Source organism: Gigantopelta aegis, chromosome 11, assembly GCF_016097555.1.
Source record: "Gigantopelta aegis isolate Gae_Host chromosome 11, Gae_host_genome, whole genome shotgun sequence".
Lineage (NCBI taxonomy): Eukaryota > Metazoa > Mollusca > Gastropoda > Neomphalida > Peltospiridae > Gigantopelta > Gigantopelta aegis.
The window spans coordinates 21574789-21718967 of record NC_054709.1 but is presented as its reverse complement, the minus strand read 5'-3'; the positions used below and the strand labels follow the sequence as shown (position 1 = coordinate 21718967).

General features: G+C 37.8%; 2 protein-coding genes across 3 annotated transcripts in view; one reads left to right on the top strand and one right to left on the bottom strand.

Annotated features, from left to right (window-relative positions):
* LOC121384981 (collagen alpha-1(I) chain-like) overlaps window positions 1-37998 on the top strand; it is a 94664-nt gene extending 56666 nt beyond the window's left edge. The window contains exons 32-52 of one of the 2 annotated variants that reach the window (XM_041515490.1): window positions 1289-1342; window positions 2357-2518; window positions 3704-3811; window positions 5457-5564; window positions 7269-7376; window positions 7737-7844; window positions 8638-8691; window positions 11217-11270; window positions 14365-14418; window positions 15539-15592; window positions 16984-17037; window positions 19551-19622; window positions 22957-22992; window positions 24061-24096; window positions 28917-28994; window positions 29730-29753; window positions 31076-31208; window positions 32507-32619; window positions 33724-33822; window positions 34480-34701; window positions 37404-37998. In XM_041515490.1, the coding sequence (XP_041371424.1) occupies window positions 1289-1342; window positions 2357-2518; window positions 3704-3811; window positions 5457-5564; window positions 7269-7376; window positions 7737-7844; window positions 8638-8691; window positions 11217-11270; window positions 14365-14418; window positions 15539-15592; window positions 16984-17037; window positions 19551-19622; window positions 22957-22992; window positions 24061-24096; window positions 28917-28994; window positions 29730-29753; window positions 31076-31208; window positions 32507-32619; window positions 33724-33822; window positions 34480-34701; window positions 37404-37556 (1884 nt within the window). In that variant the 3' untranslated portion in view covers window positions 37557-37998. The remainder of the gene's footprint in view (window positions 1-1288; window positions 1343-2356; window positions 2519-3703; window positions 3812-5456; window positions 5565-7268; window positions 7377-7736; window positions 7845-8637; window positions 8692-11216; window positions 11271-14364; window positions 14419-15538; window positions 15593-16983; window positions 17038-19550; window positions 19623-22956; window positions 22993-24060; window positions 24097-28916; window positions 28995-29729; window positions 29754-31075; window positions 31209-32506; window positions 32620-33723; window positions 33823-34479; window positions 34702-37403) is intronic. The other variant, XM_041515491.1, reaches the window with a different exon arrangement.
* A 15766-nt stretch (window positions 37999-53764) lies between these two features.
* LOC121385085 (collagen alpha-1(I) chain-like) lies at window positions 53765-137383 on the bottom strand. The gene is made up of 51 exons (XM_041515621.1): window positions 137133-137383; window positions 133686-133892; window positions 129383-129399; window positions 127900-127917; window positions 126509-126523; window positions 126033-126047; window positions 122527-122631; window positions 121733-121777; window positions 121124-121177; window positions 120537-120590; window positions 117425-117478; window positions 116869-116922; window positions 115443-115496; window positions 112656-112754; window positions 111074-111172; window positions 108021-108164; window positions 106711-106809; window positions 105929-106036; window positions 104572-104625; window positions 102732-102839; window positions 100140-100184; window positions 97781-97834; window positions 96107-96205; window positions 95209-95316; window positions 94043-94096; window positions 92252-92350; window positions 90461-90559; window positions 88731-88784; window positions 87890-87943; window positions 85772-85987; window positions 84800-84853; window positions 84430-84483; window positions 80507-80668; window positions 75720-75827; window positions 74287-74394; window positions 72571-72678; window positions 71990-72043; window positions 70739-70792; window positions 69529-69582; window positions 69086-69139; window positions 67247-67300; window positions 65032-65103; window positions 64062-64097; window positions 62966-63010; window positions 61774-61833; window positions 60220-60240; window positions 59542-59689; window positions 58591-58694; window positions 57724-57798; window positions 56469-56672; window positions 53765-54348 (listed from the first exon to the last, which is right to left on the bottom strand). The coding sequence occupies exons 1-51, from the start codon at window positions 137191-137193 to the stop codon at window positions 54196-54198; spliced, it is 4128 nt and encodes a 1375-aa protein (XP_041371555.1). The 5' UTR covers window positions 137194-137383; the 3' UTR covers window positions 53765-54195.
* Between the last annotated feature and the right edge of the window lie 6796 nt (window positions 137384-144179).

The following is a 144179-nucleotide window of genomic DNA, read 5'->3' as shown; positions in this document are numbered from 1 at the left end:
ACCTTAAAACCAGGGGCCCAGAGATCAGCCATCAGTTACATATTGCATAAAATGGCTTTTCTTTAACAGCTGAGGAGTGGGACATAGCCCAGTGGTAAAGTGCCCGTCTGATGTGTGGTCGGTCTGGGACCGATCCCCATCGGTAGGCCCATTGGGCTATTTCTTGTTCCAGCCAGTGCACCACGACTGCTAAATCAAAAGCTGTGGTATGTACTATCCTGTCTGTGGGATGGTACATATAAAAGATCCTTTGCTACTAATGGAAAAATATAGTGGGTTTTCTCTCTATGGCTGTGTTAAAATGATCATATGTTTGACATATGACTAATCATTAATAAATCAATGTGCTCTAGTGGTGTCATTAAACAAAACACATTTTTTCTTTAATGCTCTCCCCACCTACTCCAGTGATAAGGTTCTGTAATGCTCTGTTCCCCATCTAAAATGATATAAAACTCTTGTCACACATACGTACTCTTTATTGTCACTGTGATGTAATTCCCATTATTTTGTGGATGTTTTGTTTATATTTTGGTTTTGTTTCATTGTAATTAATACTTGCTTAAACCAATCATGATCTTCTGAGAGAAGCTCAACAAGTGTATAGTTTGTGTTTGACATAATGTATATTTATTGTTTGGTTTGTTCTGTTTTAGGGACAAGTGTATATTTTGGGTTTGCCATAGATTTATCACTTGGTTTGTTCTGTTTTTGGGACAAATGTATAATTTGTTTTACATAGATTTGACTTTGGTTGGATCTATTTCAGGGATAAGTGTATATTGTGGGTTTGACATAGATTTATCATTTGGTTTGTTCTGTTTTAGGGAGAAGTGTATATTTTGGTTTTGACATAGTTTTATCGTTTGGTTTGTTCTGTTTTAGGAAGAGTGGTGCATAATACTTTATCATGCTCATATACCATGAAGTTTTCGAGCATGTCCACCCCAGGGTTCGGTCTCTGGGAAGCCAGGGGCCCAGTCCGGGGCATAGTTTAGGGAGAAGTGTATATTTTGGGTTTGACATAGATTTATCATTTGGTTTGTTCAGTTTTAGGGAGAAGTGTATATTTTGGGTTTGACATAGATTTATCATTTGGTTTGTTCTGTTGTAGGGAGAAGTGTACATTTTGGGTTTGACATAGATTTATCATTTGGTTTATTCTGTTTTAGGGAGAAGTGTACATTTTGGGTTTGACATAGATTTATCATTTGGTTTGTTCTGTTGTAGGGAGAAGTGTAAATTTTGGGTTTGACATAGATTTATCGTTTGGTTTATTCTGTTTTAGGGAGACGCGGGAGAGGCAGGCCCAGCCGGAGAACTTGGTAAACAAGGACCACCTGTAAGTAGCTTACTTTTCTTTTGCTTAAAACAATAAATAGCTTAAATTGATATAAACATTAAACACAATTGCCTAAATAGTTACTTTTTGAAATTTTATTTTTCCAACTTTTTTTCTTTTCTTTTTTTCTATTTCTTTTAATACATATTTATTGTCCCAGATCATATAGCAGTGTCGGGTTGATAACTTAACAAACATCATTTAGGTGGGGGTTTTCATTATTGTGCTAGGTTTTTCAAATAAAAACCTAAGGGTGTTGGGTGGTGGTCCAGATTGACACCTCAATTAGTAGCAATGAACATCCAAGTTTACTCTTGTTGTTAGCAGATAGGAAATTCTCAAGATTTTGTTTTCAGAATTCCAGATACAGTAGAATCTTGTTGGGTTGAACTTGGAAAGGTCGAATACACCGCAACACTCGAACCAAAAACGAAGTCCCGCGTTACACGTACATGATGTTGACCAAATGGTTAGGTCGAACTACCCGATGGGTCGAACACTTTCTCGAGCACAGACGGGTTTCGAGCCAATGGGATTCAAGTGTATTTTAGTGTTATCCAATCACTGTTCTTGGCTTTGTTTGTTGATTACCGGCCTCGGTGGCATCGTGGTTAGGCCATCGGTCTACAGGCTGGTAGGTACTGGGTTCGGATCCCAGTCGAGGCATGGGATTTTTAATCCAGATACCGACTCCAGACCCTGAGTAAGTGCTCCGCAAGGCTCAATGGGTAGGTGTAAACCACTTGCACCGACCAGTGATCCATAACTGGTTCAACAAAGGCCATGGTTTGTGCTATCCTTCCTGTGGGAAGCGCAAATAAAAGATCCCTTGCTGCTAATCGGAAAGAGTAGCCCATGTAATGGCGACAGTAGGTTTCCTCTCCAAATCTGCGTGGTCCTTAACCATGTCTAATGCCATATAACCGTAAATAAAATGTGTTGAGTGCATCGTTAAATAAAACATTTCTTTCTTTATTTGTTGATGATGCAGTGTAATTGTCTTGCGTGTTTCAGGGAGTTCCGGGTATTGTTGGCAGGAAGGGACCGCGAGGAGACCAGGGGATACCAGGAGTGCCCGGAGAACCTGGTGCCCCAGGACGACCAGGTCCCATGGGACTCGGAGGCATGCAGGGACTGCCTGGACCAGCAGGATTAGCAGGCACGCCGGGCATCAAGGTATAGTATGTGACCGGTCAGATGTCGCACTCTTTATAGTTACTGGGCGTCAGACTCCTTATAGTTACAAAGGGTGGGATGTAGCCCAGTGGTAAAGCACTCTCTTGATGTGCAGTTGGTCCCCACAGGATTAGCAGGGGCGCTGGGCATCAAGGTATAGTATGTCACCGGTCCGATGTCGCACTCTTTATAGTTACCGAGTGTTGGACTCCTTATAGCTACTGGGCTGGACATAGCCCAATGGTAAAGTGCTCGCTTGATGTGTGGTCAGTCCCTGTTTCCTGGATGGGTTTTTTACACATTGCCTTGAGATATTGAGCTGAAATGTTTTGTACAGCTTTATCATGTCTTGTTACAGAACTTACGACATTCGAGAATGTGTTACCTGGATTTTTTGTGTGTGCAAAGTCTCAAGATAATGAAATGAAATTTTGTATACATCTTTATCATCTACTGGTACTAGGGTCTCTAAAAGTACTCGAGTACTCGGACACGGACCGAGTCTAGCAAGACTCGAGTCCGTTCACAGGACTCGAGTACCCGTGCAAGGAAGAGCACTTTCATTTAATTAAAACAAATTTTATGTCATTTTGCCATATCAATGTTCTCATTGCTCCAGCTATTGCATTTTGCTGCCCTCCTTTCACGTTCTATCACCCTGTTTTATTTTCCATGCCTCTCTTTAATACTGAGAGGCAAAGTAAGGAGCATGTCTTTCCACCAAGTCGACCAACACACAACGATATTTGGTAGCTAAGCTTATCTTTTCTTTTTTTCTTCTGTTTTTGTTTGTTTGTTGCTTTTCGGGTTGTATTTATTGGGGGGTGTCGTGCGGCCGCCCTCCTTTGATTTTCACCCAGCGAGAACACTGCATATGCTTGCTGCCAGTTATATAGGGCTATGTGTAAAATCCAATACAATGACATGATTTGGCATCATGTTCAGCGCTGCAATTAAGATACATAATGCTATTTTACTTTATTTCTTAGTCTCATTATCATCTAATGTCAGGTACTCGGGTCTGGGTCAGGTTTGACCCTTGAGTACTTGAGTACTTGAGTCCAATATTTTGGACATGGAGATTCTAACTGGTACAGATCAAGTTTCACTTTGATGGCGATTGACCCACTTTTAATATATATTGTTTTAGCAGAACTCTGAGAAGTCATGTTGTTTGTTTTTCAGGGTGTGCGTGGTGAGACTGGATCCCCGGGACGAGCGGGTAACCCCGGCGCACGAGGTGAACAGGGCATTGCAGGTCAGCCAGGCGCCCAGGGAGAGGCTGGTGAACCGGTCAGTGTCTTACTACCACAATTGTATAGGGGTGGGGAAGGGGAGGGGCGGAGGTACCCAGGGAGAGGCTGGGGAACTGGTCAGTGTCTTACTACCACAGTTGTATAGGGGTAGGGAAGGGGAGGGGCGGAGGTACCCAGGGAGAGGCTGGGGAACTGGTCAGTGTCTTACTACCACAGTTGTATAGGGGTGGGGAAGGGGAGGGGCGGAGGTACCCAGGGAGAGGCTGGGGAACCAGCCAGTGTCTTACTACCACAGTTGTATAGGTGGAGGGGAAGGGGAGGGGGAGGGAGGCGGAGGTGCCCAGGGAGAGGCTGGGGAACCAGTCAGTGTCTTACTACCACAGTTGTATAGGTGGAGGGGGAGGGAGGCGGAGCTGCCCAGGGAGAGGCTGGGGAACCAGCCAGTGTCTTACTACCACAGTTGTATAGGTGGAGGGGAAGGGGAGGGGGAGGGAGGCGGAGGTGCCCAGGGAGAGGCTGGGGAACCAGTCAGTGTCTTACTACCACAGTTGTATAGGTGGAGGGGAAGGGGAGGGGGAGGGGCGGAGGTGCCCAGGGAGAGGCTGGGGATCTGGTCAGTGTCTTACTACCACAGTTGTATAGGTGGAGGGGAAGGGGAGGGGGAGGGAGGCGGAGCTGCCTAGGGAGAGGCTGGGGAACCAGTCAGTGTCTTACTACCACAGTTGTATAGGTGGAGGGGAAGGGGAGGGGGAGGGAGGTGGAGGTGCCCAGGGAGAGGCTGGGGAACCAGTCTGTGTCTTACTAACACCAGTCTGTGTCTTACTACCACAGTTGTATAGGTGGAGGGGAAGGGGAGGGGGAGGGAGGCGGAGCTGCCCAGGGAGAGGCTGGGGAACCAGTCAGTGTCTTACTACCACAGTTGTATAGGTGGAGGGGAAGGGGAGGGGGAGGGAGGCGGAGCTGCCCAGGGAGAGGCTGGGGATCTGGTCAGTGTCTTACAACTACATGTATAGCATGCTGGGCTTGCATGCAGTTTGGTGCAGCAAGAATTATGTATTGGTGGAGGGGAAGGGGCGAGGCGGCACCCACATTTTGTGACAGCACCTATAAGTAATGTTATGGGGTGACAGGCAAATGTAAAAGGTAAGATGTAAAATGAAAAGGAGGTGTGATTAGGGGTCATAGTCTCCATGCCAGCCAATCGTATCAGCATTTAATCAGCGTCAGATTAAAATTCACATAAGATCACATTTCTTCAGGCTCTGTGTTTGAAATCTTTATTTTGTCTTCTACACAGTGGTATTGGTCTACCAGAGTAAAATGTTAGGTTGGGTTTTTTTCATTTCAATTCAACTTCGTTTCATGCTTATATCCAATTAAGGATCAAGCATGCTGTCCTGGCACACACCTCGGCTATCTAGGCTGTCTGTCCAGGACAGTGGTTCAGTTATTAGTTATTAGTGGTTAGTGAGAGAGAAGGTGTAGTGGTCTTACACCTACCCATTGAGTCGTTAAAACTCGCTCTGGGTGGGAGTCGGTACCGGGCTGTGAACCCAGTACCTACTAGCTTTATGTCTGATGGCTCAACCACGACACCACCGAGTAAAACGTTAGTTTTATTTTGTTTTCTACACAGTGGTATTGGTCTACCAGAGTAAAATGTTTTGTTTTGTTTTCTACAGGGTGGAGTAGGTCCCCCAGGGCCTGCCGGACGAGCTGGAGAGAGGGGTGAGCCAGGGATCCCAGGTGTCGGAGGTGAGAGAGGACCCACTGGACCAAACGGACCTCCGGTGAGTGGGGAGTTTAAGTACAACACATTTCTAGACTGCCGGATCATAACACTCAGATACTGTTCACTTTGAACACTCATAATGTGACCTATAATCCGGCCATCCTATCACCTACAATAGTGTTTTTTGCTAATAATTTTATTTTGGTCTGACGTAAGAAGAAAAGTAAATGTGTTTTGGAAATAACAAAAATATAATATTTTTGCGTGCAATTTAGATAACAATGGGTTCAGAAATAAATAACTTGTAGTAAATTCTATAGCATGAGAAAAGGCGTTCCCCATGGAACATACTATAGTTTAGATTCAGTCTTTCAATTTATTCCATCTGTAAATCAAATGATAAAATATCATCGTTAATTTTTATCTCTCTAAATCAGCTGAACATACAATTTAAGATATTGTTTAGTTCTGCAACGGAATTTAAAAAAAATCAAATCCAATTTAATACATTTATGATCACATTCATGTTTAAATATCTGATTGATAGTAACCAATGATTGGTAGAAAATGTTTTTAGTAATTTGTTAATTTTGTACATTTGCAAAAAAAAGTGTTCAATGAACCAGTTACTTTTTACTAGTTCTTTGACAGATACTTTACAAATTATATTCACAATATACAACTTCAAGTTAGTGAGTTGTCAAACATTTTAAAGCCTGAATTCACTACTTGTAGTTACTTTAATTTTAATTTGTTTACACTTTGATGAAATGTAATTTTGTATCCATATTTTGATTATGATTCGTTCCATATGTTCATCATGTATTCTGCTGTATTTGTTGTAATTCAGGATTGTCTGTTGCTCATTTTATGTTTTTTGGGGTATATAAAAAAAATATATCTGCAAACTGTGAATCGGCAAAGCCGTTCACACATAAGTTTGGGGATGATTTATACACCGATAAATGTACTAGAAATAACACACAATCCTTATAGTAAAATTTGGAAAATACTTACTAATAATAACACTAAAAGTTAATATTTTACCATATTTTGAATTATATTTTGTTTCTTAAGGAAAAATGCTCAGTAAGACAAACTATCAATATAAAGTGACTTCATCAGATATGATGTCCCCGGACAACATTATTTTTACATTCATCGAGGAATTAATAAACTTGTTCTGCTATATGGCTGGACCAATGAGATGATGTTAAATTGTAATAATACAATTTCCGTTACATTCAGTACAACATAACACCATCCCATTGGTCCAGTCATAGCAATGGGAGTTTGTTCATTTCTCAATGAATGTAAAAACTACGTCGTCGGGGAACGTCATACCTGATGACTTCATTTTATATTGGTAATTTGTATTACTGAGTGTTAGTGTTTTAACCAAACACATAATTCAAAATAAAATACAACCTTTTAATGTTATTATTAGTAAGTATGTTTCAAATTTAATTATAAGTATTGTCTCTTATTTCTTTTACGTTCATCTGGATATGAACAAAACAAATCATCCGCAAACTTATGTGCGAATGACTTTGCTGATTCACACAGTTTCTTCATACCCTGATGAACGTAAAAGAAATAACAGACAATTCTTAAATGAATGTAACCAACTAAAACTCTATTTATGTGTGTATATCCCTGAAGGTTCAGTCACGTCCACCCCGATCACTACCTCCAACAAACGTTGGTTGTATCAATGGGGACAACGAATATGTAAGAGAAATGTGTTTATTTATATTTGTAGGGACCACGTGGTGCATCTGGTAGGCGAGGAAAAGATGGGTTACCAGGGAAACCAGGGACCATGGGACCACCCGGGCCGCCAGGACCTAACGGAGAACCAGGCCATTCTGTGAGTTCTTCCTAATCATTTTCAACTTGACATTCATTGAGTTTTGTTCTAAAGCATTTGAGCTATTCATTGAGCACATTTTTCCTATACATTTTAATCTGGCCAACTGATAATTTTTTGGCTAAAGCTTTTGGGCTAGTAATTTAAAAAAAACTCTGAGCCGATGGTTCATTTTTTTATTATTTTTTTTTGTGTTTTTAAATTTGTGCTTGTTTTTTTAGTGAATTTTCATAAAGATTTTGTGCTTGTTATTCAGTGAATTTTCCCCAAAATTTTTAGCTTGTGTTTCAATGAATTTCCTTAAAGATTTTGAGTTTGTTTCCAGTGATTTTTGCTAAAACTGGTTTTGTTATCTTGTAGGGACCTACAGGAGCCGATGGCGCCCCAGGTCTCCCAGGACGACATGGGGAGAAGGGTCCAGATGGGGAGGTTGGACGGCCAGGCAGACAGGGACAGGCTGGGTTGCAGGTGAGTAAAACTGAATCATAATCTAATCTCCAGCACATTGTGTAATCAGTGGCATTTAGGAGTGCTGGACTTAGATGATGATGAATATTATGATGATGACAAAAATGATGATGATGACAAAGATGATGATGATGATGACAAAGATAATGACGAATATGATGATGATGACAAAGATAATGACGAATATGATGATGATGACAAAGATAATGATGAATATGATGATGATGACAAAGATAATGATGAATATGATGATGACAAAGATAATGACAAATATGATGATGATAACAAAGATAATGACAAATATGATGATGATAAAGATAATGACAAATATGATCATGAAGTTTATGATGACAATGATGATGATGATTAAGATGATAACTGATGATGATGATGAAGTTGGAGATAATGATGATGATGATGACAATGGAGATGACGAAGAGGATGATGATGACAATGATGATGAATATGATGATGTTTTAACTGATGTTTTTGTTTCTATCAGAGTGTCCTCTGGGCATGCAACTCACCCTGACAGATCAGTAGATTTTTTTTAATTTGTCAGTTTTATATCAAATATTTTTTTGTGTGTGAACTAAATACATTTATTAGACTACAATTTTTGTCTGGTATAGGTTAATTTATGTAATTTCTTAAAAATTCTTTAAAATTTAAAAGTACATAATTGTTTTTCTAGGATAGTTAATTTAGTTAATTTCAAATCCTTGTTTTTAAAAATGAAAAGCATACTTTGTATTGTTTCCATGGTAATAACATACATTGTGCTTTCTTTCAGGGTCCTACTGGACCAGCAGGCCCTGTAGGAGGTCCAGGAGAAAAAGGTCCAAGGGTAGGTAACTCTATTTTTAAGACACTCCTTAAAAATTAAAAATTTAAAGGGGCCATTAATGGTCGGGTTGGCAGGCTATACTTTTTTTTTAATAGTTTTAGGTACTATTTTATATGGCAAGTAACTTATGAAAAGTTTATAGAAATCAGAGCACTGGAAAATGTTAAAAAAGTGAGGGGTGGGGGGATGGGGGCCTGATTCAGTTGGTACATTCTCACATCTTGAATTCTAAGCAAGTTATATTTAAAGACTTGTTATCCTTTTTACTTTGCTAAATGACTTATCCACATATCCAATAATGTTTATTTACTGATGGATAGCGTTGGTGAGAAACCAGTGACATCAGTAATGTCGTTATTTCTAATGGAGGACAGGACGTAGCCCTGTGGTAAAGCGCTCACTTGATGTGCAGTCAGGGGCTATTTCTTGTTTCGGCCAGTGCTCCACAACTGGTGTAACAAAGGCCGTGGTATGTACTATCCTGTCTGTGGGATGGTGCATATAAAAGATCCCTTGCTGCTGATCAAAAAGAGTAGCCCTTGAAGTGGCGACAGCGGGTTTCCTCTCTCAATATCTGTGTGGTGCTTAACCATAAGTCTGATGCCATATAACCGTAAATAAAATGTGTTGAGTGTGTCGTTAAATAAAACATTTCCTTCCTTCCTTCCTTCCTTCCATTGGGCTATTTCTTGTTCCAGCCAGTGCACCACGACTGGTATACAAAAGGTTGTTGTATATGTTATCCTGTCTATAGGATGGTGCATAAAAAAGATCCCTTGCTATTAATGTAAAAATATAGCAGGTTTCCTCTCTAAGACCATATGACCGTACATGTATGTTTGACATCCAATAGCCTGTGATTAATAAATCAATGTGGTCCAGTGGTGTCGTTAAACAAAACAATACAAAACTTTTTATTTCTAATGGCGGCCACCAGATGATATGCTACTTTCAGCTAGTCCAACTTGTTTTATTTCTAATGGCGGCCACCAGATGATATGCTACTTTCAGCTAGTCCAACTTGTTTTCTTTCTAATGGCGGCCACCAGATGATATGCTACTTTCAGCTAGTCCAACTTGTTTTATTTCTAATGGCGGCCACCAGATGATATGCTACTTTCAGCTAGTCCAACTTGTTTTATTTCTAATGGCGGCCACCAGATGATATGCTACTTTCAGCTAGTCCAACTTGTTTTATTTCTAATGGCGGCCACCAGATGATATGCTACTTTCAGCTAGTCCAACTTGTTTTATTTCTAATGGCGGCCACCAGATGATATGCTACTTTCAGCTAGTCCAACTTGTTTTCTTTCATACTGAATTTTTTTTGGTAAATATAGTATTTGCACCCTTTGATATTTCCATCATGATTAATAGCAATCATGGCATGCAACAGAAATAAATTACTAAGCCCATTTCTGTTGTAATATGTTTATTCTTTCTGATCTTCACACATCAAAGAGGTGGAACATAGCCCAGTGGTAAAAGCGCTCTCTTAATGTGTGGTCGGCTTAGGGCTATTTCTCGTTCCAGCCAGTGCTCCACAACTGGTATAACAAAGGCCATGGTATGTACTATCCTGTCTATGTGATGGTGCATATAAAAGATCCCTTGCTGCTAATTGAAAAGAGTAGGCTATGAAGTGGCGACAGCGGATTTCCTTCAGTATTAGTGTGGTCCTTAACCACTTGTCTGACCCCATATAACTGTCAATAAAATGTGTTGAGTGCATCGTTAAATAAAACAATCCTTCTTCTTCTTCACACATCAAAACCAGCCAAGCTATTTTTAAACAACTAGGAATATGTTTTGAGGTATACGTCCCTGGCAACCAGTTTTAGCAGCCATTAGAAAACATGACATGAACAGAAATATATGTATGCATATTATAATTATTATATGATTGAAGCCATCTTTTGTGAAATTCCAAATGTGAATTAAAATAGAATTTGGCAAATATATTTCATTATTAATTCATTACTATAGCCAATTAAAATTGCATGATATTTTTATATTTGCTGCCATGTTGGCAAATTCACCAAATTATGTTTTTTGATTTATCTTAACCCCAAACGAAGTATATGATATCTTGGTTGTTTGTCAAATAAAATTATTACAAAAAATATTCACTCTTTGGTTAGCAATTCATGAATATATATTTTTTACTGATAATTAATAGCCGCGGGATGTAACCCAGTAGTATATATATTTTTGACCGATAATTAATAGGCGCAGGATGTAACCCAGTAGTAAAGTGCTTGCCTGATGCATAGTCGGTTTATGGTCGATACTCATCAGTCGGTGCATTAGGCTATTTATCATGACTGGTATGTCAAAGGTCATGGTATGTGCTGTCCTGTCCGGGAAGTGCATATAAAAGATCCCATGCTACTAATGGACAAATGTTTCCTGTCTATGACCTAATGTCAGAACTACCAAATGTTTGACAGCTGATGATTAATAAATCAGTGTGCTCTAACAAAACAAACTTTAATTTTCACTCATAATTGGTTTTTATTTTCCAGGGAGAGACTGGACCAGATGGGTCACCAGGACCAAATGGACAAAGAGGATCTCCAGTAAGTACATTACCACCCCCCCCCCCCCCACACACACACACCAGCCAACAACTCCCCACCAGTCAACAATCCCTCCACCAGTCAACAACCCCAATCCATAATCCAACCCATGCAATAATTACATCCCCCCCCCCCAGTCAACAAACCCAATCTGTAATCCAACCCATGCAGTAAGTACATTCACCCCCCACCAGTCAACAACAATCAATCTGTAATCCAACCCATGTAGTAAGTACATTCACCCACCAGTCAACAACAATCAATCTGTAATCCAACCCATGTAGTAAGTACATTCACCCACCAGTCAACAACAATCAATCTGTAATCCAACCCATGCAGTAAGTACATTCACCCACCAGTCAACAACAATCAATCTGTAATCCAACCCATGCAGTAAGTACATTCACCCACCAGTCAACAACAATCAATCAATCCGTAATCCAACCCATGTAGTAAGTACATTCACCCACCAGTCAACAACAATCAATCTGTAATCCAACCCATGTAGTAAGTACATTCACCCCCCACCAGTCAACAACAATCAATCTGTAATCCAACCCATGTAGTAAGTACATTCACCCCCCACCAGTCAACAACAATCAATCTGTAATCCAACCCATGTAGTAAGTACATTCACCCACCAGTCAACAACAATCAATCTGTAATCCAACCCATGTAGTAAGTACATTCACCCACCAGTCAACAACAATCAATCTGTAATCCAACCCATGCAGTAAGTACATTCACCCCCCACTAGTCAACAACAATCAATCTGTAATCCAACCCATGCAGTAAGTACATTCACCCACCAGTCAACAACAATCAATCTGTAATCCAAACCATGTAGTAAGTACATTCACCCACCAGTCAACAACAATCAATCTGTAATCCAACCCATGTAGTAAGTACATTCACCCACCAGTCAACAACAATCAATCCGTAACCCAACCCATGTAGTAAGTACGTTCACCCACCAGTCAACAACAATCAATCCGTAACCCAACCCATGTAGTAAGTACGTTCACCCAGCAGTCAACAACAATCAATCTGTAATCCAACCCATGCAGTAAGTACATTCACCCACCACTCAACAACAATCAATCTGTAATCCAACCCATGTAGTAAGTACATTCACCCACCAGTCAACAACAATCAATCTGTAATCCAACCCATGCAGTAAGTACATTCACCCACCAGTCAACAACAATCAATCTGTAATCCAACCCATGTAGTAAGTACATTCACCCACCAGTCAACAACAATCAGTCTGTAATCCAACCCATGCAGTAAGTACATTCACCCACCAGTCAACAACAATCAATCTGTAATCCAACCCATGTAGTAAGTACATTCACCCCCCACCAGTCAACAACAATCAATCTGTAATCCAAACCATGCAGTAAGTACATTCACCCACCAGTCAACAACAATCAATCTGTAATCCAACCCATGTAGTAAGTACATTCACCCCCCACCAGTCAACAACAATCAATCTGTAATCCAAACCATGCAGTAAGTACATTCACCCACCACTCAACAACAATCAATCTGTAATCCAACCCATGTAGTAAGTACATTCACCCACCAGTCAACAACAATCAATCTGTAATCCAACCCATGTAAGTACATTCAGTAAGTACATTCACCCACCAGTCAACAACAATCAATCTGTAATCCAACCCATGTAGTAAGTACATTCACCCACCAGTCAACAATCACTCTGTAATCCAACCCATGTAGTAAGTACATTCACCCACCAGTCAACAACAATCAATCTGTAATCCAACCCATGCAGTAAGTACATTCACCCACCAGTCAACAACAATCAATCTGTAATCCAACCCATGTAGTAAGTACATTCACCCCATGTAGTAAGTACATTCACCCACCAGTCAACAACAATCAATCTGTAATCCAACCCATGTAGTAAGTACATTCACCCACCAGTCAACAACAATCAATCTGTAATCCAACCCATGTAGTAAGTACATTCACCCCATGTAGTAAGTACATTCACCCACCAGTCAACAACAATCAATCTGTAATCCAACCCATGTAGTAAGTACATTCACCCCATGTAGTAAGTACATTCACCCACTACCAGTCAGCAACAATCAATCTGTAATCCAACTCATGCAGTAAGTACATTCTCCCACCGGTCAACAATCCCAATTTGTAAACCTACCCATGCAGTAAGTACATTCACTCCCCACCAGTCAAAAACCCAAAGTGGTAAACCTACCCATTCAATAAGTACATTCATCCCCCACCAGTCAACAACAACCAATCCGTAATCCAACCCATGTACATGTAGTTACAAAAATATCACCGCAAAAAAACATGCTTTGAAAACATAATCAAATATAGTCGACAAAAAAAAAAATGCTGTGGAGAATAAAAACTACACAGCAATCTACTGCATTGCTGATTGCTGTGGGCAATTGCAGAAATTAATTATGATCCCCCATCCCAAAAAACCAAACCCCAAACAAACACAACAAAAACCTGCAAACTACATGTACATATGAACCACAGCAAGTATACAAAATATCTTTTTTAATGATGGTTAATTAATTACCTGTATGTATGGGCAGCACATACAGAATATCTTTTTTAATGATGGTTAATTAATTACCTGTATGTATGGGCAGCACATACAGAATATCTTTTTTTAATGATGGTTAATTAATTACCTGTATGTATGGGCAGCACATACAGAATATCTTTTTTAATGATGGTTAATTAATTACCTGTATGTATGGGCAGCACATACGGAATATATTTTCTAATGATGGTTAATTAATAATTCTGTATGGGCAGCACATACGGAATATATTCTTTAGTAATGGTTAATTAATTTTGTATAGGCAGCACATACGGAATATATTTTTTAGTGATGGTTAATTAATTATATATGGACAGCACATACAAAATATCTTTTTTAATGATGGTTAATTAATTATGTATGGGCAGCACATATGAAATATCTTTTTTAATGCTTTATATTCTTTGCAGAAGACAGTATTGTTGGTTTACGGTTTACTGTGTATGCAAGTCCTCATGATAACCATCATTTTCTCTGATTCTCTTTTAGGGAGTACAAGGACACGAGGGGGATGCTGGAGCACCAGGAGATGCAGGAAACCAGGTGTGTTACTTAAAATAGACACAAATGTAAAAGATACAAAATGCTGGAGATGGTGTGTTTCTAAAAATAGACACAAATGTAAAATATACAAAATACTGGAGATGGTGTGTTACTTGAAATAGACACAAATGTAAAAGATACACAATGCTGGAGATGGTGTGTTACTAAAAATAGACACAAATGTAAAATATACAAAATACTGGAGATGGCGTGTTACTAAAAATAGACAGATGTAAAATATACAAAATACTGGAGATGGTGTCTTACTAAAAATAAACACAAATGTAAAAAATAAAAAATGCTGTAGATGGTGTGTTACTGAAAATAGACACAAATGTAAAATATACAAAATACTGGAGATGGCGTGTTACTAAATATAGACGCAACTGTGTATTCAGTAATGTAGGAAATACGCAGTTTATTACTAAAACACAGACTAAAACTTTGTTGTTTGCAAAACCTTCATGATCTACATAAGTATGCTTAGTAAAAATAGACACAAGTGTATATTCAGTAATATAATAAGAACTATTGAATACATGTATGTATGTTTCGCTGGAGAAATAGATGAATGTTTGTCTTTCTGTCTTTCTGTCTTTCAGTCTGTCTCTGTCTATCTGTCTGTCTGTCTGTCTGTCTGCCTGCCTGTCAGTCAGTCTCTGTCTGTCTGTCTGTCTGTCTCTGTCTCTGTTTGTCTGACTGACTGACTGACTGACTGTTTGTATGTCTGTCAGTGTCTGTCTGACTGTCTGTCTGTCTGTATGTATGTATGTATGTATGTATGTATTTATGTCTCTGTCTGACTGACTCAGAGCCCTCAAAAGTACCCGGTCTCCGGCGGCAAATCGCCACCAGAAACAGCTTTTGCCGCCGCCTACTTTTCGTTGACAGTAAAAAAAAGAAGTGCTTTCTCTTCTTTAATTTCTTCGATTTTTCAAATGTTTCTTGGGGAGGGCCCCCAGATCCCCTGCTTTGCCCCCTGCTATCATCACTGTTGTAGCCTGCTACTTCTTAAACTATTGAGGGCGCTGCTGACTGACTGTCTGTCAGTGTCTGTGTTTCTGTCTGTCTGTCTGTCTGTCTGCCAGTGATATGCTAATGCTTTATTGTTTATTGACAGGGAGACAAAGGACACCCAGGATTTATGGGCCTGCCCGGTCTGCCTGGACCAGAGGTAAGACGTCATGTAAACATGTTCATCATGTTTCGCATTCTGCAGATTTCACCAAAACAGTCATATAAAACTGATTAGCTTCTCTGACGGAAATAGAGGTTTCGTCACAACGGGTTTTTAATATGGAAAATATCAACCAAATCTATGTTATTCACTATTTGTCAATGCTCTGCAGAGACAAATACTGATTAAACTAGACGAGGTTTATTTTAGGATAATACATGAATCTTGACACAAATTTTGTAAAATCAGTACGATTCACAAATGAGTGTAATAATTTCTTTATTATCCACATTATCCAAAATATTATTTTTACGAATAACAAACTGGAACCATGTCAAAATATTTCAAACGTAACTAAAAAGAGACGTCAAAACAAAGTCATTTTTAGAAATGACGTCATTTTGATAGGCGTTTACACTGAGGAAGCCTGATTATTAATCTTAACATGTCTATGCTGGAATGACTGAGCCTTTTCGTGATGTCATACTAATAGTGGCACACAGCGACATCACCTCCACAGTGTAATTAAAGTAATGGTGCACCACTCACCTTCTCACCATGAAGGGCTACATTTAATTTTGTCTTACAATTTATAAGACAGGATTTAGCTCAGTTGGTTAAGTGCTCGCCTGAGGTGCTTGCATCACAGAATCGAATCATCTCGGTGGATCCATTCAACTAATTAGGGGTTTTCTTGTTCCAACCAGTGCACCGCAACTGGTTAAAGGTCATGGTATGTGCTTTTCTGTCTGTGGGGAAACTGCATATGAAAGATCCCTTGTTGCATTAGGGAAAATGTAGCGGGTTTCCTCTGATGACTACGTGTCAGAATTGCCAAATGTTTGACATCCAGTAGCCATTGATTAATTAATAAATGTGCTCTAGTGGTGTCGTTAAACAAAACAAACTTTAACTTTTAACTTTACAATTTATAAAAAAATTTGTTGCAAAATTTTTAAAACGCACAGACCCTAGTTCCAGCACATAAAAATGCACAGTAATGGTGGTTAATCTACAAAGCTGTAACATGTCTGGATAAAGTTATAATTAAGTGAAAATAAAGTCCATGATGTTTAAATGGGGAAAAACCCACGTCTAAGAATAGACTAGAGCTTGGCTCTATAACTCTTACTTCTGAGAAGTTGTGCATTTTAAGAATTATGAGAAATGTATTTGGGAGATTTAGGAAAACCAGGGTGACTAGAATCAGCTCGGATGTACGAAAATGGATATGCTGAAGAGAAATGGAAGTAACTTCTAATTTAAATGATAAAAAAAAATGGCCCTAATAGTGAAAAATGTGTCGTAGTGTTTAAAAATTAGGGTCTGTCTCTTTAAAAAATGGTAACTGTAAATTGCCTTAACTGTTTTGATTTTGAAACTTTCAGGGACCGACTGGAGAGGTTGGTAAAGCAGGACCGCGAGGACCCCAGGGAGACATGGTAAGATGGGGTTTGGTTATACAATATTTACTGAACATTGATTCATTGTGTGTTACAGGGTTCAGAGGGTTCCCACTAAACATTGATTCATTATGTGTGTGTTACAGGGTTCACAGTGTTTCATTAAACATTGATTCATTGTGTGTGTTACAGGGTTCAGAGGGTTCCCACTAAATATTGATTCATTCTGTGTGTGTTACAGGGTTCAGAGGGTTTCATTAAACATTGATTCATTGTGTGTGTTACAGGGTTCAGAGGGTCCCATTAAATATTGATTCATTGTGTGTGTTACAGGGTTCAGAGGGTCCCATTAAACATTGATTCATTGTGTGTGTGTTACAGGGTTCAGAGGGTCCCATTAAACATTGATTCATTCTCTGTGTATTACATGGTTCAGAGGGTTTCATAAAAAAATTAATTCATTGTGTGTGTTACAAGGTTCAGAGGGTCCCATTAAATATTGATTCATTATGTGTGTGTTACAGGGTTCAGAGTGTTTCATTAAACATTGATTCATTGTGTGTGTTACAGGGTTCAGAGTGTTTCATTAAACATTGATTCATTGTGTGTGTTACAGGGTTCAGAGTGTTTCATTAAATATTGATTCATACTGTGTGTGTTACAGGGTTCAGAGTGTTTCATTAAACATTGATTCATTGTGTGTGTTACAGGGTTCAGAGGGTCTCATTAAATATTGATTCATTCTCTGTGTGTTACAGGGTTCAGAGGGTTTCATTAAACATTGATTCATTGTGTGTGTTACAGGGTTCAGAGGGTTTCATTAAACATTGATTCATTGTGTGTGTTACAGGGTTCAGAGGGTCCCATTAAACATTGATTCATTCTCTGTGTGTTACAGGGTTCAGAGGGTCCCATTAAACATTGATTCATTCTCTGTGTTTTACATGGTTCAGAGGGCTTCATAAAAAAATTGATTCATTATTTGTGTTACAGGGTTCAGAGGGTCCCATTAAACATTGATTCATTCGCTGTGTGTTACAGGGTTCAGAGGGTTTCATTAAACATTGATTCATTCTGTGTGTTACATGGTTCAGAGTGTTTCATTAAACATTGATTCATTCTCTGTGTGTTACAGGGTTCAGAGGGTCCCATTAAACATTGATTCATTCTCTGTGTGTTACAGGGTTCAGAGGGTCCCATTAAACATTGATTCATTCTGTGTGTTACATGGTTCAGAGTGTTTCATTAAACATTGATTCATTCTCTGTGTGTTACATGGTTTAGAGGGTCCCATTAAACATTGATTCATTCTGTGTGTGTTACAGGGTTCAGAGGGTCCCATTAAACATTGATTCATTCTCTGTGTGTTACAGGGTTCAGAGTGTTTCATTAAACATTGATTCATTGTGTGTGTTACAGGGTTCAGAGGTTCCCATTAAACATTGATTCATTCTGTGTGTGTTACAGGGTTCAGAGTGTTTCATTAAACATTGATTCATTGTGTGTGTTACAGGGTTCAGAGGGTCCCATTAAATATTGATTCATACTGTGTGTGTTACAGGGTTCAGAGTGTTTCATTAAACATTAATTCATTCTCTGTGTGTTACAGGGTTCAGAGGGTCCCATTAAACATTGATTCATTCTCTGTGTGTTACAGGGTTCAGAGGGTCCCATTAAACATTGATTCATTCTCTGTGTGTTACAGGGTTCAGAGGGTTTCATTAAACATTAATTCATTCTCTGTGTGTTACAGGGTTCAGAGGGTCCCATTAAACATTGATTCATTCTCTGTGTGTTAAGGGTTCAGAGGGTCCCATTAAACATTGATTCATTGTGTGTGTTACAGGGTTCAGAGGGTTCCCACTAAATATTGATTCATTCTGTGTGTGTTACAGAGTTCAGAGTGTTTCATTAAACATTGATTCATTGTGTGTGTTACAGGGTTCAGAGGGTCCCATTAAACATTGATTCGTTGTGTGTGTTACAGGGTTCAGAGGGTTTCATTAAACATTGATTCATTCTCTGTGTGTTACAGGGTTCAGAGGGTCCCATTAAACATTGATTCATTGTGTGTGTTGCAGGGTTCAGAGGGTCCCATTAAACATTGATTCGTTGTGTGTGTTACAGGGTTCAGAGGATTTCATTAAACAATAATTCATTCTCTGTGTGTTACATGGTTCAGAGGGTCCTATTAAACATTGATTCATTCTCTGTGTGTTACATGGTTCAGAGGGTCCTATTAAACATTGATTCATTCTCTGTGTGTTACAGGGTTCAGAGGGTCCCATTAAACATTGATTCATTGTGTGTGTTACAGGGTTCAGAGGGTCCCATTAAACATTGATTCATTGTGTGTGTTACATGGTTCAGAGGATTCCGTTAAACATTGATTCATTCTGTGTGTGTTACAGGGTTCAGAGGGTCCCATTAAACATTGATTCATTCTCTCTGTGTGTGTGTGTGTGTGTGTGTGTTTCAGGGTTCTGAGGGTTCCCAAGGACCCCTGAGTCCCAATGCTTACATTAAACATTGGTTCATTCTGTGTGTTTCAGGGTTCAGACGGTCCGCGAGGCCCCCCGGGTCCAGATGGACAGCCCGGACCAGATGGTCCACGAGGACCGCCGGTGAGTAGACGAACACAGCGTTCACGTACCACAACACAGCATTCACCACAGCTCGGTTAACACAGCATTCACCACAGCTCGGTTAACAGCGTTCACCACAGCTTGGTTAACACAGCGTTCACCACAGCTCGGTTAACACAGCATTCACCACAGTGCAGTTTTTACAGCGTTCACCATAGCACTCTTTTTCAACGCAGGATTTCATGTCTAAAACTTCACTTCACAGCCAGGGCATGCACTTTGGAAATTTTAATGCCATTTTACTATTAAAAAAAAGGGGGGAATTTTCAGTTTCATTTTAAAAACATCTTATTAAGCTAAGTTAATTATAATTTAAAACAGGAATACTGTACATATTCTTGTATTTATTAAAATTAATGTGTATATTTTGTGTTATGAAATGTTATAGGTGAGGGAAGCAGTGTTTGTCAAGTGATATGTATCGTTTTCAAAATATATCTTTATATAACAATAACAAATTATTTACATTCACTGTGATTCAGATTGGGAAATGTTTAGACCAAACTTTGGAATAATATTTGTTTAGTCCAAACTTTGGAATGGTGTGGAATGATGCCGATTACCAGAGTCTGGATATGTACCCTGTAGGTGATAAAAAACCATCAGTGATTCAGAAAACACAGGGCTTGGTCTTAATGGTGGCACCGGTGGCAATTGCCATAGTGTCAATATCACTTACTGTAGGGGCCAGTTAAGCACTTGTTTTGTTGTTGGATAAAATGTTATTGCCATAGTGGCAATATCACTTACTGTAGGGGCCAGTTAAACACTTGTTTTGTTGCTGGATAAACAGTTATTGCTATAGTGGCAATATCACTTACTGTAGGGGCCAGTTAAACACTTGTTTTGTTGCTGGATAAACAGTTATTGCCATAGTGGCAATATCACTTACTGTAGGGGCCAGTTAAACACTTGTTTTGTTGCTGGATAAACAGTTATTGCTATAGTGGTAATATCACTTACTGTAGAGGCCAGTTAAGCACTTGTTTTGTTGCTGGATAAACAGTTATTGCCACCAGCTGAAGAGATAATTTTTGTTTTTAATTTTTTGTTTATTTGTTGCAAAAGATACTGATTTCAAAATGGCTGTAGGCTCAAAATAGCCATGGTGAGCATTTTGGCTACATGTATGACAAAAATCTTTCAAAATAGCCATGGTGAGCATTTTGGCTACATGTATGATGACAAAAATCTTTCAAAATAGCCATGGTGAGCATTTTGGCTACATGTATGACAAAAATCTTTCAAAATTAGCCTAGGTACCAAATTCTCCAGTTCAATTTAAGCCGTGAATATTTCACACATCCGTCTGTATCATCCATTAAAGGCTTTTGTAGGAGATATTGCTAGCACTATAATTTGCGATATCTCCTGCGGTATTCTCCTAGGAGATATCACTGCTTATAATCTTGATTGGTCAAATTTTAATCACAAGACAATAGGTTGTCACTGTGTTTGTTTCAGCGCTAAACCTATCATTAGTGACGTTCTGCTAGTTAACGAGTCTACCGCTGCCAAATATAGTGACATTCAACCCACATTCTGACATTGTTTACAACTGTCACAAATGAAAAGAATGATAATGGATGATTAAAAAAAATAACCCCCCCCCCCCCCCCCCCCCCCCCCCCCCTTGTGTCTTGTGATATAATTTATCAGCACTCATTGATAAAGTATAAAACTCATCGGCAAGCCTCGGATTTCATACTTTTATCAACTTGTGCTGATAAATTATGATATTACAAGACACTCGGGGAGTATCCTCTATATATAATGCTCTTAACAAACCAAATTTAGATTCCCTATAGGTAGTACTAAAGCAAATAACTTCCAGCTGGGTTAAAGTTTGAGGTGCACCCAACATTTGATAGAGAAGTTAACACCACAAATCCTGTAATTGTTTATAAATGTGAGTGTGTTGGTTGTTATTGTAAGGAGATGCAAATATTTAGTGTCATCATTGGAATACTGACATCATTCCAATTAAAAATTACTTTTTGTTGACCTTAGAAGTGGATCCCAGAAGGTATAATGATTGACCCATCATCCACTAAATGTGCTTTGAATGCATACAGTAAAAACAACTCATGCTGTGCAATAGCCTTCGTATGCTGTCATGTCAGTTGACTCACCTTACAAATACATACACATTTACATGTATTTGTGTTTTGTTTCCGTATTTATCATTTAAAATTATTTTAAATATTTTAAAAAGATAAAAATTATTCATATAGGAATTATTCATCTTGTTGTCACACAGTGTGCACATTAGTTTTTATTCAAAACAGAACTTTATTTGTTTGCATTTACCATAGTTTGACACCCAATAGTCGATGTATTTTTCATGCTGGGGTGTCGTTAAACATTTATTCTATTCTATTCAAAACAGAACATTCAACTTTGTTGTCAATGTAATTTTAATTGCTCCTGGTAAAATATTACATTTTATGGCAAAATTTCCAGTTTCTTTTTATTTTCTTATGCAATTAGCTGATATGTATGTATATAAGGCTATTCAATTATGTGATACAATTTGCTTTGGTTTAATGCTAAAATGTTCTGTGAACCAGCATAATATGGTGTGTAATCAAGGCTTCTAGATTATGATAGCCCTACTTCCATGGTTAGTGATATTCAATGTTGTGCTAGTAAATAACTACTATTGTCATGCCAGACAGGGCTTCTAGATTATGATAGCCCTACTTCCATGGTTAGTGATATTCAATGTTGGGCTAGTAAATAACTACTATTGTCATGCCAGACAGGGCTTCTAGATTATGATAGCCCTACTTCCATGGTTAGTGATATTCAATGTTGTGCTAGGTTAGTGATATTCAACTAGTAAATAACTACTATTGCCATGCCAGACAGGGCTTCTAGATTATGATAGCCCTACTTCCATGGTTAGTGATATTCAATGTTGTGCTAGTAAATAACTACTATTGCCATGTCCGACAGTTAGTGATTTTTTGGGTCAAATGTTGCAGTTAAGTTTATTTTGTAAATATGAATATCCTAACTCCACCCCACCTCCTCCCAATGTTAGTGTTTTTAAGCTCTATATCTCCCTCTTTAGGTGACATATCTGATTATTACTATTATTTAGTAAAATTGTATTAACTAAAGTAAAGAAAGGCTAGTGGATATTTAATCATGGCTAGTAAATTTTTAAATCACTGATCCCATGGCCAGTAGATTTAAAAAAAATTCTAGAAGCCCTGGATTATGTGATATAGTTTGCATTGGTTTAATACTAAAATGTTCTGTGAACCAGCATAATATGGTGTGTAATATACTTCACTGTTTTTTTCAGGGTCCGCGTGGCCCATCAGGCGAAGATGGTGACAGGGTAAGTAATGTATTCCTGTATTCTGAGAAATCTCTCTTCACTTTCTCGACCCTATTCATGTTTATTATCCACATAGTTCAAGATATACAGGGAAATATATGACACACATGTGTCATAATGATGTCATGTGCACAACGAATGACGCAATTTTGTGAAGCGACGTCATAACTTAATGCAGCTTCCCCAGTCTTAGCTCTGTGTAATCACTTACCGAAATGACGTCTTTCAGCATCTCCTTGTTAATTTCAAAATGTTTTGACATGGTCCTTGCTTGTTATTCATTAAAAGCATATTATGAATAATGTGGATAATAAAGAAATTATTACACTTGCGTGTGAATCGTACTGATTTTATGAAACTCGTATCACAATTCATGTATTACCCTTGCTCACGCTCTAGCAATACAAGAATCCTGACACTTTGATTGGGCTTTTTCCAGTCCCGACTGGTGCATAATAACTGATGTATCAAAGGCTGTGGTATATGCTATCCTGTCTTTGGGATCCTGCATGTAATGGATCCTCTGCTACTAATGGAAAAATGTAGCGGGTTTCCTCTCTAAGAATATATGTATATGATAAAATTACCATGTGTAATCTTGGTGAACTAATGATTGAAGAATAAGGTTACTCATACCAGGTGCAGATCCAGGGGGGGTGGGGGGGGGGGGTGGGTGGTGAGGGGGCCTGGATCACCCCCTCCCCCCCCCCCCCCCCCCCCCCCCCACACACACACACACTGTCCAGGAGAACAATTTTTGTTTCACTAATTCTTTTAATGAATGAATAGGCATGAATATTTTTCACTTAATTAGTTACATATAAACCCCCACCTGCAAACAGTTCTGGATCCTCTATATTTGTTTATATTTGCTGTGAAGATTCTAAGATTCTAAATGAATAATAAATTAATATACCAAACTTTTAGATGTTCATAACCGTAAAGCTATTTAAAATAAATTTTAAAAATATTTGCTGAAAACATTCCAAATGAATAATATATAATACTTTTAGATGATCATAACCGTAAAGATATTTAAAATATACATGTATATATATTTATTTTCAGGGTAATCCAGGATCAAATGGTTTGCCAGGCCCTCCAGTAAGTACAGACAGTTTGTGTTTGTCTTTAGTTACTCAGGTTAATGCTATTCATTATCCACATGGCTCAAGATAATCAGGATGTAAACATGTAACCTGACTTGTAACGATTTCATGTACCACAAGGCTTCTAGATTACAGTAGCTCCACTCCCATGGCTAGCGATATTCAATGTTGGGCTGGTAAATAACTAATCTCACCATGCCTGAGGACTGGTGAAAAAGAGAGTTATTCAGTGTTGGGCTGGTAAATAACTAATCTCACCATGCCTGAGGACTGGTGAAAAAGAGAGTTATTCAGTGTTGGGCTGGTAAATAACTAATCTCACCATGCCTGAGGACTGGTGAAAAAGAGAGTTATTCATTGTTGGGCTGGTAAATAACTAATTTCACCATGCCTGAGGACTGGTGAAAAAGAGAGTTGTCAAATGCTGCATTTAAGTCTATTTGGACGGGACGTAGCCCAGTGGTAAAGCGCTCGTTTGATGCACGGTCGGTTTGGGGTCGATCCCAGTCACTGGGCCCATTGGGATATTTTCTCGCTCCACCCAGTGCACCACGACTGGTACATCAAAGGCTGTGGTATGTGTTATCCTGTTTATCCTGGGATGGTGCATATAAAAGATCCCTTGCTGCTGATAAAAAAAGAGTAGCCTATGAAGTAGCGATAGCAGGTTTCTTCCCTCAATATCTGTGTGGTCTTTAACCATATATCTGACGCCATATAACCATAAATAAAATGTGTTGAGTTCGTCATTAAATAAACCATTTCCTTCCTTCCTTCTAGGTTATGTAACCTGACTTGTAACGATTTCATGTACCACAAGGCTTCTAGATTACGGTAGCTCCACTCCCATGGCTAGCGATATTCAATGTTGGGCTGGTAAATAACTAATCTCACCATGCCTGAGGACTGGTGAAAAAGAGAGTTATTCAATGTTGGGCTGGTAAATAACTAATCTCACCATGCCAGACAGGGCTTCTAGGTTATGTTATCCCCACTCCCATGGCTAGTGATATTCAATGTTGGGCTGGTAAATAACTAATCTCACCATGCCTGAGGACTGGTGAAAAAGAGAGTTATTCAGTGTTGGGCTGGTAAATAACTAATCTCACCATGCCTGAGGACTGGTGAAAAAGAGAGTTATTCAGTGTTGGGCTGGTAAATAACTAATCTCACCATGCCTGAGGACTGGTGAAAAAGAGAGTTGTCAAATGCTGCATTTAAGTCTATTTGGACGGGGCGTAGCCCAGTGGTAAAGCGCTCGTTTGATGCAACGGTCGGTTTGGGGTCAATCCCAGTCACTGGGCCCATTGGGATATTTTCTCGCTCCACCCAATGCACCACGACTGCTACATCAAAGGCTGTGGTATGTGTTATCCTGTTTATCCTGGGATGGTGCCAGGATCCCTTGCTGCTGATAAAAAAGAGTAGCCTATGAAGTAGCGATAGCAGGTTTCTTCCCTCAATATCTGTGTGGTCTTTAACCATATATCCAACGCCATATAACCATAAATAAAATGTGTTGAGTGCGTCGTTAAATAAACCATTTCCTTCCTTCTAGGTTGTGTTAGCCCCACTCCTATGGCTAGTGATATTCAATGTTGGGCTAGTAAATAACTAATATCACCATGCCAGACAGGGCTTCTAGGTTATGTTAGCCCCACTCCCATAGCTAGTGATATTCAGTGTTGGGCTAGTAAATAACTAATATCACCATGCCAGACAGGGCTTCTAGGTTATGTTAGCCCCACTCCCATGGCTAGTGATATTCAATGTTGGGCTAGTAAATAACTAATATCACCATGCCAGACAGGGCTTCTAGGTTATGTTATCCCCACTCCCATGGCTAGTGATATTCAATGTTGGGCTAGTAAATAACTAATATCACCATGCCAGACAGGGCTTCTAGGTTATGTTAGCCCACTCTCATGGCTAGTGATATTCAATGTTGGGCTAGTAAATAACTAATATCACCATGCCAGACAGGGCTTCTAGGTTATGTTATCCCCACTCCCATGGCTAGTGATATTCAATGTTGGGCTAGTAAATAACTAATATCACCATGCCAGACAGGGCTTCTAGGTTATGTTAGCCCACTCTCATGGCTAGTGATATTCAATGTTGGGCTAGTAAATAACTAATATCACCATGCCAGCCAGGGCTTCTAGGTTGTGTTAGCCCCACTCCCATGGCTAGTGATATTCAGTGTTGGGCTAGTAAATAACTAATATCACCATGCCAGCCAGGGCTTCTAGGTTGTGTTAGCCCCACTCCCATGGCTAGTGATATTCAGTGTTGGGCTAGTAAATAACTAATATCACCATGCCAGACAGGGCTTCTAGATTATGTTAGCCCCACTCCCATGGCTAGTGATATTCAGTGTTGGGCTAGTAAATAACTACTATTGTCATGCCAGACAGGGCTTCTAGGTTATGTTAGCCCCACTCCCATGGCTAGTGATATTCAGTGTTGGGCTAGTAAATAACTAATATCACCATGCCAGACAGGGCTTCTAGGTTGTGTTAGCCCCACTCCCATGGCTAGTGATATTCAGTGTTGGGCTAGTAAATAACTAATATCACCATGCCAGACAGGGCTTCTAGGTTGTGTTAGCCCCACTCCCATGGCTAGTGATATTCAGTGTTGGGCTAGTAAATAACTAATATCACCATGCCAGACAGGGCTTCTAGGTTGAGTTAGCCCCACTCCCATGGCTAGTGATATTCAGTGTTGGGCTAGTAAATAACTAATATCACCATGCCAGACAGGGCTTCTAGGTTGTGTTAGCCCCACTCCCATGGCTAGTGATATTCAATGTTGGGCTAGTAAATAACTAATATCACCATGCCAGACAGGGCTTCTAGGTTGTGTTAGCCCCACTCTCATGGCTAGTGATATTCAATGTTGGGCTAGTAAATAACTAATATCACCATGCCAGACAGGGCTTCTAAGTTATGTTAGCCCCACTCCCATGGCTAGTGATATTCAGTGTTGGGCTAGTAAATAACTAATATCACCATGCCAGACAGGGCTTCTAGGTTATGTTAGCCCCACTCCCATGGCTAGTGATATTCAGTGTTGGGCTAGTAAATAACTAATATCACCATGCCAGACAGGGCTTCTAGGTTATGTTAGCCCCACTCCCATGGCTAGTGATATTCAGTGTTGGGCTAGTAAATAACTAATATCACCATGCCAGACAGGGCTTCTAGGTTATGTTAGCCCCACTCCCATGGCTAGTGATATTCAGTGTTGGGCTAGTAAATAACTAATATCACCATGCCAGACAGGGCTTCTAGGTTATGTTAGCCCCACTCCCATGGCTAGTGATATTCAGTGTTGGGCTAGTAAATAACTAATATCACCATGCCAGACAGGGCTTCTAGGTTGTGTTAGCCCCACTCCCATGGCTAGTGATATTCAGTGTTGGGCTAGTAAATAACTAATATCACCATGCCAGACAGGGCTTCTAGGTTATTGTAGCCCCACTCCCATGGCTATTGATATTCAATGTTGGGCTAGTAAATAACTACTCTCACCATGCCCGACGTCTAGTGAAAAAGAGTTGTCAAATGCTGCATTTTTAAAGTCTTATTTTGTAAATATGAATATCCTGCCCCACCCCCCACCCCCCCCCCCCCCCCCCCCCACCCAACTAAGGGTTTTTAAGCTAGTGGATTTGTAGAACAATTTTAGAAGCCCTGTGTACCACTATACATACATGTACATTGTCAGCGCTAATAGGGTTTCAGTGGCAGATGAAAAAACCCATTTGGGGTTCCCCAATGACATGTGGCTAGAAACGTTCCTGAAGGGATTCCTCAGATTCTCCAACGTAAAAAAAAAAAAAAAAAAAAAAAAAAAAATGTTAGTCCCAGAATTTAGACCCCTCCCTCTTTAGATTCACCACTGGGTTTGGTGTGTGTTTCTCACATCGCATTTATTTATACTTTTTAGCCGTGTAAAAGCTTTTGTTCTTCTCAATGAGTTCTTCAGATTTTATTGGATATAATTGTTAAAGGCACCGACTCACCTTTTATAAATACTGCCACTGGTACATTCTTTCTCTCTTTAAGATAAAATGTCGTTGGAGCTGGTATAATTATAGAGATTACTATATTGAAACAGATTTTATTTACTAAAAGTAACAATTTAAACATGAAGTTATTAGTAATGTGTACTTTGTCAATAAAAACTGCTGTAATAATCAAAATTGTGTCTAAGTATAATAAGAAGGGTTAGTGCCTTTAAACTTTTCCAAATGTTTTTCAGTTTATAAAAGTTAATGTTTCAGTTTCTAACCTCCATTGATTCCCGACAAGGGATTTGACAGCTGTTCATCTCCCCAGAGTGTCCTAAAACCGTATCTGAGTATAGACGGTGTATAAATAGTTTCAATAATATGTCATGTTATAGGAAACACCACAACTAAATAATGTGTGCCATGTCTTAGGGACTGCCAGGACTAGCTAATGTGTGTCATGTCTCGGCGGCCCACCAGGACTAACTAATGTGTGTCATGTCTTGGGGCCCACCAGGACTAACTGATGTGTGTCATGGTTTAGGGCTCACCAGGACTAAATAATGTGTGTCATGTTTTAGGGACCACCAAGACTAAATGATGTGTCATGTTTTAAGGCCCACCAGGACTAAATAATGTGTGTCATGTTTTAGGGACCACCAAGACTAAATGATGTGTCATGTTTTAAGGCCCACCAGGACTAAATAATGTGTGTCATGTTTTAGGGACCGCCAGGACAATAATGTGTGTCATGTTTTAAGGACTGCCAGGATTAAATTATGTTTGTCATGTTTTAGGGCCCACCAGGAGCAAGTGTGGTTGGACAAGCCATGAGAAGCTGGTTCCAGAATGATGCCTCGGATGATACCTGGATGGTAAGTGATTTTAACTTAGCAGGGATCAAAATTAGCACAGTTTGACAGACTGAAACCTTTAATTTGATATTAGAATAGGAATATTTATCAATAAGTCTGTTATATACTTATTTAATTTTATTTGTAATCAGGTATTGAAAAGTAACCAGTGTTACATAAAATATCAACAAACAAATGACTTCAGCTATCTGGGCTGTCTGTCCAGGACAGTGGGTTAGTTGTTAGTTGGTTAGTGGTCAGCGAAAGAGAAGAGGGTGTAGTGGCTGTACACCTACCCATTGAGCTCTTAAGAACTCGCTCTGGGTGGGAGCCGGTACCGGGCTGCGAACCCTGTACCTACCAGCCTGTAGTCCAATGGCTTAACCACGACACCGCCGAAGCCATTTATCTTTGTCTTTTGAAGTATGTTAGGTACTATTCTCCTAGATCAACTAATAGTTAAACATCCTATTTTCACAATTAAACCAGCAGTATTTTAATTTTGTTTCTGAATTGCCACAACTAGAATCTAATATATATAATAAATACTATAAAACTTCCATTGAAACCATCTTAAAATAAAATTTACATAAAAAGGCTTCTTTTGAGCAACACCTGTTTATGTGTTTTGCTCAATATACTTAATGAGACAAGGTCTCATGCCATAACAAATTTCTGTTTTGTGTTACAAAAAATTTATGGTTTAGTAGAGTTTGTTCATTTCACCATAATTTATTTACTGGTTTTAATTTTTAGGATGAAACAGCCACAGATGACAAGGTAAGTAATGTCCCGTATACATAAATTCATTTACAAACACATATACACATTTGTATATACACCTATGATGTTATTTTATTATCCATATGGGCAAAAAGAAGCGGAGAAAGAAAATTGATCTTTCCCTTGGGAAAGAAAAAACCCCATTTCTTCCCCTCACTACGTTTTGACATCATATTTAGTGCTTCGACATCACTGGAGCGCATTCATTAATTAATCATCGGCTATTGGATGTCAAACATTTGGTAATTCTGACACATAGTCATCAGAGGAAACCCGCTACATTTGGTAATTCTGACACATAGTCATCAGAGGAAACCCGCTACATTTTTCTATTAGTAGCAAGGGATCTTTTATATGAACTTTCCCACAGACAGGAAGGCACATACCAGGGTCTTTGATCAGTTGTGGTGCACTGGTTGGAACGAGAGAAAAAACAATCCGTTGAATGTATCCACCGCGGTGGTTCAATCCTGCGATGCATGCACCTCAAGCAAGCACTCAACCCACTGAGCTAAATCCTGCAGCAAATTGTTCATTGCTTCATAGTGTAAATAATTAATATTCAGTTTTGAAAATTGTTCATTGCTTCATAGTGTAAATAATTAATATTCAGTTTTGAAAATTGTTCATTGCTTCATAGTGTAAATAATTAATATTCAGTTTTGAAAACTGATTGATAAAATATGATGTTCATGTATGTCTTAATTCCATTTATTACCCCAGCGGGCACTCATAACAGGAAAAAATACAAATAATAATTTCTCACTGATAAATTATTATGCATTGGTATAACGTACAATATTATTGGACGATTTTATGCTTATGCTGGTACTAAGTATGACGTCATCACGATTTGGCAAACATACACAATGATGTCACATACTTTAAAGTGTTTGTATTTATGTCTCTCGGTTTTTATTGTTAAATTTGTAGTAAAATGCTATTTTAATACATTTCATCACAATATTTTGACAATAAATAGAACTTTTTTCTTTTGTTTTAATTATCTGTGATCGTGAATAAAATACAAAGTCATAGCAATACTCAGAATAGTGTGTAAAAGTGTTCTGTATAAATGCATGTAGTCATAATGAAAACAGAAGGTTCTTAAAGAACAAAAAATGGCTGTGGTAGTAAATAGAATAACAAACTCAGTACCAGTTATTACTAAATGTATGTCCCTCGTGAAATAATTTTCAGTTGTCACTTGCTAAAGCTCTTGACAAGTGAAAATTATTTCACTCGGGACATAAATTTGATATTAACTGGTAACTTTTTTATTATCCTCTATATATATCATGTGTGCGATATAACTTTAGGGAAGAAATGTGTTGAACGAACTGAAATCCGTGACTGAACAGATCAAGAAACTGAAAAATCCAACCGGGGAGAAGGATGCCCCAGGACGTACCTGTAAGGAACTCGTCAAAGTAAACAAAAAACTTAAGAATGGTGAGTCCAAAAGTACAAGTATGTGATTAATATTTAAGCATTCAGAAATCATCATCGTCAAATTGTATGGTTTTCTCCTGTGATATATCATTATTTGATTTCCTTTTGATCCTATTTGCAAACTCTTGTGCAAGCTGGCAGTTCGTTACTGAAGATTAATTAACATGTAATAGATTATGGGGTACTTGATGTTGATAAGATGAAAAATATATTTCTGCTTTCTGAATTTTATTACCAGACTCCTTACAGAAATCCATTCTTCATCAAAATATACTCTTCAAAAAAGTAGGGGAACCTGAAATATTAATGTTAATATCAACTATTAGACCGAACATACGATTTGACCACAGACATCCTAGTAAAGAACGTTCAGGTCTGTTTATCAACACACTGAAACACATTCCATAGTTTGCACATGCATCACGCAGTTGCCCCGTACACATGCGTAGGGTGTCAATTGACAATTTCCAGGAAGGTCCATTAATCACTATGGAACATAATTTCTATCAATCTTTTTTATTCTGTTGATCATACAGTTGTTATTGTTTCGTTTTTAGTCATTTTTATTGTTTGAATTTGTGATTTACTGATGAAAAACCCCATCAACTTTCAAATTTCACTTCTGACCCAATCGTCCTTCAAGATCTTTGGTGGTCATAAAACGTACTGTAATACTGAACTGCTGGTTGTAATGTTTGCCCAGTTCATTCACTATTATCATATAAACATTCCCCACAGCTAATATACCTAACAATTTTGGCAATTGTAAATTCTTATTAGAGTTCCCCTACTTTTTTTGAAGAGCAGAGTAGTCTGCTACAAAAACTAGAACTAGAGTGAAATATAATAGATGCAATAAAATGTATCTCATTTCTAAGGATAGGTGTTTTTTTTTAAATGTAAATTTTACTTTAAAAATTAATAAAAATATTAACAAAAAATTCTGTCAAATCACTTTTGTTCATAGTGGTTTGATTTTCATGTAATTCATGGGCCGTAGTACTGTCAACTAATTTAAGAACACAACAGAAATATAATTCATGTATAGATATAATATGAATGCATGATACTACCTTTTCATCCACAAATTTAATTTAGAACTCAACAAAATGTGTGTGTGTGTGTGTGTGGTGGGGGGGGGGGGCAGCAAAACCATGGAAATTGAAGCCCACAAAAATAAAGGATTTCATGATATTTTTCTTTCAGATCTTTCTTTGCTTCTGTTTCACATTTCCAGTAGTTTATTCTCTGTTATTAACTTAAGTGTGAGGATGTTAACTGTTTATTTCTTGCCTCAGGTCTGTACTGGATTGACCCCAACATGGGAACCATTGCTGACGCTTTCCAAGCCTATTGCGTCAACAAGGGCAAGGACAAGACAGAAACTTGCATTTTGCCAGTCCAAGGAAAGGTAAGACACAAGACTCAGTAATTGGTGGGGGGGGGGGGGGGGGGTGTGGAGCAGCAGGGACATGAAGTTGGAGCACTCACCTGATGTGCAATGTGATCCCAGCCAGTGCTCCACGACCTGTACACCAGAGGCCATGGTTTGTGCTGTCCTCTCTATGGAAAAGTTCAACTATTAGCAGGAGGAGGGGAAAACCCCATTGGGCCACCGAGGGTAATCGATCCTATGACCCATCGTACCTCAGACATAAAGTGTTCCACTACTGAGCTAAAAGTTTAGGTTTTTTGTTTAATGACACCACTAGAGCACATTGATTTATTAATCATTGGCTATTGGATATACAAAGGGACCAAGATACTGTCAGAATATACAAAGGGCCAAGATACTGTCAGAATATACAAAGGGCCAAAATACTGTTAGAATATACAAAGGGCCATTATACTGTCAGGATATACAAAGGGCCATTATACTGTCAGGATATACAAAATTAAGGGCCATTATATTGTGAGGATATACAAAGGGCCATTATACTGTCAGGATATACAAAGGGCCATTATACTGTCAGGATATACAAAGGGCCATTATACTGTCAGAATATACAAAGGGCCATTATACTGTCAGGATATACAAAATTAAGGGCCATTATATTGTGAGGATATACAAACGGCCAAGATATGGTCAGGATATACAAAGGGCCATTATACTGTCAGGATATACAAAGGGCCATTATACTGTCAGGATATACAAAATTAAGGGCCATTATATTGTGAGGATATACAAACGGCCAAGATACGGTCAGGATATACAAAGGGCCAAGATACTGTCAGGATATACAAAGGGTGCAAGATACTATCAGGATCTACAAAGGGCCAAGATACTGTCAGGATATACAAAAGGGCCAAGATACTGTCAGGATATACAAAGGGCCAAGATACTGTCAGGATATATAAAGGGGCCAACATACTATCAGGATATACAAAGGGGCCAAGATATTGTCTGTGTTACCATTTTAAACATATTTTTGAAATTCAGGCGAATGTCATTTTGCTTTGTTTAGTCTTTAAATATATATATTTGTATTAATTGTATGATGTGTTTTATTTTCAGTATGATGCCCAACAGTGGTTTTCCAACAAACGGAAAATCGAGGATAATGAAGGCTACGTGTGGGTGTTTGAAAAGAAGAATCTGACAAAGGCAAGAAAAGTGATTACATTTTATAACACATAATTCCAAGCTGGAATCACTGGTCATCATTGTTACTTTGTTACCTGATTTTAACAGATTTGTATGGACAATATCAAGGAGGTAACTAGTCTAAAATAACTGGAATAAGGTGGAATGTGTATAATAATATGCCCTCCTTCTGCTGCATAAAAACAGGCATTTCTGGACTAAAAGGCACTTTTCATATTTTTTTATCGCTTAAATGTGAGAAATATATAAAAAATGGATTACTCAGTCCGATTGCATTTAATTATTAATTAGTTATTTGTTAATTAGTGCAATCAAAACACTCATTTATGAGGGCTGCTAGGCTTGGATATACCTATATGTTTATCTGTTCTGTCTGTCTGTTCACCTGCTTGTCTGTCTGTCTGTCTGTTCTATATATCTATCTATCTGTCTATTTATCTATATGTCTGTTTGTCTGTACACCTGTTTGTCTGGACTGTTTGTTTGTCCACCTGTTTATCTGGGCTGTTTGTTTGTCTGTCTGTCCACTTGTTTGTCTGTTCTTTCTATCTATCCATCCACCTGTTTGTCTGTCTGTCTGTCTGTTTATCTGTCTATCTGTTCTATCTGTCTGTCTGTCTGTCTGCCAGTGTTTGTACTATAGATGTGTGTGTTGCTTTGTTTCAGATCGACTATGGCGTGCACGCGTCTCAGATCAACTTCCTCGGCCACATCAGCCGGACGGCGCGCCAGAAGATCACGGTGGAGTGTATGAACACAATCGTGGTGTTCGACCGGAAGGTCAAGAACTACGAGCAGGCGGTCCGACTGAGGACGTACGACGAGGAGGTGATGCTGGTCCGCGGCAGGAAGCCGCTCAGATACCTTGTCAGAACCGACAGCTGTCAGGTCAGTGCCGTGTGAAATGTAGTCATTTAAGTCTCAGATACCTCATCAGAACCGACAGCTGTCATGTCAGTGCCGTGTGAAACGTAGTCATTTAAGTCTCAGATACCTTGTCAGAACCGACAGCTGTCAGGTCAGTGCCATGTGAAACGTAGTCATTTAAGTCTCAGATACCTTGTCAGAACTGACCACTGTCAGGTCAGTGCCGTGTGAAACGTAGTCATTTAAGTCTCAGATACCTTGTCAGAACCGACAGCTGTCAGGTCAGTGCCATGTGAAACGTAGTCATTTAAGTCTCCGATACCTCGTCAGAACCGACAGCTGTCGGGTCAGTGCCGTGTGAAACGTAGTCATTTAAGTCTCCGATACCTCGTCAGAACCGACAGCTGTCGGGTCAGTGCCGTGTGAAACATAGTCATTTAAGGCTCAGATACCTCGTCAGAACTGACAGCTGTCAGGTCAGTTCCACGGGAAACATAGTCATTTAAGTCTCAGATACCTCGTCAGAACCAACAGCTGTCAGGTCAGTTCCACGGGAAATGTAGTCATTTAAGTCTCAGATACCTCATCAGAACCGACATCTGTCAGGTCAGTTCCATGGGAAACGTAGTCATTTAAGGCTCAGATACCTCGTCAGAACCGACAGCTGTCAGGTCAGTTCCACGGGAAATTTCATTTAAGTCTCAGATACCTCGTCAGAACCGACAGCTGTCAGGTTCCACAGGAAATGTAGTCATTTAAGTCTCAGATACCTCGTCAGAACCGACAGCTGTCAGGTCAGTTCCACGGGAAACATAGTCATTTAAGGCTCAGATACCTCGTCAGAACCGACAGCTGTCAGGTCAGTTCCACGGGAAATGTCATTTAAGTCTCAGATACCTCGTCAGAACCGACAGCTGTCAGGTCAGTTCCACGGGAAATATAGTCATTTAAGTCTCAGATACCTCGTCAGAACCGACAGCTGTCAGGTCAGTTCCACGGGAAACGTAGTCATTTAAGGCTCAGATACCTCGTCAGAACCGACAGCTGTCAGGTCAGTTCCACGGGAAATGTCATTTAAGTCTCAGATACCTCGTCAGAACCGACAGCTGTCAGGTTCCACGGGAAACGTAGTCATTTAAGTCTCAGATACCTCGTCAGAACCAACAGCTGTCAGGTCAGTGCCGTGTGAAACGTAGTCATTTAAGGACAAACTAAATAAATTTCTCATCTCTGGTCAGCGCGTGCATCAACATGTTTTTTTTATTTCCCTCGGTATGAAGTCCATTTTAGCCAGGCTTTTCTTTCTGTGACGTAAAACTGCATTTGGAGCCAAAATGCCATGGAGCATGAACTAGGACATGTATTCTGATTTCAATTTAAATAAGTCCCTTATTTCGGTATCAAATATACCCACCTTTTCTGTGCAATTTATGCTTTAAAAAAAAATTCTGAAAAAAATTCTGGAACTTTGGTCTGGCCAGAGACCAAATTTTTGTTTATGCCTAATGACACCTGAGCACCTTTTAAACTGACTGGTGGCCAACATATGCAGGCCCATAGGAATGTTATCAGGAGTAGGGGTGGAGGCACAGTCTCCAGGGTGGAGGGGTGGAGGCACAGTCGCCAGGGGGGAGCAGTGAGACTGGAGGGTGGAGACACATTCTCCAGGGGGGAGGGTGAAAGGCACAGTCTCCACGGGGGAGTGGGGGAGGCACAGTCTCCATTGGGGAGGGGTGGAGGCACAGTCTCCAGTGGGGAGGGGTGGGGGCACAAACCATATTTTTATTTACACAGTATGACAAAAAACATACATTTTCATCCTCAAGTGGGGGATGGGGGTACAGACACACACACCCCAGCTCCCCGGTTCCTATGGGCCTGATAGAGTTATTTTGACATTTGGCTCATAAACAGAAAGAGGAAACCTGCTGTTGATAAGCAGCCAGGGATCTTTAATCTGTAATTTCCCACAAACAGGACAGTACACACCACAGCCTTTGATGAACCAGTTCGTGGTTTCCTAGTTGGGCTGAGTGCTATCCTGTCTGTGGGACTGTGTATATAAAAGATCCCTTGCTACTAGTTGTGTCGTTAAACAGACCAAAACGTTTTTTGGTTGGGATGGGGAAAGACGTCAATGCACTGAGGGTGATCGATCCAACAACCCACCACCCAATAGTTTGCCCCTCAAGTTTTCATGATCATGATTTAAAAAAAAATGTTTTAAACCATAGTCATATATTTACATTTAATTTATTTTCAGTACAAATTACTTCCCAGTCAAATTTGTAATCAAAACAGATGACTGGTTTTATTAACTTGAGTTTGTACAGTGCATTGTTTTATGGTGTTTGTTATTTTTAGAAACATATTCTTGTTAGGATGAGATATAACCAGTGGTGTAATTAACCTCTCTCCCCCCCCCCCCCCCCCCCCCCCCACCATAAGACAATGTGGATGGTGTCACTCAAACCCAGGTGCATGTGAAGGGCAAGGGTTGAGTGGTCAAAACCCCTCCCTTCTCAAGCATATTTTCTTTTCTTTCAATATATTTTCTGGGGGTGCATGACCTGTGCATGCTAAAATTCCTGCACGTGTGGATGCAACCTCAATATAAATCCCTGGCTACACCAATGGATATAACCTCGTCATCTCATGTTTTGAACCTTGCATATACAATATATATATATGTAATAATCTTCTCTTTTTTGTGTCTTTTTCAGCGTAAAAACAACAAAGGTGGAAAAACCGTATTAGAAGTGAAAGGCAAGAAAATAAAAGCCACCAGATTGCCGATTATGGATATAGGAGTATATGATATTGGAGGACCCAATCAAGCGTTTGGCTTAGATATCGGCCCAGCATGTTTTAGTTGAGCTGTTATTAAACTCATTTTGTTTTTATTATTATCTCAGAAACATTTTACAGTTTGGAAACAGTTAACATAATCTGCAGTAAGAAACATTAATATTAAGTTAGAGTTTCAGTCCTTGTTCTAGTAATGTAACAGTTTTTAATTGACCAACAAAGTATTTTAAGAAGACGTGGACACCTTTCCCTAATTACGACCAAGGGCTGATAACTCTAAACAACAAGAGCTCTTCTGGGATGTTTAAGAAGCACATGTGATGTTAATTGTGTAGGTTGCTACTTCACTGCCATGAGTGTATGAGAAATGTTTTAATATAGGAAAATGTATTAGTGTAAAAGTGCCTCTTGATAAAAAGACGTTATTTTCTACATTATTCACAAATCATCATATCTGGTCTATTCAGGTTGGTTTACAACACAAACTGATAATAAAATAACAAAATTAAACATTGTTGTTGGGTTATTTCTTAACTATAGTTTAAACCCGTTGGCTCGAACCCCGTCGGTACTCGAGAAAGTGTTGAACCCATCGGGTAGTTTGACCTAACCATTCGGTAAAACAATGTGTAAGTGTGACTCGGGACTTCGTTTTTGGTTCGAGTACAGAGGCGGATCTAGGGGGGGTGGGGCCCTAAATTTTGCGACAGTTATAATTTTATTATATATTTTCATTTTTTTACGATCCCCTTTAAACCTCCCCCAAAGTTCCATTGGCATTCCGCCTCATGTCATTGGTGCCCCCCCCCCAAATGGATTTTCTGGATCCGCCACTGGAGTGTTGCGGTGTATTCGACCCTTCCAAGTTCGACCAATAAGATTCTACTGTATTTACTTTACTGTGATCTCAGTTAGTGGGTTTAGTGTGTGGTGAGTGAAGTTTATATGGGTGTCAAGTCGTGCTCCCCCAGAAAATATATTGAAAAAAAAAATTGTTTGAGTAAGGAGGGGTTTGAACCATAGATCCTCTGTGTACGACGTTAGCACTCGACTAATTGAACAACACAAGAAATGCAAATATTAATTTAGTTTTCCTAAATTTATTTAAAATTATTCAGATTTAATGTCATTAAATTTTGTGTATTTTAAAATGATCAACGTCTTGTCACCAGTTTAGATCCTGGGGGCGGGATGTAGCTCAGTGGTAACGCATTTGATTCTGGGTCTGGGATCGATCCCTGTTGGTGGGCCTATTGGGCTATTTCTCGTTCCTGCCAGTGCACTATGACTGGTATATCAAAGGCCGTGGTATGTGTTATCCTGTCTGTAAGATGGTGCATATAAAAGATCCCTTGCTGCTAATTGAAAAAGAATAGCCCATGAAGTAGCGACAGCGGGTTTCCTCTCTCAATATCTGTGTGGTCCTTAACCATACATGTATGTCCGACGCCATACAACCGTAAATAAAATGTGTTGAGTGCGTCGTTAAATAAAACATTTCCTTCCTTCCAGTTTAGACCCATTTTGAGAGTGTTAACAAAATTAATTTTATTGGGGGGGGGGGGGTATATTAATTAAAATATCACATTTCTTTTGTTGTCCAGTTTTGTTGCTAGTAGATGAAATGTAGACCAGTGAGTTTTGTTGTCCAGCTAGTAGATGAAATGTAGACTAATACCACTACATACACGGAGACCTATTTGAGTATTTGTTGTCCAGTGTAGTTGTTGCTAGTAGATGAAATGTAGACTAATACCACTAAATATACGGAGACCTATTTGAGTATTTGTTGTCCAGTGTAGTTGTTGCTAGTAGATGAAATGTAGACTAATACCACTACATACACGGAGACCTATTTGAGTATTTGTTGTCCAGTGTAGTTGTTGCTAGTAGATGAAATGTAGACTAATACCACTAAATATACGGAGACCTATTTGAGTATTTGTTGTCCAGTGTAGTTGTTGCTAGTAGATGAAATGTAGACTAATACCACTAAATACACGGAGACCTATTTGAGTATTTGGTGCCCGTAGGACACTAATATTTGTGCGAACTCTCCAAATAAAAACGTCCTCCTCTATAAAGACCTTTTGTTATGGCCTTGCTACTAATGGAAAAATGTAGCGGGTTTCTCTATGACTGTGTCAAAATGACCATATGTTTGACATCCAATAGCCGATGATTAATAAATCAATGTGCTCTAGTGGTGTCATTAAACAAAACAAACTTTAACTTTTGTTATGGTGCTAGATTTGATTTGACCTGTAAATGAACCCCTCATGATCAATAATACACCCCCCCCCCCCCCCCCGAGACCTTAATGCTGTCGAACAATGGTAGGTCTTTTTTGATGGAGGGGCGGGACATAGCCCAGTAGTAAAGCACTCGCTTGATGTGCGGTTGGTCAAGAATCGATTCCCGTCAGTGGTACCAATGGGCTATTTCTTGTTCCAGCTGGTGCACCACAACTCGTATATCAAAGGCTGTGGTATGTACTGTCCTGTCTGTGGGATGGTACATATAAAAGATCCCTTTCTACTAATGGAAAAATGTAGCGGGTTTCCTCTTTAAGACTATATGTCAAAATGACCATATGTTTGACATCCAATAGCCGATCATTAATAAATCAATGTGCTCTAGTGATGTCGTTAAACAAAACAAACATTCTTTTTACACGCGCTTGTAACTACATACATGTAAGTGGCAATGTTTATAAACACCTACGTTTAAAGGGACATTCATGAGTTTGCTGCACTTTTTAAGATGTTATATCGACTAACAGAGACCTTTTAACGATTGTAATTACATATCAAATATATTTTTCTGCATAAAATATTAGCGCCTGTATATTAAACGTGTTTCTTGATCGTTTTAATATTTGTACTAGGTTAAATTTAATTTTATTTCCTAAATGTTTTGTTTTTTTCATACATATGAAATTATTTGAAAACACAATCCAGTTTGGGCTTCTTACAAATATTAAGACAACCAGAAACACATTGAATATACAGACACTGACATTCTAAACAAGAATATATATATAATATGTAAGTTTACTCGTAGAAATAGTGTATTAGTCGGAAACATCTTACAATTAATGCAGCAAATTCTGGAATGTCCCTTTAAGAAAAGCAGGCTTCATAAATTCGCCTCATACTCTGTAAAGGTTTGTTCTTGTGGTGTCGTTAAAAAACTAAAACTTAACTTTTTAAAATTAGCTTGGTGTAGTTCAAAATGAATTCCTTGACCCATAAACCATCATAATATACATCAACAGTTTTGTCATAGGTGAAGAAATACCCAAGATACTGGGTTGATTCCACAATTATTACAGTTTTGTCATAGGTGAAGAAATACCCAAGAGACTGGGTTGGTTCGACAGTTATTACAGTTTTGTCACAGGTGAAGAAATACCCAAGACACTGGGTTGGTTCGACAGTTATTACAGTTTAGTCACAGGTGAAGAAATACCCAAGACACTGGGTTGGTTCCACAGTTATTACAGTTTAGTCACAGGTGAAGAAATACCCAAGACACTGGGTTGGTTCGACAGTTATTACAGTTTAGTCACAGGTGAAAAAATACCCAAGACACTGGGTTGGTTCCACAATTATTACAGTTTAGTCACAGGTGAAGAAATACCCAAGACACTGGGTTGGTTCGACAGTTGTTACAGTTTAGTCACAGGTGAAGAAATACCCAAGACACTGGGTTGGTTCCACAATTATTACAGTTTAGTCACAGGTGAAGAAATACCCAAGACACTGGGTTGGTTCCACAGTTGTTACAGTTTAGTCACAGGTGAAGAAATACCCAAGACACTGGATTGGTTCCACAGTTGTTACAGTTTAGTCACAGGTGAAGAAATACCCAAGACACTGGGTTGGTTCCACAGTTGTTACAGTTTAGTCACAGGTGAAGAAATACCCAAGACACTGGGTTGGTTTGACAATTATTACAGTTTAGTCTCAAGGAAATCATTACATGATAAGTTAAAGGCGCAGACCCTAGTTTTAACCAGTAAAAACCGGTAACACATTTGGATAACGTTACAAGAGAGTAAAATAAGAGTGTCATACTGAAACGGTGAAATATGGTTAAAAATAGACTAAAACTCTACTCCATAACTGTTATTTCTCAGACACGTGCGTTTTTAAAAATATAAAAAATTCATTTTGTGATATTAGAAACACCAGGATGACCAGAAACACTTCGGTTGTACGGAAATGGATTATCTAAACAATAAAATATAAGTAATGTTTGATTTCAGTGATCATAGACGGCTTTAATAGTGAAAAATATGTCCTAGTGTTTAAAACTAGGGTATGTCTCTTTAAGTAACGTTTATAATAATATGTTGTATTTTCCCCAAATTTATCTGACTTTAAAGTTGTGATCAGATTACCTTACCGTTACTACACTCATAAAATTTGTTATGCGACATATATGTAAAGTTCGCGTATTATTTTGGAAAAGAAAATCTGAAAGTATTGGTAAAATGTATTCAGCATTCTGTATTCTGCTTAATTCCAGAGATACAGTTTATTTTGTTTAATGACACCACTAGAGCACACTGACTAATTAATCGTCGACTATTGGATGTCAAACATCTGGTAATTCTGACATCTACACGTAGTCATCAGAGAAAACCTGCTACATTTTTTCTAATACAGCAAGGAAACTTTTATATGCAATTTCCCACAGACAGGAAAGCACATGCCACGATTACGGCCTTTGAACAGTTGTGGTGCACTGGTTGGAACGAGAAAACCCCACAATAAGTTGAATGGAACCACCAAGGTGGTTCGATCCGGCAACACAAGTACCTCAGGCGAACACTCAACCGACTAACTTAAATCCTGCCCCTGTTGGCATACAGGACAATTCATTGGCCCCATGCCAGCGTTAGTGTTCTGTACAATGATTTTAAATATCATGTTAACCAATATAATTATCTTTTCAATTTTATACCATTTTTGTAAGAGTGCGGTTGTGAACAACCTTCGTTCTGTCGAGCCAGTACTGGGAGGGGGGCAGTCCTCCTACTGGCAGTGCCGGAAGGATGAAGTGGTTTATGCCATGCTCACATTGGCAACGTACAATTGACGCATTCATTTGAAGGATACTCCTCAGTGTGACCATTGCCATTGTATATGTGCCACATTATGGTGGAGTGCAATCATCTTGAGCAAATTAGAAAACATATACATATATTTTATAGAAGAAATGTGATGGAATTGTGTCGAAATTGTTAAAGGAGCAGACACTAAGTTTAGTTAATCTACAAACCTGCAACGCATCTGGATAAGATCATAACAGACAGAAGCTGAAGTCTGTGATGTTTAAACAGGGAAATATTGTCTAAAAATAACTAGAGCTTGTCTCGATAAACCATTACTTCTCAGACGAACATGCGTTTTTAGAATTATAAAAAAATTCATTTTAGGGTATTACAAAAACCTAAATGAACAGAACAGGTGTATAAAAATGAATATTCTAAATAATAAAATGTTAGTACTTCTAATTTAAATTATGAAAAACGGCTTTAATATGTCGTAGTGTTTAAAAACTAGGGGCTGTCACTTTAAGAGATACTGAATTTTTATCCCAAATTTTAACTTTATTCACCTCTTTACACTGTTTAATTTAAAGGGGCATACCCTAGTTTCAACCCATGAAAATTAACACTAAGTTTAGTTAATCTACAAACCTGTAACACAGTTGGATAAAGTTACAATTGAATGAAACATGAGTCTGTGACTTTGAAATGGTGAAGTGCCCTCTAAAAATAGACTAAAACTCGACTCCATAACTGTTACCTCTCAGACGCACGTTTGTTTTTAAAAATATGAGAAATACATTTTGTGATATTAAAAACACCAGGATGACCAAAAACACTTCAAACGTATGGAAATGGATAATCTAAACAATAAAATATAAGTAAAGTATGATTTCAATTATCAAAAAAGGGCTCTGATAGTAAACAATATGCCTTTGTGTTTAAAAACTAGGGTATGTCCCTTTAACTGTTAATTTTCTTTTGTCTGTGGTCTCATTAACCAATCCTTCATTCAATATGTATGGCAAAGCACCAAGTCGACCCATTGGGCTGTTTCGTTCCAACCAGTGCACCATGACTGGTATATCAAAAGCCGTGGTATGTGTTCTCCTGTCTGTGAGACGGTACACATAAAATATCCATTGCTACTAATGAAACATTGTAGTGGGTTTTCTCTCTAAGACTGTCAAAATGTCCAACATCCAATAACCAATGATTAATACATCAATTGCTCTAGTGGTGTCGTTAAACAAAACAAACTTTAACTTTATTTTGCTAAAAACTTAATGTTTCGTTTAAAAATACAAGGGTGGGGTGGATGGGGTGCACTCTGATTCTTCATGCCAGGTGACCTCAAAAGTAACGGGGCATGCTGAAGAAAGGTTCCACGTTGAATAGGTTCAGTCCCGTTACTCCAATTTGACCTAATTTTATTACTTTCTGATTGGTTGATTTTAATAGATTTTCGGTATGTTATTATGTATACCTCAACAAATCTAAAACCACCAAAAAAATCTTTTGTAGCAATTTTTGGGTGGTCAAACCATATATTGACTCTACTATAGGGTTTGTTAACTTCTTCGGGGCGATTGTAAATAAACTATTTCAACGGTATTCCACTATACGAACTTTGTTACTGAGGAAATTAATTGACAGAGTTGGAACAGATCTGAACGTGTTCATCAGTTTATTATAAGATCAGCAGCCTAATTCACAAAACTGGGGGGGGGGGGGGGGGGGGGGGAAACATAGCTCAGTGGTACAGTGCTCGTCTGATGTGTGATGGATCTAGGATCGATTCCAGTCAGTGGCCCATTGGCTATTTCTCGTTCCAGCCAGTGCTCCACAACTAGTGTAATAAAGGCCGTGGTATGCACTACCCTGTCTGTGGGATGGTACATATAAAAGATCCCTTGCTGCTAATTGAGAAGAGTAGCCCATGAAGTGGTGACAGCGGGTTTCCTCCCTCAATACCTGTGTGGTCCTTATAACCATGTCTGATGTCATATAACCGTAAATAAAATGTGTTGAGTGCGTCGTTAACTAAAACATTTCCTTCAGTTCACAAAACTCATCAAACACCATTGCATCTTCCTTGCCTGTCTTTTGGCATTCTAAAGCTAGATAGCAAAGTTGCGAGCATTTAGTGAATTAGGCCAATATTTTCAAAGCTATCGCTTTGCTTTGTCAACGTAAAACCGTCATTGACTATGGTGTGTGTTGTAGTGAGATCATAGCCAACGACAGTTTTATCATATCATTGGGCTGTAAATAGTGTGGGTGAGGAAAAATGATATCATGGAAATAAATGGCTCACTTACCATCAACATGATTGGAATCATCTTAACTGGTCTATAATTAGACCAGTGCAGTCTATAAGTAGACCAGTGCAATATACCGGTATAACTAGACCAGAACAGTCTATAACTAGACCAGTGCGATCTATAAGTAGACCAGTGCAATATACCGGTATAACTAGACCAGAACAGTCTATAACTAGACCAGTGCGATCTATAAGTAGACCAGTGCAATATACCGGTATAACTAGACCAGTGCGATCTATAACTAGACCAGTGCAGTCTATAACTAGACCAGTGCGATCTATAAGTAGACCAGTGCAATATACCGGTATAACTAGACCAGTGCGAGCTCTAGACCAGTATAACTAGACCAGTGCGAGTCTATAAGTAGACCAGAACAGTCTATAACTAGACCAGAGCAGTCTATAACTAGACCAGAGCAGTCTATAACTAGACCAGTGCAATATACCGGTATAACTAGACCAGAACAGTCTATAACTAGACCAGAACAGTCTATAACTAGACCAGTGCAATATACCGGTATAACTAGACCAGAACAGTCTATAACTAGACCAGTGCAGTCTATAACTAGACCAGTGCAGTCTATAACTAGACCAGAACAGTCTATAACTAGACCAGAGCAGTCTATAACTAGACCAGTGCAATATACCGGTATAACTAGACCAGAACAGTCTATAACTAGACCAGTGCAGTCTATAAGTAGACCAGTGCAATATACCGGTATAACTAGACCAGTGCAATATACCGGTATAACTAGACCAGTGCGAATAACAGACCAGTCAGTATAACTAGACCAGTAGTAGACCAGTGCAATATACCGGTATAACTAGACCAGTGCGATCTATAACTAGACCAGTGCAGTCTATAACTAGACCAGTGCGATCTATAAGTAGACCAGTGCAATATACCGGTATAACTAGACCAGAACAGTCTATAACTAGACCAGTGCAGTCTATAACTAGACCAGTGCAGTCTATAACTAGACCAGAACAGTCTATAACTAGACCAGTGCAGTCTATAACTAGACCAGTGCAATATACCGGTATAACTAGACCAGAACAGTCTATAACTAGACCAGTGCAGTCTATAACTAGACCAGTGCAGTCTATAACTAGACCAGAACAGTCTATAACTAGACCAGTGCAGTCTATAAGTAGACCAGTGCAATATACCGGTATAACTAGACCAGAACAGTCTATAACTAGACCAGTGCAATATACCTATAACTAGACCAGTGCAATATACCGGTATAACTAGACCAGAACAGTCTATAAGACCAGAACAGTCTATAACTAGACCAGTGCGGTCTATATAACCGGTATAACTAGACCAGAACAGTCTATAACTAGACCAGTGCAGTCTATAACTAGACCAGAACAGTCTATAAGTAGACCAGTGCAATATACCGGTATAACTAGACCAGAACAGTCTATAACTAGACCAGAACAGTCTATAACTAGACCAGTGCAATATACCGGTATAACTAGACCAGAACAGTCTATAACTAGACCAGAACAGTCTATAACTAGACCAGTGCAATATACCGGTATAACTAGACCAGAACAGTCTATAACTAGACCAGTGCAGTCTATAACTAGACCAGAACAGTCTATAACTAGACCAGTGCGGTCTATAAGTAGACCAGTGCAATATACCGGTATAACTAGACCAGAACAGTCTATAACTAGACCAGTCTATAAGTAGACCAGTGCAATATACCGGTATAACTAGACCAGAACAGTCTATAACTAGACCAGTGCAATATACCGGTATAACTAGACCAGAACAGTCTATAACTAGACCAGTGCAATATACCGGTATAACTAGACCAGAACAGTCTATAAGTAGACCAGTGCAATATACCGGTATAACTAGACCAGAACAGTCTATAACTAGACCAGAACAGTCTATAACTAGACCAGTGCAATATACCGGTATAACTAGACCAGAACAGTCTATAACTAGACCAGTGCAGTCTATAACTAGACCAGTGCAATATACCGGTATAACTAGACCAGTGCAGTCTATAACTAGACCAGTGCAATATACCGGTATAACTAGACCAGTGCAGTCTATAACTAGACCAGTGCAGTCTATCAGTAGACCAGAACAGTCTATAACTAGACCAGTGCGGTCTATAAGTAGACCAGTGCAATATACCGGTATAACTAGACCAGAACAGTCTATAACTAGACCAGTGCAGTCTATAACTAGACTAGACCAGTCAATAACTAGACCAGAACAGTCTATAACTAGACCAGTGCAGTCTATAAGTAGACCAGTGCAATATACCGGTATAACTAGACCAGAACAGTCTATAACTAGACCAGTGCAGTCTATAACTAGACCAGTGCAGTCTATAACTAGACCAGAACAGTCTATAACTAGACCAGTGCAATATACCGGTATAACTAGACCAGAACAGTCTATAACTAGACCAGTGCAGTCTATAACTAGACCAGTGCAATATACCGGAACAGTCTATAACTAGACCAGTGCAATATACCGGTATAACTAGACCAGAACAGTCTATAACTAGACCAGAACAGTCTATAACTAGACCAGTGCAATATACCGGTATAACTAGACCAGAACAGTCTATAACTAGACCAGAACAGTCTATAACTAGACCAGTGCAATATACCGGTATAACTAGACCAGTGCAATATACCGGTATAACTAGACCAGTGCAGTCTATCAGTAGACCAGAACAGTCTATAACTAGACCAGTGCGGTCTATAAGTAGACCAGTGCAATATACCGGTATAACTAGACCAGAACAGTCTATAACTAGACCAGTGCGGTCTATAAGTAGACCAGTGCAATATACCAGTATAACTAGACCAGTGCAGTCTATAACTAGACCAGAACAGTCTATAACTAGACCAGTGCAGTCTATAACTAGACCAGTGCAGTCTATAACTAGACCAGTGCGATCTATAAGTAGACCAGTGCAATATACCGGTATAACTAGACCAGTGCAATATACCGGTATAACTAGACCAGAACAGTCTATAACTAGACCAGTGCAGTCTATAACTAGACCAGTGCAATATACCGGTATAACTAGACCAGAACAGTCTATAACTAGACCAGAACAGTCTATAACTAGACCAGTGCAATATACCGGTATAACTAGACCAGAACAGTCTATAACTAGACCAGTGCAATATACCGGTATAACTAGACCAGAACAGTCTATAACTAGACCAGTGCAGTCTATAACTAGACCAGAACAGTCTATAACTAGACCAGTGCAATATACCGGTATAACTAGACCAGAACAGTCTATAACTAGACCAGTGCAGTCTATAAGTAGACCAGTGCAATATACCGGTATAACTAGACCAGAACAGTCTATAACTAGACCAGAACAGTCTATAACTAGACCAGTGCAATATACCGGTATAACTAGACCAGTGCAATATACCGGTATAACTAGACCAGAACAGTCTATAACTAGACCAGTGCAGTCTATAAGTAGACCAGTGCAATATACCGGTATAACTAGACCAGAACAGTCTATAACTAGACCAGTGCAGTCTATAACTAGACCAGTCTATAAGCCAGTGCAATATACCGGTATAACTAGTCTATAACTAGACCAGAACAGTCTATAACTAGACCAGTGCAGTCTATAACTAGACCAGAACAGTCTATAACTAGACCAGAACAGTCTATAAGTAGACCAGTGCAATATACCGGTATAACTAGACCAGAACAGTCTATAACTAGACCAGAACAGTCTATAACTAGACCAGTGCAATATACCGGTATAACTAGACCAGTGCAATATACCGGTATAACTAGACCAGTGCAGTCTATCAGTAGACCAGAACAGTCTATAACTAGACGGTCTATAAGTAGACCAGTGCAATATACCGGTCTATAACTAGACCAGTGCATAAGTAGACCAGTATATAACTAGACCAGAACAGTCTATAACTAGACCAGTGCGGTCTATAAGTAGACCAGTGCAATATACCGGTATAACTAGACCAGTGCAGTCTATAACTAGACCAGAACAGTCTATAACTAGACCAGTGCGGTCTATAAGTAGACCAGTGCAATATACCAGTATAACTAGACCAGTGCAGTCTATAACTAGACCAGAACAGTCTATAACTAGACCAGTGCGGTCTATAAGTAGACCAGTGCAATATACCGGTATAACTAGACCAGAACAGTCTATAACTAGACCAGTGCAGTCTATAAGTAGACCAGTGCAATATACCGGTATAACTAGACCAGTGCAGTCTATAACTAGACCAGAACAGTCTATAACTAGACCAGTGCGGTCTATAAGTAGACCAGTGCAATATACCGGTATAACTAGACCAGAACAGTCTATAACTAGACCAGAACAGTCTATAACTAGACCAGTGCAATATACCGGTATAACTAGTCTATAACTAGACCAGTGCAATATACCAGTATAACTAGACCAGAACAGTCTATAACTAGACCAGTGCAATATCCCGGTATAACTAGACCAGTGCAATATACCGGTATAACTAGACCAGTGCAGTCTATAGTGCAATATACCGGTATAACTAGACCAGAACAGTCTATAACTAGACCAGTGCGGTCTATAAGTAGACCAGTGCAATATACCAGTATAACTAGACCAGTGCAGTCTATAACTAGACCAGAACAGTCTATAACTAGACCAGAACAGTCTATAACTAGACCAGTGCAATATACCGGTATAACTAGTAGACCAGTGCAATAACTAGACCAGAACAGTATAACTAGACCAGAACAGTCTATAACTAGACCAGTGCGATCTATAAGTAGACCAGTGCAATATACCGGTATAACTAGACCAGAACAGTCTATAACTAGACCAGTGCGGTCTATAAGTAGACCAGTGCAATATACCGGTATAACTAGACCAGAACAGTCTATAACTAGACCAGTGCAATATACCGGTATAACTAGACCAGAACAGTCTATAACTAGACCAGAACAGTCTATAACTAGACCAGTGCGGTCTATAAGTAGATCAAAGAAAGAAAGAAAGAAATGTTTTATTTAACAATGCACTCAACACATTTTATTTACGGTTATATGGCATCAGACATATGGTTAAGGACCACACAGGTATTGAGAAAGGAAACCCGCTGTCGCCACTTCACAGGCTACTCTCTTCGATTATCAGCAAGGGATCTTTTATATGCACCATCCCAGACAGGGTAGTACATACCACGGCCTTTGGTATACCAGTTGTTGTGCACTGGCTGGAACAAGAAATAGCCCAATGGGCTCACCGACGGGAATTGATCCAACACCGACCGCACATCGAGCGAGCGCTGTACCACTGGGCTACGTCCCACCCCATAAGTAGATCAGTGCAGTCTATAATTAAACCAGTGCAATCTACGGGTATAACTAGACCAGTACAGTCTATAACTAGACCACTGGTCTATAAGTAGGTCACTGGTCTATAACTAGGTCAGTGGTCTATAACTAGGCCAGTGGTCAATAACTTGGCCAGTGGTCTATAACTAGGCCACTGGTCCATAACTAGGCCATTGATCTATAACTAGGTCACTGGTCTATATCTAGGCCAATGGTCAATAACTAGACCAGTGGTCAATAACTAGGCCAGTGCAGTTAATTTCAATCTGACCAGCCTTCTATAAACTGATTTTTGTAAAAATGTCATTAAAAAATAAATTCATTATAAGATCACAAGAATAATTCAGAAATCTCTCATTGAACACCACCCATCTTCAGCTGATCTTATATAAATAATAATTCAGAAATCTCTCATTGAACACCACCCATCTTCAGCTGATCTTATATAAATGATAATTCAGAAATCTCTCATTGAACACCACCCATCTTCAGCTGATCTTATATAAATGAAAATTCAGAAATCTCTCATTGAACACCACCCATCTTCAGCTAATCTTATATAAATAATAATTCAGAAATCTCTCATTGAACACCACCCATCTTCAGCTGATCTTATATAAATGATAATTCAGAAATCTCTCATTGAACACCACCCATCTTCAGCTGATCTTATATAAATGAAAATTAAAATTAAAAAAAGAATCTTAGTTTTTAAATATGCAGCATCAAGATGAACATTCATAAAGCAACTTTAAAAAAAGAAAAATGTTTTAACGATGCACTCAACACATTTTATTTACAGTTATATGACGTCAGACATATGGTTAAGATATTGAGAGAGGAAACCCGCTGTTGCCACTTCATGGGCTACTCTTTCCGATTAGCAGCAAGGGAACTTTTATATCCACCATCCCAAAGACAGGATAGTACATACCACTGCCTTTCTTACACCAGTTGTGGAGCACTGGCTGGAATGAGAAATAGCCCAATGGATAAAAGCAACTATACACCAAATGTCATTAACCTAGGACTTGCAATTTATAAAAAATGGACCTAAACATAACAACTGAATTTTGTTGGTGAATGCTACAAAATGTACAGTTGCTATTGCCACAAGGAAAGTAATATAGAACACTATTACGACATTTTATGTACAGTTATATGGCATCAGACATATGGTTAAGGACCACACAGATATTGAGTGAAGAAACCCACTGTTGCCACTTCATGGGCTACTCTTTTCGATTAGCAGCAAGGGATCTTTTATATGCATCATCCCATAGACAGGATAACACATACCACAGCCTTTGATGTACCAGCTGTGGTGCACTGGCTGGATCGACTTCATGTTATGGCTACTCCATTTAGCTATTTATCAATGAAAGTTTGCATTCCTACGCCACACATCCATAAAGTTTACACAAACACTATTATAAACATATTCAAGGCTAAACTAAATTATGAAAAAATATACTTTGTTGAATTTTGCTGCTAACATTAATTATAAGAATTGACAGCAAGTATTTTTCCGATTTAAAAATATGAATTGAAAGAACAATGTGCCCACTTTTCGCATATATATGTGTGTGTGTGTGTGTGTGTGTGTCCACTTATTTGCACCTTCCAACACCTTTGTAATGAAATTTTTTTATTTCACACAAAAAGCTGAAACCTTGTCTTTAAAGGGACATTCCAGAGTTTGCTGCAATTTTTTAAAGATGTTATCGATTAAGAGAGACTTTTTAACAATTGTAATTACATATCAAATATTTTTTCTGCATACAGTATTAGTGACTGTATATTAAATGTGTTTCTGATCATTCTAATATTTGTACTAGGTTAAATTTCATTTTATTTCCTAAAAAAACAAAATCCAGTTTGGGCTTCTTACAAATATTAATTAAGACGACCTGAAACACATTGCATATACAGACACTGATATTCTAAACAAGAAAATATATTTAATATGTAAGTTTAATCGTAGAAATATTTTATTAGTCGAAAACATCTTACAATGCAGCAAACTCAGGAATGTCACTTTAATGAAATATTTAACAGGTGGTAATAATTTTACTAAAGACAAGTTACAAATAAAGAAGTACAAAATTATATGATATATATATATTTTTTTTTTATCCTAGTGCCCCCTTTCCTTTCTCTCCTTTGAATTCCATCTGATTTTTTCCCGATCCTTCAACTTCTTTCACTGTCCACCTCCACATCCCAGTCCTTGTCTCTCCAACCGCGACAGGTGCTAGTTTCTTGTTGCTATCTGTGCCACACACCTGTTCCCCATCAGCTTTTAGCTGTGGGCTTAGTCTAACCACTTCGGGGAGTGTTCAGTAGTTACTTCTGGCATTGTTAAGAGGCACTTGTAACCACCTACTATGCACCCCTACTACCGGCGGTCGTTAGTTAGTGCCTTGGGTCAGACCAGCTTTATTAGCGGCAGAGGACGAGGATGCCAGGTGGGTGCAGGGATATACACAGAGACTGCACCTGTGGAGGAAGTTGAGACAGGTAGGCGATGGTGTGGACAGCTCAGAAGACAGAGTCGGAGGAAATTAACAGAAAGGGTCAAAACAGATTGAAATCGTGGGAGAAATTGGAAAGTTTTTTTATATTAAGATAATGAGAATGATAGGCAGAGGGTGATAGATGAGAAAGATGAATGAATGTGTGAGCCAGCTTTGACGGGATTTGAACCACTGTCGTCAGCTCGATTGTCCAGCAGCTTATCCACTAGACCACGGAGCTCATTTATATGATATATTAATATTATAAAAACTGTTTACATCCACAATTAGCCAACTGGGAACCATGTTTAAGAGTTCTAGAACACTACAGTTGAGACACTTAGTACTTTTATTACTTATTTTTTAGTTTGAGAAGTATATCTGCCTATCTTTTATCTTTACTTTATCTGTTGTGTAGAATTTTATTTCCACTTTGTTGATATCAAGATTAAGATTTAGTAAAGTCTGTTAAACAAAAACAAACTTCTCCCCATGAAAGTCAAACTTGACCTGTAACTGTACATAATAAAGCTATAAACAAGATTTCAGTATCTTGAGATACATGTAGTGCAGACATCTATGATTTCTTTAACATTCAACAGGGTATGAAAACAATTATATATCCTCAAACTGTGAATCAGTGATTACCTTCACACATACAAGGTACGTTTGCAGATAATTTTTGTTTGTTCTACCCAGATGTAAATAAAAAACCCCACACAATACTTATAATTAAATTTTAAACATGAACTCAGGACCCCCACCTGTGACACATTTTTGGGGCATTAACTACTATAGATCCTGAATTTAATGCAATCATAATATTAATGCAAGAAATGCAAGTTCGTGTTATTCACATTAATAATATGACACATTTATTTCTATGTTACATTACCATAACACTTTTTTGTGGTATTAACTGTTTAAAATAAAGCTTAAATCAAATAACATTGATGCTGAAAAATCACATCCCTAAATTATCGTATTCCATGCAGAAATAAACAAACAACAAGAACCAGTACATTTTAACTTTTTTATTAATCATTCGGCCTGATGCCGAAACAAACACCAACCTTTATTTTAATAATGAAGTTGATTTTCACAATGATTGTCATTATAGAATAGTATTTTAAGAAGACGTGGACATATTTTCCATAATGCACAGCTCACGGATAAATCTTTGGCAGTGAAGTGTAGGTGGATAGTTTATCACAGTTTAATACGTTGTGTGTGCATCACAGTTTTTCTCTTGCTAATACACCAACGTGCATGTTACATAAGGCACTGTTGAAGACATATACTAACTTACATTCGTTACGATAATGGACGGATTTCGAATGGGCTGAGTAACCATATTAATAATACTCCGGTAAATACTAAAGAAATATCTTGGCCCCACTGTTGCACTCATCTAACAAGAATATATATAAGTCTAAATTGCACAAAATGTTTATCTGAAACAGACTTCTCCAATTTCTATTCCAAACTGTTGGTTTTCTGCCCCAATGTCAAACAGTAGGAGGTCAGAGATTGGCAGTAATGTTGTTTGGTTGGTTTTTACTTCAAATACACTCTTGTGCCATTGGTTGTTTTTCGCATTTGGCTGAAAGAAAGAAAAAGGGAATAATTAATATTGAATTTTGAAGATTCGATTATGTAATTTTATGCAGAAACGCGTCATCCATACATATACATATACATATGCACAAAATCTGCGATTTGTTTACCCCCCCCATCCCCACTTCCACTCATGTACACCTTTTGTACATTTGATCATTACCCCCCCCCCCCCCCCCAGGTATGGGCATAGATCAATCTTCCATGCTGTAAAGTATATCAAATACAATTAGGAGCTTCGGACCACATATACTACACACCAGTAATTCGGAAACATTTAACAAGGTTCGTAGCAGTCTTTAAGTTCCTTAAAAGTCTTTGAATTTGAAAAAAATTATTTTTAGGTCTTTAAAAGTCTTTGAATTGTAATAAAAGTCTTTGAATTGTAATAAAAGTCTTTAAATTCTCACAAATCATAGCCAAATCAATGATGATATCTGTTACAGCTGCATGCACTTGATATTTTCCAGTTACAAGGTTTAATCTGTCATGATGCATGGAAAAAAGCTCAATTTTTTTGCCATGGACAGCAACGTAAAGAAACTGATTTGTTATTTTGAAAGTCTTTGAAAATGGCAGGTAAAAGTCTCTGAATTTGTTTGGTCTTTAATGCTATGAACCCTGACATTTGATTGGGATCTTGGACTACATGTATACACCAGTAATTTTGAAACATTTAAGAATTAAATAACCAAAGTTAAGGTTCTATGAATGTTTCAAACAAACCGGACATTTGATTGGGATCTTGGACTACATGTATACACCAGTAATTTTGAAACATTTAAGAATTAAATAACCAAAGTTAAGGTTCTATGAATGTTTCAAACAAACCGGACATTTGATTGGGATCTTGGACTACATGTATACACCAGTAATTTTGAAACATTTAAGAATTAAATAACCAAAGTTAAGGTTCTATGAATGTTTCAAACAAACCGGACATTTGATTGGGATCTTGGACTACATGTATACACCAGTAATTTTGAAACATTTAAGAATTAAATAACCAAAGTTAAGGTTCTATGAATGTTTCAAACAAACCGGACATTTGATTGGGATCTTGGACTACATGTATACACCAGTAATTTTGAAACATTTAAGAATTAAATAACCAAAGTTAAGGTTCTATGAATGTTTCAAACAAACCGGACATTTGATTGGGATCTTGGACTACATGTATACACCAGTAATTTTGAAACATTTAAGAATTAAATAACCAAAGTTAAGGTTCTATGAATGTTTCAAACAAACCGGACATTTGATTGAGATTTACTGAGATCGATCCCCGTTGGTGGGCCCATTGGGCTATTTCTCATTCCAGCCAGTGCACCACGACTAGTAGATCAAAGGCCAGGTATGTGCTATCCTGTCTGTGGGATGATGCATATAAAAGATCCCTTGCTACTAATGGAAAAATGTAGTGGGTTTTTCTCTCTATGACTGTCAAAATGACCATATGTTTGACATCCAATAGCCGATGATTAACAAATCAATGTGCTCTAGTGGTGTCTTTAAACAAAACAAAATTTAACATACATAATATGGATCAGGTCCCTTGCTCTGCTGTTGAGGTGCATATATAAGACTATATGTCGGAATAACCACATCTTTGACATCCAATAGCCGATGATCAGTAAATCAATGTGCTCTAGTGGTGTCGTTAAACAAAACAAGCCTTTTGTGATTGAGACGGACAAGTGTTATCTTTAACCCACTGGGAGTTAGAGCAATAGATGTTCGGAAAGAAAGAAAGAAATATTTTATTTAACGACACACTCAACACATTTTATTTACGGTTATATGGTGTCAGGTCTGGTTAAGAACAACACAGATACTGAGAGAGGAAACCCACTGTCGCCACTTCATAAACTACTTTTTTCGATTGGCAACAAAGGATCTTTTATATGCACCATTCCACAGACAGGGTAGTACATACCACAACCTTTGATATACCAGTCGTGGTGCACTGGCTGGAACGAGAAATAGCCCAATGGGCCCACCGATGGGGATCGATCCGACACCGACCGCGCATCAAGCGAGCACTCTACCACTGGGCTACGTCCCGCCTTCTAATGTTGGGAGGATGTTTAGGGAGGTCTCACTCACCATATCACACTCGTCCTGTACTGTTGTTATAAATGTAGATTTTCTGAACCTCCCGTCAGCGGTGTCCAGCTCCTCCCCTGTAGCCGATATAAGCCTGGTGCCATAGGCATTCGAGTTGAAACAGTTGTAAGTGATGGATTGTGTAGCCTGAGCGGAGTGCAGCTGCAGGAAGTTGAGCTGGGAAGACTCAATCTTGTACCAGAACTGTGCAGAGAAAATAAAGTCAGGCTATGTCAAGATTATCATAAATATTGAGGGATAGGTTGACTGGCCTCGGTGGCGTCGTGGTTAAGCCATCAGACTACAGGCTGGTAGGTACAGAGTTCACAGCCCAGTACCGGCTTGAGTTCTTACGGACTCAATGGGTAGGTGTAAGACCACTACACCCTCTTCTCTCTCACTAACCACTAACCAACTAACACCTAACCCACTGTCCTGGACTTACAACCCATGGGTGGATGGATGGATGGATGGATGGATGGATTGGTGGATGGATGGATGGATGGAAAAAATGGATGGATAGGTAGATGGATGAGTGGGTTATGGGTGGATGGATAGTTGGATGGATGGATGGATGGATGGATGGATGGGTAGGTTGGTGGAAACGATGGGTGGATGGTTGGTTAGGTGGGTTGTGGGTGGATGGATGGATAGGTAGATGGATGAGTGGGTGGATGAATAATTGGATGGATGGATGGATGGATGGAAGCATGCATGGATAGATGGATGGATGGATGGATGGATGATGGGTGGATGGGTGAGTAATGGGTGGACAGATGGATGGTAAAGATGGATGAATGAGTGGGTGGGTAGTGGATGGATGACTGATTGGATGGATGGCTGGGTAGATAGTGAATGAATGTATGGATGGATGAATGGATGGATGGCTGGGTGGACGGCTGGGTTGGGAAATTATTTATTGAGACTGACTTGCACCCAGAGCAAGTTTTAACAGCTCAGTGATGAGGCTACATTGACTTCTCTCTCACGAACAGCTAAAAGCCAACCATAAACTTCTGTCCTGAACAAACAGCCCAGATAGCTGAGGGGTGTGCCCAGGACAGCGTGCTTAAACCCTATTTAAATACAAGTATAAACATAAATTTAAAATGAAAATGAAAATGAAAATGAATACCTCCCATTATCAATAACTATATAACTATATTGTAGCAACACATTTGGATGCTTTACATAATGGAGGGATATACATGTTACAATAAGTGTGTTGTGGATGAGTATAGCTGGGTGTACATACTTCTTTGTCATTGTTAATGTCCTCCATAAAGAATTGTCCAGGTCTGTTGTTCTTTGTCCACTTGTCTGGTGCAAACTGTAAAACACAAAAATAGAAACAATAATATATAAAAAAAACTTTCTTACACACCAGTTGGAGAGAACAGTGTGATAAGTATTGTATCACATGGCCATATCCCAAATGCTAGAGTTAGACTTACAGACATCTGCTTGGCTGCTCAACAGTGATTACCTACATGTCAAAGTCAAACTGTCCAATGAAATTAACACTACAGACAACTACCTATGTGAACTGTGCAAGCACGAGCACTGTAAATAGGTTTTAGTTGGAAAATGCATTTTAAAAATTGAAACCTGGTTTTTGAGGATATGTAAGAAACGGAATACTGCATTCCTGTTTGTTAGATAAAACAATTTATTTTACAAATAATAGGTTAAAAATTAATGATACTTGTTTTCACTCTTCAATATTGAGGGAAGTAGGGGTGGTGTCAGATGTTGTTGTCATCTGAACAAGTGGCCCTGGTCTTGTGTGGGGGGGGGTGGAAAGTGGGATACAAAAGCTTCCTCGGATTTTAATAGGGTGGGTGGGAGGGTGAGGGGGTTAGGATACAAAAGCTTCCTGTGATTCGACTGACACTAGCCATAATTGTGTGTATGTGTGGTAAACTTATAAAATCTTCTTCTGATTTGAATGAGTGGCACTAGCCATAATTGTGTGTATGTGTGGTAAACTTATAAAATCTTCTTCTGATTTGAATGAGTGGCACTAGCCATAATTGTGTGTATGTTGGGTGGGATACAAAATGGAGAAAGGTTGGGGCACTCTGTTCTATTACACAGCGCCACCTATCAAAGTGTAACCTGCCTCGTCGGGGCTTGGGACAATGCAGGTTTCCATGGTGTCCATCTTGCATGTCACCTCCATCGCATTCTGTCCAGAATCACCATCAGGATCAATCCAATATTTTCCTGAAAACAACAGTCCATAATCCGGTTTATAACAAATCTTAACACTCAGTACAACAGTTCATAATCTGGTTTATAACAAATCTTAACCAACAGTACATAAATAAACCGGTTTATAAATTTTTTAACCAACAGTACCATGCCCCATAAATAAACTGGTTTATAACAAATCTGGGGGTACAGTTGGTTAAGATTTGTTATACCTGGTTTATTTATGGGCATAGCCATATTACTTCTTTTTTTTTGTGGGTTATATTTGTTATATCTGTGAAAATGTCCGTTCCAGGTGAATTTAAAAGGAGAGTCTGGCACCCTTGAACCGTACCACTGTGCTACCCCTGAATTATATTTACATATTTGATTTATTTCACTTGAGACGTACCATCCATGGGCACGGGCCGAGTCTAGCAAGACTCAAGTCTGTTCACAGGACTCAAGTAACCATGCAAGAAAGAGCACTCTCATTTATACTATTTTTTACGCCACTTTGCCATATGCTTGACCAGTGCCGATTACATTATAGGGCTATGAGACATGGAGGGAAAACAAAAGTTGAATGTGTGGAATGCAATACAATGGCAGGATTTAACATCCATGTTCAGCGTTCGAATTAAGATGCATCATGCTATTTTACTTTATTCCTTAGTCTCATTATCATCTAGTGTAAGTGTCGGGTACTCGGATCCAGGTGGAGTTTGACCTTCAAGTACTCTAGTCTAATATTTTACTTTATTCCTTAGTCTCATTATCATCTAGTGTAAGTGTCGGGTACTCGGATCCAGGTGGAGTTTGACCCTCGAGTACCAGAGTCCAATATGTTGGACTGGTGGAGACCCTACTTGAGACATACCATCCTTGGAGTCTGGGAAGTCCTCTTTGATGTGTCTGCATGTGACAGAGGGTGAGTGGCGGGCGCCAGATGCTCGGCCAGCACGGATAATGGCTTCCTTGACAATCTGAAGATTCTCGTGGTCAAATATCACAGACGTTGGCATGGGCTGGAAGATGACAGAAAAAAGAAAACAAATAAATGGATTAATGAATTAATTAATGAAGGAATGAAGGGATAGATGGATGAATGGATGGATGGATGAATTAATGAAGGAATGAAGGAATGAAGGGATAGATGGATGAATGGATGGATGGATGAATGGGTGAATGGATGAATGAATAGATGAAGGGATGGATAAATTAATGGATAGATGAATGAAGTGATGGATGGACGAATGAATGGCTAGTTCGGTGCGAGTAAAAAACTCAATAATTATCTATGTAACTGAAACAATTGCAGATACAGTTATCAGTTAAAATAAAATGAACCAATTGGCAAATTTGACAAGTGGCATAGTTAGCTCTGGACTGACATACTGACTGACTGACTGACTGACTGACTGACTGACTGAAATGGTTCTTGGATGTAAAAGGTGTATGAATGACATTTTTTTTTAATGTCTGATTAATCAGAGATAAAAAAATATGTAAACACTAGCAATAAGTTGGGAAATAGTAGGAATAAAAATATACTTACTGCATATGGCTGGTCATATTGCTGAAGAAAAGAAAAACAATTATTATTGAATGATAAAATCTGATAACATTAATGGGTACAAAGTTTACTATTATATTTATTACTCAAGATACTTTTTTTTCTTTACTATTAGAGAAATGATGTAAGACAGTTTCTTACACACCCACTGGTGAGAACACCATGCGTTATTTTTGATAACACATGGTTGTTTACACACATACGTGTGTTAACAATTTCCAGACATATGACTGGCTGCTCCTAGGTGATGACCAGGTCACAAATGCCATATGTCCAATAAAAAAACCCACCCAAGATGGAAATCAATTACAGTATGACATATTGTTAACCTGACAATCATGTGTCTGTGACGCGTAAGTCAGCCACATGTGCAATGGCTGTAAATAACTTTTAGTCTCAAAAGATGTTAAAATTTGCTTAAAACCTGGTTTTTGAGGATATGTAAGAAATAGAATAATATATTCGTGTCTGTTAGATACCATTTATCTTACAACTCGTTGTTTAAAAACATATCAAACTCGCTTTCGCTCGTTAGATATATTTTCAAGCAACTCGTTGTGAGATAAATGGTATCTAACGTCCACTCATGTATTATTCTCTATTTACACACTATATTCTGAGTATATTGATGCAACTTTCAGTTTCATTCTCTTTCTGTTGAAAACATTTATAAAGCATCAGTGATGTAGCGTGGGCGGGACCACCGGGGCGGTTGCCCTGGACACAAAATCCTGGACTGGTGGAAGGGACTCGGGGAGTGCTAACGGTCCACTGGTTAGGGGGTGGTGCAATACTTGCCTTGCACCAGGCACTGACAACCCACACTATGCTACTGTAAAGCATTGTATTAAAATATCATTTTATTACAATTTTAACACTGGAAATAGACATGTAATAAAATCAAACATTTAAAATTATGTTTGTATGTTTGCTAAATCTTGATATCACATTTACTACCGACTAGGTCATTGCTTAGTATATATTTCTATAGTGATATTTCTTTTGTAAGTGAAAAAAAAAGAATAAAAAAATTATTCTCTTATTGGGAGACTGCTGGAGTAATAAAGAAATACATGTATTAAGCACCTACATGTTGAAAAGAGAGATATACATACATACATAATAGGGACGGGATGTAGCCCAGTGGTAAAGTGCACACCTGATGCGCGGTCGGTCTGGGATCAATCCCTGTTGGTGGGCCCATTGGGCTATTTTTCGTTCTAGCCAGTGCACCATGACGGGTATATCAAAGGCTGTGGTATGGAAGGGAAGGGAAGGGAACTGTATTAACGTGCCCACATCCTTACGGTTCAGGCACGCCCACCATGGACTTGGGTTCTGACTTCGCCAGCCCACGATTCCATCGTGGTATGTGCTATCCTGTCTGTGGGATGGTGCATATAAAAGATCCCTTGCTACTAATGGAAAAGTCTCTCTAAGACTGTGTCAAAATTATCATATGTTTGATATTTAATAGCCAATGTGCTCTAGTGGTGGCGTTAAACAAAACAAACTTTAAACCAAATTTTAACATACATAATATGGATCGGGTCCCTTGCTCTGCTGCTGTCGAGGTGCATAGACTGGTGCATAGCCCTGAAAAATAACATCATAGTAATATGTTAAATACAGATTTAGTCTTTTGTGTAAATAACATCACAGTAATATGTTAAATACAGATTTAGTCTTTTGTGTAAATAACATCATAGTAATATGTTAAATACAGATTTAGTCTTTTGTGTAAAATGTGTCTTATATAAAGCAACTTTTGCAGGACATAAAACAAAATAAAAATTCTTCCTATCCTCTCAAATATTCTCATAATCAGTATGGAATACAGTGAAACCCTTCTCAATTGGACACACTCTGGGCATAATTAAAAAAGTCTGATTTTAATGTGTGTGTGGTACAAAGAGGTTCCGTTTTGTACTAATGTTTAAAGGGACTGTGAAAAACATCCACTTTTGATGGATTTCCAGTTTACTGAGTTGAGTTTTGATGAGTTTCAGTACATCACTAGGGTAAAACTAGTATAGTTCGTATCAAGTGCTCTTGCCGCCAGTACATTGTAGCTATTGGGAATTTCCATATCAACGCAGTAGGTAGAGAGCTGGAATTTTATAAAGACCACTCCCTGGCTTGAATCCCTTGATGAGTGGAGTCTGATTGATCTGATACATAACAATACAAATATCAGATCATAACAATACAGATATCAGACCATAACAATACAAATATCAGACCATAACAATACAAATATCAGACCATAACAATACAGATATCAGACCATAACAATACACATATCAGACCATAACAATACAGATATCAGACCATAACAATACAAATATCAGACCATAACAATACACATATCAGACCATAACAATACACATATCAGACCATAACAATACAGATATCAAAACATAACAATACAAATATCAGACCATAACAATACAAATATCAGACCATAACAATACAAATATCAGACCTCTGAATTTCTTGGAAATGATTATTCCAAGTAGTTTGGATATTGGTAGTACACAGGTAAAATCATGGAGCCAAAATTCTCAAAATTCCCATTATCATGTGATGTAAGCTATCCATACCAAGATCACTTAACAACAGTTTCCGATGGGGGAATATTCCTTGTAGTCCCTCGAGTGAATGCTTAATGATCTCGAAGGATACAAAAGGTATCATTATCTGGTTAAACAAATCAGTCTACACTTACTGGAGGACCTGGGGGTCCTGGGGGTCCTGGTCGGCCTGGCTGTCCCTAGAAAACAAGTCAACAAAGTCCACGTTAATATTATGCTATCCTCTTTTATACATACAGTGTATCCAGCAGTCAATGTCAGGCTTTTATTTAATCCTAAAGTTATTCTAAAATATATTTAGAACTTTCCGTCATCTCTGTACATAAAGGTTTCTGTGATGAATTTCTACATATAAACACATGATTCTATGATATAATTTAAATAAACACATGATTCTATGATGTAATTTAAATAAACACATTATTCTATGATGTAATTTAAATAAGCACAGGGTTCTAGGGTGTATTTTAAACTTGTCATATTTTTTGTCATATTTCTACAGAAATGGTTATCTACATTTGTATGATAATTATTTTTACATAAACTTAGGATTATTCTGTGTTGAATGTAGGTTTAACAAGAATTAAAAGACATATTGGCATGGACAACATTAAGCAGTTTTTAAAATGGCAATTTAAACATTTTAGTATGCTAAGCAGATCATATTTCAATCTATTAATAAGTATTTTTTAATCAAACAGACATAACTATTATAATGTACAAAATCATATCCATGTATATGAGACAAAAGACCATTTAAAGGTACATTCTCAAATTAAGCTACAAATTTCATATTTTGTTATTTTTACATTGGTGATAAATAACTACAAATTAATTGATCGCACACGTGCATGTAATCGTTCCATGATAAACTGAAAAATATCACAACTGGAACGTGCTGCCACTCGGTGTAAACATGTTTCATCAAGAATTTTTGGTGAAACTCTTCATCGTGTAACCAAATCAAAATATAGCAGCCTGTTCTTTGTTAGTTTGAAGATATAATTCAAATTCATCATATCCATTAATGTGTTATTAACCCTTATTGGATTTTGCAATAGTAATATACATTTATAAAATAGTACTAAATGAAATTATTAGTTTTTTGTTTTTTGTTGCCATAATTCAAAGAATAATTTTTACATTTTACAATAAAATAAATCAATATTTTAGATCATTACACAACCATGAGACTGCCCCTTTAATTAAGTTGTCTGCGTTAACACTTACTGGTGGTCCCAAGTCTCCTGATGGTCCTCTTGGTCCCTAAACACAAAGAAAAATAGATGTAAAATAAGAAATCATAGACTTGATGGGTTAAAAAATGAAAACAGGGATGACAATGGGACATAAAAATTACAGAAAATGAAAATGATCAGAAAATGGAAATAAGAAGTGACAATAGGATGGAAAATAGGAATAGGACAGACAATGGAAATAAGAAATGGCAATAAGATGGAAAATGAGAATAGGACAGAAAATGGAAACAAGAAATGACAATAAGATGGAAAATGAGAATAGGACAGACAATGGAAATAAGAAATGGCAATAGGATGGAAAATAAGAATAGGACAGAAAATGGAAACAAGAAATGACAATAAGATGGAAAATGAGAATAGGACAGAAAATGGAAATAAGAAATGACAATAGGATGGAAAATAAGAATAGGACAGAAAATGGAAATAAGTGATAATAGATTGGAAAATAAGAATAGGACAGAAAATGGAAATAAGAAGTGACAATAGGATGGAAAATAAGAATAGGACAGAAAATGGAAATAAGACCAAAAATAGTAAAACAGAAAATGAAAATATGATGCAAAATGTAAATGCAACAAAAAATAAAATAAAACAGAAAATGGAAATAGGACAAAACAGAGATGGAAAGGTATACCAGCCTCAGTGGTGTCGTGGTAGGTACTGAGCTCACAGCCTGGTACCGGCTCCCACCCAGAGCAAGTTTTTACACCATCTTCTCTCTCACTAACCACTAACTTACTGTCCTGAACAGACAGCCCAGATAGCTGAGATGTATGCCCAGGACAGTGTGCTTGAACCTTAATTGGATATAAGCATGAAAATAAGAGTAGAGTACATGTAGAGTAGAGATGGCATATGGGTGAAGATGTGCAACAACATGTGAGGATATCTGACACTGGTAAATGGAAGGAGTTTTAAAAATATAAATATATAATTCTTACTGAAGATCCTGGTCGGCCCATCTGTCCTGGTGATCCAGGCTTTCCTGGTGATCCACGTCTGCCTGACTGACCCTAAACACAGAAATATACCATTTTAACCAGTCAGAAACCTCTTTTTATTTTGTCCTGGATAGGCAAATAACTCAAGCTCCCATGTTTTTGGCCATATTCGTGGTAGGTTATATTAAATTTAATAAAAAAAAGAGTAAAAAAACACAATGGAAATAAAGACCAAAAATAAAACAGTAAAGAAAGATGCTTTTAATCAAAATATCATTTTCTTTGTCCTTCTTTCTGTTATTTTGTTAGATTGTAGTCAGGTATTTTTTTCAAGAAATACCAAATGTACAGTTAGTTCCATAGAAAAACATTCTGTTTACAATGGACATAATGATATGGAGTTTTTACATTTACAGGTGTTATTGTCTATTTGAGGCCCGCAAATGTTTCATTTTTGGGATCTTTGTGGGATGAAACAGACAATAACACCTGAAAATTTAAAAACTCCATATGGTTATCTCCTAAATATAAAAAGGTCAAATGTTGAAGTGAAAGTGATTGTTCCAAAAGGTTGAGGTGCATACATCCATAGAAAAAAGTATTTGTAAATGGTAGACTTTATAGTTAAATCTACGACTATTTAGCAAAAGTGATTGATGAACACCAGTCTCTATGTTATTTGTTGTTTCTCTTATCACTTACCGATGTAGTCCTCTGTATATTCATTATTCTTTACTTACCTGTAACTGAAGCTAAGACTCTTTATAAAAAATGACAGCCTATATAGTCCGTCCCATTATTCTATAAAAATGTTTTTTATAAATAATTTCAGTTTGGTTTGACGTAAGAAAACAAGTATAAGTGTTTTGGAAATAACAAACAAATACTATTTTTGTGTGCAATTTACAAATCAATCGGCTCAGAAATAAATAACTTGTAGTAAATTTCATAGTATGAAAAAAGGCATTCCTGTGGGACAGACTATATACATCAGTCTGTGTTATTGTGGGTGTTTTGTATCACTTACTGGTATTCCTGTGGGACAGGCTATATACATCAGTCTGTGTTATTGTGGGTGTTTTGTATCACTTACTGGTATTCCTGTGGGACAGGCTATATACATCAGTCTGTGTTATTGTGGGTGTTTTGTATCACTTACTGGTATTCCTGTGGGACAGGCTATATACATCAGTCTGTGTTATTGTGGGTGTTTTGTATCACTTACTGGTATTCCTGTGGGACAGGCTATATACATCAGTCTGTGTTATTGTGGGTGTTTTGTATCACTTACTGGTTTTCCTGTGGGACAGGCTATATACATCAGTCTGTGTTATTGTGGGTGTTTTGTATCACTTACTGGTATTCCTGTGGGACAGGCTATATACATCAGTCTGTGTTATTGTGGGTGTTTTGTATCACTTACTGGTATTCCTGTGGGACAGACTATATACATCAGTCTGTGTTATTGTGGGTGTTTTGTATCACTTACTGGTATTCCTGTGGGACAGGCTATATACATCAGTCTGTGTTATTGTGGGTGTTTTGTATCACTTACTGGTATTCCTGTGGGACAGGCTATATACATCAGTCTGTGTTATTGTGGGTGTTTTGTATCACTTACTGGTTTTCCTGTGGGACAGGCTATATACATCAGTCTGTGTTATTGTGGGTGTTTTGTATCACTTACTGGTATTCCTGTGGGACAGGCTATATACATCAGTCTGTGTTATTGTGGGTGTTTTGTATCACTTACTGGTTTTCCTGTGGGACAGGCTATATACATCAGTCTGTGTTATTGTGGGTGTTTTGTATCACTTACTGGTTTTCCTGTGGGACAGGCTATATACATCAGTCTGTGTTATTGTGGGTGTTTTGTATCACTTACTGGTATTCCTGTGGGACAGGCTATATACATCAGTCTGTGTTATTGTGGGTGTTTTGTATCACTTACTGGTTTTCCTGTGGGACAGGCTATATACATCAGTCTGTGTTATTGTGGGTGTTTTATATCACTTACTGGTTTTCCTGTGGGACAGGCTATATACATCAGTCTGTGTTATTGTGGGTGTTTTGTATCACTTACTGGTATTCCTGTGGGACAGGCTATATACATCAGTCTGTGTTATTGTGGGTGTTTTGTATCACTTACTGGTTTTCCTGTGGGACAGGCTATATACATCAGTCTGTGTTATTGTGGGTGTTTTGTATCACTTACTGGTTTTCCTGCTATTCCCGCAGGTCCTGGTGGTCCCATTTCTCCATTGTTTCCCTAAAAGAGACAAACAGTGGTCATACATGTAAATCTTCGTATCATGTATTTTCATACTTAATAGCCACTGTATTTTTAAAAACATTCAAATATCATTAAAAATCTCAGTCTTTGGATGACAAATTTAACTTAAACTTCAACTGAAGTTAGATTTAACAGTTACACATGCAGTCAAATGAGATAGTGAGATTCGATGAATAACAAAACAAGGTAAAGTTTAAATTGATCATCTTATTTTGGCTATAGTCATATTTTAGTAAAACTGGCTTTTTTACTTGGAATATTTCCTCTTTTTAAATATATATACATATACATATATATTCATATTACTGCCAGAAAGATCAGCTTTACAAAATTCTGATATTCATTTTACTTTTAGAAAGAGGTTGTTATATTTACATCTTATATCCATTTTATATTTAGAAAAACATTTCCAAAATTCTGAAACACCATACTTTTTTCTCCCACTTAAATAAGACTGTAAAATCTGGGTACCGTAGCCATTTTACTTCTAGATAGTTTCCTTACAAAATTATGACATCCATTTTTGTTTCAGAAATATACTTCACAAAATTCTGATTTCCATTTTACATTCAGAAAATTTTCAAATTAAGACATTGCAGTTCATTCTGTTCATTAAATACATATTTAACCTGTCAATTTGTAGAATGTTTAGATTACCTAAAAATATCTTCTCTACTGTCAATTAGTAGAATGTTTAGATTATCTAACAATCTCTTTTCTACTGTCAATTAGTAGAATGTTTAGATCACCTAACAATCTCTTTTCTACTGTCAATTTGTAGAATGTTTAGATTCCGTAACAATCTCTTCTCTACTGTCAATTAGTAGAATGTTTAGATTCCGTAACAATCTCTTCTCTACTGTCAATTAGTAGAATGTTTAGATTCCGTAACAATCTCTTCTCTACTGTCAATTAGTAGAATGTTTAGATTCCGTAACAATCTCTTCTCTACTGTCAGTTTGTAGAATGTTTAGATTCCGTAACAATCTCTTCTCTACTGTCAATTAGTAGAATGTTTAGATTCCGTAACAATCTCTTCTCTACTGTCAGTTTGTAGAATGTTTAGATTCCGTAACAATCTCTTCTCTACTGTCAATTAGTAGAATGTTTAGATTCCGTAACAATCTCTTCTCTACTGTCAATTAGTAGAATGTTTAGATTCCGTAACAATGTCTTCTCTACTGTCAATTAGTAGAATGTTTAGATTCCGTAACAATCTCTTCTCTACTGTCAATTAGTAGAATGTTTAGATTCCGTAACAATCTCTTCTCTACTGTCAGTTTGTAGAATGTTTAGATTCCGTAACAATCTCTTCTCTACTGTCAATTAGTAGAATGTTTAGATTCCGTAACAATCTCTTCTCTACTGTCAATTAGTAGAATGTTTAGATTCCGTAACAATGTCTTCTCTACTGTCAATTAGTAGAATGTTTAGATTCCGTAACAATCTCTTCTCTACTGTCAATTAGTAGAATGTTTAGATTCCGTAACAATGTCTTCTCTACTGTCAATTAGTAGAATGTTTAGATTCCGTAACAATGTCTTCTCTACTGTCAGTTTGTAGAATGTTTAGATTCCGTAACAATGTCTTCTCTACTGTCAATTAGTAGAATGTTTAGATTCCGTAACAATCTCTTCTCTACTGTCAATTAGTAGAATGTTTAGATTCCGTAACAATGTCTTTTCTCTGCTAACTACACTGTACTAATGTGAATATGACATGGTTCAAAGCTTAAATAATAAAAATAATAATTCTACTTACGGCCGGCCCAGGACGACCTTGACCACCTGGCATGCCTGGCCATCCTTTGTCTCCCTGAAATAGTAATAATAATGATAATGATAATGATAATGATAAATGACAATGACAATGACAATGACAATGACAATGACAATGACAATGACAATGACAATGACAATGATAATGATAATGATATAGTAATAATAATGAGAATGATAATGATAATAATAATGATAATAATAATAATATTGATAATGTAATTATAATTCTAATAATAAAATTAATGCTTTGTTTATTAGGTTAACATTATCTCAACAGATGTAAACATTTGACAAACATATTTAATTTCATCTTGCTAATGTATGGTCCAAATTAAAATACATATACAAGTTCATGTACAATGAAGAATCAAATATGTTGAGAGAAAAAAAGAAAGAAAAAAGCAACAATAAAAACACACGTACCTTAGCACCATTTTCACCCCTATCTCCTTGTTCACCCTTCATTCCTTGTACTCCCTAAAAGGAACAAAGAAAGTAATAACACAATACAGAATAAATATGAACAAAAAAGTAATTGTCTTAGAAACCAATATTTGGGTATCAGCATGGATTTTTATATCCATATATTGCATCAAATACCACTGCACTATGCAGCTCTGTAGATACATAAACGTAGGGTGTATACCACCAAATCAAATTCCATAGACGACAATAGTATGTAACATATCGACATATACACCACATATATAAGTACTACCATCCCTCACCCTAAGTGAATAAGAAAAAATTGGGGGTTAAGATGCTTATTTCTGAGATAACGGGTAGCGTCTATTACTATCCTAGTTCCACACAAAATTCAAGTACTTTCATTTTTTACAGGTACCCCATACATGTTCCAAGCACAAGACTACTTGACACTGTGGTACTAGATGAAATAAAATTGCATACATATTTTGCCCCGATGAAATATTTTTTTTTTTTTTACAACAAACACTCATATTTATCAACAATGACAGTACTTGTGGTATCAAAAGTTCAGTGCATCTCAAACTTTGACCTAGCCGGAAGTTATTTGTTTTAGTACTACCTGTATGTGCACAAAATATAAACTTGAACTGTGGATGTCCTTTAAAGACAGGTGGCTGTAAGGGGCCATTCAAATATTACGTAATGCTAGGGGGTGGGGGGTGTAAGTCTAAGCATTATGTGGCGTTACAAGGGGTAGGGGGGGTGTATTGAACAGCGTTACGTAACAGAATTTTGTTTTCTCTTAAACGTGCCATGCCATGACAACAATATAAAATGTAGGTTTTTAGAGGTAAATGTAAACCCAAAACAATTATAAGTCAAGCTGAAATGCTTTAATACACCAGATTTTTTAAAATGGCAGAAGTGAATACTCGTGGGTGTTTTCTCCATCGTACAGCAATACGTCACTTTAATGACGTCATCGTAGTAGACATGGGTATAAATAAACATTGCCACGTTGCTTTGTCTGTGTGTTGGGGGGGGGGGGGTGTATCTCCGAGTGTTACGTAATATTGGGGGGGGGGGTATGGTCTAGCGTTACTTACAAGGGTGGGTGTCTAATTTTGACAAAAATAGCATTACGTAATATTTGAATGGCCCCTAATACAAGGTGTCCTTTATAACGAGGTTGGTGTATACTTACTTGAAGACCTTGTGCTCCTCTTGAACCCATTGGTCCTTGCTGGCCTCTCTCTCCCTGTAAAGATATGAAAAACCCCAATCAAATCTGGTCGTCTTAATATTTGTAAGAAGCCCAAACTGGATTTTATCTTCAAATAATTTCGTATGTATGAAAAAATATATTTTAGGAAATAAAATGAAATTTAACCTAGTACAAATAGTTGAACGATCAGAATCACGTTTAATATACAGCCAGTAATATTTTATGCAGAAAAATATACTTCATGTATAATTACAATCGTTAAAAAGTCTCTGTTAGGTGATAACATCTTAAAAATTGCAGCAAACTCAGGAATATCCCTTTAATTAGCAAACAAACTTGCACAAAGTGATCTTAGCACCAAGATCGCCTTGAGTGTATAAGGTAGTTATGCACTTACAGTGATCTTAGAGCTAAGATCGCCTCGAGTGTATAAGGTACAATGTAGTTACGCACTTACAGTGATCTTAGCGCTAAGAAAAACACTGCATGCAACTCTACATTTACAATTAGAATTTAAGTTGTACGTTTACAAGTACATGTGTATTTGATATATATTTCATGTAGAAATGTAAATCAGTACAGTTAGAAGTTGTACGTTTACAAGTATTTGATATCTGTTTCATGTAGAAATGTAAATCAGTACAGTTAGAAGTTGTACGTTTACAAGTATTTGATATCTGTTTCATGTAGAAATGTAAATCAGTACAGTTAGAAGTTGTACGTTTACAAGTATTTGATATCTGTTTCATGTAGAAATGTAAATCAGTACAGTTAGAAGTTGTACGTTTACAAGTATTTGATATCTGTTTCATGTAGAAATGTACTTGTAAGTCAGTATAGAAATGGGTCATGGTAAGAACAAAAGAAAGTGATTTATGAATATGTTGAACTTTATTATTTCTACCGTTTGTAATTAAAGCAATAGGTTTCAAGTGTAAATTTACATTTCTTGCAAAATTAGGTTAATCCATGATTAAAAAAGAATCCTGGCATTTATAATGTTGGTATTTATCATGTATTTATTTATTTGTATGTATTTATGTATTAATTATTTATTATGTATTTATTTATTTATATGTATTTATTATGTATGTATTTTTATGATTTATGTATTAATGACGTTTTATGATGTTTGTATTCGTATATTCATGATGTTTGTGTGAAATAGATATCAAATACACTTGGAGTATTTATGGAGTAGAAGAAGTATTTCACTAATCACACACTGACCCTCTCTCCACGCTCTCCGTTAGATCCAGCTGGTCCACTGGGTCCAGGGGCTCCCTGAGTGAGAAAAAACAAAAAAACAAATAGTTTAAAACAAATTAAAGTTACAATGTTGAAAATATATATATATTTATATATATATATATATATATATATATATATATATATATATCTGTAACAACAATTAAGTTATAATATAAAAAACCCTACAAATCCCTCCCCCAATATCTGTAACACAAATTAAGTTACAATGTAAAAGACAACAACAACACTAATATCTTTAACACAAATTAAAGTTAAATGTAATTTAAAAAATAAATCTGTAACACAAATTAAGATGCAATGCAAAAAGAAATGTTCTAGGTAAAATCTTAACATTTAAAAGTAAGAATTAATAAATTTATGTGAATCGTTATGCAGTTTTGATACAGCCATTTTAATGATCTCATTATTTATTTCTGCTTTTATAACATGATTTCATTTTGAGTTATTTATGATGGTTTATTTTGATTTATTTATGTTGGTGACTTTATTTTGAATAATATTTAAATCTGTGACAGTGTTTGGTTTGTAAAAGTACATACGATTGGTCCATTGAGTCCAGGCGGTCCGGATTGTCCCCTAGCCCCACGGGATCCTCGTTCCCCAGATTTACCAGGAGGTCCAGGAAGTCCATCTTTGCCAGAAGAACCCTTACAAAGAAAAACAATTACATATAATGTAGTTATTGGTATGTCAGTGGTATTTGGGACAATCAGCTGAGCACTAAAACTGTTAACTTGACTGACATATCACAGTACCAGAACTAAACCTGTTAACTTGATTGACACATACTCACAGTACCAGAACTAAAAGTGTTAACCTGACTGTCATATACTCACAGTACCAGAAGTAAAAGTGTTAACCTGACTGTCATATACTCACAATACCAGAACTAAAACTGTTAACCTGACTGCCATATACTCACAGTACCAGAACCAAAGCTGTTAACTTGACTGTCATATACTCACAGTACCAGAACGAAAGCTGTTAACTTGACTGTCATACACTCACAGTACCAGAACTAAAGCTGTTAACTTGACTGCCACATACTCACAGTACCAGAACTAAAAGTGTTAAGTTCACTGCCATATACTCACAATACCAGAACTAAAACTGTTAACTTGACTGTCATATATTCACAGTATCAGAACTAAAACTGTTAACTTGACTGTCATAAACTCACAGTACCAGAACTAAAACTGTTAACTTGACTAACATATACTCACAGTACCAGAACTAAAACTGTTATCTTGAATGTCATATACTCACAGTACCAGAACTAAAACTGTTAACTTGACTGTTATATACTCACAGTACCAGAACTAGAAGTGTTAACTTGACTGTCATATACTCACAATACCAGAACTAAAACTGTTAACTTAACTGTCATATACTCACAGTACCAACACTAAAACTGTTAACTTGACTGCTATATACTCACAATACCAGAACTAAAGCTGTTAATTTGACTGCCATATACTCACATTACCAGAACTAGAAGTGTTAACTTGACTGTCATTTACTCACAGTACCAGAACTAGAAGTGTTAACTTGACTGTCATATACTCACAATACCAGAACTAAAGCTGTTAACTTGACTGTCATATACTCACAATACCAGAACTAAAGCTGTTAACTTGACTGTCATATACTCACAGTACCAGCACTAAAACTGTTAACTTGACTGCCATATACTCACAATACCAGAACTAAAACTGTTAACTTGACTGCCATATACTCACAATACCAGAACTAAAGCTGTTAACTTGACTGTCATATACTCACAGTACCAGAACTAAAATGGTTAACTTGACTGTCATATACTCACAGTATCAGAACTAAAACTGTTAACTTGACTGCCATATACTCACAATACCAGAACTAAAACTGTTAACTTGATTGTCATATACTCACAATACTAGAACTAAAACTGTTAACTTGACCGCGATCTACTCACAATACCAGAACTAAAGCTGTTAACTTGACCGCCATCTACTCACAATACCAGAACTAAAACTGTTAACTTGACTGCCATATACTCACAATACCAGAACTAAAACTGTTAACTTGATTGTCATATACTCACAATACCAGAACTAAAACTGTTAACTTGACCGCGATCTACTCACAATACCAGAACTAAAGCTGTTAACTTGACCGCCATCTACTCACAATACCAGAACTAAAGCTGTTAACTTGACCGCGATCTACTCACAATACCAGAACTAAAGCTGTTAACTTGACCGTCATATACTCACAGTAGGACCTGGCTCGCCTGGAGGTCCAGAAGCGCCAGCAGGTCCGGGGAAGCCTGGTGGACCTGTAGGTCCGTCTTTACCATCACGGCCAGGTGCTCCAATCTCTCCCTGCAAGGGAAATAGGGAATATAGGTTTAATGACATCTCGCCATATCACACACACAGATACAGATATGAACATATTGTGTGGAAAAAGTAAAGGAAAATTAATTTTATATTTTTCTGAATCAGTACATCCCATAGCGTTCCAGAAAACAAATCCCCATGTGTGGGACTTGGGGGAAATTTGTTCTTACAGCACTTTGAAATTAGGGCTTCAAAACTTATATTAGATTCACCGAGAGAGAGAGAGAGAAACAGAGATACACTGTAGAGAGAGAGAGAGAGAGAGAGAGAGAGAGAGAGAGAGAGAGAGAGAGAGAGAGAGAGAGAGAGAGAGAGAGAGAGAGAGAGAGAGAGAGAGAGAGAGTGAGAGAGAGAGAGAGAGAGAGAGAGAGAGAGAGAGAGAGAGAGAGAGAGAGAGACAGAGAGAGAGAGAGAGAGACAGAGAGAGAGACACAGAGAGAGAGAGAGAGAGAGAGAGAGAGAGAGAGAGAGAGAGAGAGAGAGAGAGAGAGAGAGAGAGATAGTTAGAGAGAGATAGTTAGAGAGAGAGAGAGACAGAGAGAGAGAGAGAGATGGAGAGAGAGACAGAGAAACAGAGAGAATGAGAGAGAGACACACACACATACACACAGAGTTAGAGAGAAAACCTGCTACCACCACATAGGCTACTCTTAACAAGAGAGCAGCAAGAGATGTTTTATATGCACTATTCCATAGACAGGGCAGTACACAGCACAGCTTTTGATGCACCAGATTTGGGCTGTGTTTGGAATTGGAAAACAATCCGATGAGAGCGATCAATTCTCCTGTTCTATGATTTTCATCTTCGGTGATGGGTGGCACTACCCAAATAGTTTGAATTGTAAACTTCAACCTGCCCACAGATTTCCCTCATTTTCAACCATTAATCGGGCTATTTATGGCAGCCTACCACTGGTTAACCCCACCACCACCACCACTCCCAAAACAATATTTATTGTTTCTTTCATAACTGCAGCTTAGTCGCCCCCTCCATTTTCCCATATCTGGCTGCTATGACCCTTGAGAGAGAAACAAACACACACAAATGCACACACACACACACACACACACACACACACACAGTGAAACACACACACATACAGTGAAACTCACACACATACAGTAAAACACACAAACACACACACACACAGACACACATATACACACACAGTGAAACACACACACACACACACACACACACAAACACAGATACACACACACATATATATATATATATACATATATATATATATATGTGCTATAACCCTGGTTAACTCCCCTAGTTACCCCCTCAAAACAATATTTACCGTTTCTCCAGCCTGTCCTGCAGGACCAGCCTCTCCCTGTGCTCCTGGGAATCCTGGAGATCCTCGCTCTCCCTGGGGACCAACTGCTCCTGGTTGTCCTGGTGGGCCCTACAATTAACAACAGTACACTGGGCTTTACAAAAACCTGAAATATTGATCATGATTCCTGCAGGTGGGCCCTACAATTAACAACAGTACACTGGGCTTTATAAAAACCTGAAATATTGATCATGATTCCTGCAGGGGGCCCTACAATTAACAACAGTACACTGGGCTTTACAAAAACCTGAAATATTGATCATGATTCCTGCAGGTGGGCCCTACAATTAACAACAGTACACTGGGCTTTACAAAAACCTGAAATATTGATCATGATTCCTGCAGGTGGGCCCTACAATTAACAACAGTACACTGGGCTTTACAAAAACCTGAAATATTGATCATGATTCCTGCAGGTGGGCCCTACAATTAACAACAGTACACTGGGCTTTACAAAAACCTGAAATATTGATCATGATTCCTGCAGGTGGGCCCTACAATTAACAACAGTACACTGGGCTTTACAAAAACCTGAAATATTGATCATGATTCCTGCAGGTGGGCCCTACAATTAACAACAGTACACTGGGCTTTACAAAAACCTGAAATATTGATCATGATTCCTGCAGGTGGGCCCTACAATTAACAACAGTACACTGGGCTTTACAAAAACCTGAAATATTGATCATGATTCCTGCAGGTGGGCCCTACAATTAACAACAGTACACTGGGCTTTACAAAAACCTGAAATATTGATCATGATTCCTGCAGGTGGGCCCTACAATTAACAACAGTACACTGGGCTTTACAAAAACCTGAAATATTGATCATGATTCCTGCAGGTGGGCCCTACAATTAACAACAGTACACTGGGCTTTACAAAAACCTGAAATATTGATCATGATTCCTGCAGGTGGGCCCTACAATTAACAACAGTACACTGGGCTTTACAAAAACCTGAAATATTGATCATGATTCCTGCAGATGGGCCGTACAATTCTCAACAGTACACTGGGCTTTACAAAAACCTGAAATATTGATCATGATTCCTGCAGGTGGGCCCTACAATTAACAACAGTACACTGGGCCTTATAAAAACCTGAAATATTGATCATGATTCCTGCAGATGGGCCGTACAATTAACAACAGTACACTGGGCTTTACAAAAACCTGAAATATTGATCATGATTCCTGCAGGTGGGCCCTACAATTAACAACAGTACACTGGGCTTTACAAAAACCTGAAATATTGATCATGATTCCTGCAGATGGGCCGTACAATTAACAACAGTACACTGGGCTTTACAAAAACCTGAAATATTGATCATGATTCCTGCAGGTGGGCCCTACAATTAACAACAGTACACTGGGCCTTATAAAAACCTGAAATATTGATCATGATTCCTGCAGATGGGCCGTACAATTAACAACAGTACACTGGGCTTTACAAAAACCTGAAATATTGATCATGATTCCTGCAGGTGGGCCCTACAATTAACAACAGTACACTGGGCTTTATAAAAACCTGAAATATTGATCATGATTCCTACAGATGGGCCCTACAATTAACAACAGTACACTGGGCTTTACAAAAACCTGAAATATTGATCATGATTCCTGCAGGTGGGCCCTACAATTAACAACAGTACACTGGGCTTTATAAAAACCTGAAATATTGATCATGATTCCTACAGGTGGGCCCTACAATTAACAACAGTACACTGGGCTTTACAAAAACCTGAAATATTGATCATGATTCCTACAGATGGGCCCTACAATTAACAACAGTACACTGGGCTTTACAAAAACCTGAAATATTGATCATGATTCCTACAGATGGGCCCTACAATTAACAACAGTACACTGGGCCTGATACTAGCCAATGTCTAAGACTATCATGTGTATTAATCTAGTATCTTAATTCTCAATGTCTAAGACTATCCTGTGTATTAATCTAGTATCTTAATTCTCAATGTCTAAGACTATCCTGTGTATTAATCTAGTATCTTAATTCTCAATGTCTAAGACTATCCTGTGTATTAATCTAGCATCTTAATTCTCAATGTCTAAGACTATCCTGTGTATTAATCTAGTATCTTAATTCTCAGTGTCTAAGACTATCCTGTGTATTAATCTACACACAGTCACGGTCAGTCACCAGGCAAACAAACAGTCTCAGAGTCTGCTGATAAAGCAATACATGTCCCCGGCTACTGGGACCAACACACAGTCACGGTCAGTCACCAGGCAAACAAACAGTCTCAGAGTCTGCTGATAAAGCAATACATGTCCCCGGCTACTGGGACCAACACACAGTCACGGTCAGTCACCAGGCAAACAAACAGTCTCAGAGTCTGCTGATAAAGCAATACATGTCCCCGGCTACTGGGACCAACACACAGTCACGGTCAGTCACCAGGCAAACAAACAGTCTCAGAGTCTGCTGATAAAGCAATACATGTCCCCGCTACTGGGACCAACACACAGTCACGGTCAGTCACCAGGCAAACAAACAGTCTCAGAGTCTGCTGATAAAGCAATACATGTCCCCGGCTACTGGGACCAACACACAGTCACGGTCAGTCACCAGGCAAACAAACAGTCTCAGAGTCTGCTGATAAAGCAATACATGTCCCCGGCTACTGGGACCAACACACAGTCACGGTCAGTCTGCTGATAAAGCAATACATGTCCCCGGCTAAAACACACAGTCACAGTCTCAGAGTCTGCTGATAAAGCAATACATGTCCCCGGCTACTGGGACCAACACACAGTCACGGTCAGTCACCAGGCAAACAAACAGTCTCAGAGTCTGCTGATAAAGCAATACATGTCCCCGGCTACTGGGACCAACACACAGTCACGGTCAGTCACCAGGCAAACAAACAGTCTCAGAGTCTGCTGATAAAGCAATACATGTCCCCGGCTACTGGGACCAACACACAGTCACGGTCAGTCACCAGGCAAACAAACAGTCTCAGAGTCTGCTGATAAAGCAATACATGTCCCCGGCTACTGGGACCAACACACAGTCACGGTCAGTCACCAGGCAAACAAACAGTCTCAGAGTCTGCTGATAAAGCAATACATGTCCCCGGCTACTGGGACCAACACACAGTCACGGTCAGTCACCAGGCAAACAAACAGTCTCAGAGTCTGCTGATAAAGCAATACATGTCCCCGGCTACTGGGACCAACACACAGTCACGGTCAGTCACCAGGCAAACAAACAGTCTCAGAGTCTGCTGATAAAGCAATACATGTCCCCGGCTACTGGGACCAACACACAGTCACGGTCAGTCACCAGGCAAACAAACAGTCTCAGAGTCTGCTGATAAAGCAATACATGTCCCCGGCTACTGGGACCAACACACAGTCACGGTCAGTCACCAGGCAAACAAGACAGTCTCAGAGTCTGCTGATAAAGCAATACATGTCATGTCCGGCTACTGGGACCAACACACAGTCACGGTCAGTCACCAGGCAAACAAACAGTCTCAGAGTCTGCTGATAAAGCAATACATGTCCCCGGCTACTGGGACCAACACACAGTCACGGTCAGTCACCAGGCAAACAAACAGTCTCAGAGTCTGCTGATAAAGCAATACATGTCCCCGGCTACTGGGACCAACACACAGTCACGGTCAGTCACCAGGCAAACAAACAGTCTCAGAGTCTGCTGATAAAGCAATACATTTGACTAATTTTTATAGAACGATGGGACAGACTATAGTACATGATAAAATAATACACAAAATTTCAGCTCAGTATCTTGAGACACATTGCGGAAATTATTGGGGGTTTTATCTCCTAAATTCAAGGGCTATCACTGTCTAAGCCTATCATGTAAAAAATAAATAAATCGCCATGAAAGTGAAACTTGATCTGTAAAAATACATAGTAAAGCTATATACAAAATTTTAGCTTAATACCTCTAGTCATTGTGAAAAAATCTGGAAAACTATATGTGGGACAAACAGACAGACAGAGGAGCAGAGACGAAACCAATATATATATTTAATTCTATAATTTAAACTCCATTTACATCAGATTTAATTCTATAATTTAAACTCCATTTACATCAGATTTAATTCTATAATTTAAACTCCATTTACATCAGATTTAATTCTATAATTTAAACTCTATTTACATCAGATTTAATTCTTTAATTTAAACTCTATTTACATCATATTTAATTCTTTAATTTAAACTCTATTTACATCAAATTTAATTATTTAATTTAAACTCTATTAGCATCAGATTTAATTCTATAATTTAAAGTCTATTTACATGTACGTCAAATTAAATTATTTAATTTAAACTATTTGCATCAAATTTAATTATTTAATTTAAACTCTATTTACATCAAATTTAAATATTTAATTTAAACTCTATTTACATCAGATTAATTATTTAATTTAAGCTATTTAAATAAGATTAATTATTTAATTTAAGCTCTATTTACATCAGATTTAATTCTATAATTTAAACTGTAAATTCAGTTAACTTGTATAGCCACAGTTATGTATGACAACCAGCACATCTGAGTAGTTAATAGTCTAAAACTCCTTTTCTTGAACTTTCTATAATGCTTTCCAAATTTTTTCTGGGGGGGCAACTGCCCCCCTTGCCCCCATGCTAGCTATGGTCCTGCAAGTATGTCAGCCCGTTTCAAGCCCAATGTCAGTGGTGTGTTGTTCAGATTAACACACGAGTTAGGGTAGGATAAGATTATATTTTATACTCACCCTGTCTCCGGCTTTGCCAGCAGCTCCTGATATTCCTGGTGGTCCCTGGGCTCCAGGGGAGCCTGGAGGTCCCGGTCGGCCTGGGTCTCCGGGGGTTCCAGCACTTCCTGCAGAACCTGATGTTCCTCGGGATCCCTTCCTGCCTTCTCTGCCATCTTTTCCCTGGAAACCACACACAGGTTACTACATCTGTGTCTTGTCACACACATCAAACATACGCCTCTCTACCATCTTTACCATGGAAACCACACACAGGTTACTACATCTGTGTCTTGTCACACACATCAAACATACGCCTCTCTACCATCTTTACCATGGAAACCACACACAGGTTACTACATCAGTGTCTTGTCACACACATCAAACATACGCCTCTCTACCATCTTTACCATGGAAACCACACACAGGTTACTACATCTGTGTCTTGTCACACACATCAAACATACGCCTCTCTACCATCTTTACCCTGGAAACCACACACAGGTTACTACATCTGTGTCTTGTCACACACATCAAACATACACCTCTCTACCATCTTTACCCTGGAAACCACACACAGGTTACTACATCTGTGTCTTGTCACACACATCAAACATACACCTCTCTACCATCTTTACCCTGGAAACCACACACAGGTTACTACATCTGTGTCTTGTCACACACATCAAACATACACCTCTCTACCATCTTTACCCTGGAAACCACACACAGGTTACTACATCTGTGTCTTGTCACACACATCAAACATACACCTCTCTACCATCTTTACCCTGGAAACCACACACAGGTTACTACATCTGTGTCTTGTCACACACATCAAACATACACCTCTCTACCATCTTTACCCTGGAAACCACACACAGGTTACTACATCTGTGTCTTGTCACACACATCAAACATACACCTCTCTACCATCTTTACCCTGGAAACCACACACAGGTTACTACATCTGTGTCTTGTCACACACATCAAACATACACCTCTCTACCATCTTTTCCCTGGAAACCACACACAGGTTACTACATCTGTGTCTTGTCACACACATCAAACATACACCTCTCTACCATCTTTACCCTGGAAACCACACACAGGTTACTACATCTGTGTCTTGTCACACACATCAAACATACACCTCTCTACCATCTTTACCCTGGAAACCACACACAGGTTACTACATCTGTGTCTTGTCACACACATCAAACATACACCTCTCTACCATCTTTTCCCTGGAAACCACACACAGGTTACTACATCTGTGTCTTGTCACACACATCAAACATACACCTCTCTACCATCTTTACCCTGGAAACCACACACAGGTTACTACATCTGTGTCTTGTCACACACATCAAACATACACCTCTCTACCATCTTTACCCTGGAAACCACACACAGGTTACTACATCAGTGTCTTGTCACACACATCAAACATACACCTCTCTACCATCTTTACCCTGGAAACCACACACAGGTTACCTGGAAACCACACACAGGTTACTACATCAGTGTCTTGTCACACACATCAAACATACACCTCTCTACCATCTTTACCCTGGAAACCACACACAGGTTACTACATCAGTGTCTTGTCACACACATCAAACATACACCTCTCTACCATCTTTACCCTGGAAACCACACACAGGTTACTACATCAGTGTCTTGTCACACACATCAAACATACACCTCTCTACCATCTTTACCCTGGAAACCACACACAGGTTACTACATCTGTGTCTTGTCACACACATCAAACATACACCTCTCTACCATCTTTACCCTGGAAACCACACACAGGTTACTACATCTGTGTCTTGTCACACACATCAAACATACACCTCTCTACCATCTTTACCCTGGAAACCACACACAGGTTACTACATCTGTGTCTTGTCACACACATCAAACATACACCTCTCTACCATCTTTACCCTGGAAACCACACACAGGTTACTACATCTGTGTCTTGTCACACACATCAAACATACACCTCTCTACCATCTTTACCCTGGAAACCACACACAGGTTACTACATCTGTGTCTTGTCACACACATCAAACATACACCTCTCTACCATCTTTACCCTGGAAACCACACACAGGTTACTACATCTGTGTCTTGTCACACACATCAAACATACACCTCTCTACCATCTTTACCCTGGAAACCACACACAGGTTACTACATCTGTGTCTTGTCACACACATCAAACATACACCTCTCTACCATCTTTACCCTGGAAACCACACACAGGTTACTACATCTGTGTCTTGTCACACACATCAAACATACACCTCTCTACCATCTTTACCCTGGAAACCACACACAGGTTACTACATCTGTGTCTTGTCACACACATCAAACATACACCTCTCTACCATCTTTACCCTGGAAACCACACACAGGTTACTACATCTGTGTCTTGTCACACACATCAAACATACACACCTCTCTACCATCTTTACCCTGGACCACACACAGGTTACTACATCTGTGTCTTGTCACACACATCAAACATACACCTCTCTACCATCTTTACCCTGGAAACCACACACAGGTTACTACATCTGTGTCTTGTCACACACATCAAACATACATTCTTAGGAAACATTTTGTTCAGCTTTAGGTGATGATGCATTTCAGATTTCACGATTTAATTCTCAAACATTAAACTCAAACTATAAATTATAATTATCTTCAAAATCTGACCCCATTTTATTTCTTTACCTTTCTAATGTAATGGTACATATAATTCAATTATCAGCATTTACAAAAAGAAACTTCTGATGAGCCAGCAAACCAATAATAATTTGAGAGTCTTCATCTTTCTTTGTTCTTACATTATCTGCTAATTAGTCCTCCACCAGTGCAAAATATTGGACTTGACTTAGACTTAGATACGTTTTTAACGTGCCCATATACCTCTATGGTTTCGGGCACTTGGACTCGAGGGTCAAACCTGACCCAGACCCGAGTACCCGACATTTACACTAGATGATAATGAGACTAAGGAATAAAGTAAAATAGCATTATGTATCTTAATTCCAGCGCTGAACATGGATGCCAAATCATGCCATTGTATTGCATTATACTTTTATTTAGAGTACAGCTGCTTTGTAAAGATGAGAGCTGCAGGAAAAAACACCCATTATTATTTAAATGCCATGTGGAAAAAAGTATAACTAAAGAGCCATATTTTAAATATGTATTTCTGCATGAATGGGAAATGCTACAGTTTATATCAGTTTAGAACATGTAAATTGTTTGTCACAAGGAGAAACTGATATGGTGTCATGGAACCTACGGTATGTATAGAGTAAGCATCATGCATTGTGAATAAACTGTTTGTCACAAGGAGAAACTGATATGGTGTCATATGGAACCTACGGAATGTATAGAGTAAGCATCGTGCATTGTGAATAAATTGTTTGTCACAAGTCGAAACTGATATGGTGTCATGGAACCTACGGTATGTATAGAGTAAGCATCATGCATTGTGAATAAACTGTTTGTCACAAGGAGAAACTGATATAGTGTCATGGAACCTACGGTATGTATAGAGTAAGCATCATGCATTGTGAATAAATTGTTTGTCACAAGTCGAAACTGATATGGTGTCATGGAACCTACGGTATGTATAGAGTAAGCATCATGCATTGTGAATAAACTGTTTGTCACAAGGAGAAACTGATATAGTGTCATGGAACCTACGGTATGTATAGAGTAAGCATCATGCATTGTGAATAAATTGTTTGTCACAAGTCGAAACTGATATGGTGTCATGGAACCTACGGTATGTATAGAGTAAGCATCATGCATTGTGAATAAACTGTTTGTCACAAGGAGAAACTGATATAGTGTCATGGAACCTACGGTATGTATAGAGTAAGCATCATGCATTGTGAATAAACTGTTCAACTTACTGGTGCACCAATCTGTCCCTGTTCACCTGGGTATCCACGTGTACCAGTTTCTCCCTAAAATACAAATGGAGGAAGAGAAAAGAATTAATTAAAACACAACTAATGCCATCATATGTAAAAAAAATTACAAACTTCGACTCTTGTTGGTTTTTAAAATTTTATTTCAGAATTATGGGTATAGTACCAAATTCAAACATATTTAAACAGTATGCAAAGACTTTTTTTCCTTTTTTTTTCTATTTGTTAATTCTTATCATAGATTCCCTCCTACCCCCTGCTAAAATAAAAGATAGATATATCCAACATATACTTTGCATTAAGTGAAAAGTGTCATATGTGACAAAGATCTTCTTTGTTTTTATTTTCTTACCTTTTCACCAGGAGCACCATCAGATCCCAATTGTCCAGTCTCTCCTGGTGGCCCCTAAACATAGCAACAGAATATTTCATTAAAATATCTCTAAGACAAAACATAAAAATTTAACATATTCTTATGACAAAACATCCAAATAATTGTTATACCAAAACATCTATTGAATATCCTTATAACAAGATATACAGAATATCCTTATAAAAACATCTATAGGATATCATTATAAAAACATCTATTGGATATCATTATAAAAACATCTATTGAATATCCTTATGAAATATCTACTGATTATCCTTATAAAAATATATACTGAATATCCTTATTAAAACTTCTATAGGATATTATAATAAAAACATCTATTTGATATCCTTATAAAACATCTATTAAATACCCTTATAAGAACATCTATTGAATATCCTTATAAAGCATCTATTGAATATCCTTATAAGAAATATACTGAATATCCTTATAAAATATCTATTGAATACCCTTATAAGAACTGATATTGAATATTTTTGTAACACATCTATTGGATATCCTTGTAAAACATCCATTGAATATCTTTGTAAAACATTCATTGAATATTTTTTTTAAACATCTGTTGAATATTCATGTCAAGATCTACTGAATATCTTATATTGATCCTAAAAAGAAAAAGTAGTTTTATAACAAAACATCTCACCCTTGTAATAGAAAAAAACATATATAAAATATCCTTATAAAATTAATCATCTATTTTATATCTTTATAAAACAGCTACTGAATATCCTTATAAGACACGTGAAGAAAATAAGCTGTTTATGACATGTAGAGTATCCTTATAAGACACGTGAACAGAATAAGCCAGTTTATGACATGTCTAGTATCCTTATAAGACATGTGAAGAGAATAAGCTCCTTTATGTGTAGAGTATCCTTATAAGACACATGAAGAGAATAAGCTAGTTTATGTGTAGAGTATGATCCTTACAGACAATCCTGGAGGTCCTTGTTGTCCCTGAGGACCAGCTGGTCCTCGTTGTCCTGAAGATCCTGGAGGACCTGGCTCACCAGATGGCCCAGACTCACCGCGCTCACCCTTGGCTGCCACCAGACCAGACGGACCCGGGGCTCCAACCACACCAGGTGTACCTGGTTCTCCTGGGGCTCCTGGTTCACCATCGTTACCACGCTCACCTGCAGGGCCCTGAAGAGGCACACAGCATTACTGACATTAGTATTTAACTCTTTGTCATTTCTGGCATTATTAAGTAGAAGAAGTTAGGTGCTTGAGGGGTGAAAGAGAGAGAGAGAGAGAGAGAGAGAGAGAGAGAGAGAGAGAGAGAGAGAGAGAGAGAGAGAGAGAGAGAGAGAGAGAGAGAGAGAGAGGTGGAGGGAGGCTGGGAGGGAGGGATGCAAGGCAGAAGAAAACCCAATATTTTGGTTATTCCATTTGTTTTTCAATTCATTAACCTCATGTATGTAAAGTATATTTATTTCTACATTTAAATCATTTTATTTTTTAACAATAAAACATTAATATGGGTTACAAGTCTGTGACCAATCATCAAAACAATCCAGATCATTATAAGATTTAGAAAACTATATTATTTCTTTCTTATACGCTAGACTGAATTAGCCAGTTTTTGCACGGTGCTAGATTAATAGAATCTATCACCGTTGTGAGGTATTTATTAATATGGGTTACAATATGGGGGAAAATATAGTCCATCTCATACAACAACACAAAAATGTAACAACTCACCAATAAATATAAAATTGAAAATATTAATTTGTTTAAATAATTTTTAAACACATTTTACAACGTGAAATGGCAAACAGAATTCTGAAAACCATGAGTCATAAAGTCACGTGAATGTAGAAATCGTCTAGCCCTCGGGTCAGACAGATTTATCTAGCCCTAGGGTCAGACAGATTTTTCTAGCACAGTGCAAACGCTGCATAATCCTGTCTAGCATCCCAGGGCTAGATGATTTCTACATACGCCTGACGTCATAACTCATGTTTTACAATGGCTGACATCATAACTCATGTTTTACAATGACTGACATCATGAACTCATGTTTTACAATGACTGACGTCATAACTCATGTTTTACAATGGCTGACATCATGAACTCATGACTGACATCATAACTCATGTTTTACAATGGCTGACATCATAACTCATGTTTTACAATGACTGACATCATGAACTCATGACTGACATCATAACTCATGTTTTACAATGGCTGACATCATAACTCATGTTTTACAATGACTGACATCATGAACTCATGTTTTACAATGACTGACGTCATAACTCATGTTTTACAATGGCTGACATCATGAACTCATGTTTTACAATGACTGACATCATGAACTCATGTTTTACAATGACTGACATCATGAACTCATGTTTTACAATGGCTGACATCATAACTCATGGTTTTCAGAATTCTGTTGAATTAGGTATTCTTAAAGTTGCCATTTCATGTTGTATCATTGTTTTAAAAATATTTAAACTTAAACAAATAAATGTTTTCTACTTTATATTTATTGTTAAGTTGTTAAATCTTTATGTCATTGCAAAATGTGGATTATATTTTTATGTGTATATGGTTAAATGACTTTGCAGGTGAAATGTTTATGAATTGTTCTACAATAAACAAACCATAGCTTACAAAATTAATGTTTTGTTACAATAATTAAATGGGCAAGAAAAAGAATCAATTACAATTGTAGGGTGTGAATAAGGCAATTGGAACCCTCTGGACAGAATGTTTCTGTAAGGGTCTTGGTAAACCTCTGCCCTCACAAAAACATTTTGTCCCTCGGGTTGGAATTGTCTCACAACGGTGATGGATTCTATTATTCAAATGTTACCCTTGCTATGGATTCTATTATTCAAATGTTACCCTTGCTATGGATTCTATTATTCAAATGTTACCCTTGCTATGGATTCTATTATTCAAATCTTACCCTGGCTATGGATTCTATTATTCAAATCTTACCCTTGCTATGGATTCTATTATTCAAATCTTACCCTTGCTATGGATTCTATTATTCAAATCTTACCCTTGCTATGGATTCTATTATTCAAATCTTACCCTTGCTCCTCTCTGTCCTGTACGACCAATCATTCCTCTTTCTCCTTGAATACCCTGAAAGTGCAATAACAAATAAATTATGTAGAGGTTATTACCAGAGCGTTTTTCGGTATCAATATTTTTAATAATTAAAAATGTCACACTGGCTGAAGGTATACTGCATTAGCTACTAATAGAGGACAATTCATTTTATGTTTTATCACATAGTTTAAAGAATAATTTAAAGGCATATTGTCACAGACCACTGACCGATTAAATGGCCTAACAAAGTATTGCCTGAAAAACATATATTTGATTTGTCCCTAAACATACTTCAACTATCTTCTTAGCCACCCTACTCCACTTATTAAGAACATTTTGAAAAAGTAATTGAATTATGGCAATGGTCCATAATTCAAAAATTAATATTGCCAATATGGTTGACATGGATTTCACTCCATCATGGTTCAGTGATGCGATAATAAGATTTGGTTTCTAAACATTAATGTAATTTACATTTATTATTCATTTTTAGAGAAACAAGGTCCTTAAGTCTGTGACAGAATGCCTTTAAGGACAAATCATTATATTTGTGTGTGCATGTAAATGACATGAGAACTATTTTAGTGTCAAACTAATTTTTGAGAAAGTTACAAGACTTCACAGAAAACATTGGCTATAGTGCCCTGTACATGTATATTACAGTAATACATTTAATAATTTTCACCAAACCAGACCAAATATTCACTAGCTGGAACCAAATGCCAGTGGATTGTTGAAACCTGCTATTTTCTTAATTAACACATACAATTTTGTTGTGGTTTAAATACTGGCATCTGTAAACTGTTCTTCGTTCACTTACCGGAAGTCCCTGTGTGCCCGGATTGCCTCTCTCTCCCGAGGGACCTGGTGGACCCTACGCACAAAAGATATAAACATTAATAAATAAAGCCACAATGTGATGATAATTATATATATCAAACACAAGTCATCCATTCATACAGCACTAGATCCAGCCATTCAGGGTGTTAAAACACAGACAGCTGGGGTGTGTGCCCAGGAGAGTGTGCTTGAACCGTAATTAGATATAAGCACAAAAATAAGTGTAATACTAGTGAATGAAAACGGAAAGAGGAGCATCCCAGTGCACCACGGCCCGCATCACCTGTTTTCGCCCGTCGCTCATCAGTGTCGAGACCCCCATCCACGGGGGACTCCGTGAGGGCGACATTGGATGTTGGAGTTGCCAAGCGGAAGGCCGTAACCCCCCCCCGGGGGACCAACCAGCCAAGACGCGGCCTTCTGCTTCCGCCAGGGACCAGTGGCAGCTCTCTAAGGCGAAGATCAAGAGTCAGTACGCCAAGTACGTGATCGGTGACGTCTCGGATCCCTACAAACTGCCAGGCGGGATCCAAGAGGAAGAATTTAAGACCTTCCCGGATGGCAACGAGATCGCCATCCATCCTGGGGATCTACGGGGAATCGGGCAGGTACTGGTCATCACCTTGCACCGGGAGGGATTGTACAGACAAGGGATCCTCTACAAAGAGATGGACAATCACACCGTCCACAGGATCATCAAGATCATCGCTGGCGCCCAGTACCTCCCACTGGCCCAATGCCTATGGGTGCATGACTTCAGGAAGTTGGTGCCCCATTTCAACGACAGCTACATCATCTCGTCCCCGTAGACGCCAACCCTAACTAGGACAGGTAACCTCCTTTTTGGGCTTAGTTGGACTCTAAACATTTTTCGATCGAGCTTCCAAATTCTTATGTTTATTTTTTTATAAATAGTCCAACGCATTTTACTTTGGCACCCATTCAATTGCTCAAATCACCTTAAAACCTTTTCGGCCGAGCAGTCAAACTTATTTTTGGGTTTAAATTCTTAGTCTGGACATGATGATAGGTGCAGTTATTCTCCGTAGACGTAGGTTTTTCTAGTTAGACCCGAAGGAATCGAAATTCAGCCAGTCAGAACACGGCCCATTTTCGGTGTCTACTAGTCGGTCCGCGCAGTCGCTGGACGCAACTAAATACTTATTCAAAATTCTGCCCACTTCAAACTCATCTCCCCCCCCCCCCCCTGTCCTAGACTCAGTCACTGGCAAAGGCCAGAGATTAAGCCCAGGACAGGCGTGCATGAAACCTTCGTGGTATATATGCACGTTAATAACTTATGAATGAAAAAAAGTGAATGAAAAGATAGCAATGTTGTAATAAACATAAACAGAACATAAATCTTAACAATAATGACATGTGCGTGTTCAGGGGGAGGGTTTATGGGGATTGAACTCACCACCCACTCAAGTAAATTTTCATTTTTTAAATATATATTCCTGGAGAGCACAACTCGCTCCCCCCTCCCCCCCTCCCATAAACTTCACTCACCAATGTCTGGATCCCCCTTTCATAAAATACTTCCTGCACATGCACCTGAATGGACTATGGTGTAACAAAGTGATGGCAGTTAAATGTTTTTTTTTAATGCCTGTAAAATCTAGACAATGGTTTCCAAATTGGCAAACAGTATACAACTTGTAACATGGTACCATTGTATATCTAAGATGTTTAAAACTGTCTACGTACGGACATCCCCATCTCTCCTGATGGACCTCGCTGACCACGCTCTCCGGCCGCTCCTCTCGGTCCTGGTTGACCGGTCTCTCCAGAATGACCACGCTCTCCCTACAAACAATAACAACAACAGCCTGTCTGTTACATACAGCTTTAAACAAATCAACTACGAAAAAATAGAGAAATCAGGGCTCAGAAGTTCAAAGTTTAGTTAAATTAACCCTGGGTTAGTCTAATATTTTACTTTTAATTATTATTGCAAAATAAAGTTTAGATTTGATTATATATGAATACCTTTCACGGGCGTAGGAAGGAGCCAAAATGGGGGTGGGGGGGCGGGTACACACATATATAAATAAATGTATAAATATGTGGGAAAAACCCATTGCTACTGATACAAAGTGGTGGAACATATTCCCCCTTTGCCGCGCCCCCCCCCCCCCCCCCCCCCCCAAACTTCCTACACCAGGGTTTTTCATTGTTGTAAACCAAGTTTCAACATTTTGTTTTCAATTATTATTTGTATTTATTCAGTCCTTGGTTTTGAAAATTTCTGTTACCCATTGGTTAATCTAACTAATATTTGACCAACACTAACCCTGACACTACCATACTTGTGTCTGGGTCAATAAACTTCTCTTTTTTTTAAACTGACCAACTGGCCCCTGATAGTTTAATGTAGGAGTCTCTATTATATACCAGTACAACTTTATACAAATCAACATAAGAAAATTTATGAATAAAATGTTTTCATGTAGCAGTGTCTATTACATAGAGCTACATGTATACAATACATAGAAAATGTAGAAATCAGATATTTTAGCATGGCAGTGCAGGCATCGAAATAAGCATTGTGTCTGGTAACCCATTTACAGGTTACCAAAAAATATAGCATGGTAACCTATAGGTTACCACAACTATATGAAAGTTAGAATTGAATTCCTGTTACTGCTACTTTTAACGTGGACATTCTGAAATTGTATCGGTGCGTGCGAACATCGGTACGAGAAACGAAATCCTGAAGTAAATTTATCTAGTGGGCGCTGCTTAAACGCGGATTGCCGAGATTGCTTGGAATTGCACAAGTGCGCGCAAACATAGATGCAATTCCTTACAAGAAAATGAAACGCAGAAGTCCGGAATGCATTGCCTGGTTTACGTTCGGAAACGAAACTACCGTTACATTGAAATGTTTGTCGAGAACAAAACACCGTTCTCGACTTTTCTTACATGTGGTAACCTGAACAACCGTTCTCGACTTATTTCGATGCCTGCAGTGTCTATTAATTATACCAAATTTTATACAAATCAACACAAATAAATGTTGAAAACAGATAATTTAATGTAGCCATGTCTATTTTATCAGGGTTTGAAGTTAAGAGTTTGTCACCCACAGCATTTAAAAAATAAATTTGCCATGGGTGAAAGGGCCCACCAACGACAATTTTAAACCATTTTTTTAAAGTGACTTTTGCAGCAAATTAATATGACTGAAAGATTATTTTGTTGCATGTAGACATATTTGAGATGGGAAATGTTTAAATACTGGCAGATAATGTACACCAGATATATTCATTTTGCTCTCATTGAGGAGTTTTACTGACGGCAGTAATTTTTATCCAGCTGCACAAAAATGCCATCGGTGATGCTTGCGACACATGGCATAATTATATTGTTAAGTTCCATCGCCAAGTTCGAGTCCTGTTACATACAACGTTTTACAAATCAACATAAAAGATTTAGATATTTAGAAATAGCAGTGTTTACAGATGGGATCCAGAAGTTCAGTACACACAGACTTACCCTCTCTCCAGGAGTGCCAGCCTCACCCGGTACTCCAGGTTCCCCAGGGCTTCCAGTCCTGCCGGCCTCACCGGGGGGTCCTCCAGGTCCAGGCAGACCCTACAACAAATATAGTTCACTGTAACTCATGTATGTAATTTGGTGGTTAGTTACATTGTTTTGGCAGACCCTACAACACATATAGATCATTGTAACTCATGTATGTAATTTGGTGGTTAGTTACACTGTTTTGGCAGACCCTACAACAAATATAGTTCACTGTAACTCATGTATGTAATTTGGTGGTTAGTTACATTGTTTTGGCAGACCCTACAACACATATAGATCATTGTAACTCATGTATGTAATTTGGTGGTTAGTTACACTGTTTTGGCAGACCCTACAACAAATATAGTTCACTGTAACTCATGTATGTAATTTGGTGGTTAGTTACATTGTTTTGGCAGACCCTACAACACATATAGATCATTGTAACTCATGTATGTAATTTGGTGGTTAGTTACACTGTTTTGGCAGACCCTACAACAAATATAGTTCACTGTAACTCATGTATATAATTTGGTGGTTAGTTACATTGTTTTGGCAGACCCTACAACACATATAGATCATTGTAACTCATGTATGTAATTTGGTGGTTAGTTACACTGTTTTGGCAGACCCTACAACAAATATAGTTCACTGTAACTCATGTAATGTGGTGATTAATTGCATTGTTTTGCAATATCCAGGCCTCTAGGTTTCATGATAACGGTCATTTCTGGTACCGTGTCGGACAGCCCAGACAGCTGAGGTGTGTGCCCAGGACAGTGTGCTTGAATCTTAATTGGAATGAATGAATGAATGAATGTTTAACGACACCCCAGCACTAAAAATACATCGGCTATTGGGTGTCAAACTAACTATCGTAAATGCAACAATAATGTGATGAGAAACATCAATATAAAAATTCAAAAGGTGAATCTTAATTGGATATAAGCACGGAAATACGTTGAAATGAAATGAATGTACAGTGTGTTTAATACAGTGAGTATCTCACCTGGAAGTGTGTTTAATGCAGTATCTCACCTGGAAGTGTGTTCAATAAAGTGAGTATCTCACCTGGAAGTGTGTTCAATACAGTGAGTATCTCACCTGGAAGTGTGTTTAATGCAGTGAGTATCTCACCTGGAAGTGTGTTCAATGCAGTGAGTATCTCACCTGGAAGTGTGTTTAATGCAGTGAGTATCTGACCCGGAAGTGTGTTCAATACAGTGAGCATCTCACCCAGAAGTGTGTTCAATACAGTGAGCATCTCACCCGGAAGTGTGTTCAATACAGTGAGCATCTCACCCGGAAGTGTGTTCAATACAGTGAGCATCTCACCCGGAAGCGTGTTCTATACAGTGAGCATCTCACCCAGAAGTGTGTTTAATACAGTGAGTATCTCACTCGGAAATGTGTTTAATACAGTGAGTATCTCACCCGGAAGTGTGTTCAATACAGTGAGCATCTCACTCGGAAGTGTGTTTAATACAGTGAGCATCTCACCCAGAAGTGTGTTTAATACAGTGAGTATCTCACTCGGAAGTGTGTTTAATACAGTGAGCATCTCACCCGGAAGTGTGTTCAATACAGTGAGCATCTCACCCAGAAGTGTGTTCAATACAGTGAGCATCTCACCCGGAAGCGTGTTCTATACAGTGAGCATCTCACCCAGAAGTGTGTTTAATACAGTGAGTATCTCACTCGGAAGTGTGTTCAATACAGTGAGTATCTCACCCAGAAGTGTGTTTAATACAGTGAGTATCTCACCTGGAATCCAGCCTCTCCAGGGGATCCAGTTTGGCCGGTCTCTCCAGCAGGTCCCTGAAACAAGTGAATAACAAGTCAGTCACAAAGCAACATCACAGGCAGCAGTTATAGTACATGGCTGTACAGTGGGTGGATGGATGCATCTTGGTGGGTGGATGGATGGATGGATGGATGGATGGCTGAATAACAAGTCAGTCACAAAGCAACATCACAGGCAGCAGTTATAGTACATGGCTGTACAGTGGGTGGATGGATGGATTTTGGTGGGTGGGTGGATGGATGGATGGATGGATGGATGGATGGATGGATGGATGGATGGATGGATGGATGGATGGATGGATGGCTGATGGGTAAATGGGTGGAGTTTGGATGGATGGATAGATGGGTGGGTGGGTGTTTGGATGGCTGGGTGGCTGGGTGGGGTGATGGCTGAATGTGTGGATGGATGGATGGATGGATGAATGAATGGATGTATGGATGGATGGATGGAAAGACGATAGGTGGGTGGGTGGACCAATGGAAGGATGGGTGGGTGGCTGGGTGGGGTGATGGCTGAATGGGCTGATGGATGGATGGATGGATGGATGGATGAATGAATGGATGAATGGAAAGATGATAGGTGGGTGGGTGGACCAAATGAAGGATTGGTGGGTGGCTGGGTGGGGTGATGGATGAATGGGTGGGTGCATGAGACTTGAATATCAAAGAGAATGGACAAACACTATAGACACAAGACTTGAATATCAAAAGAGAAAGAATAAACACTAAAGACATGAGACTTGAGTATCAAAAGAGAAAGATCAAACACTGAAGACATGAGACTTGAATATCAGAAGAGAAAGAACAAACATTATAGACATAAGATTTGAGTATCAAAAGAGAAAGATCAAACACTGAAGACATGAGACTTGAATATCAGAAGAGAAAGAACAAACATTATAGACATAAGATTTGAGTATCAAAAGAGAAAGATCAAACACTAAAGACATAAGACTTGAATATCAGAAGAGAAAGAACAAACATTATAGACATGAGATTTGAGTATCAAAAGAGAAAGATCAAACACTAATGACATAAGACTTGAATATCAAAAGAGAAAGATCAAACATTATGCTGCTATGTTTATACACACAGGTACTGTAAAACACAATAAGGAAGACACTTACAGTTGCTCCTGGAGGTCCTTCTGGTCCAGATTCTCCGGAGGGTCCACGCTCCCCACGGGGTCCTTGGATCCCGGGCCGTCCCGTCTCCCCATCTCGGCCACCAGCTCCCTGTCAAAATGGATTACTGTCAGTGTATTTGACACATTATGTACATAAACAGTGACTCAGACTTTCTGTGTGGGAAAATGTACTCATATTTAATTGTGTGAAAATGTACTCAGACTTTAACTGTGAAAATGTACTCAGACTTTAACTGTGTGAAAATGTAGTCAGACTTTAACTGTGTGAAAATGTAGTCAGACTTTAACTGTGTGAAAATGTACTCAGACTTTAAGTGTGAGATGTGTGTGAAAATGTTTTTTAACTTTATTTTGTCAAAATGTAGTGACTTAATTTAATGTGTAAAAATGTACAGTAACTTTAATATGAAAAAATGTAACCAGCCTTTATTTTGAGAAAATGTCATGGGAATATATACTCTGTTCTTTACAATGCAAGAATGTAATATGAAATTATTGTGAAAATATATTTTACTGTGTGAAATTGTATAGAGAATTTAAAATATAGTTGTAATTTAACAATATAAATATGTAATATAAATTTACATTTATATGTGAAAATGTAACATGACACGACTATGTAATAATGTACCATAACACTGCTATATGAAAATATAGCATATACACATATTTATTATGCAAAACTGTAATGTGAACTTACCGTGTGGAAAAAGTACAGCATGATGTTTCTATATTTAAAACTGAAGCATGCATTTTCTGAGACATGTAAAATTAAAATTATATTAGTGTGTGGCAAATCCTTTGTAAACTTATGTAAGTACATAAAAATCATTTGTAAATCTATCATTAAATGATTCAGAGTATTTAATGACAATTACCGTTTCTCCCTTGATACCCTGGGGTCCTTGTAGTCCTGGCGGTCCTGCAATTCCCTGAGGTCCTTGCTCTCCTGGGGTACCATCTAAACCAGCATTGCCCTAAACATGGATAAGTAAATGTTACTGAATGTGAATAATTATCAATCAGTTTAGAAACTTTTAAATAAACCAGTATTGCCCTAAACATGGATAAGTAAACATGTCACATAATGTGAATAATCATCAATCAGTTTAGGAATTGTTTAAATACTTCTGGATTAATTAACACAACCTACAAACCACTATATTTATTTATATATAATTAAAGGTACAAGTATAAAATAATAAAATTTAATTGGCTTTACTAAGGGGTCATTCACAATTGTCAACATTAACATAAGCGTACAAACCGTACGCTGGGGAGGAGGGGGTTAACAGCCGATGTACGCTTTTTAGAAATACAAATAAATGTTGATTTATAACTTTCCGAGAAATCTATTTTCCCCCTAATTGTCGTTATTATAAACAGCAGAGAAGGCAACCGAAGCTCATGAAAAGATCCACAAGTGCCCGATTTGTAATGAGAAGTATCCCACAAGATACCAGCTCCTGAAACATCAAAACCAGGACAATCACAAGCAAAAGAAAGGAAGACCCAAGAAAATCACTTGAACATGGCTTCTAGATTATGATAGGCCCACTCCAGTGGCTAGTGACATTCTAATATAACTGCCAATAAAAGATGGACAAAAAAAATCAACATTTTATTTTGTACACTTTATGGGGGGGGGGGGGGGGGGGGGGGGGGGGGGGGGTCATGAAAAAGTGTACTCTTTGTACACTTATGATAATGTTGATAATTGTGAATGGCCCCTAAATAGAAACACAAACAAAAAAACATTAATTCATAATTTTATTTGTGTTTTAATGTCACAATTTGCTTTTAAAAGTGATATAAATACCCTTTGGAAATTAATTGTTTACATGTATACATGTATTTGTATGATGAGTGTGTGAGTGAAAAAATCTTACCCTTTGTATACACTTGTAAAAATGTTATTACAGGATTAGCCCCTGTAACATAATTTGACAAAACATTTCTGAAAACAAGTCAAATTTCTTACTAGTGCTAATTTGCATACCATTGACAGGATTTCAAGATAATTATCGGAGGAAAACTACCGGCCTCGGTGGTGTTGTAGTTAAGCCATCGGACATAAGGCTGGTAGGTACTGGGTTCGCAGCCCGGTGCTGGCCTCAGTGGTGTCGTGGTTAAGCCATCGGACATAAGGCTGGTAGGTACTGGGTTCGCAGCCCGGTGCTGGCCTCGGTGGTGTCGTGGTTAAGCCATCGGACATAAGGTTGGTAGATACTGGGTTTGCAGCCCAGTATCAACTGCAACCAAGAGCAAGTTTTAACAACTCAGTGGGTAGGTGTAAGGCCACTCTTCTCTCTCACTAACAAACAACTAACCCACTGTCCTGGACAGACAGCTCAGATAGCTGAGGTGTGTTCCCAGGACAGCATGATTAAACCTTAATAGGATATAAGCACCAAAATAAATTGAAATGGAAAACTATTTGATGTCATTTGCAACTGCATGGAATGTAGCCATATTAGACACTTATTGTGCAGCGTGTGTGTTGCCCTAACCATGTATAGGTATACTATTATGTAAATGAGAGTGGTACTTACTGTAGGGCCACGTTCACCTGGGGCTCCATCCTGTCCAGGGTGGCCGGGACTTCCCTAGAAACACAAATCAAAATTAGGTCACATAAAATTTTAAGTCAATTAAATTTCAATTTCCATCCTCAGTTAATTTAAAGTTGTAGATCCTAGTTTCAGCCCATGAAAATTGACACTAATTAAATTTAGTTAATCTACAAACCTGTAGGTAGTACTAAACCAAATAACTTCCGGCTGGGTCAAAGTTTGAGGTGCACCCAACTTTTGATAGAGAAGTGAACACCACAATTAAGTCCTGTGATTGGTTATAAATGTGAGTGTGTTAGTTGTAAAAAATAATAGTTTCATCTGGGTAAAAAAAATGTGCAATTTTATTTCATCTAGTACCAATGTGTCAAGTAGCCTTGTGCTTGAAACATGTATGGGGTACCTGTAAAAAAAAGTACTCGAATTTTGTGCAGAACTAGGGTAGTCATAGATGCTACCTGTTATCTCAGAAACGAGCATCTTGACCCCAATTTTTTCTGATTCACTTTAAGTGTGAGGGGTGGTAGTATTTATATCCGTGGCGTTTATGTCGATTGATACGTTGCAGGTAGGAGTTTTAGCCACATATGTTACTATTGTCGTCTATGGGATTTGATTTGGTAGTACATGTATATACACTGTAACATATTTGGATTGGTTATAACTGAGAAAAGCTAAAGTATTTGAAGTTTAAACGAGGAAATACTGTAAAAAAAAATAGACTACAGCTCATTTCCATAACCATTACTTTCTCAGACAAACGTGCATATTTAGAATTATGAAAAATGTATTTCAGGTATTACAAAAACCTGGATGACCGAAACCACTTCAGATGTACGAACATTAATATTCTAAATAATAAAATGTAAGGGGGTACTTTTAATTTAAATTATCAAAAATAGTTCTAATAGTGAAACATATCTTGTAGTGTATAAAAACTAGGGTCTGTCACTTTAACACAAATATGTATAATTGTACTAGCTGTTACATAACCACTTTGAATAACAATTCTATAATAACTGAAACAACAGTAGTAAAAGACATTTCAGTGTTCTCGCTAGATGAAAATTAAAGTGGAGGGTGGATAAGTGATCCCCTGCCCTATATATAACAGAGCAGGTAGAAATCAAAATGGGTGAAGTAAAATATAGTAGGGTGCAAAAAAATATTGAGGGGTGCAGAAAAATAAAAAGGGGGCCCGTCAGCAAAATGCAAATAGGTTTGGGGGTGCAGCGGCTCCTAAAACGGACAAGCAAGAACACTGCATTTGTTTTTGCAAACTACTATTATACTATAATAATTAGGACCAGATCCAGAACTCAGTAAGGGGAGGGTTGAAAGTATCCAATAAAAAACAGTTTCTTCTCGCAAATTAGGAGATTATACGTAGGCATTTTGACATGCATCAGTTACTCATAAGATTTACAGTTAGTTTTTAATATTTAATAAGATTTACAGTTAGTTTTTAACATTTAATAAGATTTACAGTTAGTTTTTAATATTTAATAAGATTTACAGTCAGTATTTAACATTTAATAAGATTTACAGTTAGTTTTTAATATTTAATAAGATTTACAGTTAGTTTTTAATATTTAATAAGATTTACAGTCAGTATTTAACACTCTACATACTAATCGAGATTTAAAACCAGTCCTTATGGTATGGTGTGCTCATCCATGTAAAGCAATTTCCAGTTGGGTAAAAAAACTGCTTGCCTTAATTGTTACATGCATATATATGTTTTACATATCAGGCCAATCTAACAATACTTGACAGAGTTGTGTTCCCTTCAGACATTGAGAACAACAGCTCCCCTATGTAATACTTGACAGATTTGTGTTCTATTCAAATATTGAGAACAACAGCTCCCCTACGTAATACTTGGTAGATTTGTGTTCCATTTAGACATTGAGAACAGCTCCCCTACGTAATACTTGACAGATTTGTGTTCCATTTAGACATTGAGAACAACATGCAGCTCCCCTATGTAATACTTGATAGATTTGTGTTCCATTTAGACATTGAGAACAACAACTCCCCTACGTAATACTTGACAAATTTGTGTTCCATTTAGACATTGAGAGTAACATGCAGCTCCCCTATTTAATACTTGACAGATTTGTGTTCCATTTAGACATAAAGGACAACATCTCCCCTACGTAATACTTGACAGATTTGGTTCCATTCACACATTGAGCACAACATGCAGCTCCCTTACGTAATTTCAGGAGAACAGTGTACTGATCACCATCGATTTTCAAACCATAAGCACTTAAAATACAAGGTCAACTTTAGGAGAAGCACGGTTATCTCAAACATCAGTGTTGTGAAAGCTTACCCTCATTCCTGGAGGTCCTGGTGGTCCAATAGCTCCAGCCAAACCCTGCAAGGCAATCACAAACAAAGTGAGAAATATCCTGAGAGACCAATTAAACAGAGAAATCATATGAGATATTAAATAAACAACCTATGAGATATAAAAGAAGAATATCTTGTGATGTATAACAGTGAAACATTCTATGATATATAATACATGTAAATAGAAAAATATCCTTTGAGATATATTAAACAGAGAAATCATATGCACTATTAAAGAAACATCCCATGAGATATAAAAGAAGAATATCATGTGAAGTATAACTAACAATATCCTGTGATATTATGATAATACATATAGAGAAATATCATGTGAAATAGAAATCATATGCAATAATTATTAACATAACATCCCATCAGATATAAACAAAAAATATCCTGTGAAGTATAACTGAGAAATATCCTGTGATATAATATACAGAGAAATATCCTGTGATCTTATAATATACAGAGAAATATCCTGTGATATTATAATATACAGAGAAATATCCTGTGATATTGTAATATACAGAGAAATACCCTGTGATATTATAAGTTGTAGAAGCATCACGAGGGGTATATGGCTTTTTATGTACCCTCTGTGTGTTCTTTTACCCCGAGCCGAAGGCGAGGGGGTAAAAGAGCACACAGAGGGTACATAAAAAGCCATATACCCCGAGAGATGCTTCTACAACGAATTTATCTTGCCGACATGTTAAACCATATAGCCAAATAATCAAAATAACGCCAGACAATAATTGTTAACAATTTATTAATGAAGCCGTACCACGCGGACGCGAACGAAACCACTTGCCAGTGACGAAAAATAGTTCCATCGATAAACGAGTTTTTAACTTCAAATGTTTGTAATACGAAATTGTCTGAAACAGATATTAATAAAAATAGAATAAAAAAAACACTTTTTTTTTATCAGAAATGTATGTAGTAAAAAAAAAAAAAAAAAAAAAAAAAAAACTGTTGCTAATCGCGCATTAATACAATAACACCACAACCGTAATTAGGTGGCCGAGTTCAACATTGCAGCTTTTAAAAGTATTGAAATATTGTATTTTATAGTAAAAATAAAATTAATTATGTATACTTGATTGATTATCAATGTTATTTATAATCTAATTATTGCTTTAGCATTAACTGGGGCGGCTGGAAACTGTTGGAAATTACAGACGGGGTATAAGAGAATTTGGCTCCGCCCACAGGGGGATAAGGGATTTGTCCAACGGCAAACAACCAATGAGATCAAAGAATTTTACATGAAGGCGAGATAATGTAATATACAGAGAAATATCTTGTGATATTATAATATACAGAAAAATATCCTGTGATATAATATACAGAGAAATATCATGTGATACTATAGGTAGTACTAAACCAAATAACTTCCGGCTGGGTCAAAGTTCGAGGTGCACCCAACTTTTGATAGAGAAGTGAACACCTGTGATTGGTTATAAATTTGAGTGTGTTGGTTGTAAAAAATAATAGTTTCATCTGGGTAAAAAAAATGTGCAATTTTATTTCATCTAGTACCAATGTGTCAAGTAGCCTTGTGCTTGAAACATGTATGGGGTACCTGTAAAAAAAAATACTCGAATTTTGTGCGAAACTAGGGTAGTCATAGACACTACCCGTTATCTCAGAAACGAGCAGCTTGACCCCCATTTTATTTCTGATTCACTTTAAGTGTAAGGGGTGGTAGTATTTATATCCGTGGCGTTTATGTCGGTTGATACGTTGCAGGTAGGAGTTTTAGCCACATATGTTACTATTGTCGTCTATGGGATTTGATTTGGTAGTATACACCCTGTAATATACAGAGAAATATCCTGTGATATAATATACAGAGAAATATCCTGTGATATTGTAATATACAGAGAAATATCGTGTGATACTGTACCGTAATATACAGAGAAATATCCTGTGATATAATATACAGAGAAATATCTTGTGATATTATAATATACAGAAAAATCCTGTGATATATTATACAGAGAAATATCCTGTGATATTGTAATATACAGAAAAATATCCTGTGATATAATATACAGAGAAATATCCTGTGATATTGTAATATACAGAGAAATATCCTGTGATGGTAATATACAGAGAAATATCCTGTGATATTATAATATAAAGAGAATTATCCTGTGAGATACAATAAGTAGAGAAATATCACATGAGACAATAATTATGATTATCTATGCCAAATAAATATACAACAAAAATAATGTAATTACACATGAATAGTTAATTTCCAAAATGCTATACACGTATATCTATTTATGTCATTTTGAGAAAATGATGGTTTTGCTGCATGACATAGCATATATCACACAAAGCTCATTTGTAACACCCGGTTCAGTGGGTATAAATTGTGTCTTGATTGATGTATACTTTATTGTCATATTGATGATTTGTGCTAACATCAGAATACATTCACTGTTAACTCCACAAGTTTCAAACTGGTATTTACTGTATTTTGGAAATGATGTCTTCATGATAATAAATCAGTAGGCTACATTGTCTGCCATGCTGCATTGAAGTAATATTATTAACTCACTGGAGGGCCAGAATCACCCCGGGAACCAGTCTGTCCTCTTGGACCATCTTTTCCAGGGGCTCCTCCGAATCCCGGTCGTCCAGGGGTTCCCTGCATTCCAGGTTCTCCCTGAAAAACAAGCGATTCTACCACTGTCAGAACCATTCCTATCTATTCTTCAAGCTCTTAGTCTATTACTGAAACATGAAAGGTAACTTTAAATTTGATGCTTACTATTGTCTATTATGCTGTAAACATATGTGGAGAAATACTATAATAGAAAATGCATTTTCCTCTTGGTAAACAAATTAAAAATGTGATGGGGGAAGGGAGGGCGAATTTGTCAGGAGTTGTGTTAAAATATTCAAAACAATTGTCTTTTTTTATTTTATAAAGTAAAATGCATTCAGTAATAGTTATTTTGTTATCATTAATAAGAAAGAAGTGTTTTATTTAACGACGCACTCAACACATTTTATTTACGGTTATATGGCGTCAGACATATGGTTAAGGACCACACAGATTTTGAGAGGAAACCTGCTGTCGCCACTACATGGGCTACTCTTTCTGATTAGCAGCAAGGGATCTTTTATTTGCACTTCCCACAGGCAGGATAGCACAAACCATGGCCTTTGTTGAACCAGTTATGGATCACTGGTCGGTGCAAGTGGTTTACACCTATCCATTGAGCCTTGCGGAGCACTCACTCAGGGTTTGGAGTCGGTATCTGGATTAAAAATCCCATGCCTCGACTGGGATCCGAACCCAGTACCTACCAGCCTGTAGACCGATGGCCTGCCATGATGCCACCGAGGCCGGTCTATCATTAATAATGATTTTCTATTTAGTATGTTACCAAACCAACACACATAATTTATACAAACAGAAAATCAAATAATATTGGTCAATTTTCTTTATTATTTTATAGTAAAAGTATTCTGGTATTAAAAACACTCTGAATTATTGATTTTAGCCAATAAGAGAAGACCTGGGGTTTAATTCACTAAACTCTCGCAACTTTGCGATCTTGCAGTGTAATGCTAAAAGACTTACAAAGAGGATGCTTTGTTGTCTAGCAGAGCCTAAGAGATCTTTGTGAATTAGGCCCTTGGTCATTACAAATACTTTTTGACCTAACAGTGTTGAATATGTTATGAGACAGACAATGAATACAGTGGTGAATACTTGATTCACAAGTCTTTGACAACTAAGTCATTTACATCACAGACTTATAAACTTGTAGTGCAGAAAACTGTACATTTTGAGCCAACAAGATTTTATCCAGGTGTTCTGCAATACCGAACATAGACCCCTTCCCAAAAGCAAGTGGCACCTAAAATTTCTAATTTGATGATAAATATTTTTGTAATTGCCTGTTTTGATAAATTAATTTAACAATAGTGCATTGTCATCTTTCAGTGGTCTAAAAAAAATCCCAGTTATGATTAAATCACATTAACTTTACCAGTCCCAAATGGACATGGGACCCTGCCGAAAATTCCTGGATAAATCCTTGGCTAATGTTAGGTCACTGCCATTAGCTTCCAAGGTATTTATCTCTTCTGTTTTGCATAAAAAGTATTTGCAGCTACTACAAACATGAGGATGGCCAGAAATAAATTGGATTTGCCAAGATTTATAATTTGAGCAAACAGTTGTAAATAATATGTAGTTTAGTTGTAACAACAGCTGTAAAAGCAGAAAATAGTATATACTGTCTAACAAATAAAGTCAGGGCCTTTATGAACCAGTGGTAGTAATATGATAAAATATGATCATTTATAAACAGTGTGTATGGTAGTGTATGGCAGTAGTTATATATTATAGAAGGTGATAGGTAACAAACACAATGTATACTGACCCGTTCTCCTGCAGACCCAGCAGGGCCCGTGGAACCAGGGGGGCCTGTTGCTCCCTGAAAGATAAAAACAATAATATAGTCATAAATACACATCCAAAATACATGGTCTAAGAAACATGAAGTGTTTGATACCCATTTAATATATATGAACATATATAGTACGATGTCCATATTAATACAAATGGTGTGAGGTATGTTTGATGCCAATGTAATATTCATAGTAAATTAATTACACACTCTAATCGCAACGAAACTACAGAATGTGTTTGATGCCCACATAATACATGCAGTAATACATACCCAATACTTTAACACACATATAATATATGTACACAGTAGTATCACATCTCTAATACCTGTGTGATATACACAGTATCACATACTCTAATGCCTGTGTGATATACACAGTATCACATACTCTAATGTCTGAGTGATATACACAGTATCACATACTCTAATGCCTGTGTGATGTACACAGTATCACATACTCTAATGCCTGTGTGATGTACACAGGATCACATACTCTAATGCCTGTGATATACACTGCATCACATACTCTAATGCCTGTGTAATGTACACAGTATCACATACTCTAATGCCTGTGTGATGTACACAGTATCACATACTCTAATGCCTGTGTGATGTACACAGGATCACATACTCTAATGCCTGTGTGATGTACACAGGATCACATACTCTAATGCCTGTGTGATATACACTGTATCACATACTCTAACATCTGTGTGATATACACATTATCACATACTCGAATGCCTGTGTGATATACACAGTATCACATACTCGAATGCCTGTGTGATGTACACTGTATCACATACTCGAATGCCTGTGTGATATACACAGTATCACATACTTGAATGCCTGTGTGATGTACACTGTATCACATACTCTAATGCCTGTGTGATATACACAGTATCACATACTCGAATGCCTGTGTGATGTACACTGTATCACACTGTATCACATACTCGAATGCCTGTGTGATGTACACTGTATCACATACTCGAATGCCTGTGTGATATACGCAGTATCACATACTCTAATGCCTGTGATATACACTGTATCACATACTCTAATGCCTGTGTGATGTACACTGTATCACATACTCTAATGCCTGTGTGATGTACACAGTATCACATACTCTAATGCCTGTGTGATGTACACAGTATCACATACTCTAATGCCTGTGTGATGTACACTGTATCACATACTCTAATGCCTGTGTGATATACGCAGTATCACATACTCTAATGCCTGTGTATCACATACTCTAATGTCTGTGTGATATACATAGTATCGCATACTCTAATGTCTGTGTGATATACACAGTATCACATACCCTCTTTCCTTCAACTCCGGGCAGTCCAGGCAGTCCTCGCTCACCGTTTGGTCCAGGTGGGCCAGTTTGTCCAGGCTCTCCAGCATTACCAGGACTACCATCACGACCCTAGAATGAATACACCAGTCGTACACTTCATTAGCTTACAACTAGTCTACAGTACAAATGGATATAATACACCAGTAGTACACTTGATTAGCTGACAACTAGTCTACAGTACAAATGGATATAATACACCAGTAGTACACTTGATTAGGTGACAACTAGTCTACAGTACAAATGGATATAATACACCAGTAGTACACTTGATTAGCTGACAACTAGTCTACAGTACAAATGGATATAATACACCAGTAGTACACTTCATTAGCTGACAACTAGTCTACACTACAAATGGATATAGTGACACATCCATGGTCTCTCAGTAATATCATTAACAATAGACATAGGAGATGATAATTAACTTAATGCCAGCTTCTACAAATATGTGACATAATTAGGTTGTTACCAAAATCTAAAAAATCTTAAATATTGATGTAATATAACTACCAATCATGAATGAGCTTTTAAATGCATATGAATATGTAGAAATTGATAATTCAAAGATATACATACAGATGAAAAATATTTAGTCTTTGAAATTCAGTACCTGGTGAATATTTCTTAAATAATGTTACTATATACATGTACAATAACAATTTCAGTGTAAATGACCAGTCTCACCAAAAGGACAATAACAAAAACAAAAACTTAGAAAACAGGATACTGGAAAAAATACTTACAGCATCTCCCTTTGATCCTTGGCTGCCAGGAATACCAGCAGCCCCAGGAGGTCCTTGTGGTCCTGGGAATCCAGGGTTTCCAGGGGATCCTGCCAGTCCCTAAAACAAGATTATTTTGGTCAATGTGGAGTTTTCTTAGTGAATGATTTAGAAAAAACAAACATTTTAGCTTATTGATGGCTGTGTCTTGTTTATAATAACTGCAAGTAAAAACAAATGTAGGCTTAGTAATATAGGCTGTTCTCCAGTTAAAAGAGCATCTCTAAACAGAGAATTAGGACATGTTTTAAAATCACTTTTTACTTGTGATGTCATACTGCTGTTATAATCATAGATTATTTTTTAAGAACAATGCAGTTTGAATGTTTTGTGTGTTCAAGTCAGGGATTCGAACCCACAGCGTACTGAACTTGTAAACAAGTACAATGCTTTAACTCAAGAAGACACACATCATTTTAAATATAAAATAGTTGGTAATTTGGCAGTGTTGTTAATTTTTAAAATGAATAATAAATTAATTTGAATAATTCACTCAAACGTGTGGATTCATTCAAACTACTCAACTCTCTCCATGGGGTTCATGCATCATTTTTCAATTATCCACACTTTCTCATACATTCTTCATTATACTTAACTCTCCCCATGGGGCTCATGCATCATTTTTCAATTATCCACACTTTCTCATACATTCTTCATTATACTCAACTCTCCCCATGGGATTCATGCATAATTTTTCAATTATCCACACTTTCTCATACATTCTTCATTATACTCAACTCTCCCCATGGGATTCATGCATCATTTTTCAATTATCCACACTTTCTCATACATTCTCCATTATACTTAACTCTCCCCATGGGATTCATGCATCATTTTTCATTTATCCACACTTTCTCATACATTCTCCATTCTCCATTATACTTAACTCTCCCCATGGGATTCATGCATCATTTTTCATTTATCCACACTTTCTCATACATTCTCCATTATACTTAACTCTCCCCATGGGATTCATGCATCATTTTTCAATTATCCACACTTTCTCATACATTCTCCATTATACTTAACTCTCCCCATGGAGTTCATGCATCATTTTTCAATTATCCACACTTTCTCATACATTCTCCATTATACTTAACTCTCCCCATGGGGCTCATGCATCATTTTTCAATTATCCACACTTTCTCATACATTCTCCACTACTTAATTCCCAAATGTATAATATGTGAGTAAATTAATCCACTGTCTCTTTAATGACTACAAACTGAGCACATGTAAACTATGTGTTTTGTATTTGTTGTTTTACTCACAGTGTCTCCCTTGGTCCCAGGGGAGCCATCTTCTCCCGAAGGTCCCGGGCGGCCAGGGGATCCTGGAATACCAGCCACACCATCCTTACCAGGGGCTCCGTTAGCCCCCATACGGCCGCGCTCACCATGCATGCCTGCATCTCCCTGGTGACAGCGGTGGAAAATAAACAGGTGTTAGTTTACAGTTACATATATAATTATATATATATATAGAGAGAGAAAATAAACAAGTGTTTGTTTACAGTTACATATATAATTATGTATATATAGAGAGAAAATAAACAGGTGTTTGTTTACAGTTACATATATAATTATGTATATATATACTACTCAAAAGAATTTAAGGGTCAAAAATTTATAACCAAATAAGTTTCAGAGTGTATTACACTGATGATGTAAACTACACCAAAAATTTAATTTATTGTTCCATATTTACAAAAAACCACAAATAAACGTCACTGTATACAAGAAAGTCACATGACATGCTGTCAAAGTTGAAGGTTGTCAAACATGGATTTTACACATTAGAACATTCGTTTAATAGTGTGTGAATCCACCCCTGGCGCGAATACACTCGACACATCGTTGCCTCATGCTGTTGATCAGACGTCTGAAGAACTCTTGGGGAATGGCCTGCCACTCTGCCATAAGAAGTTGACCCAGATCATGAAGGTTGGCCGGAGGGGCATGGTTATCCCGAACTCTCCTGCCTAATTCGTCCCAGGCATCCTCTATTGGGGCCAAGTCAGGCGAATATGCTGGCCAATCCATCCTGGCGATACCTTGTTGTCTGAGAAAGTCCGTTACCACCCTGGCACGGTGGGGTCTGGCATTGTCATCCTGCAGAACTGCCCCGCCGCCAATCTGCTGAAGGCCTGGGAGAACCAACGGCCGGATAATCTCATTCAGATAGCGGATTCCATTCAGATTGCCATCAACCACATAGAGTGGGGTCCTGTGGTAGATAGAGATGCCGCCCCACACCATGACGCTGCCACCACCGAACCGGTGACGTTGTCTAACGTTAACGTCAGCGAAGCGCTCCCCAGGACGTCTGTAGACACGAACCCGACCGTCGTTGAACTGGAGACTAAACCTGGACTCATCAGTGAACATCACTCGACCCCATTGAACACGTTGCCACCGCAGATGAAGTGTGCACCAGTGACGTCTGGCCGTTCTGTGACGTGGTAGGAGTGATGGTCGAACAGCCTGGCGACGGCAGCGTAGATTATTGGCTCTCAGACGATTGCGTATGGTTTGATCAGACACTCGAGTTCCAGTCACAGTCCGCAGATTGTCACATAATCAGCGTGCAGTGATTGTGCGTTGACGTAGAGCCATATTGGTGATGTAGCGGTCCTCTCTATTTGTAGTGCTTCGGGGTCTTCCCGAACGTGGACGATTTCGAACAGAATTCGTTGCTTGGTACCGTTGCCACAGTCGGCCAATGACACTGACTGACACCAAGTCTCAGAGCAACATTTCTTTGCGTATTGCCATCCTGAAGCCAAGCATAGCCCTTCCTCCATCTTCGATAGTCAGTTGACGTCGTACCATTGTCGAATTTGGAGTGTGCACTGTACACGAACGCAAGCTCCAATTATACGGAAATTCAGCATTGGGAACATGGAATACACATGCAAAGCGTGCAAATGAAGCGCTTTGTGAAAAAGCAAGTTATGGGCACTTAGCAGACCTTTCGCTTTCGCCCTAATTTACGTGCAAATGTAAGCATGTTTTCGCCATTAGAACTAGTCGACAGTGTCAATGACAGTGGATTTTAATTCATTTATGGGTTGCTTAGACCCACTTTCGTCAAAATGGAACAATACCATGCGTGACATTATGGTCTAGCTAATATAATTGACATTCAGAAAATAATGTCGAAAATATCGTCTGACCCTTAAATTCTTTTGAGTAGTATATATAGAGAAAATAAACAGGTGTTTGTTTACAGTTACATATATAATTATGTATATATATAGAGAGAGAAAATAAACAGGTGTTAGTTTACAGTTACATATATAATTATAAATAACATCTCTGCATAGACAGAGGTAGGAAATAAACAGGTATTATTTTACATTTATATAAGTAATACATCCCACTAGTTATAAGTATTTTGGTACATAATTAATTTAAGGTCATTATATAGCTATGAATCAGAAAAAATAACTTTGTTAATTTTTAACACTGGCTGTTTTTAAGCCTGAACCACATTACCGGTATTAACATCTATGATAAATTACTCTCCTAACTTTGATTACCGTTAGATTTAACACTGGCTGTTTTTAAGTCTGAACCACATTACCGGTATTAACATCTATGATAAATTACTCTCATAACTTTGATTACCGTTAGATTTACTCCCACAGTATATACAGACACAGGTCATGAAAAAACAAGTAGATGACACAGATTCCATATACAAATATACTAGAATGCAACCCTGCCACCTACATTGACTTCGTTGAGATGCAATTTTTCACTTTTTTGTGGAATACTCTTAAAAAGGGGCAGAAGCCTCAAAAGTATGTGACGTAATTAATATGATGTCATGATGATTGCTATTTCTCGTTCCAGCCAGTACACCACAACTGGTATATCAAAGGCTGTGGTACGTGCTATCCTGTCTGTGGGATGGTGCATATAAAAGATTGCTATTAATGGAAAAATTAAGTGAGTTTCCTCTCTAAGACTATTATATATCAAAATTACCAAATGCATGACATCCAATAACCGATGATTAATAAATCAATGTGCTTTAGTGGTGTCATTAAACAAAACAAACTTTAGCTTTAATTTTTCATTGAGATCTCCTAGGACAAAAAACCCTGTAATTTTTCTCTTTTTTGTGTGTGAAATACTCTTTAAGAGGGGCAGAAGCCTCCAAAGTATGTGACATAATTATTATGATGTCATGTGATGATTGCTTTTTACCATAAAAGTTATGACGTCATTAGGTTATGTCACAGTGTGTATGTCAATGATATCTTTAGTATGAATGCTGTTCACAAGGCTGACAAGAAGATCAAAGAACAGTTACCAACCTTTGATCCTGGTGTTCCTGGGAATCCTGGGGGTCCGGGGGGACCAGTGGGACCGGGGGATCCTGGCTGGCCCGCTGAGCCATCCTCTCCACGCATTCCCTGAAATCAACAGTATTATGTACTAACAGGCATCTTTATTATTCACATACATCATACAGTGAACACAGTACATTTTGTAAATTACTGAACTCAGATGATACACCTTTTACATCAAGTATGTTAAATTAGTACTTTAATGTACATCTGATACTAGCTAGCTTTATGTATACACACAATTTTACACATGTATTTATTTATATAAATAGTCTTGTTTATTCCTACTTTTCCTGGCTATTTCTCGTTCTAGCCACTGCACCACGACTGGTATATCAAAGGCTGTGGTATGTGCTATCCTGTGTGTGGGATGGTGCATATAAAAGATCTGATGCTGCTAATGGAAACATGTAGTGGGTTTCCTCTCTAAGAATATACATGTATGTCAAAATTACCAACAGCTGAAAGCCATGGTATGTGCTATCCTGTCTATGGGATGGTGCCCATTAAAGATCCCTTGCTGCTAATGGAAAAATGTAGCTTGTTTCCTCTCTAAGAGTATATGTCAAAATTACCAAATTTTTGACATCCAACAGCCGATAATTAATAAATTAATGTGCTTTAGTGGTGTAGTTAAAGTGTCCCATGCACTTACTGCTGATCAGCGCACTATTGGTGTATATGTATTAAATTGTACTTACTGCTGGTCAGTGCTCTAGTGGTGTAGTTAAACTGTCCCATGTACTTACTGCTGGTCAGTGCTCTAGTGGTGTAGTTAAACGGCCCCATATACTTACTGCTGGTCAGTGCTCTAGTGGTGTAGTTAAACTGTCCATGTACTTACTCTTGTCAGTGCTCTAGTGGTGTAGTTAAACTGTCCCATGTACTTATGGCTGGTCAGTGCTCTAGTGGTGTAGTTAAACTGTCCCATGTACTTACTGCTGGTCAGTGCTCTAGTGGTGTAGTTAAACTGTCCCATGTACTTACTGCTGGTCAGTGCTCTATTGATGTAGTTAAACTGTCCATGTACTTACTGCTGATCAGTGCTCTAGTGGTGTAGTTAAACTGCCCCATGTATTTACTGCTGGTCAGTGCTCTAGTGGTGTAAACTGTCCAAGTACTTACTGCTGATCAGTGCTCTAGTGGTGTAGTTAAACTGTCCCATGTACTTACTGCTGGTCAGTGCTCTAGTGGTGTAGTTAAACTGTCCATGTACTTACTGCTGATCAGTGCTCTAGTGGTGTAGTTAAACTGCCCCATGTATTTACTGCTGGTCAGTGCTCTAGTGGTGTAAACTGTCCATGTACTTACTGCTGATCAGTGCTCTAGTGGTGTAGTTAAACTGTTCCATGTACTTACTGCTGGTCAGTGCTCTAGTGGTGTAGTTAAACTGTCCCATGTACTTACTGCTGGTCAGTGCTCTATTGGTGTAGTTAAACTGTCCATGCACTTACTGCTGATCAGTGCTCTAGTGGTGTAGTTAAACTGCCCATGTACTTACTGCTGATCAGTGCTCTAGTGGTGTAGTTAAACTGTCCCATGTACTTACTGCTGGTCCTGGTGAGCCGTCTCGGCCTCTCTCTCCTGGGGCTCCTCTAGCTCCTTGTTGTCCGGGGCCACCAGCGGGGCCAGGGGGTCCGGGGTTACCCTGAAAGTGAATAAACATTTAAACATGTACATCCAGCATCAATCTAAATAAATATCTTTCTTACACACCCGTTGGTAAGATCATCATTCGTTATTTTTGATAACACATAATTGTTAACACACATATGTGTGATAACATTTTAAAGTCATATGACTGGCTGCGCCTAGGTGATGACCAGGTTACCAATGCCATACCATCGGATAAAAAAACAGAACAGTTGAATCGATCACTCCTTGACGTATAAGTTAACCTGAAATTGACTTGATGTACAAGTTAACTATAAGCGCTAGGGCCGTAAATAGATTTTTGTTCGAGAAGGTATTTAAATTTATTTAAAAAAGAATAATTTCAGGATATGTAAGAAATAGAATACAATGTTCTTTAGATAGCATTTATCTTACAACTCATCGTTTAAAAATGTATGAATCAATTGGCTTTCACTCAACTCATTGTAAGTTAAACAGTATCTAACAGTCGCTCATGTAGTATTGTCTATTTCTCTCTGAAGGGGTGGGATGTTGTCCAGTGGTAAAGCACTTGCTTGATACGTGGTCAGTCTATGATAGATCTCCATCAGTGGACCCACTGAGATTTTCTCATTCCAGCCAGAGCACCATGACTGGTATATCAGTCAGTGGTGTGTGCTATCCTGTCTGTGTGATGGTGCATATAAAAGATCCCTTGCTGCTAATGGAACAATGTAGCGAATTTCCTCTCTAAGTCTATATGTCAAAATTGACAAAAATGTCTGACATCCACTAGCCGATGATTAATAAATTAATGTGCTCTAGTGGTGTTGTTAAACAAAACAATCTTTTTTTTTTTTTCTTGCTGTGGGTGGTTGTGATTTTTAGCATGTTTCCACCAGAGAACTGATCAAGTACACCTTACGTGGACCTCTGACTTTACCAGAGAGTTCTGTCATAGACCGAATGTATTTTAAAAAATCACGGTTTTATTTCTGAAATTTAACTTGACGTTGGGAATTTTAGCATTGTTATACAATTTTTTTTAGGAATATTCAGTTTCATTTTGAAAAGATCTCAATAAGCTAAGCTAGAATTTAAAAGAGTATTACTATACATGTACTTGTGTTTATTCAAATTAATATACATCTATTTTGCATTATGAAATGTTTTGGAGAAGGATATGGCTGTTTGTCATGTGTTGCATATAGTTGCATCTAGTTCATATAGTTGCATATAGTTGCATATCATGTGTTGCATATAGTTGCATATAGTTCATATAGTTGCATATAGTTCATATAGTTCATATAGTTGCATATAGTTCATATAGTTGCATATAGTTCATATAGTTGCATATAGTCCATATAGTTGCATATAGTTCATATAGTTGCATATAGTTGCATATAGTTCATATAGTTGCATATAGTTCATATAGTTTCATATAGTTGCATATAGTTGCATATAGTTCATATAGTTGCATATAGTTGATATAGTTGCATATAGTTCATATAGTTGCATATAGTTCATATAGTTGCATATAGTTCATATAGTTGCATATAGTCCATATAGTTGCATATAGTTCATATAGTTGCATATAGTTGCATATAGTTCATATAGTTGCATATAGTTCATATAGTTTCATATAGTTGCATATAGTTGCATATAGTTCATATAGTTGCATATAGTTGATATAGTTGCATATAGTTCATATAGTTGCATATAGTTCATATAGTTCATATAGTTGCATATAGTTCATATAGTTCATATAGTTGCATATAGGGATTTGTTTACATTCAGATTTAGAATTTTTTATTTCATAATTGGGAATAAAAAAATGACAATTAACTATGATACATATAAATAAGAACAAACATTTTTGAGAGTAATACTAAAAGCAATACATGTTCCCTTATGTGGAACATATGGACAGACAGACACAGACACGCACAGACAGAAAGACAAAGACAGACAAACAGGAAGGAGCCGAAACCTATAGTACCCTCCAGTTGGGCTGGCAGGGGACTAATAACTGAGTTATTTAAAACCAACTGATCTTAGCGAGGTACTATGGTACATATGGGCTGACAGACAGACAGACAGGACAGAAATCATTTATAAAATTCATGTAATAAAAATCATAGGTTAGGACTGATTGATCTCGGAGCAGCATGTTACTAATCTAATAATCGTACTCGTAGCAAAGTGCAGGGGGAGACAAGATGGTGCCACAATCGAAGCATGCCAGCTGACAATTAGCAATCGACTGTTGTCAAAGGAAAGGGTGTTGATGGCCTTGCACCTAATTAGGTCTGAAGAACATGTTTGACCTATTAGAGGTGTGAATACCTGTGTACAGTTAAGGTTCAAAAGTTATTACAACCAACAGTCTATTGTCACAGTGCACGGCCAAATAAAGCATAGTGGGAAATCATTTAAGGCGCTTACACGACGTCAAAGCACTTACTTACACACCTAAGGAGCTAAATGCTTCTGGGGGAAACCCCTGAAATAAAACCTATATATGGTTGTACCGGTAGGGGACAAATAGCTGAGCTATTTAAAACTAACTGATTTGAGCGAGGTACTGTGGTACATATGGGCTGACAGACAGACACACAAACAGACAGACAGGACAGAAATGAAACCTATAGGTTGGACTGGTAGGGGACTAATAACTGAGTTATTTAAAACTAACTGAGCTAGGTACAATGGAGTAACTTACACTGTCTCCTTGCTTTCCCTGTTCTCCAGATTGGCCTGGGCGACCTGGTGCTCCCTGAATAGCAAACAAACAACAGTACAGTCGATTCCACTTAATTGCATATCACATAAATCGGTTATTTGCATATTATTCTATTGCATAGAACCTTTTGGCATTAAACCAATACAAATTATTATAATATCAAAAATTATATATCTGTTTAAGACAAAGTTCAAAAGGAAATTACAATAAAGTATGTGACACAAAAAATATGTTTTAACAAGACCATGTGGTGTATCATTTAAACAATCTGCTTTAATTCTGGTAGATTCTGGGTTCAAGTCTCAGTAATGACTCCAATCCAGATCATGTTTTAATAATTCAATCTGCTTTAGTTCTGGGTTCAAATCTCAGTATTGATTACAATCCAGAGCATGTTTTAATGGTTTATTTTAAATACTCAATGTACACGGCCACTACACCAACATCTCTCTCGTCAACCACTAACAACTAGCAACTAACCATCTGTCCTGGACACCAACGTCTCTCTCGTCAACCACTAACAACTAGCAACTAACCATCTGTCCTGGACACCAATGTCTCACTCGTCAACCACTAACAACTAGCAACTAACCATCTGTCCTGGACAACAACGTCTCTCTCGTCAACCACTAACAACTAGCAACTAACCATCTGTCCTGGACACCAACGTCTCACTTGTCAACCACTAACAACTAGCAACTAACCATCTGTCCTGGACACCAACGTCTCACTCGTCAACCACTAACAACTAGCAACTAACCATCTGTCCTGGACACCAACGTCTCTCTCGCCAACCACTAACAACTAGCAACTAACCATCTGTCCTGGACACCAACGTCTCTCTCGTCAACCACTAACAACTAGCAACTAACCATCTGTCCTGGACACCAACGTCTCACTCGTCAACCACTAACAACTAGCAACTAACCATCTGTCCTGGACACCAACGTCTCTCTCGTCAACCACTAACAACTAGCAACTAACCATCTGTCCTGGACACCAACGTCTCACTCGTCAACCACTAACAACTAGCAACTAACCATCTGTCCTGGACAACAACGTCTCTCTCGTCAACCACTAACAACTAGCAACTAACCATCTGTCCTGGACACAGTCCACATAGCTGAGGTGTGTGTCCAAAACAGCGTGCTTGAACCATAATTGGACACAAGCACAAACATCAAGTTAAACTGATATGAAATGAAATATAATCACAGTTAATTATTCGTTAATATTTGGTATATCTCTTGTTAGGTGGTTTTTTTCTTTTTCCTATTTGTTTGAAGGAGTGGGTATATACCCTACAACTATCTACATGTAGGTGGTTTATTTATCCATTGTTGTTTTACACTGAAATATATATTTTGTGAGTAATTATAAATGATTTATGTTTAATTATATTTACCCTGTGTCCCTTCATTCCTGGCATTCCTGGCATTCCTGGTCGTCCAGATGGACCCTAGAAATAGAAGGAGGAAAATACAGACTGACTATCATGGACTTCACAGTCATTATTATGTATTATTTAATCCAATTCCTATACTTACATGTTCCTTCGTTTCACACACAGTGGCCGATGTGCATTTTTGTACTGGGGTGTCGTTAAACATTCATTCATTTTATTATATATTAAGTGCTGCCTTAATGATATATCAAAAACATAGTTTCCAGAAACAAATATTTTAATATTTAGTGTTAGAAAAATATTTTTAAAATCCAATCATTTTCAAAGCCTATTTTCTTATTTTTTAGTAACAGTAAATTGCAGTTATGATCATCATCATCATCAACATCAGCATCATCATCTGCAACAGCAACAACAGCAGCAGCAGCAGCAGTATTTTTATTATTAATAATTGATTGTCATTGCAAGTATATAAGTTATACTGATTAACTGGTATATAAAATATAAAATTATGATTTATAATAATCTGCTACTGTGTAAACTAATTAAAACTCACTGGAGGTCCAACAGCCCCAGGCGGTCCTACTTCTCCTGGACTTCCTTCATCTCCCTGCAAATATGAGAAAACCGAATAAATTTATAACAGAAGTCATCAAACTGATGGCAAACAAAGGCTATAACCAGGGTATAATCCATGTATGTTCCACTGGTATAGCGGCGAGCACTATCACGGCCCGACAACCCCATTGGGGCTATTTCTCGTTCCAGCCAGTACACTATGACTGGTACATCAAAGACTCTGGTATGTGCTGTTCTGTGTATGGGATAGTGCATATAAAAGATCCCTTGCTACTAATGGAAAAATGTAGCAGGTTTCCTATCTTAGACTGTTAGAATTACCAAATGTTTGACATCCAATAGCCTATGATTACTAGTAATAAATGTACTCTAGTGGTGTTGTTAAACAAAACAAACTAACTAACTATTATGGCCATATTGTCATTCAATATTCTAGTATTGTTATACATTTATATATACATATATATGTATCTATGTATCTATGTATCTATGTATCTATCTATATATATATATATATATATATATATATATTACATTCATTTTACAAATGTGAAGGTGTTACTAGACAGACTGAGAGTATTTTAATATGCCCCTATACCACTAAGGTTTCGGGCATGTCCATCCCAGGTCCGTACTCTGGATAGCCAGTGGTCTGACCTGGGTTACTAGAAGGGCAAAAGTGACCATTAAAATTATTAATAAATGATAATTAAATTAACAAGGAACAATTAAATTATTAATAAGTAAACATCATAGTGATTCAATAATAAATTATGTCATAGGATGGGTAGGTAGAGATATTGCAACTTTAAGGTTAGAACTAAAACACTTACATCATTGTGATTCAATAATAAGTGATGTCATATAGGATGGGTAGGTGTAGATAGTGCAGGTTTACGGTCAGAACTAAAACACTTTAATCAATAATAAGTGATGTCATAGGATGGGTAGGTGGAGCTAGTGCAGCTTTAAGGTCAGAACTAAAACACTTTAATCAATAATAAGTGATGTCATATAGGATGGGTAGGTGGAGATAGTGCAGCTTTAAGGTTAGAACTAAAACACTTACATCATTGTGATTCAATAATAAGTGATGTCATATAGGATGGGTAGGTGTAGATCGTGCAGCTTTACGGTCAGAACTAAAACACTTTAATCAATAATAAGTGATGTCATAGGATGGGTAGGTGGAGCTTGTGCAGCTTTAAGGTCAGAACTAAAACACTTTAATCAATAATAAGTGATGTCATATAGGATGGGTAGGTGGAGATAGTGCAGCTTTAAGGTCAGAACTAAAACACTTACATCATTGTGATTCAATAATAAGTGATGTCATATAGGATGGGTAGGTGGAGATAGTGCAGCTTTAAGGTTAGAACTAAAACACTTACATCATTGTGATTCAATAATAAGTGATGTCATATAGGATGGGTAGATGTAGATAGTGCAGCTTTACGGTCAGAACTAAAACACTTTAATCAATAATAAGTGATGTCATATAGGATGGGTAGGTGGAGATAGTGCAGCTTTAAGGTCAGAACTAAAACACTTTAATCAATAATAAGTGATGTCATAGGATGGGTAGGTGGAGCTAGTGCAGCTTTATGGTCAGAACTAAAACACTTTAATCAATAATAAGTGATGTCATTGGATGGGTAGGTGGAGATAGTGCAGCTTTAAGGTCAGAACTAAAACACTTTAATCAATAATAAGTGATGTCATAGGATGGGTAGGTGGAGCTAGTGCAGCATTATGGTCAGAACTAAAACACTTTAATCAATAATAAGTGATGTCATTGGATGGGTAGGTGGAGATAGTGCAGCGTTAAGGTCAGAACTAAAACACTTTAATCAATAATAAGTGATGTCATATTGGATGGGTAGGTGGAGATAGTGCAGCTTTAAGGTCAGAACTAAAACACTTTAATCAATAATAAGTGATGTTATAGGATGGGTAGGTGGAGCTAGTGCAGCTTTAAGGTCAGAACTAAAACACTTTAATCAATAATAAGTGATGTCATAGGATGGGTAGGTGGAGCTAGTGCAGCTTTAAGGTCAGAACTAAAACACTTTAATCAATAATAAGTGATGTCATAGGATGGGTAGGTGGAGCTAGTGCAGCTTTACGGTCAGAACTAAAACACTTTAATCAATAATAAGTGATGTCATAGGATGGGTAGGTGGAGCTAGTGCAGCTTTACGGTCAGAACTAAAACACTTTAATCAATAATAAGTGATGTCATAGGATGGGTAGGTGGAGATAGTGCAGCTTTACGGTCAGAACTAAAACACTTTAATCAATAATAAGTGATGTCATAGGATGGGTAGGTGGAGCTAGTGCAGCTTTAAGGTCAGAACTAAAACACTTTAATCAATAATAAGTGATGTCATAGGATGGGTAGGTGGAGCTAGTGCAGCTTTACGGTCAGAACTAAAACACTTTAATCAATAATAAGTGATGTCATAGGATGGGTAGGTGGAGCTAGTGCAGCTTTAAGGTCAGAACTAAAACACTTTAATCAATAATAAGTGATGTCATAGGATGGGTAGGTGGAGCTAGTGCAGCTTTAAGGTCAGAACTAAAACACTTTAATCAATAATAAGTGATGTCATAGGATGGGTAGGTGGAGCTAGTGCAGCTTTACGGTCAGAACTAAAACACTTTAATCAATAATAAGTGATGTCATAGGATGGGTAGGTGGAGATAGTGCAGCTTTACGGTCAGAACTAAAACACTTTAATCAATAATAAGTGATGTCATTGGATGGGTAGGTGGAGATAGTGCAGCGTTATGGTCAGAACTAAAACACTTTAATCAATAATAAGTAATGTCATAGGATGGGTAGGTGGAGCTAGTGCAGCTTTAAGGTCAGAACTAAAACACTTTAATCAATAATAAGTGATGTCATAGGATGGGTAGGTGGAGATAGTGCAGCTTTAAGGTCAGAACTAAAACACTTTAATCAATAATAAGTGATGTCATAGGATGGGTAGGTGGAGATAGTGCAGCTTTAAGGTCAGAACTAAAACACTTTAATCAATAATAAGTGATGTCATAGGATGGGCATATAAAATAACTAAAACACTTACATCAAGACCCTGGGGACCTGGAGGTCCTGGAAATCCTCTCATACCGGGTTGTCCCTAAAAAGAAAAGGTTGAATCATGAATTTCTTTTCTTCAGTGATATTATTATTACTATTGCCATCCAATACTTTTTCTGTTCATTTGTCTGTTTTATTGAAATTTAGAGAAACTGAGAAAGAGACTGGGACAGAGTAAGATAATATATAGAAAAACTGAGAGATCAAGACAGTGAAAAAGATGGTCTCTCTCTCTCTCTCTCTCTCTCTCTCTCTCTCTCTCTCTCTCTCTCTCTCTCTCTCTCTCTCTCTGTCTCTCGCCCTCCCTCCCCCTCTCTCTCTCTCTCTCCCTCCCTCCCTCCTCCTCTCTCTCTCTCTCTCTCTCTCTCTCTCTCTCTCTCTCTCTCTCGCTCTCTTTTTCAAATATACAACAAATATACAGACAGATGGATGGATGGATAAATGGACAGACACAACATTGAACAGACACAACGGATGGACAGAGAGATGGTTGGGCAGACAGGCTCAACAAATTGATGGATGGACAGACAGGTGGGTGGACAGACAGACAGACAAACAGACGGACAGACTCACCGAAGGACCGGGTTCACCTGCTTGGCCTCTCATGCCTTGGAATCCTTGAGGTCCCTGTAATACAACAAATACAAATATAAAATTCCATTTCAATTAGTTTATTATAAAGTGTCCATAGTTACGGGATTCCAGCTAAAATTAACATTATAAGTCGCAAATGTATGCAATATATAGATTCCTTACGTATATTTATTTCTTTATACATATTTATTTCTAAAATATTTGTTGCACTAATGCAATAAATTCACCCTCTAATTATAATCACTAATTAATATTGTTATCAAAAATATAATTATTTTCTTAATAATTATGAAAAAAGAGAGTCTATAATTGTAATTTATTAAGGGTTTATGCTGTTGTTCCCCAAATGTAGTTTAAAGCTTAATTTGATGAATATGTCATTACCAATTCGCTAAAAAGCTAATTCGAAAACCAAGAGTCATTTATATGTGTATAGATATTTTAAAAAAATATTTTTATTTAGCTAAATGTAACCTGAATTTGGCTACAGATTGTCTTGTCAAATTACTAATTGGTATTATTATTTTTGCATAAAGCCTATTTGTTTTGAGAGAAATGACAATGTATAAGATGGGTGTATTAACTTACTGGGGGTCCTGGCGGTCCTGGGGGTCCTCGTGGTCCTGGAATGGCCTAAAATATTCACAAATAAACAAGGTATTACAGAGGTATTACGGTAAAACAAAAACCAACGAAAGTCACTAAAATTTTTAAATCCTTCATTATCCCCATGACTAAACCAGCTAGTGTTTGTTTTGTGTGAATGCTACCTATAGTATTCAGTTATATGTGAACAATATGTTAAACAGTATTGGTACATACACAGAAATGTTCGGTCTAGGTGTTAATGTTGGAGTATAATATGGGTGTAACAAACTTCAGTAAATGATTTACTAGTCGTTCAATATTTCAAAAAATAAATTACTAGCAAATGAGGCAATACAATGGAAGTTAAAGTTACAGACCCTAGTTTTTAGACACTACGACGAATTTTGAAGCCTTTAAACAGTACAGTACGACGTATTTTGAAGCCTTTAAACAGTCAGTACAGTACGACGTATTTTGAAGCCTTTAAACAGTCAGTACAGTACGACGTATTTTGACATTTTCATACACCTTAAGTGGTTCTGGTTATCCAGATTTTTATAATACCCCCAAATGCATTTTTTATAATTCTAAAAAACGCACGTACGTCTGAGGTAATAGATATCGAGACAAGCTCTAGTTGTTTTTTAAAGACAATATTTTCCCGTTTAAACATCACATACTTTTACTTCTCTTTGTTATCACCTTATGCAAATGTGTTTCATGTTTATAGATTAACTAAATTTAATATCCATTTTCAAATTCTGAAACTAAGGCCTGCGCCTTTAAATACTTACAGCAGCAACCGCGTACTGTTGAGGATAGTATGCGGGTCCGGCCTTTTGGTTGGACTGCACGGAGCTGGAATCTCGTACCGTATTAGAAGTGTCCTGTCTTGGTTTCTAGAGTAAAAATACGAACACGTACAAGTACCGTATTTAACCTAATGGACACACGTTGCAAGCATTTTTAAAGGAATGCCTGAATCCTTTTTGTTGATATAAACACGTTAATAAAGTTAAAGAAAGAAAGGAAGAAATACTTTTTAAACAAAGGCAGTGGAAGGGGCAATTGAAAAAAACAACACCCAAAAAACTTTTGCCTTGAAAGAAAAAACTATATATACATGTCTCATACTTGGAAGACAAGTTATTACTCCGAGATAAGTTACCGTACAAGTCATAATTGGATGTTATAACAGAATCACAGATAAATATACATTCTAAAAAGCCCCCTCTTCACCAGACACAGTGCAGGCTTATACCTGAGAAAAACCAAAGCAACCCCCCCCCCCCCCCCAAACAAACAAACAAACAAAAAACAAACAACAACAGAAAAAACCGCTAAAAACAAACACATAACAAAACCCGCATAAAAGAAGAAAAAGAAAAAAAGAAGAAAGAAAACATTGCTAGCACTAACCTTCAAAGATAGGCTGATAATTCAGCTGTTATTTCTTCTTATTTGATAAAATTCTCAGATAATTAGAGACACCAATTGATCCAAAACGCTAAAGAGGCATTTCGGCAGAAAATAAATTGAGGGTACGTACATGTACTAAATACAAGACCGATCACCAATCCCCTTACTAAAGGTGGATCTGATATGTTTTGGAATTTGACGCTGTATTTAATACTCTTTGACATAATTTCAACAACAGTTTCCTCATTAAGATCTATCTAAAATTTACAATGTAACACCAGACAAGATCTTAGGGTACGTAGCTGTACCCTCGGTACCATGTGGCAAACACTCTGCACAAGGGGTTGTTCGAAATCACCCCCCCCCCCCCCCCCACACACACACACACAACCCGGCAAAGGTGAATAAAACAGCAGTCAATTTTTTTATTAAAATTTTCAAATCTTAAAAATCACTAAATTCAATCTCCATTACACATTTCGATCTGACAAAACCCAATGAAAGATTAAACCCAGCTAACCGTTCGCCAGTGAACAGTATCGAAAATAGACCAATAAAATATCACTATACAGGCCCGTACGCAGGGTGTGTGTGGGGGGTGGGGGGGGGGGGTGGGGTGGGTGGGGGTGGGGGGATGCGAGGGGTGCGTACGCACCCCCATAGTCTGCCGAGGTCCGCCCGTGGATGTGTAAAAATTTACTTCCCAGAATGCAGGAAAATGCATCTCCTGCATTCTAGATTTAAAATAATTTCGGGGGGTATGCCCCCGAACACCCCTAGCAACTCCGGCCCGTTGGGCCGTCCATTACGCACCCCTCCCATATAAATTTCTGCGTACGGGCCTGCTATATATAGATATAATATATATATATATATATATATCCTACTTCCGACGCCTACGGTTTCATCTTGCCAGTAAATACGATTTCAAGTAGCATTAGTGTTCTAGTACGTTTGTGCTTGAAACTAGTAGAATGCCACTAAAATTAGCATGAAGAATACAGGGTAGTGAAAGAAAGACACTATTTGATATAACAAAATAACAAACATCCTAACTGACGTCACGGCCAAACCTAGTCTAAAACAAGCATTTTTATCGTACTGCTAACGCAATACATGTCCCCTACCGGGTCCAACAATTTTTCGTATCTCCTAAATTCAAGGGCCATAAGTCTGAAAAGTGGGTAAATCTCCACAAAACTTCAACTTGATTTGTAAAGCTATATACAAATGATAAAGCTATATACAAAATTTCATCTTCATATCTCCAGGCATTGCAAACATCTGGATTTTTTTTCACATCTCCTAAGTTCAAGGGCAATAACTCCGCTAAAAATGGGTAAATCGCCATGAAAGTCCAACTTGATATGTAGCAGTACGTGATAAACCTATACACAAAATTTAAGCTCAGTATCTAAAGGTCTTCTGAAAAAAGTCCGGAAAACAAATTTCCACATCTCCTAAGTTCAAAGGTCATAACTCCGTCAAAAATGGGTAAATCGTCATGAAAGTCCAACGTGATTTGTAACAGTACGTGATGAAACTATACACACCATTTCAGCTCAATATCTCAAAACCTTCTGTAAAAAAACCAATCCGGGAAACATGTGGGACAGACGGACGGACAGACAGACGGACGGACAGACAGACGGACGGAGATGAAACCTATAGTACCCTTCGGTTGGACCGGTAGGAGACTAATAAGAAAGGGGGGGGGGGGGGGGGGGCGTTACAACGAGCAGTTATAGTACCGCTAGTTGCTGTCCAGGACGTGCACGGATCATACCTGCGTGAAGTGGGTCTGGTAAGTGTGAATTAAGAAGCATGTTTTAAAGCTAAGTGAAATGATATGAATTGGTTCAAGTCTTCTGTTACAAAGACCCCGTTTTACGAAGCGATCTTAGCGCCAAGTACATAATGTAGCCATGCACTTAAGGTAATCATAGCGCTAAGATCGCTTCGTATTTAACGGGGCCCTGGGTTGCTTACGGGGTGGTTGGTTGAAGCATGAAAGCATTTCAAGTCAACTGCAAGTAGCTTGCATGTCTACCCTATATGAAAGGCAAAGGCGAATCCACTAGTGGGGACCACGGGTATGTCCACCCCTAAACAAATTTAAGAGTTCTTCCTTTTAAACAATTTCTTTCATTAAAGTGTCCTTTTCAGGGAGGTTTTTATTTTTGATTTTATTTTATTTTTTATTATAATTATAATTATACTAATAATAATATTTATTATTATTATTATTATTGTAAGCTCATATATTAATTTATTTTCGTAATACAAGCATTTTAAACAGTGACAGGCCCAACTAGTACACGCGTACCAGGGCCGTAGCTAGCATTTTTTGTTTGGAGGGGGGTGGGGGGTGGGGCAACTGAGTATTTAATAGTCTAAAACTCCTTAAACAGTTAAGAAAAGAATTTTCTTTAAGTTTCTATAATACTTTCCGGATTTCCCGTTTTCAGTAATTAAGTTTCCCCAATAAAGCGGCGTGTGTAATGCTAAAATTGTTCTGGCTACGCCCCTGCTATTGTTACATACAATTAACATGTAGGTCTAACGAGTGTCACTACAGGCGTTAGTGTTATTGAACTATAATATCTAGTGGGACTGTTAAATAACTAAATAAATAATTAATTAATTAAATAAATAATTAATTAATTAATTAAATATATAATTAATTAATTGTGTGCGTCGTTTTATCTGTACTAGATAATTATTAGGAGGATAAAGTTTTACAATACATCATTTCAATAACAGGTTTCAGGAAAACGTTACTTCATTTTCTTAAAATATATTCAATGTAACTGGCTGGATAATACAAACCGCATATCACAAGCATGGTAGATATGCAACATGCCTCTGTTTGAATGCTTACCTCTACTGTTACAGTCTATAAGGCAAACAGTCATCGTTTACAACTGATGTACCCCATTATATACTACATTTATTATAGTTATGTTTATCAGTTGATAGATATATTTATCATTATTAAACGTTATTAACAGTTATCAGCTGTATCAGCAACATTATCATTATTATGATTATGATTACTATTATGATTATTATGATTATGATTATGATTATTATTACAAATGTTCACAGTATTTTGGCATTTAAGAATTAAGAATGGAATGAACAAAACTTTAGCCTGAGGTAGAATACGTTTCGATAAAATGCTATGTCCTGTACCATATTATATTAAATTTTACCGTATCATATTAAATAACTGGCTGGGCGAGATGTTAGTATTTATTTTATTGTGTAGCTTTTGTATCTTTGAGGCATGTTCATTAACAAGTCATTTAGGTTTCTTAGCTTCAGTATGCGACGTGCCAATATTTAATTGCTTACCTCTTTTTTCACAGGCTGCAATACATAAAATCATTTTATACAATACATATGTTTGCCATTAATCTAGATAACTGTGTCAAACAGACGGGCCATTTTTACAGCTGCAATCTTGATTACACTATTGTCAAGAAAAACGTGTATTTTCAACACTAATAACCGGCCTCGGTGGTGTCGTGGTTAAGCCATCGGACACTAAGAACTGGGCAATTGTCCACTGTTCTCTTTTACAAAGTATTCAACCATGGCAATTAACCAAAGCACTCGGCAATGCCGTAGAGATTGCTACGGTGATTGTAATTTTCTACATTATGCCATGGAACTTTCAGTTTTCTATGTCATTTTCTTAATTAACTATTTATTTTTGTAATACTGACAAAATAAACTTTTCTTTCACACATTAAATGCAAGCCAAGACATATATTATTTTTTGGCCGTGGCCATTTCTAAATTATTGCCTGGCTTGGTAGAGGTAGAGTTTATTAAGAATGTACTTGTGCAAATGACTATTGTATTTGTAAATGGTGATGTACAATGTGCTATGGGGAAGCGAAATTGCAATCATAACACACCCACAGTTGAACCTGTTTCTGATCGGGCTACTGTTTGTAAGTAGCCCAAACTGGATTTGGACTCCCAGTAATTTCATACGTACGAACAAAACCAAGTACAAACAGTGGGACGATCAGAAAAATATATTTAACATGTAATAATTGTTAAAACGTCTCTGTCAGCCGTCAACATCGTAACAAAGGACTAGTGGCGGATTTAATGGAGGGGGCACCCCCCCCCCCCCCCTTAAATTTTGCGACAGTTATATTTTAATTTTAATTTTTTATTTTTTTACGTTGGAGAATCCTAGGAATCCTTTCGGGAACGTTTGTGGCCTTCATTGACACACCCCAGTAGATTTTCTGGATCCGCCACTGAGCAACACAAGACATATTACCAATGAAAATAAAAAAATATTCATAGGAATTGTCTTGTGTTAACAGTTTTCACATGCTGTCATTAGCTAGTTCATCAGTATCAACTACAATGACGTCATAAACGATGTATGTAGTAGCTTCGTAGTTTATCTCGATGAGCTCATTTGCCAGTTCAGAAAATCCAAATAGGGGAGGTATGCATTACAGTAATAGACTGAATAACTGGCTTAGTATGTAAGAGTCGTTTTCCATGTCTATAGTATTTGGAGTGGGCGCGGGCGCGACTACCGCCAACTGCGCCACTCCAATAGAAACAATGCTATTTGTAACCATAGCATCGGTGTTCTTACGCTTGCGCATTCTGCGCCAGTGCCGCGCCTAAAGGGGCCTAAAGTAGAATACATTTAAAATATTTTTTAACGCATTTTACGATATGTGTTTTATGATATGTGTTGTATTCCTTACCTCCTGTGCCACTTTCTTCTGTAAGAGAGAAACGACATTTATTGATTTATTGTTTTTAATTAAAATATGCAATCAGTTAAACAGATACAAAAACAGAAACAGATACAGATACAGATACGTATACGTAAACATATTCGTAATGGTTCGTAAAACTATATATTAGACTAGTCAAGTTTGTAAAAAGACCTTATCAACTTATTATTAGAATCGTAAAAAAAATGATACTGCCATGGTAACGAGCAGTATTTTGTTATATACAAATATTACTAACTTGTAGCGTTACTAGGTCACGGGTAAACTCAAACCTTAGAACGAGTAACTCTGAATATATAGATTGTGACTAACAAATACATATTATCAGGGCTTAGAACGAGTAACTCTGAATATATAGATTGTGACTAACAAATACATATTATCAGAGCTTCTACAATTGTTATAAACATCCACTAGCCATGAGATCAGTGATTAAACAAGGTTACCAGCCATAATTAAAAATTCACCAGCCCTACTAAATAAATACAATTTTAATAATAGGAATAATCAGATATCAGGAGATAGAGATTAAAAACCCTGATATTTGAGGCTTGCGGGATATTCATATTTACAAAATAGACTTAATGCAGCATTTGACCCACACAAAAAAAAGAAAAAAAAAGAAAGAAGAATATTCACAAGCCATCTGGTATGACAATAGTAGTTATTTAGTAGCCCAACTCTAAATATCACTAGCCATGGGAGTGGGGCTACCATAATCTAGAAGCCCTGTCTGGTATGACAATAGTAGTTATTTAGTAGCCCAACTCTAAATATCACTAGCCATGGGAGTGGGGCTACCATAATCTAGAAGCCCTGTCTGGTATGACAATAGTAGTTATTTAGTAGCCCAACTCTAAATATCATTAGCCATGGGAGTGGGACTGCCATAATCTAGCAGCCCTGTCTGGCATGATAATAGTAGTTATTTAGTAGCCCAACTCTAAATATCACTAGCCATGGGAGTGGGACTACCATGATCTAGAAGCCCTGTCTGGCATGACAATAGTAGTTATTTAGTAGCCCAACTCTAAATATCACTAGCCATGGGAGTGGGACTACCCTAATCTAGAAGCCCTGATATTATATGTATATAATATCTACCTTTACAAATGACGGTACATGTTACATTGTTATATTTTGAGTCACTCAACATATGGTATGCAAGTGTGGTACTAGATACATTTACATCTAATTTATATCTCTTGTACAGAATCTTATTAACAATTACATATGCATGTATGCAGTATATGTTATATTGTTATACTGAGTCACTTTGTACAATACAACATCTCTTTACAAATGACAGTATATGTTATATTGTTATACTGAGTCACTTTGTACAATACAACATCTCTTTACAAATGACAGTATATGTTACAGTGTTATATTTGATTTACGTAAAATGACAACATGCAATTTTAAAAAAAAAATAACAAAAGCTTCTTACCTCAACCTCAACTCCATCTGAAATATAAAGAAATGGTTTTATTAATGTGTTCAGTGAGTGGTGTCATTCAGATTATAACACACACGCACACACACACACACACACACACACACACACACACACACACACACACACATACATACATATATATATATATATATATATATATATAACGAACGAATGAATGTTTAACGATACCCCAGCACGAAAACTACATCGGTTAATGGGTGTCAAACTATGGTCAATGCAAACAGTAAGTGATGATCAGCATCAATATAAAAATTCAACAGTTAAATTAAAACACAGTGCATACAATACAACTATCATAGATAGGTAAATCCTACAAAGCAGGAAGGATGCATCGTCCTGTGGAGTGGCAGTCTTCATATCTTGTGCAAAAATACCTTTTGTTTTTCAGAAGCACTAAAATTCAGACTGATTAAAAATATACATTTTTGTGAATATTTGGAAAATGCATTTTCACTTGTTTGACATACATTTCTTTCAACTCTTTGAAAATTAATTAAAACAAAATCAAACAATCATGAACACAACGTAAAATTTCGTCAGTTACGACTTATCCAAAAACCCTGTTTATTTAGTTATAACTTGATTTAGTCATAACCTTTATAAGATGTATAAATCGGCACTTGATGTTGGCGTCTGTGAGCGGTTCAGTGCTTATCTGTCTTATCTTGTCTACATGTCTATATGTCTGTCTATATCTCATATACCCCCCCCCCCCCCCCCAACCCCACCAACAAGAAACATGTAATACAGAAATGGGTATATGCTCATTATTTCCTGTGCGATTAGATAAAACCTTACTATTTAGTTTTGCTTTATTTCCTCCAGTATCAGCAGCGAACAAGAGGAAGGAGAACTTCGGGGTGACGCCCACTAGTTATAATATTGTAATTAGACGCCCCCAGGCCCCTCCCATCTCTAAACTTCCCACACTAAAATCAGGGACCAGTTTCACAAAACTTTGTATGTCTGGTTTTGCATGTAAATGTCTCTGATTAAAAAACACATTCTGTAAGTAGGAACAGTAGAAATAATACCTTTTGAAATTTTCTGTGATCCTTACTATCTTCCTCTGTAACCTATTTTAGTGCTTATATTCAATTAAGGTTCAAGCATGCTGTCCTGGGCTCACCTTTATAGGGGTGGGTGGGTCGAGTCATGCTTCCCTGGGAAATGTAATGGAAAAAAGTAGCTTGGGCGGGGGGGGGGGGGGGGGGGTGTTCGACCTCCAAAACCCAGCCCATGGACACAGGCCTGCTCACTTGTGAAAGTTTCGGCTAACCATAAACGTAAACTTACGAGGCTGAATTTACGAAGACTGTCTTTCTTTAACGCAGGTGTTTAAGCATTGTAAATGTGTGTATTTACACGCGTCTGCCATACGCACGGGTGTTTAAGCATTTAAGAATTCCGTGAAGAAATCGGCAAATTGTTGTTTATTTTAAAACTTATTTTAAAAGCCACAGAGTGAGACCATAAGAGTAATTTTCCATGGACACGGAGGAAAGCGGACACGGAGGAAAGCGGACACGGCAGAAACCATTTATTTTTAGCCGTGAATGCATAGGAAACCATTTCATGCGTCCATTTTTCACGTTCCGCGACTTGCCAAACAAACAGCACATGGTAACTGGTCTTAATACAAGAGAGACAGACATCTTGTTTTAAGCCAGGCAGTGGAAACCACACCTGCACGTACTAAACTCTGAGTAAAATTCCTGTGCTACGAAATCTCGAACAGTGACCTTAATGTGGAAAGCATTAGTCTGCCATCAGCGTTATGTTATTCCACAAATGTAGGTCTGTCAAGGAGAATGACGTCCTTGCAGGGTGTTAACGTCAGACATTCCAACAAAACGCTTTGTGCATTGTATACGTGCCATTCTCTGTCGTGTACTGCAGCCCCTGCAATTGCCCACGGCAATCGGCAATGCCGTGAAAATTGCCGTGGAGTTAATAATTCTCCGCTGCACTTTTTTTTTTTTTTTTTACCTTGGACTATATTCAGGTTTGTTTCAATGTCATTTAGTTTTTTGCCGTGAATATTTTCTTAAAATGCAGGAGTTGTACTGTGTCCAGTATAATCGCAGAAAAATATTCCATAAATATTACTCTCAGTGTTCTCTGGGACAGACTTGTTCCATAAATATTAGTCTGAGCGTTCTCTGATACAGACTTGTTCAATAAATATTACTCTGAGCGTTCTCTGGTACAGACGTGTTCCATAAATATTACTCTGAGCGTTCTCTGGTACAGACGTGTTCCATAAATATTACTCTGAGCGTTTTCTGATACAGACTTGTTCCATAAATATTACTCTGAGCATTCTCTGGTACAGACGTGTTCCATAAATATTACTCAATGCGTTCTCTGGTACAGACTTGTTCAATAAATAATAGTTTGAGCGTTCTTTGCTACAGACTTTAAAAAAAAAATCAGATATTTCAAGCTGGATGAAGTCACAAGACACAAAAATGCACTGAATACTAGTATATAAACATTCACCCAAAAATGTAAGTTAATTCCAGGATCTGGTTTTAACATGACCTAGTGCAGGGCGCACATTAAGTCAATACCTTTTCTTAAAGCCGCACACCCTAGTTCCATCCAGCGAAAATAAATTATAATTTGGTTAATCTACAAACCTGTAACACACTTAGATCACGTTTTTATCAAATGGAGTGAAAAAGCAGGTTTTATATCGATAAATACCATGGGAATCCCCATGTCCCAATTGCTTGAAATAATTTTGAAAGTTAGTATTCTGATGTCACCGGTAGATGTCGCTCGAAGCACAACAATGCCTACGTCACGACAAATTTCACAGACTTGGGGTGCGTTTCTTTCACCTCTCCTGGACATGTTCCAACTGTTCTGTCCTGGTTGTATCCCCTCTCCAGATATCGTAAGTCTTAGCAAAATTATTGGTTTTAAGGGTTTGTAACGTTTTGTATTGAGACACTTACTTGTCTGAACTTTATTGTTACTGAAAATGTTCACGAACTGTGAAGAAAAATCTCACAAATGAACAACAACAAATCGGATGTTGATTGCGCGAACCGTGCACGAGAAAACAAACCGAACCAAAATGATAACGATCACGTGATATACCAACGTCTGTGACATTGAAATGGAAATATCCCCTCTAAAAATAGATTAGACCTTGTCTGCTCAACGGTTTTTTCTCAGACGGGCGTGCGATTTTATGAAATACGAAAAATGCATTTTGTGGTATTACAAAAACCAGGATTACCAAAAACACTTCAGGTGAATGGAAATGTATATTCTAAATAATAAACGGTAAGTAAAGTGCAATTTTATTTGTGAAAAAATGGGTTTAATAGCGAAAAACAACGCCGTAATGGTTAACAACTAGCCGTAACTAGGATGTGTCCCTTTAATGTGCAGGGCGTGGAAATGTTTTATGTTGTTGTTGGAAGATTTATGTTTTTTAATAATGATTCAAGTACATGTATTTCAATCGGGATTTAGTGAGTACGGCAGGTTATACATTTTTGGTTTGTGTGTCCATTTATTGCGCTATTTCGGTTACGAAACGGTTGAAACATGGTACCACAAGTTTTGAATACCAGCTATATATAGGATATGTAACAATATCCGGACGTAGAAAGACCAAACTTTCTACGTCCCTTCGGACTAAACATGACCCTACAAGTCACTCAAGATTCAGGGTTTCAAAGACATAAACTAATTTAAGTTAAAAGTATTTTTGTTTAATGATACCACTAGAGTACATTGATTTAAAATCATCGGCTATTGGATGTCAAACATTTGGTAATTTTCTGACATAGTCTTAGAGTGGAAACCTGCTATATTTTTCCATTAGTAGCAAGGGATCTTTCATATGCACCATCCCACAGACAGGATGACACATACCACGGCCTTTGATATACCAGTCGTGACGAACTGGCTATAACGGGAAATACCACAATGGGCCCACCGATGGGGATCGATCCCAGATGAACCGCGCATCAGGCAAGCGCTTTACAAATGTGCTACACCCCGTCCTCGATTATCGTTAATGCAATTGTAAACACTTTCACAGCTCGCTTAGATAAATAATGTGTAACGGCCACTGATGTAGTTCTCTTAACATCACAATGAAAATACAACTGTTCTCCCAATTCTAAAATAAAGTTGCATCCCTCCCTGACTACCGTTGGTGCCATTTTAAACTCTGCATATCGTCCCTAGAAAACCCCACCATCCGCCCCTGAACTGCATTTACTGTTTATAGAACCCATGGGGTTTGTACCTGGGCATTTCGGACAACATTCTCCCTCGGGCTGGATGGCCTCTGCCCCGTTCTTACACCGGCCGACTGGTCTACATGTCTTCTGTTTGCACACAGCTTTGCTCTTCATACAGCGGCAGATGTAACAGGGGTCATTCGCATCAGGTATCCAACGTCGTCCCTCCGGCACCGGGTTGAGCTGGGCATCAAAACATTCACTTTCACCATCTGGAGATAAAAACACAAACATTTAAAGCAGGACATTCACTTTCATCCATCTGGAGATAAAAACACAAACATTTAAAGCAGGACATTCACTAGAACGCCACATTTTCCCATTAGTAGCAACGGATCTTTTATATGCACCATCCCATAGAAAGGATAGCACATAACACGGTCCTTGATATACCAGTCGTGGTGCACTTACACTGGAACGAGAAATAGCCCTATGTGTCTACCGAAGGGGATCGATCCTAGACCGACCGCACATCAATCGAGCGCTTTGCCACTGGGCTACTATGTAATTATAGTCGTCAAAAAAACTATTGGTGAGAAACATCTAATGATGGTTGCAAACTCGGAACAGTCCCTTTAAATATTAAAACTCTTCTAGATAATGCACCTTTAACTGACGCAACCTTTCCAGTCACGATAACCTTTAAATGGGTGCGAAATGCACATGGAAGTTCATACTGCGGGCATATTTATTTACAACTTTTCTACACCTGCCGACCAAATGATACTTTCCGTGTTTTGTTGATGTGGAGATGTTGGGGGGTAATTATATACTCTCGGGAGACAGAGTCTAGCAGAAGGCTGCTTCGGGTATAGTACTTTGGCATTATATTTACGAGGAACAAAAAACATATGCACCGATACAGACGGGATCAGGTCCCAATGAACCAAATCAATTCGTATTGTCGATAATGTTAATGTTTACTGGTAAAACTATAAACAGCATCTTCACACACCCAGGCAGTACGCCAATCTATGTTCATAAAAATGGGGTAGACCTTAGGGGTCACATACAATTTTATTTCAGTGATTTGATGGATGTTTTATTAAAACATTCTTCGATACAATACAACCATCACGAGAGAGATATACTGTTATTCATTATTATAAAAGCGTAATATTTTCTAGGGATCTAGTGTTGTTTTGCACAAACTAGCATTATTAATTTCCGTGAATATGTGTGTCTATTGGACATTTTTTTTTTAACCAATAAATTCGAGAAACATTAAACTGCTAGCAATAAACATGTAACGGGAACCTAAAGACCTGTTAGTGGTCAGTGTAGTCTAACATTAATAATGACCATGGCCATAAGCGTACGAGACAGGGAGGCAGGGGAGCAACTGTCTCCCCCCCCCCCCCCCCCCCCCAAGTGCTGGAGCAGAACTTCAAATTCGTGTAAACATGATACAGATATTCGGTAAAAATGTGCTAACCTGAGACCTTTTTACTGTGTATTTCCATCATTCTACCCTCAAAATTAGTTGTAATCCATGTAACAATGTGTAGTGATTCGTTTGCATCTCGGTATAGCTGTTTGGTAGTAATGCTAATATGACTAAATGTAGTTATCCAGATTCGGGCATTTTTGTTTAATTCGGGCAAAATCCAGCCTGCCCCCCCCCCCCCCCCCCCCCACGCCCTTACAATAAGTGAAGCCCGTACGCCTATACAACGCTATATGGCTGTTTGGTAGTAATGCTAATATTATTAAATTGTTTTGTTCAATTTCGGGCATTTTGGTTTAATTCGGGCAAAACTGCCCCACCCCACCTCCTACAAAGCTCGTACGCCTATGACCATGGCAAACAGATGAATACCCGTCAGTACTATAGAGGTTATACAAACATATTTGTCAGCAAGACAGTGATTCTGAAATGTCTGAATATAGTAACAGTGGTGATGCTAGAGACTATGTACCAATTATGTAAATACAGAACTATGACGTGAACTAGATACAAGCGGCGGAACGTAGCCCAGTGATCCCCGTCGGTGTGCCCATTGGGCTATTTCTCGCTCTAGCCAGTGCACCGCGACTGGTATAGTAAAGGCCGTGGTATGTGCTATCCTATCGATGGGATGGTGCAAGTAAAAGATGTCTTGCTACTAATGGAAAAATTTAGCATGTTTCCTATCTAAGACTATATGTCAAACATTACCATCCAACAGACGATGGTTAATAAATCAATGTGCTCTAGTGGTGTCATTAAACAAACAAACTTTAACCTTTTGTTAGATACATAAGCGTACGGAGGGGGTGGGGTGGGGGTGCGTGTCGTATAAAAAACGATGGAGACATTTGGGCAAAGTTATCTACCCTGAAACCTTTTGACCATATATTTCCATCATTCTACTTATGTTAGTTGAAATTCATGTAAAAATGCGTAATGATTCATTTGTATCCCTATATAGATGTTTAGTAGTAATGCTAATAAGAATAAACATTAATTATTGTTATCCAGATTCAGGCATTTTCGTTTAATTCAGGCATTAACCAGCCTGCCCTCCACCCCACCCCAAGGAAACAAAATGGGAGTGAACACCAAAACTAGTCTATTGTTCTATTTTCTTTCTTTGTTTTCCTGTCAGTATAATTGAAAATGCCAATTATACATTTTGTTAAAATTATCCATTACTATATGAAGTAATGTCTTGTCTGTGTTATTAAACAGGCTTCGGTGGCGTCGTGATTAAGCCAATCGGACATAAGGCTGGTAGGTACTGGGTTCGCAGCCCGGTACCGTCTCCCACCCAGAGCGAGTTTTAACGACTCAATGGGTAGGTGTAAGGCCACTATACCATCTTCTCTCTCACTAATCACTAACAACTAACAACTAACCCACTGTCCTGGACAGACAGCCCAGATAGTTGAGATGTGTGCCAAGACCAGCGTGTTTGAATTTTAATTGGATATAACTACGAAAATAAGTTGAAATGAAATGAATGTATTATTAATACATGATTAATTATTCTATTATCTCATTGTTCTAAAGTTAGATATACCTCAAGCCCATTGTTCCAGACAAAAAGCAAGATGGCATTGTTCGCGAATGGGCGTTCCCAAGGTTGAATATTGACCTGGAGGGCGGATACCATGTTGCTGTGACATGTTGAGGAGGCGGAGCTTAAATGGCAAATATTCCGTTGTCATATCCTCGACAAACCCACGTAACTTTAAATATTACAAAATTACAATATTAATAATTTAACAGAGGGTTATATTCGCAAACCAAACTCTTTGTTTTCTTCTTGTTTTGATGATTCTAGCATTGTCAACCATAAAAAGAGCAATAAAACACATCAGCGCACATACTATATGGGAAAATAATGTTTTTAGAAACGGATTTGTGTACTATTTCCGTATATAACAAGACGTCCTTCTATATTATTGTCATGCACATGCGTTTAACACTTTGTTAACTGCAAGCAATACAATAGGTAAAACGAACTTACCCTGAGCATATACAGCAAGCATACACGACAAGAGGAAGGCGCCGATCACAGCCCTCCACATTTTCCTAATCTGAAGCTGCTTATCACAACATCCAAAAAGAGAAAATTGATTTAGGTTTTAGAAAGTTCAAGAGGTTTGGAAGCCGAATACAGGCTCCGGGGTCCTGGGAGGTACCGTGCTGCCGCTAGAATGCGTAACACAGGTTTCCCAAGAAAGTTCTGCTAGGATATGGCGTAGCTGTGGTGACAGCTGCCTACACTGCACACACGTCGCCGACCATTTTATATGGCATGCACGACGACCCAACCAATCGCAAACACCGGTGATGACCTTTCCAGCCATCTTGGAACCTGGTGTTTTAGTTCTAGCCTGATATTCCGGAGTCTTTCTCTTTGCAAACCAGCGGTGAAAGAAAGAAAGAAATGTTTTATTTAACGACGCACTCAACACATTTTTATTTACGGTTATATGGCGTCAGACATATGGTTAAGGACCACACAGATTTTGAGAGGAAACTCGCTGTCGCCACATAGGCTACTCTTTTACGACAGGCAGCAAGGGATCTTTTATTTGCACTTCCCACAGGCAGGATAGCACAAACCATGGCCTTTGTTGAACCAGTTATGGATCACTGGTCGGTGCAAGTGGTTTACACCTACCCATTGAGCCTTGCGGAGCACTCACTCAGGGTTTGGAGTCGGTATCTGGATTAAAAATCCCATGCCTCGACTGGGATCCGAACCCAGTACCTACCAGCCTGTAGACCGATCCAGCGGTGAAATCCAATTGGAATTAAAACATGTCTAGTGTGTGTTTTTTGTTTAACGACACCACTAGAGCACATCGATTTATTAATCATCGGCTATTGGATGTCAAACATTTGGTAATTTTGACATAGTCTTTGGGACGAAACCCGCTACAATTTTCTATTAGTAGCAAGGGATCTTCTATATGCACTATCCCAGAGACAGGATAGCACATACCGCAGCCTTTGATATACCAGTCGTGGTGCACTGGCTGGAACGACAAATAGCAGCGATGAAATTCAATTGGAATTAAAACATTTCTAGTGTAGGGACTATTGGACTATTCTGTATTTAAAAACTGAATTTTGATTTAAAGTTAATAAAAATACACTATTGTATCAGCAGCGATGGTTTATGTATACTGTTTTGCACTTTCATATGCCACTGCACACCCTCCCCCTTCTTGATCCAGTATCAGCAGCGATGGTTTATATATACTGTTTTGCACTTTCATATGCCACTGCACACCCTCCCCCTTCTTGATCCAGTATCAGCAGCGATGGTTTATATATACTGTTTGGCACTTTCATATGCCACTGCACACCCTCCCCCTTCTTGATCCAGTATCAGCAGCGATGGTTTATATATACTGTTTGGCATTTTCATATGCCACTGCACACCCTCCACTTTTGACGATTGTCAGTTTGTACACACAATATTTATAGGTGTTATTTATTTATTTATTTATTTATTTTATTTATTTATTTCTTTTCTTTTCTTTTCTTTTCTTTTTTCTTTTTTTCTTTATTTATTTAATTAATTCTGTCTGTCTGTCAGTCTGTCTGTCAGTCAGAATATCTAACACTTGAAAACTGTCTAAACTGGACACCCATGGGTCCAAGTAAAACGTCTGGTTTTAAAAGGTATTCAGTTTAGAGAAGTTAATGTACCGTTACTTAAAAATGGATCATAAACAAATAATAATCGTGTTTTGAGGGAATTTCGCTTTAAGAGAGGGTCCGGTTTTGAGGAGTTTTACTATATCTTGTTTTACCTCCTTAGTTCTTTTTAGTTTTGTTTTATCGTTTGGTTTTGTCTCGCACTATAATCTGAGACTGCTCGATATAGGTTATCACCATGAAAACGTCTCGCGCTGACCCCAGAGGTCAACAATAAACCTCCGTGGTTTAATGTTCCATTCTCCGACCAAAAAACCTCAGCTTTGTTTACGTTTTCTATAAAAAGAACGAACATGTCTCTCTCTGTTTTTTTTTCTTCTCTTTTTTTTCTGTCGTCTGCTATTGCTGGTGAGCCAGGCCGAATTTTTGTCGACTCAAAGGAATAAATACTTCATATGCTGAGTGGGCAGTAATTTAATATATGTATACACAAACTTTAATTTTTAAAATTTATTAAGTTTGCTTATGTTTATAGAAATAAATTTACACAAAAATGTTAAATGACGAGTGAACTTCAAAATATTTTTGGTATTTTAAAGACCTTTACATAATGGGCTAGTCAAAAGTTTAAAGAATTCAAAACAACTGCAAAGAACTTGTGGTTGTGTGCTTTGCTGTTTTTCTTTCTTTTTAGAGAGAGATAGAGAGGGACAGAGACAAATAGAGAGAGAGAGAGAGAGAGAGAGAGAGAGAGAGAGAGAGAGAGAGAGAGAGAGAGAGAGAGAGAGAGAGAGAGAGACAGACAGACAGACAGACAGACAGACAGACAGTCGTAGCGTGTAAGGGGAGGTAGAGTTTGAATCTGTACCTAGCGGACTCTTTTGTGTACATTTTCCACGTAAACATTCCTTTCTATTTTGTATAAAATTACTGTTGAACTACTATCAATACCAGAACGACCAGATACCCAAGTTGGATTTCCTCAAATTTATTTTAAGCAAACTGTTGAAAGTAGCATGTAAGATGATTGTAAAACCGAATGACAGAAAACAAAGAACAAAGAGTTAGGTTGCTTGGTAACCTGGGTCAGTTCCTTTAATAGGAGTACTATACACAGACAGACGGAAAAGTGAAATTATAAGGCCTGTTTTATTGCTATACGAAGAAGAAAGAGGGAAAAGATAAAACAAATAAGAAGAAACACAAAGTCGACCTAAAAGGATTGGAAGAAAATAAATCAAAAAATCAAAAAAGATTTTAAAAAACCAAAACCCTAACAAAAAACATCTAGGAAAGAAAGATCATAGAAACCAAACCAAAGAAAAACAAAAAGAAAGAAATAGAAGGAGGAAAAAACGGAAATAAGAAGGGAAAGGACATAACAGACACACCTGTCATGGACAGACAGACAGACAGAACTCTCTAGCGAAGTCAGATATTGTGCCCACGACAGGCGTGCTTGAACGGTTCTCTTATGGCAGCATGCCATTAATTACCCACACCCACAATGGATACAATGGTATTAAAACGACAACATAGGTTAAGACAAAGAAACATAATGTTTAAATTATGAGACTCGCAGAACCCTTCTCACGCTAACTGTTCCGTCACATGAACGTGTTTATGGAACATACCATGTTAGTTGACTTTGAGTTATACAGCACCACCCTGAACCCGATCCATTTGTGCACTATAATTACATTATGCCTTTCCCGTTTACAAAGTCAAGATGTGTTTTAGTGCACATGTAAACACACATTTAATACAATATTCCTATTATAACTTCATTTATTATTGCAAAATGCAAACACAAATACAGTTTTATAGCTTTACCATAATATACATAATTTACTAATTAATGCAAAATACGAACGCAATTACAGTTTTATAGCTTTACCATAATATACATAATATACTAATTAGTGCAAAATACGAACGCAATTACAGTTTTATAGCTTTACCATAATATACATAATTTACTAATTAGTGCAAAATACGAACGCAATTACAGTTTTATAGCTTTACCATAATATACATAATTTACTAATTAATGCAAAATACGAATACAATTACAGTTTTATAGCTTTACCATAATATACATAATTTACTAATGAATGCGAAATACAAACACAATTAGTTTAATAGCTTTACCATAATATACATAATTTACTAATTAATGCAAAATACGAACGCAATTACAGTTTTAATAAACTCATATAATATCACAATCGTCGATTGCTTTCATACATGTAAATATCTAAATAAATGAAAACAGTTGGTCGTGTCGAGGACTAATAACACTGCATTTATGACCACAACGGCACTCCATAGATGCTACCAGCTGTTTTCAATAGGCCTCAGTTTCTGTTAGTTTTCCCAGACTCCGCTGGCATTCTTCTAGGACATCAGATAGAACTCGGTGATTTATTGCATTGTAAACTGGAAACTTCAAAAAGTACTCTTTGAGAATGTCAGACTGGTCACAATCCCAATGCCCTCTGCATGTCGTATATGTATATGTGTCTGTGTGTTTGTGTGTCGTGAGTGTATGCGTCTCGTGTGTGTGTGCGTGCGTCATGTATGTGCGTGTGTTTGTGTGTGTGCGTGCGCATGTGTGTCGTGTGTATGTGCGTGCTTTTGTGGTGTGTGTGTCTGCCTCGTATGTGCGTCGTATGTTAGTGTGCGTGCATTTGTCACTGTGTCCCGTGTGTTTGTGTGTGGTGTGTGTGTGTGTCTGCCTCGTGCTTGTGCGTCGTATGTTAGTGTGCGTGCGTTTGTCACTGTCCCGTGTGTTTGTCACTGTGTCCCATGTGTTTGTGCGTGCGTGTCGTGTTTGGTTGTGTCTGTCTGTGTCGTGTGTGTGTTTTTGTATACGTGTGCGTATGTGTTTGTGTGTGTGCGTATGTGTCCGTGTGTGTGTGTGTGTGTCGTGTGTATGTGTAACGTGTGTGTGTGTGTGTGTGTGTGTGTGTTAGTGTGTTTGTCTGTGCGTGCGTGCGTGCCTGTGTGGTGTGTGTGTGTGTGTTGTGTTTTAAACACTACAACGTAGGCTATTTTTCGCAATTAGAACCGGGTTTTTTAATCACTGAAATTGGACATTACTTGTATATTGTTGTAACTTTGTTTAGTGTGTGTCTGGTCATACTGGTGTTTGTAATACTACGAAATGCATTTTTGTCATTGTCATTTCTCATTAAGATCAAGTGAGTCAAAATCAGGAAAGGTTAAATCGTCGAATTTTTTATATATATGTATGTGACTAAGGCTTCTTAAAATTGTTATTTAGGATTTTTCTTGATAACTATTATTGTAATTGATAAGTATATATTACAATTTACAGACAAACTATGGAGAAAGTGGATCCTAAATGAAGTATGTTAAAATATTACATTTTCTGTCATATACCAATACAAACAACGAATGGTCTCCAGAACAATATCCTAAAAGTCCAGAAAAATCTATGAAGGCGACGTTAACTTTTACAAGATGGCCGCCATAACAATTCATTTGACAATATCTTGACATGAAATTTTTATTTTATACTGATTTTAAATATTGAACTGAAATATATTATCAATGACAATTAAACATAATCCGAGCTTATTTGCTTTTTTTTTCTTCTCAAGTTCAGAATGGCTACCAAATTAACCTGATTTTAAAATAATTCGATTATATCAAATGTTAAGAAACATGTGATATTTAATATTAAGAAAGAGAAAACAAGAATGACTATAACCTATTCCATTCTTAGCTAATCATCCATCATTAGTTGTGAATTGTGGCCATTTTGCCATTTATCACAACCAAGGAAGGAAATGGTTTATTAACGACGCACTCAACACATTTTATTTACGGTTACATGGCGTCGGACTTAATCACAACAAGGTTGGTATTACAAATTACTTGTTGTATATGATGCTACTTGTCGTCATTTCAAAAATGGATCAAGAAGTTTGTTTTGTTTAATGACACCACTAGAGCACATTGATTTATTAATCATCTGTTATTGGATGTCAAACATTTGGTAATTTTGTCATATGGTCTCAGAGAGGAAACCCGATACATTTTTCTGTTAGTAGTAAGGGATCTTTATATGCACCATCCCACAGACAGGATAGCACATACCAAGGCTTTTGATATACCAGTCGTGGTGCGAGAAATAGTCCAATGGGCCCACCGACGGGGATCAATCCTAGACTGACCGCGCATCAGGTGAGCGCTTTACCACTGGGCTACATCCCCCTCTTAAAAATGGATCAATGCACCCCTGTGCCAAACATATAATTTTGTATATTTATTTTGTTTTAGGACCAATTAGCCAATTTGAATCCATGCATCCCAAAACTCCACACACACAAATAGAATATATCTTATGGCCAGTTCTTTCTTTTGGTGGCCATTTTCGTAGCCATCTTGGAGTTAAATAATGATACAATGTTCAGTTATCTAACCTTTGTCTTAAATACATGCTTTGACATCACCCTACATGTGTGTCATGTACAATGGATAAATACATGCTTTAACATCACCCTGCATGTGTGTCATGTACAATGGATAAATACATGCTTTGACATCACCCTACATGTGTGTCATGTACAATGGATAAATACATGCTTTGACATCACCCTACATGTGTGTCATGTACAATGGATAAATACATGCTTTGACATCACCCTACATCCTCTGCGCGTGCTGTAACCTCACCGTGGTGCAGGGGTGTAACATTCTCTTTGAGAATGGCCAATACAGCACAAATTGAAGTTTAGAGTAAAATTCGGTGTCCGTAAAATTATGTGATATTTGTATTTATATTTTTGCACAGTTCTTTACACTGTTTTTGTTTAAACCTTGAATTTTTATATTGATGTTGATCATCACTTTATTTATTTGCATTACCATAGTTTGACACCCAATAGCCGATGTATTTTTCGTGTTGGGGTGTCGTTAAACATTCATTCATTCATTCATTCACCCTACATGTGTGTCATGTACAATGGATAAATACATGCTTTGACATCACCCTGCATGTGTGTCATGTACAATGGATAAATACATGCTTTGACATCACCCTACATGTGTGTCATGTACAATGGATAAATACATGCTTTGACATCACCCTACATGTGTGTCATGTACAATGGATAAATACATGCTTTGACATCACCCTACATGTGTGTCATGTACAATGGATAAATACATGCTTTGACATCACCCTACATGTGTGTCATGTACAATGGATAAATACATGCTTTGACATCACCCTACATGTGTGTCATGTACAATGGATAAATACATGCTTTGACATCACCCTACATGTGTGTCATGTGCAATGGATAAATACATGCTTTGACATCACCCTACATGTGTGTCATGTACAATGGATAAATACATGCTTTGACAT

Bases quoted from the DNA above. Each gene is read 5' to 3' on its own strand.
- LOC121385085 (XM_041515621.1), bottom strand. From the start codon at position 137,193: ATGTGGAGGGCTGTGATCGGCGCCTTCCTCTTGTCGTGTATGCTTGCT. The intron at 90,560-92,251 runs GTAAGTCTGTGT...TATTGTTTGTAG, and splicing joins CTGGCACTCCTGGAGAGAGG to GGAGAGCGTGGTCATTCTGG. The intron at 88,785-90,460 runs GTACGTAGACAG...TTTTGTGCGTAG, and splicing joins CAGGAGAGATGGGGATGTCC to GGTCCACCAGGTCCCTCGGG.